Source organism: Lineus longissimus, chromosome 13 (assembly GCF_910592395.1).
Source record: "Lineus longissimus chromosome 13, tnLinLong1.2, whole genome shotgun sequence".
Lineage (NCBI taxonomy): Eukaryota > Metazoa > Nemertea > Pilidiophora > Heteronemertea > Lineidae > Lineus > Lineus longissimus.
Genome location: NC_088320.1, coordinates 11,990,204 through 12,134,382, shown reverse-complemented (window position 1 = coordinate 12,134,382; position 144,179 = coordinate 11,990,204). Strand labels below are relative to the sequence as shown.

Here is a 144,179-nt window from a genome sequence, read left to right as displayed (position 1 = left end):
TGGCCGCCTTCTGGTGGTCAGAAGCCTTTCTTAAGTACGCCAACTCTTTGACTGAAGTGAAGCAGAGACAGCATGTATCAAATGTATAGAAAATTGGTTTAATTGCTTTATATGTTGGCCACGTTTAATAAACATGTTCGAGGACCTCACTACACATATGTAAGTATATCTGAAGTGTGAGAAGAAAATGATAAAAGAAGAGTCGATTATCAGGGGCGGAGCGTGATGTCGCAGCAGGGGTGGGGGGGGGGGGGGGGGCGCCCGTTTCGCAAAATGCGAGCGCCGAAGGCGCAAAACCCTGCGAACGCGAGACCGAGCAATTCAAATAGAATTCTGCGATTATATACCATGGAGAGCGCGGGAAGCGAAATTTTTTTCTGCAGGATACTTCTGCCATAGTGTACATCTGACAGCCAATCAGAATTCAAGGCAAGCACGTGTCTTTGTTGACATCATCTTTCCACATGGCGCAATAATGTCAACAATGCCACGTGTTCTGATAATCTTGGAAAGAACAAGTTAGCAAATGGTTAGAGGAGTATATTAGCTAAAATATATTTATTTGCAGTATCTTAACATGTATTTTCATTGTCGTCAATGTCGAGTGGACTGTATTTATTGGACTTGTCTGTTAAAGGCGCACTGTGCTCGGCAAAATCGCGAGACATCGGATACACTGTCCCTTTAATAATTATCAACATGGGCAACACTGTCAGTGTCACTACCCCTTAAAATTTCACAAATCAATGCATGCACTGCAATGTAGCGATCAGATCAGCTGATGCCTCTTTTGTACGCATAATATCATCAATTTTACAATGAATCTGTGCAATTCATTCCTAAACACTACGACACAAACCTTGAGTTGAGCATAATTGGGATCAGACAATGAACTATTGTCACATTCACAGTTGAAGTGGCACTCGGCATGCGACTCGGTATCGTCCATTGTATTTGCATTATCATGCATAAATAAACAGTGTGACGTCAAAGATCGCGCCAATTGTGATTGGCTGTCAGATGTACACTGTGGCAGAAGTATCCTGCAGAAAAAAATTTCGCGCGCGGGAACGATCCCATGTCGTCACCCGTATCCCGGATGTCGCACATTACTGATTTAGTCTCTGTCGCCCTACATAAATTAGGGTTGAGAGGAGTCTCTTATACCATGATTAATTTTAACTTGGCAGAGCCCCAGACATGCCAGAGTCCATGCAGTCAACCTCGTGGTTTTGCGAAATGGACAATGTTCCATTGATCTGATAGGACTGGTCTCCTGTCCACCCAGTGCATTTTCGAACTACTTTCATCGTGGGAGAAGGGTCTCATTAGGGAGTTTCTTTTTTATTCATGTGCGGCCAAGCCCTAACCGTAGTTCCTAAAATCATTGATTTCTCGGTCCTTACAGTATGTCAGCGTTGATTCAGCAGTTGTTTTGGCAAAGACATGTTTTTTTGGAGTTTCTGAAACCTAGAGCGCTACTCAATAGGCGACTAACAAGAAACTACGCATTTATACTGTTGTTGCCGACGTATGTGTACACTGAACTTGGGATGTGCGTCGGCCCCGTGTTGAAATGCCGTCCAGTGCCAGTTGGTGCGTTTTTCGCTGATTTGTGCAAAATTCAACATGTCTCGAAAGTTCAATGGTTGACCCTCGATTTTTTTTTGATTTTTGCAACTGTCTTTCATGGGAGAATGGTCTCTGAAGAATTATTCAGGAAGAAATGTATAATATTTGGGGGTTTTCGTGATTGTCCGGCCCAATTGGCAATATTGCCATTTGGGATGGTGAACAGAGCTAGGAGCAAATGCGACGCTTATGATTTATTTAAAGAAATAAAATGCCCGATTTAACATCCTGCAGAATCAGGGGAATCGGGCGTTTCCATTGATATACGACACAAATGGGTTGTCCTCATGCATTCACTTTGGAAACGCATTTTAAAATAGATGTTACGTCCTGTTAATAAACTCCCTAACGAAACCAAGAAACCAGGCTAGCATATTAGTCTATTTTCACGCCGTACATTATAGACATAGGTTTTAAGGCCTAACTACTCGATATGGGCAGTTCTCGATTTCTTCGTTTCTCTGTTCCTCTGTTTATTAATACCCCTGATCCTTCCACACACTACTGTTCAGTGCCAAATCGTCAGAGCCAAATCAGATTGCTGGGTTAGGGGTTAGGGTTAGGTTTAGGTTTAGGGTTAGGATTAGACAGTGTATATCATACATGCAATACACGTCTGACGATTTCGTAGGCGACGGACCTCCATCCACATGGCTTTCTGGACTTTGTGCAAAGAAAGCAACGCAACGCGACGAGCGCAACGGTCCCTAGATATATTTTCCGATACACAGCCTGGTCATCATAGGATCAGGGTTACATGGGGAGTTATCAAGTACTAAGTAGGCCAAACGCATATGGCTGGCGGGAGTGGACAAATATCTGAATTTAGGGTCGGGATAAATCAGATTTATACCACGACTATATTCATAATAGTAGACAGCCAATCAGACCCCCGCATTTCATGAATTATGGTGACCATTAAATCTGAATTATACCACGACATAAATGAATCAACCCACGACTATAATCGTTTTAGACCCACGACTATATTCGTAATAGCAGACAGCCAATCAGAGAGCCGAATTTATGGACGGAAGTGCGATTTATGGACGCCGGAAGTGCGATATATGGACGCCGGAAGTGCTATTTATGGACGCCGGATGTTAGAGATCCGATGTTTTGATTGGTTGATTTATGGTGCACCACAATTCTGATTTACTTCCGTCCTCCATAAATGACACTTCCGTCCACAATTCCTATTTATGCCGCGGCATAATTCACGAAATCCGAGGTTTTGATTGGTCGATTTCACTAAAGGGTTAATAAGCTATGGCATCAAAGTTGGTGGGCCTCTAGTTAAACGCAAGCTGAGGCGATCTAGCTAGCACACATAACTCTAGCACACACATGCCATGATCGGACATAGAACTCCAGTAGGCTACACATAGGCCTAAGTTTCATGGACTGGCCGCCGAGGCGATGGAATACTATTTCTAATCACTGGTGACTCACTGGCAGTTAAAGGGACAATTATCTTGTCACATAAGGTTAGTTTGGAATATGAGTTTGGCTAAGTTCATGGGGATCGATAGGTGGCGCCAGCATCTAACTGTCCATATATTGCTGCTATGGTCATAAATAGAGGGGCTATAAAAAAAAGTGCAAATGACTGGGACTATTATCTTGTGAGATGGGGATGGATAGGTTATGACTTTTGAAAACCCACTTGCCCAATTTTCCCGATAGTGGCGCCATTGTCTAATCATGAAAATGTTGTAGTATGCACCGAGCATTATCCGTGAGTTATATGAACAAAATATATAAATAAAAAATACGTATTTGGCACCACCCCATTGAAGATATCAAGAATTGTAGCTGTGACCAACGCGCTACACCATCACACCGTTGATCGAGCATTAGGCCTACACGATCAACAATATGGAGGTACGGCTATTCTGTGGCCGTATCAGCCCAAAGTTTATTTTAGGAAGACAAAATGGTGGGGGTCAAAAATAATGGTCGCTCCCCAATTGTGCGCCTCGCTTTCTTTGCGCAATGTCCAGTAAGCCCGTGTGCAGTACCACAGAAGTACCAATTTATGAATCGCGAATTTTAAGGCTGTTCCGCTGCACTTCCCTCAAAAACAAACACGAATAGAATGAAATATGAAGAGGAAGGCGACGTCCAAGTCCACAAGTGCATGTTCTCCGACAACACCTCCGTCGACGGAAGGCCTGCTAGTGAAAGGGCGGCCTAAACACCCTGAAGATTCTTTTGTACGTGCGTATGCAGGCTAGGTCATGTACTATGTTATGTAGTGTTTACATGACACAATGCATTTGTGCAGTGCATGCGGTGCATTGTGACATTGTGAGTGCACAGGAGATTTTGCACTTTTGGTAACCGGAAAAACGCCAACAGACCGACCTACCAACCTACCATACCAACCTACCTACCCAAGGAGTTTCGTTCCACGCACTGACGCAGTCCTGTGAAATGATTAATGAAATTGTAAACAAGCACACGTGCGCTGTTCAAATGTCAACAAATGCTTGTTGCGCGTTACAGTTCATTAGTTTTCCCGGGGTTTACTGTATGGAATAGGTTTGTCCTGAGTGAGCCTAGTTCCGTTCTTCACCCCTTGATTTAAAAGACAATACACCAGACGACTGCGATGGAGTGACATTCATGAATGAGTTCACTCGACTTCGTCGGTGAATTAGCGCTGTGGTATAGTGTATACAATAAAGATCCTACGAACTTGGTTGGCTAGCTAGAGGTCAAAGGTTAAGTTGGGTGACGCGAGATCGAAAACCGTATGCATAGTGTGACGCTTATAGGGGGACTATAGGTAGGAGCTGGGGGTGAACTTGGTGGTATTCATTTTACTAATAAGATGTGCAGTCATACACGCACACATGAGGGGGACAATTTTGATATCTATATACATTGTAGAGGGCAGCACTATAGATCCATGCACTTGATTGGGAACAACGTTTACATAACGTGGTGTTGATCCGCGTCGTCACGTCACCATGCATTTTTACATTAGTGTAACATGACGTGACGCGAAGTCTTCGTAAATGTTGTTCCTAATCAAGTGCATCGATCTATAGTAGCAAAGCACTGCTGTAGACTCTTTCACCAGTCTCCTCCATTCAGTCATTAAAGAGATTGGTAGTTGACATCCTCTTGCAAACATGGCCTACAATACATGAGTGAAATTACCGGGTATTGTCAGGATGGGTACTTGACGGCATTTCACTCGTCATGAACTATATTAGGGGGTGTCGATGGCTTCGGTCACGTGTTTCTAACAAGGTTGGGCAACAAATGCATGGCATTGCAACCTCGAGCTACTGAATACCAGAGCGTTCTGTATTGACAGTGCATCCACTGTATGTATGGCTCTACTACGCTGGGCACTACACAGTTACATGTGCTACATAGAGAAGTGAAAGGGATACGCTATGACAGTAGGTCGGTTGGTCGGTCGGCGTTTTTCCGGTTACCTGCACTTTTGCTTGCCCGTCATACCAGTGTGGGGATTCAGACAGTGTCAGGAATCAGGTCGGGACAGGCTCTCAATCGATGCCCTGCGAAAATAAATTTCTGCCACTTTTAAACGACCCTTTTTACTGCCTTTTACACTACAGGCAACGTTTGTTGACCATGGCATAAAAGTAAAAATATACAAGCTTATTCAAGCAATTTACTTCAAGTTGTCCATGCCTTTCAATGTTCATGGTATTTTGAATGCTTTTGGTGATGTTTTGATTCAAAACATGACTTCTATGTCATGGTAAACTGAGCTGCCTATGAAAAGATGACCGAAATTTATTTTCGCGTACGGTTTATTGACGGATGGTGGCTCATTTGAGGAAGGTTCTTTCAAGTGAGAGTCCAAATGCAACCATCCGCGCTACTCTCGGGAATTGCCGTAAACAAATAACAGTCGTGAATCAGTCGGGACCAACCGCCAAATGAACCGAGCTCGGGTGATCACCTGAAATCGGCAAATCAGCCGATCGATATCGGCTCATGAAAAAATGTCGCTGGGTAGTTGCAATCACGCTAGTTCATATGCCATAAACTTGATGTATATAGCCGTTTTACATTGGGGTTTCATTTTTCGCTATCACATGAGGAAACCAGCCCTGTAAAAATTATCTCCTAACCATCCCCCACCAACTAATGGAAAATGTCTCAGATGCCAGGGGGGGGGATGGATATTTGATGAGGGGAGAGTTTCTGAGGAATAGTTTATTGACTTTAGCTCTCAGCTTATCTGAGCCAGGTAACCTCCTGCTGAGTTGCCCGACCAAAGGCTGAGGTCAACATATGTTGTTACATAACCGATCTTGCTATCACATCCTAGTTGCCTTGTAGTCGACCAAATTACTTCTTATTTTGCCTCATCACAGTAAATTAGTCATGCGAGTGTTATCACTGGTTACGCTGGCCATTAGGTAGATAAGGTAAATATGCCGATCATCACTGTATGTAGTATCAGCTGGGTGCTTGAAGTTGGAGGGCGACTAAATATTTTACAGGACTGGTTTCCTCATGATCAAGTTTATGTTGGTGACAAGTGGGTATGTAGAGACGTGAGAAATTAAAGGCATGTTTTCACGCACATTTGTAAAGTCTACAAAGAACTGAGCATTACAGACTTATATCCACTATGATCACAAGACTCTAAAGTACACAAAAAACACCGCCATGAATTTATTTGAACTTGGTAAAGCGAAGAAATTGGGAGATATATCCAAGGGCGATGTTTCCTGCCGTGCATCGCCATTTGCCGAGAAAACCCCCCCGGGAAAACACAGGATCACACATTTCGTCACTGTGCGAGTTTGGATTCCCCAATTGAACCAACTCTTAACTTTATTCTCAATCTGCAATTGTTATGAACCGACCCCTCTGACAGTGAAGTTCGGTCCGATTTGATTCTTGACTTGGCCACAGGGGGCCAGAAGTGGAAACCTAAAAAGTGTGATATCTCTCTTATGAGTGACTCGTTTTTTTATGGTAGGTTCTCCTAGCAATGATACATGACATATCACACGCGCAGGTTTTGATTTGACCCAATTTTCATGGTGACAGATGTCAAATGGCGTCAATTGGTCATTTGAGTGTAACTATGGCACGTTTCTTAACCGCTGAAGCTGTGAACTTGAAATTTGGTACTCATGACTCCCTATGTCATATTCCACTAGCACCAAATTTCGGCCTGATCTGATTCTCGACTTGGCCACCAGGGGGCCAAAACTAAAAAAATGTAAAAAGTGCAATATCTCGCTTATTAGTGACTTGTTTTCGATGATACTTAGGGATCACGTCCAAAGTCCGCATGCGATATTTGCCGATGAAATTCACCCTACAGTATTTCGCCTGCGAAATCTGTCCGAAAATCGACTGGCGAATGCGTGGCGATTTTATGAAATCGTCGATATGTCATGCGAAATTTACCCACAATCGCGCCTATTCGATTTCACCCCAAAAATCGCTCCAGGTGATAATGAAGCGATTTTACGAAATTGCATGCTTGTCCGATATTCGGTAACGATTTTGCAACGACTTTTGCCTTGTTTTATTGCTTTATCTTAGCGGTTTAGACAATTCAACAGTTATGGAATATTACAAATATTTATTATAAGGATAATTTATCATAATATCGATATTCTCGTGCTGTTTTTATGCTGATTCCGCCCAGATTCTGCAGGTTCCGCAGAATCCGCAGGATCCGCTAAATCGCCATGGCCCCCAGTTGGTGGCCATGTTGGATTTGACTTGGAGGAAATGATAGGGCTTCCCAATACAACAGGAGCCCTGTGATTTTGGTCAACATCTCCCTTATTTCAAACCGAAAAGTCATGAAATTTTCAGGAAATGTTTTTTTTATGGTGTACTTATTACGTTTATGGCCACTGAATTATATTTTGTTGACTTTATACCTGACTTTAAACCTGGTGGACGCTGGTGGGCGCTATTTAGGATGACCGGATACTACAACAATCTTGATTGGTTGGCTGAGACTCAGAAACATAAGCCTAATGGCATGATTAGCTGTAGGATTCGGTACATTCCATCACAATCCTTAAGAATGCATACCATAATACTGACAACCTCAAACCTCTGTGCCAAATTTGTGTAGCACCTCGTAGATAGATGCGATGTATTTCATTACTGGAGTCAGGTTGACAGGGAATTCCAGTTAGTGTTTTTGTTTGGTCTGCTATCAGCTGATGTCGGAATTCGCATACTACAACGCATGTAATATTCACTCCGTTCCGATGGTTGGTGAGAGCGTATTAGGCGCGATTATTGATAGATTTTAGCCTGCGATTTTCATTCAGTCTGAATTTTCGCCTGATCATAATAGAATCGCCGAAGCAGGCAGCGATTTGAAGGCGAATGAGTGTGGCGATATTCAACCAAGCGAATTTTCGCCCTGATTCGTGTGCAGACTTTGGACGTGATCCCTTATATGGTAGGTTCTCCTAGCGAGGATATACAACATACTACCATTATACCCGTGGCGCAGGCAGGTTCAAATGGGCTATATCTTGAATAGATTGATTTGCAATGAAAATCTAATGCAATATCAAAGGAGCAATATTGAAGAGGCAAATTAAACAAACCATTTGTCCACAAACTCGGACCTAGCTGTGGCGTGCTGTATGTGTGCATAAAAAGTGTATCAATTGGTCCGATAGAGATGATGAGGCAATGTCAATATGCCTCGTTCCTTAGTCAGCAATATGCCCCTTTTTATACGGAGAAGAAGGAGAACTCAGATAGGCCTTCACATGTCGGCTTCCAAATGTCTCGGGCAAGGCACTTCGTCGACAGGCAAGCTAGAAGTTCAGCATCGTGAGCAGCTCCTTGATAAGGCCATGTCAGGTTCAGCGTGCCTCTTCAGATACATCAAGTATTGAAAGCTGTGGTGAGCACATAAACAGATGGTAACCTTCATTTGAAAATTCCTTCATAATCAAGGGCTAGCTCTGACTAAAACAGCACCCATAAACAATAGACCATCAATTTGACCCCAGCTCCTAACTGCGGGAAAACCCAAGTCCAGCAACCAAAAGTACCAAAAATACATTTTTGTTTACATTTGAACTGCACACATGCGTTTGTTTACAATTTCATTTCCCGCGAATTCGTGGATTGAGAATAACATTAACCTGGGTTCAGCAGGTCAGCAGGTATACCGGCTGTTCCAATCATCCCCCACAGCCAGCTGTTCAAAAGGTAATGTTATTCACCCCAGAGGGAGTGCAGATAATTGATTAAACCCCTGCATAATTTAACAGCAATAAGTGGTAAGGAGAATTGACAGTGTCCGATTAAAAATCCCTCATTACTGCTCAACTGAAGTAAATTTTTGAACAAAACCAAGACGTTGCATCAGGGTAAGGTGTCACCACAATTCATGCAAAATTTCAAGGCAATCCAACGCCTCCAAGTGTGACTTTATTCGTCCCCCTTCCAGTATTATTAGCTCAGCTGACAAAGTCAGCGGAGCTAGTCAAATAGCTATTCGATTGGTGTCCGTCCTTCCTTCCATCCATCCTGCCATCCTTCCATCTAGCCATCTGTAGACAAAGTTGGGCATTTTGTAATCATACAACCGAGGCACTTCAAATCTAGTCTTGCTTATAAACACCGCAGAAAATGTTGCTTACGGAAAAAAATTTGGGCGATTCGACTCAAATTCAGCTCCCCAGGGGGCAAAATGCGTAAATGAAAAAACAATTTTTTGACGCTCTATTCCAGCAGATAAAAGCTTGAAATAAAGTTGAAAAGGTTTTCATGATACAGAAGTTTTGATATAAAATAGATTAGTGTCGATTTATATCACCAGTTGGCGGTAGTGAGCAAAACTGTTGTTTGACCCCGGATGACCCCGCTTTAAATCTCCCGCCGAGGTTACCTGGAGTACTATCATCAAGAAAATGGCGGTGACCTTTTTATTTCTACCGGAGCGATGATTTTGTAAGTGACAAATTTTCTTTTTTAAGCCTTTACGGAAACGTATTTTGGTACGAAACTTCACACGTTTATAGAAAAGATCAATGAGAATGTGTTCAAATGCCCTTATAACGATGAGTTCAACAGAATTTGGTCAAAACAACCTTCGAATGGAGTCAACTTTCTTTGCGAAATTGAAGCGACGACTTCATTATTTATTGTAATTTATGCAGATCTGAGTCCAGCTGATGGGTGATGTTCTGATTTGTGTTCAAACTATTGGAAACTTCGGAAATTAGTTCTATTAGTGCTACTATTCTGCAGGAGTATATTATAGCCATTGATGTTGACAGCTAAAAGCACGAAAACTTTGTTCAGGTTTCCCGTCCAATCACGTGACCTCTCCAACACTCGATAATGCACTCTTTTTGTCCACGTTTTAGGCCAATCTTCGGCCTGAACATGAAATCTAATAAGCGCAGTACTTAAATCAGATGTTTCTCTCGCCTTGAAAACTTTCCTGGGTAAAATCCATGGAGATTAGCCGAGTTAATCCACTTTTTCCGTGCCTAAAATCTCTGCCGCTGAATTCTATAAATAGAAACTATTAACATCGCGGCAGTGTGGTTCCCATTGTGCGCCCTCCCACTTCACATCATGTCAGGAACTTTTACGGAGAGAGAGGGCGTGCGGTAAGAAGAATGCCCAAAATGACGTCACGTTTTCCTGGCAATGTCTCAAGCATTGGGAAAGCATCTTTAATTCAGACAACGTTAGAACTAGAAAAACGAATATGTTATGCAAAATTAAAAGCAGATTTCACCACTAACCAGCCAAATCGGAATACGACGGCGCAAAATGTTCTCGCTTTCCTCCTGCTAAAAAACCTTGTTCCCGCACTCCTATTTTAATTTATGCCAAGGAATACGATATGATCTGTTTTCACTTTTTTGTAATTAAATGGTATTCATATAATGAGATCAATAGTAGTGTCCGTGTCAGATCCCATCATGGAGGTATAAATAATTATTTATACCTCCATGATCCCATCGTTCAACTAGTCTTCTCTCCCCAGGTGCCTCACACGGACCTTCACGTCCCCATACTCAAGACCAACTCTTACAATATCGCCCTCAAAACAACCCTGGAGTCATGAATTCACAGGTGCTCTTGTGAAATCTCAGTTCTAGTTTATTCATCAAACTTTATCGAGGGTTATCGAATCGAATGGATGTGTCGATCGTCGGGGCGGATTGATATGTGGTTAGGTTTAAGGAATTGAACCCGAGGCGGAGGACCTTGGTTGAGTTACCAAGACACTCGAGGGTGGAGCTAAAATACAGTCCAAACCCGAGCCGACAGGCGAGGGTTTGGACGAAATTTTAGCTCCACGCGAGAGTGTCTTGGTAACTCAACCAAGGTCCGGAGCCGAGGGTTCAATTTCTATTCTAGAATACCTCAAACTTAAAAAGATAGGCCACGAAAATAACTTGAATATGTGCAAATTTGGCAAATTCCATCCATCGCCGGCCCGGCCGGAGCGCCGGTAGCGCCGTTGTTTACATTATGTTAGCGCGCATAGGAAGTCCGCATTGGCTCGCTCAAGTGATGCTAAAATCCGCGCAAATGGGCTATTTGGAGCGTTTTTCTCGGCAAATATGTGTAGTGCTCATTAAAAAACTTAGGGTGGTTGATGCTTCCTTGACTGATTTGTGTTTGAAGTAGTGTTTTGAGAGCCTCAAACTTCTGAAGTGAGGTGAAATTTCTTTGACGTGACGTGTGCATGGTTTCCACATTTTAGTGCAACCCGAGGGAACTTTGGTAGAGCATCTTGGTTGCGTGTCCAAAACACTCCGCTCTCAGAACGAGGCTTATGCATTTTCCATTTAAAAGTTGACTTTACGGTACCAAGGTATTTTAGAATGTGCGTCCAAGGCGATTAGGTCATTCAGTTAGTTTGAGAAAGATCATGATCATGAAGATGCGTGTTGTGTTATCATAACTGGAAAATAAGTTGAAGTTATTATTAGTACTACGATTCTTACATGAGTAAAAAGTAGACGTTTTAAGCAACACAATAATGTTACTCCCATAAAAAAACTGTCAATTCTCCTTACCACTCACAGAAGCCAAGCCATTGCTGTTAAGTTATGCAGGGGCTTAATCAATTACTTGCACTCCCTGTGGGGTGAATAACATTACCTTTTGAACGGCTTGCTGTAGGGGATGATTGGAACAGCCGGTATACCTGCTGACCTGCTGAACCGATGTTAATGTTATTTTCAATCCACAATTGCAGGTCACCTGATTTTCGAGATTTCGCGGGAAATGAAATTGTAAACAAACACATGTGTGCAGTTCAAATGTAAACAAAAATGTATTTTTGGTACTTTTGGTTGCTGGACTTGGGTTTTCCCGCAGTTAGGAGCTGGATCAAATTGGTGGTCTATTGTGCTGTTTTAGTCAGAGGTAGCCCTTGATTATGAAGGGATTTTCAAATTAAGGTGACCATGGTCTTTTATGTGCTCAGCTCACCACAGCTTTCAATACTTGATGGATCTGATGAGGCGCGCGGAACCTGACATGGCCTTACCAAGGAGCTGCTCACGGTGCTGAACATCTAGCTTGCCTGTCGACTAAGTGCCTTTTTGGCCGAGACATTGCTACATGTAGGAGGAGCACGCATTTTAAAGTTATAGTAGTGATAGTACAGTTGGTTCGAGCCATTTGGAAGCCGACATGTGAAGGCCTATCTGGGTTCTCCTTCTTCTCCGTATAAAAAGGGGCATATTGCTGACTAAGGAACAAGGCATATTGACATTGCCTCATCATCTGTATGGGACCAATTGATATACTTTTATATGCACGCATACATCGTGCCATTTCAGGGTCCGAGTCTGTGGACAATTGGTTTGATTAATTTGTCTCTTCGATATTGCTCCTTTATTGCATTAGATTTTCATCGCAATTCGATCTATTCAAGATATAGCCAATTTGAACCTGTCTGCGCCAAGGATAGATTGGTTCCAGGTCGACTCACTATGACTAGGAATACGCAGTAGAGCACAATGTCATGAAAACGACCCTTTGTATTGTAAATTCTAATCACCTGCAGGACAGGTCAATTTCTCTCAATAAAATTAATTTTGTTGACTCCTGTAATCTCTACCTTATTAAAAAAAAAGAAAGTGGTGCTAGTCCCAAACTGGTAATTTCTATTTATTTTGACCTCTGTTAAATCAGGATACCTCTCAATTACAGACAGCATTTTGTATCCTTGTGCTGTACAACCCAGCCTGGACATACCACAGTTGTCCATGGAGAGGTCTCATCCTCTCTGACACTTTTTTTCTGTAAAGCTACTGATACAACATACTGAACTAGGGATATCTTCCGTTGCCTCCTGTAATATTTACATACCATGGCTGATTAGTTCAATCATATTTCATCCAGCTGGCAGCTCTGCATTGGAAATTTTAGTGGTATAACGTGTTCTCTTGACCTTCAAACAGTAGTATAAAGCATATATTTACTACTTTATATCCTCAGTCCTATGTTATTAGGTCATCCAGCTGAGCGCCAGGCCCTTGGGCCTCTTGTTATATAGATCATATAGGTTTTTGATTTGACCTAATTTTCAAAGTCACAGAGGTCAAGTGCCGTAAATTGGCCGTTTCAATGTAACTATGGCACGTTTCTTAACCGCTAAAGCTATGAACTTGAAATTCGGTACACATGACTCCCTACAACATATAACTGCTGACACCCAAAATTCAATCCGATCTGATTCTCGACTTGGCAACCAGAGGACCTAAACAAAAAAAGGTAAAAAGCGCAATATCTCGCTTATTGGCTCACCGTAGGGGAGTCTATACAACACCGCAGTGTCCCTCGTCGTCATCGTCGTCCGTCGTATCCTATTTCTAAAACAGTGGCATGTTTCTTAACTGCTGGGGCTATGGACTCAAAACTTTGTTTGCATGACCCCCTAGGTCAGATGACCTTTGAAACTGAATTTCGGTTTGGTCTGATTCTTGACTTGATCACTAGGGGGCCAAAACTGAAAACATAAATAGTGTGATATCTCACTGGTAAGCATTTTATGGTAGATACTCTTAGCAAGGATTCATCACATATGATACGGGTTTTTGATTAGACGTACTTGTCAAGGTCACAGAGGTCAAATGGCGTAAATTGGCCATTTGAGCGTAACTGTGGCACGTTTGTTAACCCCTAAGGCTATGAACTTGAGACTTTGTACAAAGGACCCCCTAGGTCAGCTGGCCTCTGACCCTGAATTTCAGTCCAGTCTGATTCTCAACTTGGCCACCAGGGGGCCAAAAGTGAAAACCTAGAAAGTGTGATATCTCGCTCATTATTGATTCGTTTTCAATAACATTTTTATGGTAGGTTCTCCTAGCAAGGATACATCACATACCATATGAGTTTTTGATTTGACCTGCTTTTCAAGGTCACAGAGGTCAAATGGCGTAAATTGGTTGTTTGAGTGTGGTACACGACTCCCTATGTCAATGACTCCCTACGTCATGTAACCTCGGACACCGAATTTCGATCTGATCTGGTACTCAACTTGGCCACCAGGAGGCCAAAACTAAAATAGGTAAAAAGTGCAATATGTCGTTTATTAGTGACTTGTTTTTGATGATATTCTTATGGTACTTACTCCAAGCAACGATATATCACGTCATACCGACTTTGGTTTGACCTATCTATATCATAATACTATAAGGCGGCTCGCTAAAGTGCCATTTGGGGGTCGTGTTTCGTCTCGAAATTTTGCACGTTTGCAGGTGATATGTTATCCTGATGCAACGTCATGTTTATTTTCGGAAATTTACTTCAGCGGAGCAGTAATGAGGGATTTTTAATCGGACACGGTCAATTCTCCTTAACACTCACGGAAGCCAAGCCATTGCTGTTCAGTTATGCAGAGGATTAATGAATCACCTGCACTCCCTGTGGGGTGACTAACACTACCTGTTGAACGGCTGGCTGTAGGGGGATGATTGGAACAGCCTGTACACGTGTTGACCTGCTGAACCAAGGTTAATGTTATTTTCAATCCACGATTGTAGGTCACCTGATCTTCGAGATTTCGCGGGAAAGAAATTGTGAACAAACGCATGTGTGTAGTTCAAATGTAAACAAAAATGTATTTTGATACTTTTGGTTGCTGGACTTGGGTTTTCCCGCAGTAAGGAGCTGGGGTCAAATTGATGGTCTATCGTATATTGGTACTGTATTAGCCAGAGCTAGCCCTTGATTATGAAGGGATTTTCAAATTAAGGTTACAATGGTATGTTTATGTGCTCACCACAGCTTTCAAAACTTGATGTATCTGAAGAGGCACTCTGAACTTGGCATGGCCTTATCAAGGAGCTGCTCACGGTGCTGAACTTCTAGCTTGCCTGTCGACTAAGTGCCTTGCCCGAGATCATGCTACATGTAGGAGAAGCATGCATTTTAAAGTTTTAGTAGTGATAGTGCAATTGGTCCGAGCCATTTGGAGGCCGACATGTGAAGGCCTATCTGGGTTCTCCTTCATCTCCGTATAAAAAGGGGCATATTGCTGACTAAGGAACGAGGTATATTCACATTGCCTCATCATCTCATTCGGACCAATTGATTTACTTTTATATGCACGCATACAGCACGCCACAGGGTCCGAGTCTGTGGACAAATGGTTGGTTTAATTTGTCTCTTCGATATTGCTCCTTTGATATTGCATTATATTTTCATTGCAATTCAATCTATTCAAGGTATAGCCCATTTGAACCTGCCTGCGCCACGGGTACAATGCTGGTATACTATACATGTACAATGTTTCTTAACCTGGATGAATTCCAAAGCACCAAATATCTATACGGTGAGTACAATAGCCCCTGTCCGTTTCATTAGTGACTTGTTTTTCGATATTTTTATGGTAGGTACTCCAAGCAAGGGTACATCACATGTCATACCGACTTTGGTTTGACCTATATACTATACATGTAGCATGTTTCTTTACCAGGATGAATTCCTGACCACCAAATATCTATACGGTGAGCACAATGGCCCCTGACCGTTTCATTTGACAGATTGTTGTCTGTTCGTCCATGTAAATTCACGGATTTTACGGAGCTGTCTCCTTCTTGTGGTGTCCTATAATTTTGTGTTAGTAAAGGGTAAAGGAAGCAATTGGATAACTGAAGTAGAAGTGAGCACTTGAATTCACTGTGAAAATTGACTTTAAAAATCGCCTGTATATGGGTCTCACCACCAGTATAAATGTACAGGAGGGCCATATCTATGCCATGTGCATACAAAGACCTACTAAAATGTTAAAGTCAGTATGACAAACGTAAAATAAAGATAACTTAGATATGACGTCTACGATATGGGAGGGAGTTAAAGCGGGAAAAAAAAGATTCTTTGAAATATTTTTACTTTTATCGTCTTAAGTTTTAAGACAACTGGATCCCAATGCTCAAAGAGACAGTTATACTTTATAACAAATATTCCATAATAGTACTAGGCCCAATGCCAGATAGTAAACTGAACTCAAAACGAACGATAATAGATTCACCAAAATATTCAATAAAGCTGTAATTATATCCAACTAAGCATGACTACTAGACAAAAGCAGATAGTTGAATAAATGGGTTAAATGAGCATTCATGGAAGGTAAATACTTACACCATATCGATGTCATAGTACATGCTGTACATAAATGCATTCACAAATAGGCAGCACATGTGGATTTCCACAGTCTGGGAAAAAGGGTCTAAAAGTAAATAAACAGTTTACTCACAAGATAAATTTGACCTGGTCGATTATCCCTGATTCCCACTCTCCAATCTAACAAAACTTAAAGCCAATTTGGCTCTCAAACAACTTACATGATACTTGATAAACAGGAGAAACAAGATTGCTCGTCTTGCTCCCTGTCCATGATCCTAAGACCCTTGCCTACAGGAAGGGAAGCCCCTTATCAGTTTATGCAAATTAGGAACACAGGAAGTTGAACATGTATCAACTTAAACCAAAACCTTTTTGGAGGGACTATTTGAATAAAAGGAAATGGCCTCTACATGTGCAAAGTTACAGCCTTGCATCAGCCTCTCCAGTAAATTGTAAGGTTGCAAAATAAATTGAGATTTTAAAAATTTGCAAACAAGAGTACAGCATACTTTCTGAGTATCGGCCGCCATTTTGTAAAACTCTATAGGGCCGTTTAGACGCTTTCCAAAAAGACCGCATAAGACCGCATTCCGATCCGATCGAACCCCATTCCAGACTGGATGTGGTCTCATTTTATTGTACCCGTATAGAGTAGACGCTCAACAGCAATGAGGACTGATGTGGACTAATTTCTTTTGGTTCCACCAATAATTCGCAGGATGTCGCGGTGGCGTCACCGATTTAGCGCCACAATGCGGGTTATAATGGTACTAGGCAAGCTCGTTCTTATGTTAGCTGCTGTCTAGCTTCCGCTGAATGGATTGATCGCTCCAAATATGTATGAGATCGAAAACAACCGTGTCCGTGAACTTATCCTTCACCATATTGGAATAATGAAAATAAGCCAAGAGAAAATACTATAAAACTGACAATCAAAACGACATTAATTCTCACGAAAATACACGTGTTTATAATGAAAGGAAGTATTGCCGAAGTACCATATCCAATACGCATGCATATAGATAAAAAATTAGTCCAGATGAGACCGCATTAGGCCCGATCGCGTTTAGACGACCCAATTTGATCCAGATGCATCCGGATTAGCCCCGATCGAACCAGCAAAAGAGGTGGACCACTTGAAGACCCTATTATATCGAGTATACACCAGACCTGTTAGTAACAATTCATCACTTTGTATTGAGAATATAAGCAAAAGCATCAAGAAGTTGATCTGCCGTATCGCGGAAGGGTGACAAAAAATTGGTTTTTAGCTTGTTGCTGTGTTGGGGCCGATAACGTCATGACGTGCCCCAAATGCGTTGTGACGTCGCGACATTGCCATGGTAATCTCTCTGTTGCCCTCATGATCAGATGGAGGACATCAGTGACCATCGGTGGTCATCAGAAATGGCCAAAAATGCTCATTTTAAATCCTCATTTTTGGCTCACCTTAGGGAAGTCTATACAACACCGCTGCTTTCCTCGTCGTCTGTATCCTGTTTTAAAAGCAGTGGCACGTTTCTTAACCGCTGGAGCTATGAACTAACCAGGAATATAATTATTATTCCTTACTAACACAACAACGCTACATGCTGCCCTCATCACGTCAATATCAAGAACCTAACATAACAACGCTCCATGCTGCCCTCATCACTTCAATATCAAGAACTGAGGTTGGTTCATTGTTTGGAACACCACAGCACAGGTTTATAAATGCATTAGGCTGAAGTTACATAGACCTCACGTTTTACATCGACTCACGACTCATTTGTCACTCGTCATTCGTGACCTGATGAATGGACATTGGAAAACCTATTGACCTGTTCTCATTGAAGTGAATTTTGTAAGTTTTGCCCGCATACGTCGTCTCACGTCATTTCATGTCATTTCACGAGTGAGGCGATGAATGGACATGTCCGTTCTTTGTGAAATGAGCTGGCAAAGAAAGTGGACGTCCATGTGTATTTGTAGCGATATCGCCTTCAAAACTATGAGTATAGCTACTTTTCGGCATTTTCATTAGTTTACACATTAATACAATAGCTAATTTCGATTGGAAATGAGAAACAATAACAAAAATGCAGCAATTTTATGTACCACATTGTTCTCGTCCGTCGCCGCCGCTTTCGTTTTCTATTCTCCATCAGGAGCAGCATGGCTGCCATCTCTTCTTCTGAGTCCATGTGCGTCGCCGAGAAAATCCAAGTGACAAATGAACGAGCAAAAAGTGATCTGTATGTAAACCGCCGCGGTCACTTGTGACAAATGAGGAGTGACACGTGAAAATGAGCCGTGAGTCGATGAAAAATGTGGCGTGAGTAGCTCATTCCTATGTAACATCAGCCTTAGACCTTTGTACCTAAACAAAGCCCAGGGAATGTTCTACAACTCCTAACGTCAGCTGACATACTATCGCCATGTGGACTATGTCATGCATGTTATTATGATTTACATGGTATAAAAAGTGTTTTGTCAATGTGAGCCACATGGTCCCTAGACCACTTCATTTTTGAAAACTTGACTGATTTCCTCATACAAACTGCTTGATGATACGAGTGTCACGTAAATGAATTTGCACAGGACTTTATGACATGACAGCCTATCGTAGTTTCGTACTTCATCATTGTTTGGGTTGCGAAACCTGTCTATGCCAACTTGATATTAATGTGGGAATCAGAAGGCGCGTGAGTCTAGCTGGCATGCAAGTTGGTAAAAATGTTGATTTCAGTGTAGTTTTTTTTGGGGGGCATGTACATGGCATATTTCAGTGCCCCCTCATCAGATTGGATTAAGTCTTTTTTATCGGGTAGGCCTGTATACTAACACTAGTGACAGTCGTATAATACGAAATTGGATACTTCCTTTGAAAGTGGTATGGTCCCTGAATGTTTTGTTTTCATTTCCAGCATTGGATGTGGTCTTATCCAAAAAGAGCACTGTTGACGAGACTCAGTGTCGAAACAACGCGGAATAAATTCAATGAATCTGCCCTGCCAACAAAAGTGAAGTTGTTCACTCGTCACCCTGATCCTGATGGAGAAGGACCAGTTCGCTGCACATCCTTCTGTGAAGATGCTACAAACCAATTAGCTGACTTAACAGAGACACAATTTAAGGCTGCAGTAAAAGAGGCATGTGGAGATGCATTCAATACTGAGTTGTCCCTTGATAGTGATCCAGATTGGGACAAAGCGTTCGGCATTATCGAAGCACAAGATTACACCTTTTCCAAACAAGGAACATGGGCAACAACAAAACCTGTATTGCCACGTAAGTAGTACTACTTGCTTTGAAGGCCAGACAAAGAATGGGGAACTGGCACACGACATAGGTGATATTAAATGGCGGCGTTAGCATTTTTTAGCTCACCTTGGTGAGCTTATGTCATCACGTCTTGTTTGTCGTCCGTCAACAATGGTAGGTGGATGTCTTATGACAACGCGACTTGACATCCCAAAAATCATTGCAGTTTGTCCTACTTTTAGGGCTCAAGGCGGCCATCTTTGAAAACTATATTTTTTTAATATCTTGTGAAACCGGATAGCTCGGATCATGGGTTTTTCTCTGTGGATACCTCTGATGAAACTTCATGACAAAAATTAAGGTCAATGAGACCTACTTTTCAGGTGTAAGTAGGTCAAGGTCATACAATCCAATGTGGGTAATATACCATATCCTATCTAAGAAACTTTCACTGTGTGATATTCAGATGTCATTGATTGATCTGATCTAGCTTAACATCGTGATTGAAACATTTTGACCTGGACCTAATTTCCAAGGTCACAAAGGGGTCATTCCGTGTTGAATCACCCAAAAAATGTAAAAAGTAAAACATACCCCCTTCGATTTTACTGAAATGTGATTAATATGCTTATTTTTGGAGAAAAAGCTGATATTCCCAATTTTATTTTATTCTGACGTATGGTTCCCGAGATACAGCCCACCCAATTTTCGCAATTTTGGCCAAAAAGGGCATTGCTGACAATATTCAAATGATCATATCTCTGTAACCGATTTGTCAAATTTGATAAAGTTGGTATTTCTAGCAGAGGAATTTAGCAATGATTCCAAATCTGACATTACTTTTTACATTGGGGTGTTTCAAAGAGTGATGACCTTTTTGACCTTGAATTTGACCTTGTGGCCCACGTGACTTTGAACTTCACCTGAGGTAGAAATATAGTCCAATATATCCTCCCAATCATATCAAAAAAGGTATAATATTCTTAGTTTGGCTGGAAAATACATTCAAAGTTTATTTCGTCCAGTTATGTACACTTTCATGTACATTTTTCTGTAAATTTAGATAGGAATTCTTCAAATTGGCTCAAATTAGCATAAATCAAATTCTACATGCCTTCTATCCAGCTATTATTCATCTTTCTGTGTCCATATTTTTCCCCTCAACTTTTAGTCAAGTGATTTTACCAATGTGTGTATGATTTTAAGGGGATTTGGTGCACCATCCTGCTTTTGGTATTCTCTAATACCGTGCAAGATCAACATTCGATCTCGGCGATCTTCCGATTTGTGTTTAAAATAATGTAAACTTTGGGAATTAATTCTATTAATTCTATTAATTCTATCAATTCAGCAGGAGTGCATTATCAGAATTATCCATTGATTTTGCCAGAACCAATCGCCAATTATAAGATGGTTTATCAGACTGTATCCAGTAATCTCGAATCGTCTGCAACGAACATACTAGGGTGCCCATTTTATCTCGTATATTCACATTGAGAATGATTGAGGATTCAGGCACAGGCATGCCAGGCTTCTTGCTCTATTCTAAAGGTTGCTCTGTGTTTCCAAGACTTATTCACCATACCAAGCCTGCCCAGTACCCAACAAAGGAAGGCAAGGTAGTTTATTTTGTATTATAAGTAAGTTTTATAAATAGTGTACTTGCTGTTTGAGACACTTATTGGACCAATTTTCACACATCCTGCGCTATTGAAAATCTATGGATCGCCACAAAAAATATTCCCAAAATTAGTTCTGTTTATCTGCCAGAAATAAAAAATATGATTCTGGTCTGGGATGCAGCTTCTCATTTTTGGCCTCCGTTGTCATCGTCGTCTGTATCCAGTTTCAAAAACAATGGCACGTTTCTTAACCGCTAAAGCTATGAACTTGAAACTTTGTACACATGACCCCCCAGGTCAGGTTACCTCTTAAAAATAAAATGAATTTAGGTTCGATTTGATTCTTTACTTGGTCAGAAGTGTAAACCTAAAAAGTGTGATATCTCTCTTATGAGTGACTCGTTTTCGATAAAATTTTCATGGTAGGTTTTCCTAGCAAGGATACATCACATATCATACAAGTTTTTTGACTTGACCTAATTTTCAAGGTGATAGAGGTCAAATGGCGTAAATTGGCCTTTTGAGTGAAACTATGGCACATTTCTTAACCGCTTAAGCTATGAACTTGGAATTCAGTACCCATGACTCCCTATGTCATATAACCAGTGACACCGAATTTCGGCCTGATCTGATTCTCGACTTGGCCACCAGAGGGCCAAAACTAAAAAAGGTAAAAAGTTCAATATCTCGCTTGCAAGTGACTTGTTTTCGGCGATATTTTTCTGGTAGGTTCTCCTAGCAAAGCTTCATTACATTATATACAGGTTTTCGATTCGATCTAATTTTCAAGGTCACAGAGGTCAAATTGTGTAAATTGGCCATTTGAGTGTTACTATGGCACATTTATCAGCTGCTAAATCTATGAACTTGAAACTTGGTACACATGACCCCCTAGGTCAGATAACATGTGACGCAGAGATTTGGTCGCATCTGATTCTTGACTTGGCCACCAGGTGGCCAAAACTGGAAACTTAAAAAGTGCCATGACATAGGCATAAGTCTTGAGCTAATGACCATATCATCACAACATTTTTGGCTCGCCATAGGGGAGTCTATACTTCACCACTGAGTCCCTCTACAAACACTGACTCTCGTTTTTCTCTCGGAAAACTCTCGAAATCTGCATGGGTCACGAAATCTCTCGTAAATCACTCGTAAAGTCTCGAGTTCTTGAATTCCGAGACCTTTCGTAAGTTTTTCAATACCTTTCGACAGTATAATCTATTAAACAGTTATTTTCATGTTGGTTTGCAGGGGGCCCGATAAGTCCGACCATTATGATCAGCGTGCTCAATATTTATGATAGTTGTCAGTTCCACAATGAAACATAGGAGGCGAATAAGTTTTGCCGTTGCCTATCTTTCGTAAAAAAATCATCTATGCGCACGCAAGCAATTCATTTATTGAGTGTCCTTCCTGTGTGGGTTCTTCTCCTATCATAATTATGTTGACTAGCATATACCCGTGGCGCGGGCTGTTCGAGGTATAAAAATCGGATTGTGTGGGTGTTGATATGTTGTGGGTTTGGTGTAAATGGGGTGCTGGTTTGTGAGTAACACTTTTTTCATGAGTGTAATACTTCTTGAAAACGGAACTATGTAACCATGTACATGATGTACAGGCGTCCACAATGCTAAACCAATTTTCGGAAAACCAAGATGGTGCAGACTGGTGATGTACTCGATATCAGCCAGCGATTAACGCCAGAATGGTTTAAGTTACCGGTGTGTGCGTAAATCTTGTCTCCCATTGGGAACATTCCATTGTTTTTCTGTGTAAAATGTCTCCAGTGTTGTTGTTGTTGCTAACAGTAAACTATGATGCGGCCTTACTGGAATCGCCTACTTACTTATACTTCTAACAACAACAACAACAAACAACTACTGCAACTACCAACTACTGTACATGAAGTGATCATGAAAACTGGACTACAAAATGCATGATATTGTCGCAATGACTTTATTCAAAGTACTCAAACATTAACCTCCCTTGTGTAAAACTACATCATGTCAGTTGATAATGGATGACAGTAGAGGTAAAACCAGGCTTATTAAGGCGTTCAACGCTAAGTGCAACTCGTCAATTATAGTAGTGATGACAATCGATGTGTTTATTTGACGCGTTGACCTTTGATGATTCCGAATAAGCATTAAGAAATAAGCATAAACCTGATTAAGTGCGTTGTAAAAAAAATAGAGTGAATTGAGTTTAGCAAAGTTCATATGCAGGACGGGCGATGGCAGACCGATTCCTCGCGTCAGTATATTGTACACTTTCTTCCGCGCTTCACGTTTGCAAGGCGGAGATAGACTGGCGCGTCGACATAGCGTGTTGTATTAGTCGCGCTGTGCTGCAGAAATTACCAGTAAAAACGTCAGTCTGTCACTGCTGCAGCCTCTGAACAGACAACATCTTAAAACCACCGGATGCCACGACCTTTTTCTACATATGTTAATTAAAACCGCTGTATCAACAAATGGTTCGTGATATTTGCTGCTCGGGTGGATGTCGATCACATTATCATTCAGTCTGGTTTGATATTTCGTTTGGCCACTTGATGGCTAAAATCAAAAACAGCCCAGTGACTATAAATGCACTGATCGGGACGACCATGCCATCTGGTGTCATTCTGATACACTAGAATGCAAAACAAGCATGTCTGCTTTCAGTGAACTGGGGAAATCGCAGAAATTTCTATGTTTTTCAACATTGTTGAAGCTTGATATTGTTGTGATCTCAAGTCATGGCCGTAGAAGTAATTAATGACTTTGAAAGCTCCTTCCACACTCAAGTGTAGTGATTGATTTCTCGGTTGAAGAGGTGAAAATAGGTGCTGAAAGGGTCGTTGATGATTGACATAGCCTAAGAAGTAATGTATAATGCATGATATGGTAGGTAAAGTGTATTGCCTATTGGCTGATCTTAGTAGTGGTGAAGTAATACTCGATGTAGATACATGATTCAAGGTTCCAGAATCTTGTGTATGATCTACAAGACTGCCTTTCATCATATGAACCGAATGAACAATACATTGTTTTGGGCGATTTTAACATGAAATCAATAGGTGAAGGTGAAAACTACAATGCAAAGTTGCAAACATTCATGTTTCAAGCATATAATTTCAGACAAAACATGTCCAAAAACACCAACTATCAGTATAAATTGGACCTCGTATTCACCAATCCTACTCCATCTGCCGCAATCGACTTGGTTGATATAATAGACAATTACTGGTCAGATCATAAAATAGTCTATTCTGCTTCGTCATATCTATAGTTACCTCAATTCGATTCACTTTCCATGTCATCCATCAATCCTTCACAAGAGGTGAGCACAATGGCCCTGGCCATTTCATTTTTTTGACCAACAATAAACTTGCAAGGGCTACTATACACCTTACTCTTGTCGTCTGTATCCTGTTTCAAAAACGGTGGCATGTTTTTTAACCGCTAAAGCTACTTGAAACTTAGTACACATAACCCCACAGGTCAGGTGACCTCTGACTCTGACTTTCAGTCCGATCTGAATCTCGTCTTGGCCAAAAGTTAAAACATAAATAGTGAGATATCTCGCTTTTGCTAAATCATACGAGTTTTCAGTTTGACCTAATTTTCAAAGTCGCATAGGTCAAATGGCATAAATTGGCTGTTTGAGTGAAAGTATGGCACGTTTCTTAACTGCTAAAGCTATGAACTTGATATTTGTTTTACATGACTCCTTACGTCACATAACCGTTGACACCGAATTTCAGTCCGATCTGATTCTCGATTTTGCCACCAGGGGGCTAAAACTAAAAGAAGGGTAAAAAGTTCAATATCTCGCTTATTACTATCTCATTTTCGATGATATTTTTATGGTATGTTTTCCTAGCAAGGATACGTCACATATCCTACGGGTTTTGATTTGACCTTATTTTCAGGGTCACATGGGTCAAATAGTGTAAATTGGCTGTTTGAGTGTAACTATGGCACGTTTCTTAACCGCTAAAGCTATGAACTTGAAATTAGGTACACATGACTCCCTATGTCATGTTACCTCTGACACCGAATTTTGATCCGAACTGATTCTCGACTTGGCCACCAGAAGGCCAAAACTTAAAAAAGTAAAAAAGTGCAATATCTCGCTTATTAGTGACTTGTTTTGGATGATTTTTTTATGGTAGGTACTCCAAGCAAGATTACATCACATGTCATACCGACTTCGCTTTGACCTATATACTATACATGCAGCCTGTTTCTTAACCTGGAGGAATTCCTGACCACCAAATATCTAGACGGTGAGCACAATGGCCCCTGACTGTTTCATTTCATTTGCAACTAGTGTATGATGTGCAAACGTTGAATCTCCCTTTTTCTTTTTCCCCACAGCTGGCGGTAACGATGGGATACACAATGACCTGTACATTATGGCTCAGAGCCTGGAGCGTGCGTTAGTTACCATGATGAGTAATGGAGAAGCCAAGAAGTTCATTGAGAAAATGCTGAATAGCATTCAAATTCATGAAGGAATCACTGATAGTGTAGTGACGCATGAGAGTCCAGTGAATTATTCATACACAAATGGTAGAGTCCAGTTTGTTGAACCCGATGATGTTGACACATGGGAAAATGATGAGGTTTCTGTCGTTAGCGTGCAGCGCCGCAGGACATCAGCAGCATGGTCCTCGATTGATTCTGAGGATCCATCCGTTTGTCCTTCAGAAATTCATGGAATTGTTCCCGATCATATCTGGTATTTGCATCACTATCCAGGCTTTTTCATTCTTAATGTAGAGTGCAAGCAAGTTGCTGATTATAGCTCTAGGATTCAGTGCATTCATCAAATGTTAACACAGATGCATTTTCAAAATTCTTCTTTTGGTCTTTTGATTTCTAAAAAGGGTTGGCATCTAATCCTTATAAGGAAACATGATGACATATTCTCGGTATATCAAATGAGTAGTTCCCTTATTAGTTTGGAAAATTTACACTTCAATGTACAGAGTTTGAAGTCATTGTGCTGCTGGTTATATAGAATCATGAATTTCAGACTGAAATGTTTTGCAGGCTAGATATAAATGCAGCAAGATCGAAATAGGTAAAGGGCCATTTCATGGTATTTGTGAAGTGGTGTTGAAAATAAAAAGGGTCGAATCTCAACAAAAAACATTTGGATGTGGACATTTGGCTGGATCTTGATTGATATTGTTGAGTTCTTCAATTCAGATACTCACGAGCAGGATAACCGTTCAGGATTTAACCGCGAAGTTACTATTTATAGCTCACAAGGTCATTTGCATAAGATATTGATGACGTTTTAGTCACGTGACAGTCGGACATCGACACTTATTTCTACGCATTTGAGCTTATTTCAAAGTCAATTATCTTTGACCCTGCATTGTTTTTAGTATGAATGATACCATAGAGTCAGAGAGAGAAATATTCAGAACAATTGTGTAGTATTTCCAACACTCGGACATGTGCCAGATTGAATCTAACTGCCCTAGTTAGAAAGCCTGAATCCATTACGAAACCGCATGTTTGTCCGACATTGCCTGTAATTCAGCGATGGGGAAATAGAGGGCAGCAGCTGTAGTGACGTCATCTTCGCGGAATGCTATTCAGACACACACGAGCAGGATAACCGTTCAGGATTTAACCAAAGACGAATTTAATCATTGATATACAACGGTACTTTTATTCACGGAGGGGCGTATCGGTAACCACAACTACATAAAACACATGACTAATACCAGGCCGAAGACAGGTAGGGCCAAAGACAGGTTGTGCTAATAATGTCTGATGCAAACATGACAGATATTACTCGCTGAGTATAATTGACTAAGTTGAGTTGCAAGTAGGGCTGGATCTGGATTGATGGTACTTGGCAATATAATTGACTAGGTGTTGATATTAATATGAGCTAGACTGTACATTGTAAAAATAAAAATTTAATGCTTGTTCTTATATAGCACTTTTATACTGTACTGCCTCAAAGCACTTTACATTCATCCCCCAGCCTAATCCTTCTGTAGAAACCAAGGAGCACACAATCCGCATTGCTTTTGGACATTTCGGGCCAGTTGAAAGTACCGAGTGGTACCGCCCAAGCTTCGACCCCTATGACCTACGGACGCTCTTCCACAGTGCCTGCACGCTTCCCGTGTACCTCTCATTGGAAATTATACCTTAGTAGCCCAGTGATCTCAGCATGTTTTTGGTTTTGGAACTGGCCTCATGTGAAACCTAAAAGCCGCATTATTTCTTGGGAGGGTGTATTACATACATTGTATAACCTCGCCATAATCATCTTATCTTGATAAATGAATAAAATTAATTCGCTTGATATATCATATTTTGTTCCTTGTTCATTAGTTTTATCTTGTTTGTTTGAAACGGAAATGTCTCTTGCATGAACAGGAATTTGTACATAAGTCTCCACCTAAATTCTGGAAGCTTTAAAGGACTTTACAGATTGGACAAGGAGTTGGAAGTGAATGTATTCCTCCATTTTGGTTGTGACTTTGTCCTCAAAAGATGAAACGTCAACACTGCTTTCAGATTTTGAATTTTGAATTATTTGTGCAATTTGTTGATGGAAACTACTTATGTCGAAGAGGAGGCGACTGGGCAGCCGACAATGTTTCCCTCATCTGAAGGATGTCCAAACGTCGCTACCAAGTCATCCAAAGAACCGTATGGCGATGTATAGGGGAAACATCATCCTAGGCGAGACATGTCCTAACGTCACAACCAGTTTGTTCGGGGACTGGGATGACAGTGCATAGGGGAAATATTGTCCTCTCGGAGGCATGTCCAAATGTAAGAACCAAGCTATGCACAGTCGCACATAATGATGACCGGCGAAACAATGTCCATTCTGAGATAATATGTCCTAACGCCACAACTAAAGCAACTGGGATGATACTCGGAACATTGATAGGGGAACAATCAACATTGTCCTCTCGGTGTCCTACTGTGTACTGCCCTATACCAAGTCATCCATGGGCTAGATGACGGTGTAATAGGGGAAACATTGCCCTCTCTGATGTATGTCCAATCTTCGAGGTATTTGAGGATAATGTATGCTATTAATTGTATGTACAGGCATGATGAGGTGCTAAGAAGCCAACCTCTTTTTCCAGGGGGTCAATGAGCTCCCCACTTCCGGTGGTCCTCTTATTAATCCCTGGACACATCTAAAAATAAAAGCTCTGTGATTAGTTAATGACAATTTACATAAATATCGATGACATCACTCGCTATCTTGTGTCATTTTCTCATTAGCATATGATGATGAACACATAATTTTTTATTTTGCTTCTGGTGATCATATGAAGAGCAATCCAAGCCTCTGGGTTGAATTCTCGTTCTTGACCTTTGGTTATAACTACTGTGTAAATTTCCCAATTGCGGCAAATAAGCAATGGATTGCGCTGAGATATTTTTACGACACTAACGAGAATATCAATGACACATATTTACCATTTGCTGCATGATTATTGTGAATTAACTGCAACAAAAACTTGTCATCAGGATTAAATGACAGTCACGTAGATTTCTTTATATTGTCATGTTGGGATCGTACATCATAAATGGAGCTGACGAATCACATTCTTTTATATAGTTTATTCACCACAAGAATCCTAACAGCGGTGCACTTCACGGCAAAGGTTGGATGACCAGCAAGATAACTCCGAAACTCAAGGGAAACTCAAGCGTGGCCTATACAGACGGAGGTCCGCGCACTTCTGATGGCTTGACCTAGTTGATCCTTCCACGTTGTCACGTGACGGAGGGTCCTAATGCTGAGGCTCCTCATGGAGGGGTCTAAACTATACATAACATCCCCTTTGTTCAAATTACGGACTTGATTAAGACAATAATAGTTTAGACTTAAAGCAAGAACAAGTTGTTTTAAAATCTTTGGAAGTGTTTATACATTCCGACCACTGAGGCATTCAAACTTCCAAAGCGTTTATACAGATAATCGGAAACAGGGATACCGTGCTTGATAGTCAAGGGAAACTCAAGCATGGCCTATACAGACGGAGGTCCGCGCACTTCTGATGGCTTGACCCAGTTTATACCTTGACTAGCATCCTTCCACGTGGTCACGTGACGGAGGGTCCTAATGCTGAGGCTCCTCATGGAGGGGTCTAAACTATACATAACATCCCCTTTGTTCAAATTACGGACTTGATTAAGACAATAATAGTTTAGACTTAAAGCAAGAACAGGTTGTTTTAAAATCTTTGGAAGTGTTTATACATTCCGACCACTGAGGCATTAAAACTTCCAAAGCGTTTATACAGATAATCGGAAACAGGGATACCGTGCTTGATAGTTTAAGTAATAAAATTTTAGATGCTGAGCTAATGTCAACTAAGTTTAACAGAGTCAGAGAATGCAGTTCCACAGTGGAACATAATTAAACTGGTCATCCGAATACATCGAGATAGTAAACACAAAAGCACAAGAAAGCGAGCACAGCTAGCCTGAAATGAAATTGTTAGTTATGCAGGGCTTAGTATCACTACTATAATCTTGAAAGGATTGGCCTTGTTCCAAAAAAATGTTGTTAAAACAAATTTGAAAGAAAAAATTTGACAACAGACATTGCCGAAAGATGAGAAATTTCTACTAAAAACTTCTCAAAAGTTTGTACAAATTCACCAATAATTGCACAAAGTTTAATTTTAAACACAGTTCTGCGTGAGAACAACAACAATGATAATCAAAGAATGCACTGCCATTCTAATGTCTATGCATCAGTGTAACCATAGTGACTGTGTACAAATGTATGGTGGCTATGGCTAATGTACACAATGTACTTTAAGGAATGTCAATATTGACATCACATGACTTCCCTGGAACTGAATCCTGGAAACAACATTGAGTGCATTGTTAGACAGAATTTTTGGCACTTGGCCCAAATAATGCAATGAAAAAAATACCAAAACACTATGCTCCAAAAATATTACACACTAATACTCACAAATCCACAAACACGCTTTATAGTGAGGCGATATGCAGGGCCGTATTTAACTTTTTTGTCCAGGGGGGGCAGTGGGATAGATCGCCGTGGGACAGATCGCCGAAGGCGATCTGCATGCGCCGCAGGCGCATCTGAACGGGGGGGGGGGGGGGGTCTGGGGGCCCTCCCCCAAGAAAAATTTGAAAATAAAAGGTCTGAAATGGCATTTTCCTGGCATTTGGAAGTGTGAATCAATAGTATTTTTACTCTAAATGAAATGGCCAGGGCCATTGTGCTCACCTCATGTGGAGGAAAGATGGATAAAGAGCATGGTATTGTGTCATGTAGTGTTAGGTTTGATGTAGGTCCAAGCAATTACAATTTCCCCAAAATGGCCAATTTACAGTACATTCGACCTCTGTGACCTTGAAAAGTAGGGCAAACCAAAGAAGACCCAGGTGACACATTGAATGGTTGTTAGAATTAGATGTACCTATGATATAAAATCGGGCAAGTCATTACTAGGAATAATGGCATTTTGAAGAATTTAGGATTTGGCCCCCTCCCTGGAGGCCAAACGGCAAATCAGATCGCACCAAACTTCGGTACCTGAGATCACCTGACCAAGTGGTACATGTGTCCTTAATTTGTGATCAATAGTCATTGCAGTTAAGAAACGTGCCATAGTTACGGCCTGACGGCGAATTTACGCCATTTGACCTCTGTGACCTTGACAAGAAGGTCAAATTAAAAACCTGTGCGACATATACTGTATGGTGGTTAGATGTACCCATGATATCAAATTGGTGGCAATCGGGCAAGAAGTTAAGGAATAATCACATTTTTAAGGTTTTTGGATTTTGCCCCCTGGTGGTCAAGTGGTGAATCATATTGGACCAAACTTCGGTCCCTGAGATCACCTGACTAAGGGGTAAATGTGTACCAAATTTGGTATCAATAGTCATTGCAGTTTAGAAACGTGCCATCGTTACATCCTAACGGCCAATTTACACCATTTGACCTCTGTGACCTTGAAAAGGAGGTCAAATCAAAAACCCGGAGGATATATGATGCACCTTTGCTAGAAGTACCTACCATATTTTTTTCAAAATTTCCCGACTACTATTAAGGGAGATATTGCATATTTTCACTTTTAACGTTTGGCCCCCTGGTGGCCAAACTATGAAACGAATCGGACCGAAACTTGGTCTCCAAGGTGTCATTACATAAGGGTACATGTGTACCAAGTTTCAACTCAATAGCTCTAACAATTACGAAACGTGCCCTGCTAACGGACGACGGACGACGACGGACGACGACGACGACGACGACGACGACGACGACGACGACGACGACGGACGACGGACGCCACGGTATGGGATAAGCTCACCTCTGCTTAGAGGTGAGCTAAAAAGGACCACTTTTATGAAGTATTTTACGAAAATACCACATTTGGACAGAAAATGTTAATTTGCAGATTATAAAGGTTGCACCTGAGTTGATAACATCTGCTATCCATATGCTGCTATCATGCTGGTAAAGCTATGGCTAAGATTAGTCTGTCTTTTTATTACTGTCTGAAATTTTTTTTCTTCAACATTTATTGCACAGGGGGGGCAGCTGCCCCCCCTGCCCCCCCTCTAAATACGGCCCTGATATGATGCTACGTACTCAAATTACCATTAAAATTTGGCCATTTATTTTTAATGAAGTAATTATGATATTTTTATTCAGTAGTTGGAGCACACCTGTGTGTACTTTCGATCCTCATTTATGACCCAGCAAAGCTTTCTATATGCACAGGTATCAAGGCATTGACTTGGAAAGTTATGACTCCATTGATCACTAATAAAACTACTTTTTTGTAATGACCTCTGAATAATGAGCACTGCTCGCACACAATTGTGGAAGAAGAACAACCCTATAACCACAAAAGGCAAATTTATACCTCACTAATGACTTCAAAATGTCTACATGAAAACTAAAAAAAACCTGATGGTTTTCCCACCGATATGAATACCTTGAAGATTATACACATGCATGGTTTCTCTACCATACGAATACTTGTATGCACCGTTGTAAATATTGTATCACTTACAAAGAATACAGGTGCTTGATCAAGTTTTGAGGCGATCCAAGACATCTGACTCGATTGTCTGGATCCAGGATGGCTTCAACTACTTGTGGGCAGTTGATATCACACTGCAGATCCCACCGAAATCTGTATGGCTTGTCACGCAATGGGACAGACCATAAGAGCTGTATGTTGGCTCCTTTGAACCTAGCTCTTTCAACAGTATACACAGCCTCAGAAGATGGAGCATTTTCTAAGACCTTTAACAATGTTTGTTGTTGCTGATCAGAGAGTTTGCACGGCGCAGCAAAACCATTGTTGTGTTCCAAACATTCCGCATAAGACTCCAAATCCAAAGGATTTGCCTTAGCATAGAATATCATTTCACAATCCTGAGCGGAGGGGAGCTGTTGACCAAGCTCATCTATGAAGTTGTACTCAGTAGTACAGTTTGTCGACTTGACCTCAGTGTTCTCATTGAATCTCAAAGCCTGTCGCAATTTTTGCAAATTGCTGATGTTTTCATGATCCGTAGCTTTCAAGAATGCTGGTTTTAACCGGTTGAAGTTAAAAACATCCTTCAAAATTCTACCTTCCAAGTCTGACAAGATGTAGTGGGTGCGATCAAGAACCTGATGAATGACAAAAGGACCTACCCAAGACGCAGTGAATTTCTTTGCGTTTGCAGTCAAGGAGGAGCTGGATGGTTTATGCAGATAAACCAGTTGACCTTGTTCATAAACCTGACACTTATGAAGCTTTTGAGCAACCTTCTGGTTCTGAGTTTGTTGTTGATGATCTTGCAGCTGTAACATTAGCTTAGAGACATTCTGAAATATGTCTTTCAGATGTTCAATATACTCAGATTGCGAGTGTGACAATCCCAAGACTGGTTTGAAATTTAGTCCGGTAATGTCTGTGGGTTCACGCAAGAAGACAAGGTAGAATGGGCAATGACCACCGAGGTAACTGGAGCAGAATCAGTTGAATGAATACTGAGCAACACTGTAATAGCGAACCCAATCTTGTCCATATTGGCTGAGATTCACCTTGATCAAATTGGCGACGGACTGAATTTGACGCTCAACATGAAGAGAACCATGATTCTCGACTGAAATGATTTTCTGAGAGATGTTAAGAGTTTCACACAACAGAGTAATGATCTTGCCGGTCAATGATGTCGCTGCATCACAGATAATGACTTCGGGAATACCAAAATCACACAGAACACGCTGAATGAGAACTTCAGCTATTGTCGCTGCCTCTAAATTCTTTATGGGCACACAGACAATAAAACAAGTTGCTGCACAACTTACTACCATTAAGTTACGGTAACCTGATCTGGACGGAACCATTGTTTTGAAATCAAGTGAGATTGTCTCAAATGGACAATATCTCGCAGGAATCCGCTCATGGTATGGTCTGTCCTTGTCGGCTTTCCCTTTGAATTGCTGACAATTGCTACATCATTGAATATATGATACACTCCTCTGGTACATCAACGGAAGAAGAACGGTGACGTCTGTTGGGCAATGCGAAACTGTTGACCGTCAAATGGCAAATTGTAATCCCGAATGACCTTACGCTTGATGACTTTTAGCACTTTGTTCAGTTCAGCTTGATTAGGTATGAGGGGCAGACTGTGAAAAGCGCTTTTGAGCTCAACTTTACAGTTTGAACGACCTAAACGAGCTAGAACACTTTGTATGCTGACAAAATTTTGATTGACAGTTTTGCAACGACTATTCAAATACCTGAAATCACTGATTATCCTCTTGTCAGTTGTACCCTTTTTGCCAATCAGCATGACCGGGCTGCTGTAGGCAGAACAGCCTTTCTTCAAGATACCAAGATTTACCAGCTTATTGAACTCTTTGTCAATTTGCTTGCGATTTTTCTCTGGGATAGGATACGGGCGGACGAAACATGGACTGTCATCCTTCAATTGGATGTCCACTTCAAAATTGGGGCACGTGCCAATTTCGCCGTATAGGCTGAATGCCTCTTTGTTCCGTAGAAGAAGCTCATACAAGTGCTGCTTCTCATCCGCACTAGAGTGCTACCTTGCAGCGAGATTTGCTGCTCAATTATATCCTGGGGTGACAACTTGGAGATGGGATCATCAATATCCAGGTGAGGGTACGTAAGCAGATTTTTATAATGAAGGTCAGATACGCACTGTTCGCGTGTGACCCTATTATTCAAAGAGCCACGAGGGACTAAGTGGGTGGCATGAATATGATCTGACAAATCAGTAAACGCAACAGGAAGATTATCACGGAAAGTGACATTTTTCTTGGAATTGTTCGTAACCCGGATAATGGCTGCACTTTTCCTGAGCTTTACCAACATGTATGATGGACAATATTTGCTGAACTGCTCGGTAGGCTGCAGCAAAACCTCAGTATGCTTGAGCAACTTAGGAACTTTGCCTTTGACTACAATACTCCTAGTCTGACCTGGTCTCAAAGTCACTGTCTGTACAGGAGTGAACTGGATACGCCTGGGTCTGACAGTTAAGGTACTGGTTGAAAAGTCAAGTGTACCATTCAATTCCGACAGGGTCCGAGCACCCAAAAGCAAATCTGGTCCGGTAAGATTATCTGCAACAACAGCATGAATGCGGAGCTTATGACCTTGGATAAGAAGCTCAATATTTATAGCCTTTGTGGCATGCAAGAATTCGCCGTTTCCTATGCGAAAATGTATTGGATCAATGTCCATCTTGGGCAATTTTGAAAGATAAGGAGACTTGTTGACAGATGAACCAGAAACTAAAGTGCGTGTTGCACCTGAGTCAACAACAATTACTAATCCCTGCTTATCTGGGAGGTAGCCTTTTACATAATTTTGTGTAGTGAGTTTTAGATCAATTGGCTCTGGTCCCAAGTATTCAGATTCATGGGATGAAGAATGTACAGGATTATTATTTAAAACATTGTTACAACTAGGGGGCGACACAATATAGCCTGTTGACCGTCCCCTATCTAAAAATGTGGCTGATAACTAGTATAGTTGGTCGTCTGTTGTTGTCCTTGATTGTTGTTAGCAGAAGGGTCCCAGTAGTTTTGCTGTTGATATGGCTGCTGCTCAGACGGGCTATATGTAGGCTGGTGCTGATAATTGTAGCTTGGTGGACGTGGTCGTTGAAACCTGGTATTTGCTGCTCGGGCTGATGGTGGGACGAAGTCAGAGGGGAGCTCTCCTCGGGCGACTTGAACCTGGAAGCGGTGGCAATAACGCCAGAAATGAACAGTGCGGCCGCAAAAATGGCAGGGGTGGCTTTCACGGGTTCGTGGACGGCTTGGGGATTGCGACCGTTTTCGCTGCTTGTGGGCGTAGTCGTTGCTTCGAGACGGGCGGCTGGATCCGGCGCGGGTATGGCGATGTGGGTCTTGGACTGCGTGGTGCGTCTATGTCCTGGCTTTGGAAAGCTGCCTGGGCCTGCGGTGGCGAAGCTTTGTCCATCTTCAGGTCGTCCAACTTGGCTAGGATGGCATGGAGGACGTGGTCTGTGGCATTGGTGGCGTGAACTTGGTCCGCTGCTGTTGAGAAATGTACGCGATGTGGCGTGATATCAAGGAACCGCTGCGCACATTCGGCGATGGCGTTTGAATCGTCGTCAGCATCCATTGCCATGATAACGGCTTTCTGACAATCAGGAGGCAAGGTTTGTAGCAGTTTGTTTTTGATCTGGTTATCATCATACCCAATGCGGAGTGCAGCCAGCCTAATTTTACTTAGGTGCTGTTGCGCGGTCTGGTTTGCGGTGTAAGTAATCGACTCAAACTGCTGTACATTGGCAAAGTGGGGGTGGGTAGGGGAAAACCTACTCAGAAATTGTTCCTTGAGGTCAGGCAAGTCCTCAAATTCTTGGTCCTCGGCCCAAAGGCGAGCATGTTTAGACAGGCGACACTTGAGAAGGCGCACAACATTGTCCATAGCATCGTCATCACCTGGTTCATGCAGGTTATGTGCCTGAAGATAGTCATGGAATGACAGCCACCAAGATGTGGAGAGTTCATGACTTAATACTTCACCATCAAAGTATGGAGGCAATAAATCAGTGGGGCGCAACGCCATTTTGGTTTATGTTGTCAATCTATTATATTATGGGAAAAAGATAATTCTCTATTGGAGGATGGGGGTGGTGATACTGTTCAGTTGGCTGGAAGAAAATGCTGAAATGGCGGTGAAAAGTTAGTTACATCAGGATGTTGCATGTACTGGAATGGGCGGAAAAGTTAGTTACAATACATTTCAATGGCGAGGGGCGAAGGGGCTGTCTTGGTGAACTGAAACAGGGCAAGAAATGTTATCACGGCATGGTAATCATAAGGCAAATCAACAATCACATGTAAGTCTATTAAGGAACAGTTGATCCATAGTCTCTGCTGGAATGTCACTTGGTGATGTCACAATCACTAACAGTCGGCAAAGTTTTGAATGAAGATGAAGAAACACACACAGTCTTGAACACGGAGGAGACACAGTCTTGGATGATGATCACGAGGAGACACAGTCTTGGATGATGATCATGAGGAAACAGACGAAGTCTTGGAGAATACTTGGTACTGGCATATCATGGTACGTGTAGACATCAGGGTCAGCTGATAAGACAGATAGTGACGGCTGTCAAAACAATTTTTACAGTGTCTCGGAAACGGGGATCACATAGTTGAATCCACGGCGATGAAATACGTTTGCGTATAGATTTGCATGGTAATTAGTTACGGTAGAGCCAATCAGAGGCGGCGCTCACAATCACGTGGTGCTGTGACGTATAACAATCCATCGAGCAAGGCGCTCAATATGGCGTCAAGAAATCGGCACGACCAGTTTCTAAAATGATGAGTTCGGGACGGAATTGGTGATATACAACCTGGCGGCCTGTTGAAGTTGAAAATCGGTCCTACAGTAGAGAGTAGTCCGTTATAAGATGTTCCGCTTGAATATATTTGCCATTAGAGGGCATTTTGAAGGATGATGGTATATCCTAAAGTCGGAAGATAGCACATGAGCACGTGTGAGAGGATTCACGAAGTCCCGATCAGAGAAAATTTACGATAAAGCCGGTTCTCCACCATGTCATGTTGGGATCGTCAACAGAATTTGAATAGACTAAGAATATCCTCTTATCATGTTATAAGTTTATTCACTATAATGTCCCAGACAAGAAGCCACATCAGGGCAAGAGTCGGATGACCAGCAATAGACAATAGATAGGGCAACGCGTGACCTATAGAGACGGAGGTCCGCGTACTTCTGATCGCTTGACCCAGTTTATACCTGGAGATCAGCCTCCTTCCACGTGGTCACGTGACGGAGGGTCCTAACGCTGAGGCTCCTCATGGAAGGGTCTAAACTATATATAACACTAAATTGTAGACTAAAACCGAGGCAGAGCCGAGATTTTGACCAACATTTGAGCTCCACCCGAGCTAGAATTATGCCCTGCAATAGTTCATATTTATACCTTCCTATAAATTCTAACCTGAACGTCGCTTCTTTTTCATACCGGTACTTACGACGTATTAAATGTTCTACTCCCCCCCCCCCCCCCATCACACAGCTGAGCGCAAATTTACAAATGCCCTCCTCCCCCTTACCTGCGTGATGGCCAGCTAAGTTAAAAAGTTAAAGTCAGCCTGGTAACCTTATACTAATGGGTGGAGAGAAGCAAGTAGGGTGAAGTGTCTTACCAAAGGACACACAGATGAAACAGTGTTGATTCGACTTAGTATCGAACCTACGACCTCCTGGTTATAAGCCCGGCGCTCTAACCACTTTGCCACTGATCACCGAGAGCCCTGCATTAAACACTGTGTACATTACATGTACATGGCTGTTCATTGGTTTTTGTAAAAAAGTACCCCTAGAGCCGATCAATCCTCACAAAATTTTATATGTGTTAAGAAGAACCAATATCATGATAAAATTTAACATTATTCCAATACTAAATGCCATGACCAAGTTGTCCCTTTAAATGCGTTACCAACATGCAGTGACGACCTGACAGTAACTTGTGTACGAGGTGCTGAAAAACATGATATAAAATTGTATAGCATCAAAATTATTGCTTAGCTCTTTGCAGGTTCACCAGTTGCAAGATGAAGGGAATTTTCGTCCTAGTCCTTCTGTTGGTTACTTCCTCCTCCCTTGGTAAGAAAATCCTCCTCCTGCCGCTAATGATCAAGAGCCACGTTTTGCAGTTGAGTTCAATCGGAGACGGGCTTCTGAAGAATGGCCACGAAGTCCCCATAGTGGTCCACTCAGGTCTGAAGGTCCCCAGTAGTATCCTAAAGTCGGGCGTGAAAATCATACGATACAAAACTAGTGAAGAAGAATTAAAACTGGACACCATTGAGTTCCAAAAGGGCTTGGCTAAAGAAGGGACTTCCACAAAATTGCAAAATATGTTCAATATCTTCCAGACCGATAGTGAAAACATGGTTGACAACCCGACCTTATTGAAAAGTTGATAAAAGAGAAGTTCGACTTCGCAGTTGTGGATGGCTCTGCTGGCATTTTTACCTGCCTGTACGCCATTCCATATAGATTGGGAATAGAACATGCATCCTACAGTTGGATTATGCCGTTCAACACCTTGGCGATGTCACTACAGGTTCCGTTTCTGAGTCCCTCACAGTTTCATACTCGTGGTCGTGTTGTTAGTTTCCTACTGGTCGATGAGTGCGCATGTGGAATGACGTCAATGGTAAGACCACTCGCCGACCGTTTATACAGGTTGTCTCATAAAATGAAGCACCTTTTAGATTGATCCAAACCCCCCAAAACAAAAAAAGTCCTTATTGAAACTCTGAAGGAAAATCTACGAATGCTTGCATTAGTAAAGCAAAGTGAGATTAAGGCAATGATAGTAGTCGCGAAATTCCGAAGAAAAACGAGTTTTTCTACAACACTCTTTTTTTGATTTAGACTCCCTAGGCCTAGTGGAAACAGAAACGAAGTTTCTAGGATTTGTGGTTTTCTTGTGTAATTCTAGGGCCTCTTAGGCCTATAAATGAAGCCCAACTGAGGGTACCCACATTGCAGACAACCTGTGCGACAGTGGATGCTGTAGAGCTGCTGAGAAAACGACGCCCGCGCTACACCGCGACAGAAAAACTTGCCTACCTGAGAGACCAGAAGGAGGCACTGGTGAACGGTACGGTGCGCAGTATGAGAGAGTTCGCCTCCCACTATAACATCCCCGGGAGACGTTTAGAAGGTGTAATATCGAGGACCTCGAGCAGAAGCAAGAACAAGGGCATGGCCGGAAGAAAACGGTGATGGAGCCCCGTGATCTGTTATGGCCACAGGTTGAGGACGAGCTTTACCAATGGCTGCAGCAGATGAGAGAGCGTCGCCTCGCAGTCTCCGTTCTCGACATTCAAGATAAGGCGTTGGTAGTGTGGCAAAGCTGGTGGAAAGAGTTAGCCCAAGATGTCAGAGAAGGGATTCAGCATTGTCGCCCTCAGCTATGATATGTCAACGCATCCATAGGCTGGGTGGAGTGCTTGATGAAGAGACGCCACGTGTCCCTACGGAAGGTGACCAAGAATACTACGACCGTCCCCGCTGATGCTGCTGCAGGGATCCAGACCTTCCGAGATGCGGTTACTGGGAGCATCGATCGTCTTGATATACAGATGCAGTTCTTCTTTAACATGGACCAAACCTTTGTCCTGTTGATATGAGAACCATGTACACGGCCAACACCATGGGGGAGAAGGCCATAGACGTCCGATCATCCAGGTCCAATACGAAGCTGGGATACACCGTCACCCTCTGCATCGCAGCCGCTGGAGCAAAGTTGCCGGCGCACATCACTTTCCCCAGAAGAGGTTTCGTCCGGGTGTTTGCAGCCCTCCAAGACAACCCACCAGCAGATGTAAAGATTACCCAATCGGAAACTGGTTGGATGAGGGAGGAAACGGCGCACCACTGGTTAGATGAAGTCCTATCACCCTACGTCACCGACAACGAGATCGACCAGTTCCTGTTAATCGTTGATCATTATCGGGTCCACCGGACAGAGAACTTCCGGGCGAGAGTCCGCGACATGAGAGGCAGCCTGGATTACGTACCTGCTGGTTGCACATCCTTCGTACAACCGTTAGACGTTGCAGTCATGAAGTCCTTCAAATGTCACGTACGGCGACAATGGAAATCGTGGAAGAAGGACCACACGGACGAACGAGGAGACTGCCCTCAAATCGGCCTGAGAGACGTGACCAACATCATCAGAGATGCCTGGGATGGTGTTGATGAGGTCGTTATCGTCAGTTGATTTAAAGCATCGTTTCGACCAAGGCAAATCGAAGCTGGACCACATGCTATCTTGAAGGAAGAAGAGGAGACTGCCGTGGATGGACCAGAGTTCGTGAATGTAGTCGAGGAGGACATTGTGATGGAATTGAATTGACTGTGGGTGTTGTGAATGATTGTGGGTACGATTCTGAAAGCTGGACAATCTAATAATGTGTATCTTTAGCTTTGAAAAAAAATTTAATCGGGATTCGCATCGTTCTTTTTTTTTCCTTCACTGATCACTTCGGACAAGACTGTATATTCAGAGGGATGTTCGGTTTTGTCTCCCGATATGTGACGGACAACTTCTCATTCTTACCAATTTCGCACTGAAAAGTATCTTTGAAAGCCCGAAGCTGGTAAGGGATGATAAGACCCGAAGACATGCTCCATTACCTCCCTGAGCAGTGCCTCACTTTGATAGGCAGGTCAGTTCCTAAAACCAGCAGAAGCCAATATGTCAGTTGGACTTTTTTCATGGACACCCTGTACACTATCAGCCATTAGCACTGGGACACCCTTTACACTACCAATGACGATTAGTTGAAAATGTTCTTGGACACTCAGTACAATGGCCGAAGGCCCGATCCCATTATCCTATTCATAGGAGACCTACGAATCGGTTTCAACAACCCAAACAATAAGGATTGGACTCGAAACTGAAGTATAATTATTGGATATGAGGCCTGGACAACCCTCTCAGGAATCCCAGCCAATGATCGGCCTTCTCAACAGCTCTGTTCGCCACCCTATGAGTCAGGGGCGGCGACACCGGCTGTTAATTAAGTGGTGTTATTTTCATGAAACTACAGTATTTATACACTTCTTTCCCATACTGCATATCTCCCATGGTTTAGATGGTACACGCACGCACAGCGCTGTATCGTTAGTTGACGTACAATGTACCTGTGAATAAACATCAAACAACACGATTAAATGCAAACATCTTTGTACTATAAAATCTCAGGTTACATAAGCTGACTTGGAATAAGACTACTTTAAACTTTATTTGTGCTAATTAGCGAAAATTGATCACAAAATGTTATTCCGACTACAGCGCTCCTTACAGCCAGTTGATAAACTATCAGCACCTCATTCCCTCGCCAATTCGTTGTGGTCGTCGGTGCAAAATTTCCAGAAAGCTCAGCACTTGTCGCAGTGGTTAGGTGAGGAACAAGGCCGGTGTAGGAGTTTAAAATGTCCTAGGATAGAATGCCCGGGAAACAAAGGATTATATTATGCGCTTCGATCTCTGAGCTGTTGACGGTCAGGGTCTCTATAGAACAATATTGCAGAATACAATAGGGCTGGACACTTTTTCCAGGGGGGCATTTGTTACTGTTACACCGGCCAACAGCGTCCGCAGTGTACCAAATTCCTGCATGAGTCATTACTATGGAATTCTGCTGTTCATGTTCAAACTCTGGGCACAAGTTGATCAGTGAGTGATGAATGAGCAGAAATGATGCATGTCGACTAACACTGCGCTTTTGAGGCAGAATATATACAATGAAATAGCTTGATTGATTCCCGATCAACCCAAAGTGTATCGGCACTTCCTGTTGCCATAATATTGTGAGAGAACAGGTCAAGTCCTATTTACACTGTGTACAAATATTCCATGTCTCGTGAATGAACGTAGTTAGCTCGAAATGCATTCAACGTATACGAAGGCCCAGAATGCTCATTCAAAATTCAAAATTTGAAACTCCCACCAAATTTATCTAGTCTCTACAATATATGACCACGGCGTGCATTAGCTGCGTATTGTGTACATAATTCAGGGGCGGTGGTGTCAGCGGAAAGATAGTCCCTCGAATCATAGAGACCTTCCCAAATACCTGTGAGGAATTCTAGTCCTAAATCCATGCCAGTTATTCCAGATTACAAATCCTGGCTTCTCAAATCCGGGCCCTGTCACCGTGAGTGTATACCTATCCTTACAATTTGAAAGATGTCAAGTGAGTAGGAGTAACAGGTTGAAGTTGAAGACGAGTGTCATTAGAATTTTGCAGATATTGCAGTGACGAAGCAGAATTACCAAGTATTCACGAGAGCTTTGTGCTAAACAACCCGACGGACATCCAGAATAAGCCCTACCGGGCCTGGCTACAAATACTAAACCTTGCCCGAACCAACACCCATTTCAGTCGTTCGACTCCAAGCGTAGTGCGGTAGCATCTTTTCAAAAGGTAAGTGTATTCTGCCAAAAATTCTCTCATTGCCATCAGCAGAGGGTAACAACGTAGGAAGGAGGTTCTCCCTGACCAATGTGTCACCACAAAGCTATTTTTCCATACTGGTCCTTTTTTTATTCTTCATTCGACATGTTATTCTGTACGTCAAAAAGAGGTGGTTTTGTTCTTTTTTCATCTTATCCATGCTCTACGCTTTATACCACGCTCTACGATGCATGAAAAGCCAATCACCAGGGCAAGGAGAGAAGGCATGACTGCTTTGGAGAATGGTTGAGGTATGATGGCTGCTTTGACAAAACCTTAGAGAGCAGTTAGAAACACGAGCCATCCTTTAGGAGGACTATAGAACTGCATGTTTGCGCATTCGAAGTTCTTCAGCTTCTCGGAATTCTTCATGTGACTTTATATTGGTTGATCAGGCGTAAACACACCACAGACTGCTAAGGATCCCCTGTTTATTGTGGCGATGAAAGCAAACTGGTTTAGTATACGTGTGAATTTCAACGTATTGAGATTTTGGATTTGTTTTAGGGCAGTACAATGTGGCGTAAATTGAAAAAGCATTGCATGCGTTGTCGTTTTCAGTCCGTTTGGTTTGTTTAAGGGGGCGCAAAAAAACGATGCCAAGAGTCATTTGCATTCATTGAGGTTTCCACTACATGAAATTACGATTGCGGCAACGCACGCAATTCATACGGCTTTGTTATTTTACGCTCCACTGCTCGCCCAAACACCCAGACAAACGATTCAAGCAAATTCGCGTTCGGCGACAATATATATATCTAACTCCTACACCTTTATATGGTAGGTTACCACTGAATGAAATTGCGAGAACGCACGTGCCCGCCTTTGCTCTATCATGCTTCAGTTCACCGAAACCGAACCATCAAAAGCTTTTGCTTTGCGCCATTGGAAGTGGATAAATGCGATTCCGACATCGCAAGTGGCAGTGCATCATATACAGTGCAGAAATAGTTATTGTATTGGCATTTTTCGCAACATCGCGTATGTTGGCATTCTTTCAGTTAAAACCCACCTCATCCCTGGACTTCGACAGATACATGAAAATAAAAACTCCTTTGCTCTATTATGCTTCACTTCACCCAAACCGAACCAGCACTTCAGATTATATTGGATGGAGAAATAATAGAAATTGCAAAGTGATGCACGCGGCATAGAAGTTAAGATAAAACCTTTCAGTTAATGCATGTATGTTCATTGGAAAATTGTATATAAATTGTATAAAAAATGTATTTTAGGGAGATATTCTATAAATCGAGTATTTTAAATCGGAAGAATAGTCGAAATATGATTATGGAAGTTTTTTAAGTAACTTGCCTTGAAATGACAAGATCGGTAAATTGAAATAAGATTGGAAATTGGTAGTCTTCGTTGTGATCTTGTCGGCTGAAAGTTCCCTTGGTATCTGCATGCTCTCGGGAGAACTGGTTTTATAACACGAATATCAGGTAGCAGGGCGGCAGAAGATTTATGACGGTTCCTTCCATTGACAGGTCGACTGAGCTAGTACAATTTAAAAACCAGAGTCAGGCTACTAGACATGACTCCTTTCGTGAGCATGTCAGCCCTGGCTTATTTTTTGAGGAACTTTCGTGTTTTGTAGCCGAGCCCGAGTAGGAAATAGTTCAAAATACTCAATAGTAAATAAACTGAATACAATACTTCTTCTTCATCATCATCATCATGTCCCGCAGCCATGCGGCCATTGGGGCGACAATAAGCTGTTAAAGATGCGACACCACGCGGTTCTGTCCTCGGCGAGGGGTCTTTCATTCCAGTGCGTCACGTTATCCACCCGCTCTTTGGAAGGCCGCGATGGCGGCTATCTCTACTGAGCCCTGCAAGATGGCATATGCTAGTGTTCCCTTGGCTCTCGTGGCATATGGACGAACCGCCTCAGCTTACATACTTATACAGGCGAAAATGACAATAATTTAAGACAACTCTCGTTCGGGAACGAATGCAATTCTTCTGTATTGGGATATGCCGACTGTTCTAGTCAGGCCTAAGCCAAGTGGAGCTCAGGCATGAAACATCTCTGTGTTTCCCGTATTTCAGTGTTAACCTTTTTGTTCCCCTATTCACGACAACCATTCGATGTATGATATATCATAGGGGAAATTTTCACTCACAGAAACACAGAAAATTATACCGAGTTTGGTCTCGAGAAGAAGGAAACAAGAAATAATGACCTGATAATCTTCTTTTGAATAAAACCAGTTACTGCGTCTCCAGTATCCCTTGCCACTCCACGTCAAGAGAACAAAATTAGGACGAGATCATAAAATGTGGACTGAACAGTCGAACTTCGGTTCTATTGGACTGAAGAACGTTTTCGCAGCCTGGTAAAACACGAGCCTCCTTGCGAGATCTCATGACGAGGCAACAATCCAACCTTCTATCAGGAATTGGCGCAGGCGCATATAATGACCTGGGACGAGGCTGTATATTGTTAACCATGATAAAAAGAAGAAGAGGACATGACCATGGACTAACACACAGAACACTTTATTGCTCCAAAGATGTCTTCATTCGTACAGACAAATGATATCAATAGTTTGATAATATATGGAACCCTGTACGCAGATGGATTGGAGAACACAACTACTTTCCCGGTGCACAGGTCCAATAAACACAATCTCCTCCGGGTCCACCATTTGACTTATCGCAGTCGCTATGTTTACTGCAGGCATAACGCTTGCGGACTTTCAGGAACTCTTTGCTGAAAAAGGTAAAATCAACGTTTTAGTCACAGGCTTCCCCAAGCGGTAGTATGTAAATGTTAAAACGAGCCAAATGAAACAAGCCAATCTAAACGAACCAAATACACATTCTAAATATAAAATTAAAGATTACGTTTCGATGTAATATGATTGCAAAGCGTTAGGTTGATAATTGCATGAAATGAAACTTAGATCCTCGAAAGTTCATAGTTTGCTAAAAGAAAAAGTGGAAAAGTAAGGTGTATGTAGCCCTTTCAAGTTTATTGTTGGTTAGATAAAAAAGAAAACCTGTAGGGGCGATTGTATTTTTAGCTCCAAAGGAACATTTCTATAGACACACATTAAAGGCATTACACGCATTACCTGACATCAGGGAGTTGTGGTCATTCAGTGTTGTTCGTATAAGTCTTATTATGTTGAATGATCCAAAAAAGAAATGATTAGTTTGGTGTGATAATCCGATGTGGTATTTGCGAGATAATCACCGACGAATTAGGGTCTTTGACAGTAATAGCTAAATGATAATGTGATTGACAGCTATTTTGCCGTTTTGTTGCCTAATGCACCACCCGAGCAACAAATATCATGAACCATTTGTTGATACTGCGGTTTTATTTTACATGTGTATAAAAAGGTCGTGGCATTCGGTGGTTTTAAGATGTTGTCTGTTCAGAGGCTGCAGTAGTGACAGACTGACGTTTTTACTGGTAATTTCTGCAGCACAGCGCTACTAATGCAAAACGCTATGTCGACGCGCCAGTCTATCACCGCCTTGCCAACGTGAAGCGCGGAAAAAAGTGTACAATATACTGACGCGAGGAATCGGTCTCCCATCGCCCGTCCTACATATGAACTTTGCTAAACTCGAATCACACTGAATAGCGACCGTCAACGGTGTGATTTGGACCCACTCATGCCATGCATTGCGACCAAATATCGATTTTTGTTTTTCAATAACACTCTTAATCAGGTTAATGTTTATTTCTTAATGTTTATTTGGAATCATCAAAGGCCAACACGTTAAGTAACCGCATCGACTGTCATCAACATAATTATGAACAACATATGAGAAGAGCCCGCCCAGGAAGGACACTCAATAAATGAATTGCTTATAATATTATACTATTAGAGGATTTATATAGCGCTCGGCTATGCAAGGCATATTCTCGAGCGCACCCCCCCCCTAAAAATGACGCTTAAGGAGTGATTTGAACTGGCCGATGTTTCCTGCCAACCTAATACTCCTGGGGAGATTGTTCCAAAGCTTGGGGGCAGCCGAGCAAAAAGCCCGGTCCCCAAAAGTTACGCAACGCGTAACCGGCACCACAAGCAAAAGCTCAGAGTCAGCACGCAATCTATGATGAGACAATGGTTGCCTGACCTTGAGACAAAAAGCCCGGTCCCCAAAAGTTACGCAACGCGTAACCGGCACCACAAGCAATAGCTCAGAGTCACCACGCAATCAATGATGAGACAATGGTTGCCTGACCTTGACTATATCAACCAGGTACTGAGGAGCATTACCCTGGAGGGCCTTAAACATTAGAAGTTAGACCTTGAAAATTATCCTGTACTTAACAGGTAGCCAGTGTAGATGTACAAGTACCGGAGTGATATGGTCAAAGCGAGGCACAAGACATACAACCCATGCAGCAGCATTCAAAACCTTCTGCATCCGACTACACTGCTTGTCAGTGATGCCATATAGAACAGCATTACAGTAGTCGAGATGGGCAGTTGCGAAAGCATGAACAAGAATCTTGGTGGTGTCCTCAGTCAGAAATTTCTGAATTTGTCTGATGTTATAAAATCCGCGAAAGGCCTTTGAGCACACTTTGCGTACGTGGGCTTCCATATTCATATTAGAATCAAACCATACGCCGAGATTTCTCACACATTTGACAGGGCTCACATCAGTCACACCAACTTTAATTGAGTCAATGTTTACTTTGAGCAATTGTTGGCGGGAACCAATGATGATAAATTCAGTTTTCACATCGTTAATCAACAGCTGGTTGGTGATAAGCCAAGCCCTTACATCACGAACGCAGTTCTCAGCCTCCTTCACCGCATCGCATTCAACAGAAGTCGGAAGTGGGCGAAAAGACAGATATAACTGATTATCATCAGAATATCCATGAGCGTCAGGTAGATGTCGGGATATCACGTGATAGAGGCGCGAAACGTAGAACAAGAATGAAATTGGCCCTAGGCAGCCGCCCTGAGGAACACCACCTTTGAGGACAAATTTAGTTGAGACTGAGTCATTGATAACAATCCGCTGATTCCGACTGTTGAGATACGACTCCAGCCATTTGAGGCAAGATCCAGATATTCCGAAATCCATGTTCATGGTTTCAAGGAGAACAGTGGTATCAACAGTATCAAAAGCCACACTAAGGTCAAGCATCACAAGCAAACACACTTCTTGCTTATCCATCCTCATCAGAATGTCACTCTGCACTTTAACTGACGCTGTCTCAGTTGCTTGTGGTGCGCGTAGATATTTTTTTTTACAAAATATAGGCAACGGCAAAACTTATCCGCCACCTATGTTTCATTGTTGAACTGACAACTATCATAAATATTGAGCCCGCTGATCATAATGGTCGGACTTATCGCGCCCCCTGCAAACCAACATGACAGTAACCGTTTAATAGATTATACTGTCGAAAGGTATCGAAAAACTTACGAAAGGTCACGGAATTCAAGAACTCGAGACTCTACGAGAGGGATCGCCACTGGGCGTGTAATCCGATTAAGCGTCCCTGCACTTTACGAGTGTTTTACGAGAGATTTCGTGACCGATGCAGATTTCGAGAGTTTTCCGAGAGAATAACGAGAGTTGGTGTTCGTAGTAATAGTTCCCGATCCCGAAATAGCGGCCGAGATACAGCGCTTTTTTCACGGAGACCGACTCGAGATCGGGGAATATTTCACGAAAACTGATGACGTCATAGGCAGGAATGGGTTCTTTTTCGGTGATTTTTTCGGCGGTACGGGATAGCGAAAATTCCTTATTAGCGTGGATAAGAGGAGGCGAGGTCCATATATGCGTATATATACGCATATAATACGTACTTGCGTATATATATATATATCAAGGATGCATTGATCAAGCTGTAACAGTCATGACTACCGTAGTTTGATTGGTAGCGGGGGGGGGGGGGGGGGGGGCAAATAGCTAATTCTAGTTCAAGGTAGGAGGAACCTTGGTGGACTGATTACGGAGGATGCTGTTTAAAATCTTTTTGTGTATGACCAAAAGCCATTTTCACTCTGACGCCACCAATAGAACAAGCGAGAGAGAGGAACCCAAAGGCTGTGTAACCTACCCTTTTTCCAGATCCATTTCTTCATTCAATCCTTCCTCGACATTATCTCCTGCATGTGCTAGATAGACGGGATATGATAATTCAGGTGTTCGGTAAGGGATGTAGATTTGGGGTAAGGTAATTGCGATTGCGACCGGGCATACACTGCTTTGTCATTTTGCGCCGCACTGCACCGAGGCAATGCGAAAAATCGGATGAGTTGTGAAATACATGGGAGCTGAATCGCGTCACCAAATGCATTTAGACTTGGTCCCATGAATTTCAACACGCATGCGGTTTTTCCATTGTTTGAATACAGTGTCAGCTGAAAAAGCCCTGTGAAATAACAAATGCACTGTCGCATGCCTTGTCACAATCGCATGCCAAGTAATTAATCAATCCTATACCCCGCCCAAAAGCACTGTCTCTCGCCTCCCGGTAAATAAAGTCAGCGCGCAATTTCGGTCCACCTTTCGACGAGCCTGAGCCGATATTGGAGGAAGAATTCGCCCCGATCAGGCTAGGGGGCATTATTAGAAAAACCTCTGATTTCCGCAGGATAAGGCAGTTATGATGTTGGGCTCTAAGATCACAAAGATTAAAATCTGTACTATTTCATGAAATTGATATCATGATGAAGAAAATTATCTCAAACCCAGCGATTCAGTAGCCGTTTTACCCGCAGGCGTGATATCTTTTTGTCGCACATATAGCAGCGATTATAATCATAGGTACAGCGCTTAAATCGCTCATTGCGGGGCGTTGTATGTATACCTACCAAGGACCAAGGAGAAGATCACCACCAGAACGAACAGGACACAAATGATCTTCATATTTCAGTCAGAAATCTTTGCTAGAGAGACGTAACTTCCTGGAATGTAGCAAAAAGAGGAAACTGAGATTGTTCAGCTTCTTGCAGGCCAACACTCGACACTAACAACCGAATGTGTGCGAGGGTAGGAGGATACGAATGAGTCTGGTTTTTCGTTGATGTCTATAACAAGGTATCTCCCTGCTTTAACTGTCGACACAATGTACCAGTATACACCATTGGCACGTAATTATAAGAGCTCAATAACTCCCCCGCCCCTCGACTGAAAAACACACCCTCAATGACAGCACACATAAAACTGTACGAGTGTTGACACTGTTGTCAGTTGGGCTGGAGCCTTTATCGTCATATACCTGTCGATGTCCAGAGATAAGGTAGGTGTTACAAAATATTCCAATGCAATAACTATTTCTGAATTGTATATGGTGCATTGCCACTTGCGATGTCGCAAAGCAAAAGCTTTTGCTGGTCTCGGTTTGGGTGCATATAAGCATGATAGAGCAAAGGCGTGAACGTGCGTTCTCGCAATCGTATTCAGTGGTAAACTACAATATAAGGGTGTAGGTTAAGGTCGGTCCCCGCCGAACGCGAGTTTGCTTGAATCGCAGAACAAACTCGTTTGTCTTGGTGTATTAGCGAGAGGTGTTGTGTAAAATAGCAAAGTCGCATGAATTGCGTGCGTTATTGCAATCGTAATAACATGTGGTGGAAATCTCAATGAATGCAAATGCCTCTGGGCTTGGTCATTCTACGCCCCCTGCAAAAAAACGAACGAACAGAAGCTCTTGCGCGGATTACGACAAAGCATGGAACGCTTTTTCATTTCACGCCACACTGCACTGCCCTAAAACAAATCCAAAATCTCAATACGTAAAAGTTAATACATGTATACTTGACCATTTTGCTTCCATCGCCGCAGCAAACAGGAGATCTTAAGCAGTATGTGGTGTGTTTACGAGCGATCAACGAATATAGAGTCACATGAAGAATTCCGCAAAGCTGAAGAACTTCGAGTGCGCGAACATGAAACTCTATAGTCCTCCCAAAGGATGGATGGTGTTTCGAGCTATTCTCGAAAGTTTGGTTAAACCAGCGATCATACCTCAACCATTCTCCAAAACAGACATACCTTCTCTCCTTGCCTTTGTGATTGACCTTTCACGCATCGCAGAGCGTGGCCAAAAAGTGACCAAAAAATAGGAAGAACAAAGACACCTCTTTTCGACGTATGAAACAACATGTCGAATGAGGAATGGAAAGAGCACACATATGGAAAAGAAGATGTTTGTGGCGTCCATAGTAACAGTAGGTTAACACTGATTGGACAAGGCGTGAGGCGGTGGGTTTTTTTGCTTTTACGCTGCACCTCAATGACTTGCACGAAAACAACCCTAAAATCGCATGCGTTGTGAATTTCATCTAAAACAGCGTCAAATATCATTCACCGATGTCAGGAGGCAATAACTGAGGATTAAGATTATTTTGATATATATAGGGCCCCGGTATATAGAGCCTACATGTAGGTAGCATTAGCAAGGTCGCAATCAGTAACCTCTCCAAAGGTAACGGGTTAGAACTCAAATGGAGGCGGTTAAATGCTGATTTTGTGCCTAACATAATCGCATTCTTGACTGTTTTCGCCACAATCACGGCATTGTGGATGTGATGATTTTTAAACCAATTCGGCAATGTAAACCGATTTGGAAGTGGGTGGCGAAACACACCACGATGTACAAGTTTGTTGGCTTTTTAAAAGAAATGGCTTTGTGGCGACACATTGGTCAGGGAGAACCTCCCTCCTACGTGGTTACCCCCTGCTGATGTCAATGAGATAATGTTGGGCAGAATTCACTTACCTTTTGAAAAGATGCTAGCTCACTTCGCTTGGAGTCCAACGACTGTAATGGGTGTTGGTTCGGGCAAGGTTTAGTATTTGTAGCCAGGTCTAGCAGGGCTTATTCTGGATGTGCGTCGGGTAATTGAGCACAAAGCTCTCGTGAATGCTTGGAAAGTCTGCATTGTCACTGCACTGTCTGCAAAATTCCATTGACACTCGACTTCAACTTCAACCTGTTACTCCAACTCACTTGACATATTTCAAGTGGTTAGGATAGGTTTACACTCACGGTGAAAAGACCCGGTGTGCAAGGGATAGTAGTCCTAGGGCTGATAGTCCGTGTAACAATAGCCCGCATTGCTAAATGTTTTGGTTAGGGTTAGCGGTACAATAGATCATGCTGCTTAATTGATCAAATACAATGCTACCGGACTATGACTCCAGGGGGACTATATCCGCTGTCACACCGGATTTGAGAGGCCAGGATTTGTGTTCTGGATGAACTTGCATGGATTTAGGACTAGAATTCCTCACAGGCATTTTTGAAGGACTCTATGATTCGAGGGACTATCTTTCCGCTTTTAAAACCACCCATGCACTATGTACACAATACGCAGCTAATGTACGCCGTGGTCATATATTGTAGAGACTAAATAAATTTGGTGGGAATTTCGAATTTTTGAATTTTGAATGAGCATTCTAGGACTTCGTATATGATGAATACATTTCTAGCTAACTACGTTCATTCATGAGACATGGAATATGTGGACGCAGTGTAAATAGAACTTGGCCTGTTCTCTCACAATATTATTGCAACAGGAAGTGCAGATACACTTTGGGTTGATCGGGAATCAATCAAGCTATTTCAGTGTATATCTTTTTGCTCATTGTTCATCGATGTCATAGAGACCTCTGGTAAGATTAGGTGATATGGTTCTGTTTGGGCTTTTTTTAGATCATCGAGCCAGGATACACCAAGATCTGCTGGATATATTCTAGATGAGGCACTACAGTTGTGCTCTGGACCACCATCATCGTAAATGAAGTCTGTGCTGGGATCGACATGTTCATGATTTGGTCTAACCAGGTCCATCCATTCTGGCTCATCAGGATTTTGGCCATCAATTGCATCATCATCGTAGTTCTCTTCGTGATCGGTTATTCCATTTTCTTTTCCAGATTTGGCACGTTCTAAATCAGCTGTGATGCATCCATTGAAAGGAATAGTGCCATTTGATCCTGCCAGGAGGTGTTGCCAGGCTTGATTTTACTAATTGCCCTCCAGTTTGGCCAGTGCAGGAGTAACATTGTTTTGGAGTATTCCTCTGAGAGTGGCCATGTTGCTTTGACATGACCACCAGCTATTACTGGAACGCTTCCACCTCGACTGGTGAAGTCATACCACGATGATTCATCCTTTTCATCTCGAGAGAGGTATTTGTCTAAAGGAGTCAACTTTGTTAGGGTAGTACCGGATTTTTCCAGTTTCCTGGCACCTGACATACTGACATTCTGGAATTGGTGGCTACAGCGATAAATAGGTAAGGATGATAACTCGTAAGTTGCTTCAGTGGCTGAAATATCTCTTTTGATCGTGCTCATGAGTAGTTTGGTGCAAAGTGAATTGGGGGTTGCGCTGTCATCTGTTATTGAATTGACCATGTCACGGAAAAAATCCTGGTTAGTGTGAGGATTTTACAATGTTAGTGTTATTGTTGATGTAAGCGGCAAGTATTGATTGGACCATTTTTGGACAATTGTATAGCTTCCAACTTTGTTTTACCTTGTTACCATGTGTTAAGTTTAATGTCAGTCCGTCCAGCATATTGCTAGGTTCGTTCATTGTAAATATGAGGTAGTTAACATAATTATTCCGTCCGTAATTGCCGATGTTTCACGTTTCTTTTGTACACGTTTTCTTCGAAGCCGCAATGCGCCTCATCGCCTCTCGTGAGATGACGTCATCAAGATGGTCACGTGATGTTGATCAAAGCAGACGGGCTGGCTGTTGTTTAGCTGTTTTCGTCACCGCTTGAGTGGTCATTGTAAATACTCGAAGAATGTACTGAAACTTAATGTTGTGACTTACCAGACAGAAGCTAATATTGTGCTACATGTCTTATGTTAATTAGAGCCGCGTAAGGCGATTTTTTATGATTAATCATTACTAGAATTAATAATGTTTGATGTTATCTTGTGAACAAATCTGTCACTCAGCAGCGGGGGTACAACCGACGTCATGACGTCCATTGTTGACGGTTGGGAGCGCGGGACGGCAGACGGGTTTCACACAGCACTGTGAACGGTCTCGCTTCTTTTCCTCTCCTCTTGAATGCCATACTAAACTAAATTTGCAACTATATAGATGCAAGGGTAAATATTTAATTACAAGGGTGCACACTTCCCAAGGGTGAACACTTGTCCAAGACTTTCATGACAGTACTTTGGGCACGCTTTCACACCGAGGACACTTGCATCAAGTAGTTAGTACGTTGCTTTGGCAGTAAGTATATGTGTATCAGATTAGGGAACTTTCCCGTTGATTTAACCCCTTTACAGTTATAATATATTATTGGTCCCTCCAGTATAGTCCCTTTCAGGACTCCTTCTCCTTCGGTGCGCCCTTCCCCCGCAGCTCCTGTTTAGCCATAGACTGCTCGCCAGGGAGGTATCTGAGGATATGCGAACTCAGGTGAACGTGGCCGAGTAGCTCTTAAATTGAATAGTTCTGGGACTCAAACTAACTGAGAATAGTGCAACAATATAAAAGGCATCGCCATTGAATTAAAGTTAATACATGTTCAGACCTCATTACTTGAATCCTCCAAGACAGTCTCCGTGACGTAACCTATAATTTATGCGAGCATGATTGACGTCAGGACAGATAGGCACGACATAACTTATATATATAAACGAATAGAGTTTAAGCCTCTAACACTAGTCCACAAATGTATCAATGGCAGTGCGCCAGCATACTTGACAGAACTGCTAAAACTGTACTCACCAGCCAGGCCCCTGAGATCAGAAGCACAGGCTCTCCTCATTGAACCACGGTTCAACGCTGATAAGTTTGGAGGCCGAGCTTTCTCCAGGAGTGCCCCTAGGCTATGTAATAGCCTAAACGGTAACATTAGAAACAATACTTACAATGCATTCAGGGGACAGATAAAAACAGAATTCTATAGTCAATACTACAACTCGACGGGAGGGCGCACTTGAACAGGACTAATTCTGGAAAGTTGCGCCATATAAGTAACAATTTTATTACTATTATTATTTTTCATCAATATCATCTTCAAAGGCTTGATACAGGAGATTGTGTGGTTCTCTATCACCGCGCCAGCAAAGGCCATGCCAGTGAATAATCCCCCTGCCTTTGGCAAATTCTTGCCTGTACCAGTAGGCTTCCACTCCAAAGGCCGGCCTCATCACTTTTTCGAAGTAGCATTTAGTACGAAGATCAAAATAATGACCAACAATGTGAGAATGTTCCTGTAATGCGATGAAAAGTTTACTTTTGTTTTCTAAGTCAATGGCCTTTCCTGTTGTCTGATTGATATATAGTTCTAGAAGTCTCCTCAATGGTTTAAAATAATATTCTGCGCAACTCCCGGTAGATAAAAGTGAAGGGAGACCCTTTCCTTTCATGATTTGGTAGTGAATGAGAGACTGGGCCTCTTTTAATCTTTGCGACCAATACTGAGAGGTTCCTCTGAGGCTGGCACTGAAGTTGAGTATCTTGTTTGCAATAGATTTGTCACCATTTTGAATCTTTTCTTTCAGTTCTTCAACAGTGAGGTGTTGGTCACCTAACCTCTGAAGGAATATACGTAGAGTTTTCAAGGGCTCTCTTCCTCATTATCATGTTGTGGAGAATGAACTTAAAACACTGGTGGCGAGCAAATCGTCCATCCTGGTACCACATGAGATGATCTGCCCAGTCGACCAAAGAAGTGCAAGTTGTTTTGCGATTGGTAAAAAAGTCCCCTGTACCATGTGGAAATAAACATGGAAATGCAAAGGTAAAGAAATTCCTGGTGGTGAACTCTGACAGTGGTTTATCACCTCAGGTTGGCCATGGGATGGTGACAGTTCCCCTTTTGGTGGCTGTAACCTTTCCATGTTTTTCACCCAGCACATCCTTTACAACATTTTCGACGTTTTGCCTCAGATAAACCGCTGGATCTCGCAGGAGGATACCTGAAACAGTTTCCCCATCATTCGTCTCTCCAGGATCTGTTTGGTCTGGGGCAGGTCCTCTGTAATCTCTATGCACTGTTGTTGAATCGTACTCTACTGTTGGCAAGTTGTCTATCTCCCAGTCAATTGGCAACTGGCTAAGCCTTTCAGAGCATATGGTTATATCCCCATATGCAGGGTTGTTATTCTTTAACCAATTCAAAGCCTTTTCAACAACGTTTCTCCGGACATTGAATTCCTTGGTTGTTTCATTTTTGCCCTGCCTGCGAACTCTGATTATGTTAATTTCTGATGGAAGTCTAGGAAATAGTTTGGCCACCTCTCCAATGGCTTGTGGACAGGTGACACAGTGTCCATTTGCTGCAATTCCACCATGATTAAGCATGTGGCCATTAATTGATGATGAAATTCGAGAAATTAATTGCTGCTCTATGACAGTTAAATTCTGAAGGTCTGGTGGAACTACTCCTGGATCCATGTTGTTTTGTGAGGAGAATAGTGTTATGCTGTTTTTTTCTTTGTAGCATCGTTGGCAGACTGTGGGATCCTTTGAAATCTTCATTTCGAGTCTTCTTTCATTGCAAATTTGGCAGAATTTGAACTGGTAGGCCATCTGCTCTATCTCAAAATTGCGAATTGAATCTAACTTTGCTTGGTTAAAATGATTGGATGATGTGGGTTCAGGTTCAGGTTCTGTTATATTGTCTTCATTGCAGTGCTGAATTTGTTTTTTTTTTGTCTCTTTGAGTGCTTGTGATCTTTACTTTATTTCTTCTTGCTGGTCTTTCTTAATTGATTTGCCCTTGTTTTTGCCTTATCAGATTGTTTTCTCCTTTTTTGGTTTGGTCTGTCCCTTGTGATACTTTTATCAACTGGTGGCGGATCTTTCTTAAACTGGAGGTTAATTGTTTTATGTTGAACAGGTGGATTGGTGGTGTATCATTTACCAGTAACAAGAAATGCTGGTGTCTTAGTAAAAGAGTGACTGTTCTCAATGGATCATCAGTGGTGAACTCTTCAAGGTAGTATCGAATTGTGTTGTCACCGGAGAGTCCTTGTAACCAGACTCTTATGTCACACTTTAGAATGTTGGTTGCAGTATTAACTTCACAGACAGTAGCATATTCGCTACCAGCAATCATCACTTCTCGATAGCATTCAGGGGTAAGTTGGGGCAGCTCATGGCAAATTGATATAGCTTGTTCGAAATGATCCCAGTTTTGTTCAATGTGGCAACAAATGAGTTTGCGATACAGTCCATGATGGGAAGTGTCTCCATGGATTGCAAGGCTGAGACAATGAAAAAGGCAGTTCCCATCCCCAGGGACATTTTGCACATTGAAGACTTCCGTACCAGGGAGAGTTTATCAGAAGGTATTGATAATCGATTGTCCTTTGTTTGAGTCTTTGTCGCTGTCTGTTCCATATGACTTTGTCTTTTTCTTTGAGCATACTGCTGGTCCCAGTGATCCAAGTTGGAACATGTTTCATGTTCAGGCGTCTGAATTTGACAATTTGGCGATAATACAGGTGTTGGATGACAAGAATAGGAATGATCCATCATGTTAGGAGTATTTTTGTTCATTATCTTGTTGTTGAATGAAATCTCAATCTGTTTGAATGAAAATAATGGAGTTAAAAAACACTGTTAGTGTTAGGCTCTTACTAGGCTTATATAGTTTTGTTTTCATCTATTCAAAAGTTCATTCCAATCCAACCATAACTGCTACAGTATACAGAGAATGATGATTTTGTGCAGCATTGGACCCCTAAATATATAAAATGCATTATAAAGTTGGCCTGACCTCGGCCTACAGCTCATCCTGATTTAAATGGCATGAAACCCCTGGCATGCTGGGCCCTGTGCCCCTGGCGCAAATTTAAATTATGTGAGTAGCCCCCCCCCCCCCCCCGTATGGCCCTAAGAAAATTTCTAGTCAAGGCACATTGGAAATTTTTCTTTTTCCAGAGCAGTTGTGGTTGGAATACTAGTAGATTGGAATTAATTATTTCTTCAATGACATGAAAGTTGAAAACCCTCTGAGTACGAAAATGCAGAGGCAAGACACATCATGCATGTCATGACACCCTGGAGCTTTTTCTCATTTCTGAAACAGCTGCATGGTTGGAATGAATTTCCAAATCAGTCCGTCAAATCTCTATCCAAATGGAACTTTAAGACCACTCTATATTTGTGCAGTAGTGTTAAAACTGACTTTTTTGAAGTAAAGTACGTAAATCGAGAAGAAGAGGACGTTTTCTTTGTCTGCAATGAAATGTCACAACTGTCTCCGCCGACGTTGTCCTGTATGTCCTAGCAGACGATTGTTAAATACATGATGTCCCACACCCGCACTTCAGTGGCGCCGGTGTGAATAAATCTACCTGTGTGAATGGTCAATGGCTCATGACGTCATGAAATGATTGCGTCACGAGGAAGGAAACAATGGGAATCACGTCCGACGTGGTAACTGTGGGTGCGGTGCGTCGTGAATGCAGGATCGGCCAACGCGAGGCCCGTATGGAATGCGACAAACTGTACCGGAATCAGAATTGTCATGGGTCTGCACACATATTTTTCAGATTCGATGGACATGATGGATACATGAATTTTGTTTGGACTATACATACAGTGTATACGTAACCATTAGGCACCTATTCCATAGAGGTATACGGTATACTACACTATACGCGAACAATGGCTTCACAAAGGGTGCATGACCATGAAACTATTGTTCGCGTATAGTATAGTATAGGGTATAGCTCTATGGAATAGGTGCCTTAGGCACCTTCCCCATAGAGGTATACGGTATACTACACTATACGCGAACAATGGCTTCACAAAGGGTGCATGACCATGAAACTATTGTTCGCGTATAGTATAGTATAGGGTATAGCTCTATGGAATAGGCACCTATTCCATAGAGCTATACCCTATACTATACTATACGCGAACAATAGTTTCATGGTCATGCACCCTTTGTGAAGCCATTGTTCGCGTATAGTGTAGTATACCGTATACCTCTATGGAATAGGTGCCTAGGCCCTCTCACCGTGAGTGCATACCTATCCTTACAACTGGAAATATGTCAAGTGAGTAGGAGTAACAGATTGAAGTTGAAGTCGAGTGTCAATGGAATTTTGCAGATGTTGCAGTGACGAAGCAGAATTTCCAAGCATTCACGAGAGCTTTGTGCTAAACAACCCGACGCACATCCAGAATAAGCCCTGCTAGGCCTGGCTACAAACACTAAACCTTGCCCGAACCAACACCCATTTCAGTCGTTGGACTCCAAGCGTAGTGCGGTGGCATCGTTTCAAAAGGTAAGTGTATTCTGCCGAAAATTCCCTCATTGACATCAGCAGATGGTAACAACGTAGGAGGGTGGTTCTCCCTGACCAATGTGTCATCATCAAGCTACTTTTCCATACTGGCCCTTTTATATTCCTCATTCGACATGTTATTTTGTACGTCAAAAAGAGGTGTTTTTATTCTTCATATTATTTTATCCACGCTCTACGCTTTATACCACGCTCTACGATGCATGAAAAGCCAATCACCAGGGCAAGGAGAGAAGGCATGACTGCTTTGGAGAATGGTTGAGGTATGATGGCTGGTTTGACAAAACCTTAGAGAGCAGTTAGAAACACGAGCCATCATTTGGGAGGACTATAGAACTGCATGTTCGCGCATTCGAAGTCCTCAGCTTTGCGGAATTCTTCATGTGACTTTACATTAGTTGATCCCGCGTAAACACACCACTGACTGCTAAGGATCCCCTGTTTATTGTGGCGATGAAAGCAAACTGGTTTAGTATACGTGTGAATTTCTACGTATTGAGATTTCGCATTTGTTTTAGGGCAGTACAGTGTGGCGTAAATTGAAAAAGCATTGCATGCGTTGTCGTATTCTGTCCGTTCAGTTTGTTAAAGGGGGCGCAAAATGACGAAGCCCAGGGTCATTTGCAATCACGATTGCAGCAACGCACGCAATTCATACGGCTTTGTTATTTTACGCCCCACTGCTCGCCCAAACACCCAGACAAACGAGTTTGTTCTGCGATTCAAGCAAATTCGCGTTTGGCGACAAAATACCTTAAACTCCTACAACCTTATATATAAGTTTACCACTGAAGGCGATTGCGAGAACGCACATGCCCGCCTTTGCTCTTTTATGCTTCACTGCACCCAAACCGAACCATCAAAAGCTTATGCTTTGCAACATTGGAAGTGGCTGAATGCGATTCCGACATCGCAAGTGGCAATGCATCATATACAGTGCAGAAATAGTTATTGCATTGGAATTTTTTGCAACATCGCGTAAGTTGGCAATCTTTCAGTTAAAGCCTACCTTATCCCTCGACATAGACAGGTACATGAAGATAAGAACTCTAGCCCAACTGACAACAGTGTCAACATTCGTACTATTTTATGTGTGTTCTCATTGAGGGTGTGTTTTTCAGTCGAGGGGGGGTGAGCTCTCATTTTTACGTGCCTGTCGTGTATACTGTTCCATTGCGTCGAGACTGGTGCATTACCTCGACAGTTAGAGCAGCGAGATACCTTGTTGTAGTTATCCTAAAAAAAACAGAGTCAGCCGTATCCTCCTCCCCTCGCACACGTTCGGTCGTTAGTAATCTCAGTTTCCTCTTTTTGCTACATTCCAGGAAGTTACGTCTCTCTAGCAATATGTCTCACTGAAAAGATGAAGACCATTTGTGTCCTGTTCGTTCTGGTGGTGATCTTCTCCTTGGTCCTTGGTAGGTTTACATAACACGCCCCGCAAACGAGCAGATTATGCGCTGTTTCTGATTATAATCGCTGCTATGTGCGACAAAGAGATCTCACGCCTGCCTTTAAAACGGGTACTGAATCGCTGGGTTTGAGATAATGTTCATGACATTAATTTTATGAACGAGTAACCTTTGCGATCTCAGAGCCCAATATCCTACTTGCCTTATACATGTACTTGGGAAATCAGGAGTTTCTCGAATAATGCCCCGTAGCCTGCTCAGGGAGAATTCTTCCTCTAATATCATTACAGGCTCGTCGAAAGGTGGACCGACATTGCGCGCCGACTTTATTTACCGGGAGGCGAGAGCCTTTTTTCGACGGGGTATAGGTTTTATTAATTACTTGGCATGCGATTGTAACAACGCATGCGACAGTGCATTTTTTATTTCACACGGCTTTTTCAGCGGACACTGTACTCAAGCAATGCAAACATCGCGTGCTTAGTGAAATTCATGGGACAAGTCTTCATGCATTTGGTGACGCGATTCAGTTCCCATGGATTTCACAAATTATTCGATTTTGTACATTGCCTCGGTGCAGTGTGGCGTAAGTTGACAAAGCAGTGTATACCCGGTGGCAATCTCATTCACTTTACCCCAAACTTACTACCCTTACCAAACACCTGAATTAATATGCCCCGTCTATCCGTTACTTGCAGGAGATAACGTCGAGGAAGGATTCAATGAAGAAACGGATCTGGAAAAACGGTAGGTGACACAGCCTTTGGGTTCCTCTCTCTCGCTTGTTCTATTGGTGGCGTCACAGTAAAAATGGCTTTTGGTCACACACAAAGAGGTTTCAAACAGCATCCTCCCGTAATCAGTCCGCCAAGGATCCTCCTACCTTGAACCAGAATTAGCCATTTGCCCCCCCCCCCCCCCGCTGCCGATCAAACTACGCTAGTCATGACAGTTACAGCTTGATCAACGGATCCATCATATGTAAACCTATTTATGGATCTCTCCTTCTCTCCTCCACGCTAATAGAGAGAAATTTCGCTCTCCCGTAACGCCGAGAAATCCACCGAGAAAGAACCCATTCCTGCGTTTGACGTCCCAAGTTTTCGTGAAAGATTTCCCGATCTCGTGCCGGTCTACGTGAACCAAGTGCTTTATCATATACCCTTATGCACTTGTATCTGGGCGCTAGTTTGGGATCGGGAACTCGGGAAATGCCGGACTGATCGGTTTTTGGAACGGGATTGCGAAGCCTCACATTGCCCTTTTATCCCGCTTTCTTTCAGGTCGGACTGCTTTCCTGTCGGTCACTTTTGTACCAAGAACTGGACTTGCTGTAACACTTCAGGTGGCATTCCCCACTGCGGCTGGGACTTTAAATGTTACTAATAATCAGACGACATACCAGTACCAAGGATGAAATGACTTGGATAGAACATTACAGCATCCTTCTGTACCACATTCGTGCTTTTGTGTAATTGCTTCGACCAAGAATCAATAAAGATTATTCTTTTTTCCTTCTTGCTCTACCAAATAAAGAATTAGTTGCAACCAATAAGACTTGTTCCCATCTTTATCTAAGGACAAGAGATCATTGTCCTATGATTCAGTGTTTTTTTTCGCGCCTATATGTTCCACATATATATCGAGAGTCCGAGTATCATACTGTAATATACTATACTATTTTGTCTGCTTTGGAGAATGGTGGAATATTGAATACTACTGTACCAGGATGAGATACTATGCGCTCTTGGTTTCTTTTACAAGTAAATGTCCACATCCTTTTGGGCATCCTGAACCTCAAGCCAACACTCGGCACCAACGATCGAGGGGATGAGGATACGACTGACTCTGGTTTTTCGAGGACCTTTGGGGCCGCTGGGCGAAAACTACTGGCGCAATTTCTTCTAAGTTTGACCTCAGACCAAAAGTACTTTTGCCTTTAAGGAACCAGTAATTGGTCTCTAAAGAACCATATTTTGCTTAATCATTCACTCTACATCCGTGCAGTGGCCAATCAGCGCCACCCGTGGGGTCTAACGGTATTAGGCTAGTTCGTTTGCATACCTTTAACGCGTTCAATTTCTAGCGCCGCGCTTCGGTAAGCACCGGATCTCGGGCCTTGAAGCGCATGCCCAGTATGAATCGAGCCCGAACGCTTTGGCACCAGGCCCGAGTAACATTATGGTAATGTAGCGTAAAAAGAAATGACCAGACACACTACCGGGTGTGCGTTGCGTTAACTACAAAAACTACTTACTAATCTTATTGACCAATTTTTTTCACATCTAAATATCAATTTCTTTCAACAGCTATTATATTTTTGCCAGAAAAGTGCAGTCTGATGCAATAAACACATTTCTTTTATTTTGCAAAGCCGGTGTAATGTTTTTGAGTGTTTCTATTTTTGAGTGTTTCCCCTCATTGTTTGGGAACGCTAAAAGATAGATTGACAAGTTTTTCTGTGTTTCCCCCTATTGAAAAGTCATGGTCTCTCTAGCTGCCTATTGTTTGGAAACACTGACACATGGGAAACAACCACAGATGTTACACTGGCATTTACAGGCTCGTTTGGCATACTTTCTCGAAGGTCACGTGCGGCGGCCATTTTATGTCGAAGTAACCCGCTCGCAGGGTCGCTCACTTCGGCCTGGCGCCAGTACCAAAACGAACGAGTGATAAACCCTTCATCCTTATTCTGGCCTTTCTATTTCATAGGATTTGAATGGGAATACGAATAAAAATCTTCAAACGCTTGTTAGTTTTGTTCAAAATCATTATCTACCTTATAAAAAAGTGTTATTGTCAACTTGATTGTTTTAAAATTGTTCACTTAGCCAAACAGTTGTGATCCATGGTTTTTATATGAATAACAAACATCTAGTTGACATTTAAATTTAGACAGATATTTGGATAATCAGAGTTTTTTTTTTGTTGTACTACAACGTTTAGGCCAACTATAGACTAATTAGGGGAAGATTTTCTCCTATAGACTCCCTTGGAACTCCATCGCATCATCCTAATTTGGTCTCCTTATGGTGTGGAACGAGGTCGGTCCACTGCGTCCGGTGTGTAAACGCAGCAGGTTCACATAAAAACTCCGTTCAGGCTACTCTTTCCTTTAAATCTTGCCTGATTATAACTTTTATCAAACGTCGATAAAAGATCGCAAGGTTTTCATCGGGAAACAAAAAGGCGTGAAGTACAAGGCTTCAAATAGATAGCGCTGACATCAGAATTACTTGAAGGCGATATGCTGTTACATGACTTAAAGGCGATATGCCGAAACAATCTGATTATAGGGCCCTCCAGCATATACCCGAGGTCACAGACTGAAATTAACGACGGTGAGGGCAAAGCAGATGTGTATTAGTGGATTTCTATTTAACTGGACCACAAGTAATACGAACGGTGTTCCCCTTTAAGGAAGCAGAAAGGGGACGAGTTTACGGATAACAAAAACTGAAACATGGACAAGTCACTAGTCAGTTATGAACTCTCCGTTTGTACACAGGTCACGTCGCACCAACAACTTGTAAACCAAATCATCCGCGCATGTTGACAGTGATTTATAATAGCAGCGGCTAAAAACTCAAAAGGGTTACACACGAATATAATTATGATGATTTTGCAGGTTGTCCGTGACGAATTACTGACATAACAGCAGATTTTCGATCAAGTTTCTTTCAATTATCGGTTGTCTTTCTTTCGCATTTTCTTGAGTGAGCCTTTGCGTTTATACTCCGAGGGCAGTGGACCAGCCTCAATCCTCACCATCAGAATACCAAATTAGGATTACGCAATGGATTGCCAAGTTATTCTAAGAGAAAATCTTCCCCTAATAAGTCTACAGTTGGCCTAAACGTTGTAATACAACAAAAGAAATACTCTGATTATCTACCGGTAAATATCTGTCTAAATTTGAATGTCAACTAGAGGTATGTTATTCATATAAAAACCATGGATCACAACTGTTTGGCCAAGTTTGGACAATTTTCAAATAATCAAGTTGACAAAAACATTTCTCTATACTGTAGATAATGATTTTGAACAAAACTAATATCAAAAGTCAAGGACTTAGTGCGCCCCCCTTTAGGTCGGGAGCACCCCTGAACCCCCCTACGATAGCGTAACGTTTTTACCGAGTACAGTGGAGGGGAACCCCCCCCCCCCAACCCCCCCATGTTGGGTACATCCATAGTTCCATCTGACACATTTTTGTTTTCGTAATACATTGTCCTTAGTGAGTGTAAGCCGCTATTATATATAATTCGGGGGACACCCGCCGCACCCCCCATTTTTGCCTTGCGGCCAGTCAGATTGTTCAACATTCCTTTCCTCAAGTTTTTAAAAGTACACTAGTAAAGTTACCCGTGGTATGGCTTAAGCCACAACCACATTAGCAATTTTTCTTCAGCAAGATATGATGACACCAGATGTCTACTTGGAGAACTAAACTTGCTGTGTCGTCCAGACTAAACATGAATTCTCCACAACACTTCCTAAAGATTCAGTGGGAAAGAGAGTCCAGATCAAAATTACTCGTTTACTGGCCTCTCTTTAGCAAGGAGGGTGCTAAAGGTTGGGTTACAGCATATTTCACAATTCGAGTGCCTGTTTTATACACCACACCTAAAATGCAAACGCCATAAAAATTTCCAACTTGTACAAAAATACGCCCCAAATTAATTTACAATATAGACCTAGGTTAAGTTTTTACATTACAACCCATCCAGAATGTAGAAATGCTTGTTTTCCCCTCAATGCTGTTGAAAACACTGGTTAGAAAGTGGTGCTGCACCATCCACATTACAAATAGTGACCACCTGGAGTGACAACATGTTGCTTGAAAATAGAACAGGCAGCTCAGACAACAATACTGGTGGAAATTATCAAATTACTTGAATAAGAAAAGTTGTTGAGTTGACCACACTATTCACAGGTGTGTTCTGAGGTCTGGATGGAATTAAAATTCCATTAAAAATTGCTAATCTGGTTGTGGCTTTATAGGTCCACTCCTACAAATGACCGGCAGTATGGGCGGTTATTTCCGCATTAAATGATGTCCTAAAACGCGTCTTTATAACTGGCGACTCGTGTGTGTGTGTAGAGCAACCCGTGCGTACAGAGCAAAACGCGCGTATCTAACTCGCGACCCCTACAAAGAACATAACGCGAATGTATAACTACTGTCGCATAAACGTGCCGTCGGATAACTAGTGTCAGATAACTAGTGTCGGATAAGTGCTGTCGGATAACTGCTGTCGCATATAAGGTTCCTCAGCCTCCCGCATCGCGGCGCTCTTGTGTCTTGATGATTATTGTTTTTGCTCTAAGCGACATACGATTTACCAATTGGTAACTGTAATGTAGTAGGCAATATTATCAACCCGATTATCAAGAGGGACCTGGTCCTGGGTAGGCCTGCCCAACAAATTCACAACGTCTTGCAGCATGCGTGCTGCCCGCTGGAGCACATGTGGATCTTGATTAGTAGCCATTTTTTGGCAGGCAGTTCAGCATGCACACACAGGGATGCGTTTGAACAGTTCAAGAATAGGAAAACCGGGAAAAATCATCACTAAAGTGCCTTCGGTACTCCCACTCCCAGAGATTAATTTTTTTTCTCTTTTCCGGTGTTTTAACTGCTGAAACGCGTCGTGCCGGCCGGCGCAGTGTACAGTGTGTCAGCATGCACAGGCCGGCACAGTGTGCAGTGTCAGCAGGCACAGGCCGGCGCAGTGTGCTGTGTAAGCATGCAGCCAGAGGCCGGCACATTCATTGACAGTGTGCAGTGCGAGTGACGAACAACAGGCCAGCGCTTCTGTCTATTTAATTCCTCTAAGTTCTGTGTCAGTCTGCTGAACATGTTTCTGCACGCAGCATTCTGCACGCAGCATGCACAGGCCGGCGCAATGTGCAGTTGTCAGCATGCACAGGCCGGCACAGTGACGTAGGCCTACGAACGACAGGCATGACAGCCAGGCCAGCGCTTCTGACATTCTGTCATTCTGTGTCAGTCTGTCTGCCGAGCATGTTTCTGCCCGTTTAATTTAAACAACCAGTACCAGGTCATGGTGCATAATATAGTAATCTCCAATATCTTAACATTTTGTAATCATAACTGTAACAGAAAGGACGGATAATTACCAAAAACAGGTGCAAAACTCGCCGGACAACATTGACACTTTGCAAATTGACTGTTCTTCACTGGTCTGTCACTTTGTTCGCTACTGATGACGTCATCAACACGGAACGGTCAACTTCGGCAATGTCCGGCAATTTCCGTGAGTTTTAGATCAGACAAAATTCCTGAATAAAATCGCTAAAAAGTCCACATTCCCGGCAAATGTTTAGACTGAGAATCGATCATTTTGTGAACGGAAAGGTAGTGAAAGGTTAGGTGAAGTTTCAAAGAGACAGTGCGCACGGTTGCCGTGATTTCCTTGGAAGTCTATAGATTTAGTAGTGTAGATGTAGTTCTTATTTGTTTGTTCCAATCATGGCAAATTGGTTCAATGATGCTCAAGAGAGACAGGATAGTATTACTACTCCCTTCACAGACCGTAGTTTGTCGTTGTACGCTAGGGTACAGAAATTCGTTCAATCATGGAACTCTCACCAATTTGCTCGCGCAATCGGTGTTTGGATTATGATTATGATTTTGCTTATGAAACGCTGCTAAATACAAATGATTTTTCTAGTTATGTTGGCATTTTATATCGGTGGGGGTTCAACATTTTTAATTAATTTAATAAAAGAATAATTAGAGCCTACAGCCAACCAACGACAATCAAATATGCGACTCCGAGGAGCTACCTGGTGACAAGTGTGCGAGGTGGTTGGTGACGAGATTTAGTAACTACCCCGCGAAATCGGCGCAATTTTGAAATCAGAAGTGCTACAAAAAAATATTTCTTGGTATATGGATTGGATTGACCAAATAAGGAAAATATTTCCCCACGTGCATATCGTGCACGTGCATATCTATGGTGGTGCAAAACCTGTTGCCTAAACTTTTGTCATGATTAAGATCAGTCCTTAAAACTCAAATCTCCTGCACAGGATATGACTTAAAGTCTCCACTACTGTAACAAGAGGCCCAAGGGCCTGGCGCTCAGCTGAGTAAGCATATACAATTCATAGTTTAGCAGTTTTACTGATACTTTTAGATAGATTTGGCAAGGACTATATATAGTTACAATAACCATGGATGCTTCAATTTTTCAACTGTGAAAGATGTAAGTGACATCACATGAAGTAATGCAGTGCGAGTGCGACATTTCCAATAGAGCCAGGATCTATGTCACAGTGACACACAAACAGGATTGGTTTTCCTTCTGGTATCAAAATTGATGCCCTCATACTAGTATGTCCTGAAAAGGTATTTGGACACTTACATGATCATTGTACCGTTGAGCTTGGGTCTGGTGCAATACCAACTTGAAATGGGGGGGGAGGGGGGGTTAGTGGATTTAGCAAAGTGTTTGGGATGTGTATGTGAAGAAGTAAGATAAAGAGGTGCTTAAGAAAATTAACTTTATTGTTAAAAGATTGACCTGAACTGCAGGTGATTGGAATTTAACAAAGGCTGATTGCAATCATGGAGTAAATTATATAAGAATCACTGATTTGGCAAAGATTATTACATTTACAAGACGTCAAGATGGAAAGTGATTGTACAGTGTTTGCCAAATCCGGACCTACTTTCCGTCAATGCTGAATACGTCGATGAGAGCTCTCGAACTATCATTCCATGCAAAAAATGGCAATGACAACACCACTAATAACTTCAAATTAGTTTCCGGTTATGATAACACAACACGCATCTTCATGATCATGATCTTTCTCAAACTAACTGAATAACCTAATCGCCTTGGACGCACAACCACATATCAATCCGCCCCGACGATCGACACATCCATCCGATTCGATAACACTCGATACAGTTTGATAAATAAACAAAGTTTTCGTGCTTTTAGCTGTCAACATCAATGTCTATAATATACTCCTGTAGAATAGTAGAACTAATAGAACTAATTTCCGAAGTTTCCAATAGTTTGAACACAACTCAGAACATCACCCATCAGCCAAGGAGGATACCGCGGTGACGTCACATCACGTGATCACGACCCATATTACTGATCGTTATGGCCAATCAGATTCAGTCTACTGACAGCACCAGCACTAAACACATCTCCACGTCTCACTGTCTGGTCTGCTCCTGTACACAAATACACCAATAGACATGAAATATTGCAATACCTTGTATGGATTCTTCCTGTGTAAAATAAAATTTACAGAGCAGATTAACTTCCACGAATAAAAAAGACGTTTGGCGTGGCCAAAGTGTGGAAATAATGTCTCCGCTAAAATACACTACGAAATACACTAGGCAATGCACTACGCGATACACGGTAGAGATGCAGTTGAGTTTGTTATTGTTTTGACTTAGAAGCCCGCCCATATCATAATATATTCATGTATTCATGAAGTATGAACTCATTTCTGTCCCATACAACTCTAATAACAGTCAATTTCTCCTTAAATCATCACCGAAACCGCGATATCCGCAGGAAGATTTCGTTCTAGTGTCCGAAAATGCATGATTTTACAGGGGCGCTAACTCGACAAATAGAGGGGATCTATGGGGATCTATGCGAGTTTTAGGTCCTACAGGTCTCGAACTTGTAAAATCTGTAAACATGCCTCCAAATCCCATTATGATAATGAAGAGATTGCCCCATGTCTGGGAGACTGTTTTGAAACCATCGCTAATTTTGCCCATCAGCTGGACTCAGATCTGCATAAATTACGATAAATAATGAGGTCGTCGCTTCAATTTCGCAAAGGAAGTTGACTCCATTCGAAGGTTGTTTTGACCAAATTCCGTTGAACTCATCGTTATGAGGGCATTTGAACACATTCTCGTTGATCTTTTCTATAAACGTGTGAAGATTCGTACCAAAATACATTTCCGTAAAGGCTTAAATAAGAAAATTTGTCACTTACAAAATCATCGCTCCGGTAGAAATAAAAAGGTCACCGCCATTTTCTTGATGATAGTACTCCAGGTAACCTCGACCGCGCAGTGGAGGGTCGAGCCGCCTCGTCAATTTACCCCAGACGAGCCGTTCATACAGTGAATGCACTGGCAATACCAGCAGTCCGGTATTCCCTGGTTCGAGGTTTTCATGTCAGTTCGCGGCGGGAAATTTAAAGCGGGGTCATCTGGGGTCAAACAACAGTTTTGCTCACTACCGCCAACTGGTGATATAAATCCACACTAATCTATTTTATATCAAAACTTCTGTATCATGAAGACCTTTTCAACTTTATTTCAAGCTTTTATCTGCTCGAATAGAGCGTCAAAAAATTGTTTTTTCATTTACGCCTTTTGCCCCCTGGGGAGCTGAATTTGAGTCGAATCGCCCAAATTTTTTTCTGTAAGCAACATTTTCTGCGGTGTTTATATACAAAACCATATTTGAAGTGCCTTGGCTGTACGGTTACAAAATGCCCAACATGGCTAGATGGCTGGCAGGATGGAAGGACAAACACCAATCAATTAGCTATTTGACTAGCTCCGCTGACTTTGTCAGCTGAGCTAAAAACACTTATAACATGAACTTTTAACACTAAAATCAAAGAACATTAACTGAACAGCGCTTCAATCCACTATTATGACATGATAAAACACAAAATATCTCATCACTGAGTGTAAACACCACCAATCTTTCTATTCACCAAATAAAGGGAACAAGGTGATCAATCTTGTCCCAAAGTCCACAGACTATAATGGTTCCTAGTTTCTGCTTGCAAGAGTCAGTTCTTTTAAAGGTGCATGTAGGCTTCACCTGTGAACTTCAGATTAGCATATACCTGCACAATACACACTCTATACTTGTATGACAAACACTATACTGGAAATCATTTTATCTTCTAGACTTCAGAATTATTCCCAATTTCACCAATTTCAGCAACCGTACAGTATTCACGCAAGATTGTCCCAGGAATAAATCATTCCCAAATAAAGACATGCTGACAAAATGAACATAATCTGAAGTCCTTCAAAACAAAACTCAAACCAGCATCTAAAATGTCATCTAAACGTCACCAGAAACACTTTAGAAATCAACCACAATGGGGAGAGGTTACCAGTACTTCACCCATATGCATATTTCACTATTTTTCTCGATGCACGCCCAAAGTTTCGAACATTACCTCTTGTGGTGCGGTTTTATCGTCGCAAAGTTTCATTAAATATTGTCACAAACATTCACCACGTATCCTGACTAGATTTCGTGTATGAATCAGCCTCGAACTGGATACACCCATTGTCCTAGGGACGGATTCCATAACGGCTCTGGTGGTCTGAACATTTGCCACCACAGGACAGGTTGTTGTACTGGAACTCCTTGAAGATTCATGAGAACTGTTTTCTGATGTGAAACTCCATGCCCAGTGACTGAACCTGCCACACTAACTGGTACCGTAGAGACAGACGGTTTTCTTAGTTCATCATACGTTAGTCTCTGCGGTTTTCTCACATTCCTATTTCTGGTAGCTCTAGGCTGAAATTCTTGAGCCTCCGGGCTTAGGCTCCCCAGACTTGACTCAGTGCTAGATCGATTCTGTTCAACTCCAGGACTAGACTCAATACTGGATCGATTCTGTTCAAACACTCCAGGACTGGAACCAGCGCTAGACGGCTGTCTACTACTGTTAGGAAATGACCGATTTTCCTCAGAAAATGACCGATTGATATCCTCAGTAACAAGCTGATTTTCCTGTTAATGTTCAAATGTACCGTTCTGCGAACCATTTTCAGAGTCAATTTCAATTTCTCTAGTGACAGACACCTTATCTCTACCCCTCCCTGCTTTCAAAAGGTAGGGTGCAGCCAAATCACATAGTTCATCAAATTCATCATCACTGTCTGATTCAGGATCGGCACAAGTTGACTTTGGAGGATCAGATTTCGACACAGTTTTCGATTGTTTAGTTTTACACAGTTTGCTAGTGTCCGCGAGATCTCTGTGTCCAGGTTTAGCTCTGGACAAGGCATGAGCATATTCCTGTGAAGTACACGTTCCTTGCCTGAAACATTCTCCGGCTTCACACCGTAGACTGGACTGTTGTCTGGATCGCCTTTCCTGGATGTGACAATGTGAATCTTATCCTCCCAGTAAGATCGTAGTTTACCGGGTCCACCCCTCTGGCTGAGATTCCTGACCAGCACTCTGTCAGAAATTCCGAGAGGTTTACCATGTACGCGCTTATCATAGCGAGCTTTGCTCTTTTTTCCTGCAGTCTCTGATTTGTCCTTGGCTGTGTCATGTGCATCCTGCATAGCTTTTGCCAGTTTTCGACATATTTCTGATACGATGCTTTGCTGGAGTCTTCAACATGTGGATCTTGATTAGTGGTCATTTTTTTCTTCTGTCTCAAACTCGGGATTACGTCGCTTAGAGCAGAAGTAATAATAACTAGCGCCGCGATGCGGGAGGCTGAGGAACCTTATATGCGACAGCAGTTATCCGACAGCACTTATCCGACACTAGTTATCCGACACTAGTTATCCGACGGCACGTTTATGCGACAGTAGTTATACATTCGCGTTATGTTCTTTGTAGGGGTCGCGAGTTAGATACGCGCGTTTTGCTCTGTACGCACGGGTTGCTCTACACACACACACGAGTCGCCAGTTATAAAGACGCGTTTTAGGACATCATTTAATGAGGAAATAACCGCCCATACGGCAGGAGGCGCAGTCCATACTTACGTAAGGGAAGGGGGCAGGGGGTGTACCCCAATGCGTGTAGGCTATAGCATGCATTCAGGGGGGCCAAAAATCAGCTTTGCTTTTCATGCGTAATTTTAAATGGATGGACCCTTACTTAGGCTAAATGGATGGCCCCTCCTGACTGCTGATGTCCACTGCAGGGAGTACAACAAATGACTGCATGGCAGGCAGTTCAGTTATGTACGCAGCATGCACACACATGGATGCGTTTGAACAGTTCAAGAATAGGAAAACCGGGAAAAATCATCACTAAAGTGCCTTCGGTACTCTCACTCGCAGAGATTAATTTTTTTTCTCTTTTCCGGTGTTTTAACTGCTGAAACGCGTCGTGCCGGCCGGCGCAGTGTACAGTGTGTCAGCATGCACAGGCCGGCACAATGTGCAGTGTCAGCAGGCACAGGCCGGCGCAGTGTGCTGTGTAAGCATGCAGCCAGAGGCCGGCACAGTCATTGACAGTGTGCAGTGCGAGTGACGAACAACAGGCCAGCGCTTCTGTCTATTTAATTCCTCTAAGTTCTGTGTCAGTCTGCTGAACATGTTTCTGCACGCAGCATTCTGCACGCAGCATGCACAGGCCGGCGCAATGTGCAGTTGTCAGCATGCACAGGCCGGCACAGTGACGTAGGCCTTCGAACGACAGGCATGACAGGCCAGCGCTTCTGACATTCTGTCATTCTGTGTCAGTCTGTCTGCCGAGCATGTTTCTGCCCGTGTAATTTAAACAACCAGTACCAGGTCATGGTGCATAATATAGTAATCTCCAATATCTTAACATTTTGTAATCATAACTGTAACAGAAAGGACGGATAATTACCAAAAACAGGTGCAAAACTCGCCGGACAACATTGACACTTTGCAAATTGACTGTTCTTCACTGGTCTGTCACTTTGTTCGCTGATGACGTCATCAACACATTTTGGTTCACGAAGTCTCCAACAGATGGCAGGGCGAAAGTTGCAAATTGACTGTTCTTCACTGGTCTGTCACTTTGTTCGCTACTGATGACGTCATCAACACGGAACGGTCAACTTCGGCAATGTCCGGCAATTTCCGTGAGTTTTAGATCAGACAAAATTCCTGAATAAAATCGCTAAAAAGTCCACATTCCCGGCAAATGTTTAGACTGAGAATCGATCATTTTGTAAACGGAAAGGTAGTGAAAGGTTAGGTGAAGTTTCAAAGAGACAGTGCGCACGGTTGCCGTGATTTCCTTGGAAGTCTATAGATTTAGTAGTGTAGATGTAGTTCTTATTTGTTTGTTCCAATCATGGCAAATTGGTTCAATGATGCTCAAGAGAGACAGGATAGTATTACTACTCCCTTCACAGACCGTAGTTTGTCGCTTTACGCTAGGGTACAGAAATTCGTTCAATCATGGAACTCTCACCAATTTGCTCGCGCAATCGGTGTTTGGATTATGATTATGACTTTGCTTATGAAACGCTGCTAAATACAAATGATTTTTCTAGTTATGTTGGCATTTTATATCGGTGGGGGTTAAAAAATTTTAATTAATTTAATAAAAGAATAATTAGAGCCTACAGCCAACCAACGACAATCAAATATGCGACTCCGAGGAGCTACCTGGTGACAAGTGTGCGAGGTGGTTGGTGACGAGGTTTAGTAACTACCCCGCGAAATCGGCGCAATTTTGAAATCAGAAGTGCTACAAAAAAAATATTTCTTGGTATATGGATTGGATTGACCAAATAAGGAAAATATTTCCCCACGTGCATATCGTGCACGTGCATATCTATGGTGGTGCAAAACCTGTTGCCTAAACTTTTGTCATGATTAAGATCAGTCCTTAAAACTCAAATCTCCTGCACAGGATATGACTTAAAGTCTCCACTACTGTAAAAACACTTATGACATGAACTTTTAACACAAAAATCAAAGAACATTAACTGAACAGCGCTTCAATCCACTATAATGACATGATAAAACACAAAATATCTCATCACTGAGTGTAAACACCACCAAGCTTTCTATTCACCAAATAAAGGGAACAAGGTGATCAATCTTGTCCCAAAGTCCACAGACTATAATGGCTCCTAGTTTCTGCTTGCAAGAGTCAGTTCTTTTAAAGGTGCATGTAGGCTTCACCTGTGAACTTCAGATTAGCATACCTGCACAATACACACTCTATACTTGTATGACAAACACTATACTGGAAATCATTTTATCTTCTAGACTTCAGAATTATTCCCAATTTCACCAATTTCAGCAACCGTACAGTATTCACGCAAGATTGTCCCAGGAATAAATCATTCCCAAATAAAGACATGCTGACAAAATGAACATAATCTGAAGTCCTTCAAAACAAAACTCAAACCAGCATCTAAAATGTCATCTAAACGTCACCAGAAACACTTTAGAAATCAACCACAATGGGGAGAGGTTACCAGTACTTCACCCATATGCATATTTCACTATTTTTCTCGATGCACGCCCAAAGTTTCGAACATTACCTCTTGTGGTGCGGTTTTATCGTCGCAAAGTTTCATTAAATATTGTCACAAACATTCACCACGTATCCTGACTAGATTTCGTGTATGAATCAGCCTCGAACTGGATACACCCATTGTCCTAGGGACGGATTCCATAACGGCTCTGGTGGTCTGAACATTTGCCACCACAGGACAGGTTGTTGTACTGGAACTCCTTGAAGATTCATGAGAACTGTTTTCTGATGTGAAACTCCATGCCCAGTGACTGAACCTGCCACACTAACTGGTACCGTAGAGACAGACGGTTTTCTTAGTTCATCATACGTTAGTCTCTGCGGTTTTCTCACATTCCTATTTCTGGTAGCTCTAGGCTGAAATTCTTGAGCCTCCGGGCTTAGGCTCCCCAGACTGGACTCAGTGCTAGATCGATTCTGTTCAACTCCAGGACTAGACTCAATACTGGATCGATTCTGTTCAAACACTCCAGGACTGGAACCAGCGCTAGACGGCTGTCTACTACTGTTAGGAAATGACCGATTTTCCTCAGAAAATGACCGATTGATATCCTCAGTAACAAGCTGATTTTCCTGTTAATGTTCAAATGTACCGTTCTGCGAACCATTTTCAGAGTCAATTTCAATTTCTCTAGTGACAGACACCTTATCTCTACCCCTCCCTGCTTTCAAAAGGTAGGGTGCAGCCAAATCACATAGTTCATCAAATTCATCATCACTGTCTGATTCAGGATCGGCACAAGTTGACTTTGGAGGAACAGATTTCGACACAGTTTTCGATTGTTTAGTTTTACACAGTTTGCTAGTGTCCGCGAGATCTGTGTCCAGGTTTAGCTCTGGACAAGGCATGAGCATATTCCTGTGAAGTACACGTTCCTTGCCTGAAACATTCTCCGGCTTCACACCGTAGACTGGACTGTTGTCTGGATCGCCTTTCCTGGATGTGACTATGTGAATCTTATCCTCCCAGTAAGATCGTAGTTTACCGGGTCCACCCCTCTGGCTGAGATTCCTGACCAGCACTCTGTCAGAAATTCCGAGAGGTTTACCATGTACGCGCTTATCATAGCGAGCTTTGCTCTTTTTTCCTGCAGTCTCTGATTTGTCCTTGGCTGTGTCATGTGCATCCTGCATAGCTTTTGCCAGTTTTCGACATATTTCTGATACGATGCTTTGCTGGAGTCTTCAACTAGCCCAAAAAGAGTGTATATTGGGAGTCTAGGAGACCGTCCGAACAATAGAAAGTATGGAGAATACGAGGTAGATTCATGCTTTGTACAATTATAAGCGAGCAACACTTTGTCCAAATGATCACTCCAAGCACTTTTCTGTCTCTCATTGAGCAATCTCAACATTCCCAAAAGAGTCCTATTCATTCTTTCAACCTGACCATCCCCTTGCGGGTGATAGGGAGTAGTCCTGGTTGCTGACATGCCAGAAAGTTGCTGTAGATGAGAGAAAAGTGAATTTTCGAACTCACCACCTTGGTCATGGTGAATTCTCCGAGGAAAACCATATCTGAATACAAAGTTATTGAACAGTTTCTCGGCTGCAGTTTTAGCTTTCTTGTTTCGAGTAGGGTAACCAACTGCAAATCTACTGAAATGATCCACGAGCAAAAGGACATACTCATAACCACCTTTGCTCCGTTCAAGATGGAGAAAGTCTAAAGATATCAAGTCAAAAGGAGCAGACGATTTGAAAATTCACTAGTGGTGCCCTCGGTGGCAACTGAGGTCGCTTGTTCACCAGACAACTACACTTTTTAGCGATGAAGTGTTCAATGTCTGATTGCATATTAGGTCAATAAAATCTGTCCCTAGCCGAATTCACAACTCGATCGGCTCCTAAATGACCCATTTCCTTGTGCATATGTAAACTAGAGAATGAAACTTTTCCGGCAATACCAACTGTTTACATCCACTTACGCCACAGAATACCGTGATTGTCTACCTCAAGTTTATTCCAACTCCTGAGTAAAACCTGAACCCTGCGACTTTCCTGACGGCGAACTTTGGAAGTTGGCAATTTCCCGACTTTCATGAGATTCAGTACCCGACCGACGACTAAATCCTTCTCCTGACTTGTCCTAATGTCATCACGAGACATTGCAGAGATTGACTGTGAGTGCTCAGCTAAAAGAACTGGGTTAATTGCAGCTACAGTTGCCCAATCTGATCCCAGCTTCTTACTGGTCTGCATAGCTTCCAGTGTAGCGGACACATCCTTCTGATGTACAGTTTCTGTACATTGTTTCATGTACTTAGACATGTCCATAGGCAAACGAGACAGGGTATCAGCATCGATATTGAGCTTGCCTGGGCGATATTTCAATGCCAATGGAAACTGAGAGAGTTCAGCTATCCACCCGTGGCCAGTCGCATTCGGCTTAGCGGTAGTGAATATATAGGTGACCTTCAAAAACCCGGAGAATATATGATGCACCTTTGCTAGAAGTACCTACCATATTTTTTTCAAAATTTCCCGACTACTATTAAGGGAGATATTGCATATTTTCACTTTTAACGTTTGGCCCCCTGGTGGCCAAACCATGAAACGAATCGGACCGAAACTTGGTCTCCAAGGTGTCATTACATAAGGGTACATGTGTACCAAGTTTCAACTCAATAGCTTTAACAGTTACGAAACGTGCCCTGCTAACGGACGACGGACGACGACGGACGACGACGACGACGACGACGACGACGACGACGACGACGGACGACGGACGCCACGGTATGGGATAAGCTCACCTCTGCTAAGAGGTGAGCTAATGAAGAATGCCTGAATGGTTCTTATTCGATTTTGATTTTCTTTTCTAGCCTTATACTTTAAAGTAATATCATTGTGGGCTCAGGGAAAACCATGAGTATTGGTCCTCACTGTTTTTCATGATTGTATAGGCCTATAGGCCTACTGTAGATGGCATCAAGTCAAGACTCTTGTCTAATTCTAGACGCGACCATCAAAGAATGGGTCAGTTACGTGACTCATTGAACTCCATATCTACATATTCAGTCTGGCTGTGGTTTGCACTTCTTTGGGCTCTGACGATTTCATTCATAATTTTCCTGCCGATGAATTTTGCTTTGTTCCTCTTGCATGTCTTGTCTTCCTCGGGACAGTCTAGTAGTGCTTCCAGTTCCATACCATTCCCGGTATCCTGATCCGCACATTCTGCCTCTTTCTCAGCAGCTTGAGCTTGAGCTTCACGGTCAGCCATTTCGTCGTCATCGTTTGCTGCTTGGCATGCTGGGCCAGCCCCAAGGTCCTGCTCCTCTGCAGGCCTACACGTAGGTCTACTGGTCATGGTCATGCTGCTGCCAGTGGTACTGTCATCGGTCAGCTGAGTACGACGATACCCATTCATGAGTGACCGAACTTCCAGCAATTCAAAAGAATTCTGGTTCAAAATGAATATTTCATCAAAAATCACTTGCAGTTTCTCTACATGCTCGGCATACTGAAGCAAAAAACTTGAACGCTTCGACCCTAATAGTGACGGAGCATGTCCACCATTCTGGACTTTGAGAAATATGGAATAAGGGGAGACAGGTCCTGCATCATAATGTATTCCAAATTTGTTCAAGTCACCCTCCTTCCACTACTTCCATCTTTCAGTGTTTTTATATTCATCGGCGAGCCTTTCATTGGTGGGGTGCTCACGTTGCTCTCCTGCGATTCTGGCTGGTCAGCGTTGTATGTCTTAGGCATATAATCTGCAGACAGTCCGGACATCATGGACATATTATTCAGAATATCAGCCATTGTTCAGTTGCTGAACGAATAAAACGCGCAGTTGTTGTGTCGTTTTTCTTTCCAGTAAACCTAGCATGGACCAATTCCACTCCGGCCGTGGCTTTCCCAACTAAGGCATTGGAACATTGTCTCCGGGTACAACTCGGATCGGCTTGCGACCAATTATATATTTATGGACCACGTGCGAGAGGGAGGGGGACTGCTCTATGTCACTTTCCCACCCACAATGATTTGCTCACATGCGCTTTACATCATTGACAAATATGCCCGGGTGAAAAGCACAGCCTTGAGTTGTCTCCTAAAATGAGAAGAGATTTCACCTCACGTACCTCGAAGGACAGAGCATTCCACAAACTGGATGCTCCGACGGTGAAAGTCACAGGTGTCCAGCCAGAAACTGGGCGTTTACAGGAGACCATGGCACCCTCTCAGACACCGACCGGTCATTGTGTATAGCATGAGCTAAGACGGGGGCATTGTCACAACCTATCAGTCGTCCTTATGTTTAGCGTGACCTAAGACGTGGACATAGTAACATAAGTACAACTTATCGTTAATTGTGTATAGCATGAGCTAAGATGGGGACATAGTCACAACATCGGTCATTGTGTATAATGTAAGCTAAGAGGGGGACATAGTAACAACCTATCGGTCCTTATGTTTAGTGCAACCTTAAATGGAGACATAGTCACAACCTATCGGTTATTATGTTTAGTGCAACCTAAAATTGGGACATAGTAACAACCTATCGGTCCTTATGTTTAGTGCAACCTAAAATGGGGACATGGTCACAACCTATCGGTCCTTATGTTTAGTGCAACCTAAGATGGGTACATAGTCACAACCTATCGGTCATTATGTTTAGTGCAACCTAAGACGGGGACACAGTAACAACCTATCGGTCCTTATGTTTAGTGCAATCTAAAATGGGGACATAGTCACAACCTATCGGTCATTATGTTTAGTGCAACCTAAGATGGGGACATAGTCACAACATATCGGTCATTGTTTATAATGTAAGCTAAGATTGGGACATAGTAACAACCTATCGGTCCTTATGTTTAGTGCAACCTAAAATGGGGACATGGTCACAACCTATCGGTCCTTATGTTTAGTGCAACCTAAGATGGGGACATAGTCACAACTTATCGGTCATTATGTTTAGTGCAACCTAAGACGGGGACACAGTAACAACCTATCGGTCCTTATGTTTAGTGCAATCTAAAATGGGGACATAGTCACAACCTATCGGTCCTTATGTTTAGTGCAACCTAAGATGGGGACACAGTATCAACTTATCGGTCCTCATGTTTAGTGCAAGCTAAGACGGGGACATAGTAACAACCTATCGGTCCTTATGTTTAGTGCAACCTAAGACGGGGACACAGTTACAACCTAACGGTCCTTATGTTTAGTGCAACCTAAGATGGGGACATAGTAACAACATCGGTCCTTATGTTTAGTGCAACCTAAGATGCGGACATAGTAACAACATATCGGCCCTTATGTTTAGTGCAGCCAAAAATGGGGACATAATCAGTCATTATGTATAGCGTAAGCTAAGACAGGGACGCACATGTAGTAACAGCCCATCGGTCCTTATGTAAAACACAAGCAAAACATAAGCTAAGACAGGGACATTGTAACAACCTATCGGTGTTTATGTAAGTGTTTTCCCTTTGATTGGGACAGAATCACAACTGCTATCGGCGAATGTGCCCACCTGTCCTGTCGATTACCATCTCAATGAACTTATTACCATCGAAGATAGAAATTAAACAACAGGCTATCGGTCATTTTCTTATGTCCTCTTGGAACATGGAATGAAATAGAAACCAGCAGTGTTTCATCCTCATGCAAGTGTATTCCTGACAGCTGGGAAAGGAATCGCAACACATGCTGGCCGGTACTGATGGCGACTGTTCCAGCAGTGTTCACAAGATCATGTCAAGCTACCGTGGCTGCCGATCCATAGGTAATGTCTTCTAAGACTACATAACAACTTATTACTCGATGTCGCATCATTTCAGCAAGATATTAAATCACATCATAATCACAGCCAACCATTCAGTATCACTTCAGTGAATTATATCAGGAAACTGACGGACTATTTTGAGTCCTAAAAGATTACTCGGCAGGGTCAAAAAAACATAATCATCAGTATAGGCCTAGTAATTGTTTTTATCAGATTGTGTGCTGATGAATACCTTTATTGTTGGCGGACATTCATAAACATGGACAAGTTGCAGCCTGACTTTGTTAATCGTCATTATATACAATGTCCACACAAAATGACTCTGTCATGTGGTTGTCATGAGGTTAAGCATTCTCCAAACAGAAATGTTATTCACGTCTCTCTGCCTGTGCTGAGATTAGGTCACAGCCATAGTTCTGTATAGTATTTCGGGTGGAAATACAAAACACAATGTTGTATTGGGCACAGCTGTGCCAACTTTATGTTTTAATACTCCATTCTAACGATGTCTCAGAATTTGGTTTCGCTGAGGCCAGTTCCGAAAACATGCTGATATCACAGGGACACTAGAGGTAAAACTTCCAATGAGAGGTACGCGGGAAGCGCGGTGGTACAGTGAAAGAGGGTCCGATTTGTGATCGGAAGGTCCTGGGTTCGAGATGAGGAAATCACAACCAGGCCGAATTGGGCATGGCACCCCACCGTCTTGCCACCACAGTGAGAGAGATAAGACAGTCACAACCAAACCGAAAGACGGCGAGGAGAGAGATGAGGAAATCACAACCAGACTAAATCGGGCCAGGTACCTCCACAAGCGAGACAAGACAGTCTTCACCCCCTTGTGCCCCATATCTACCATTACTTGCGTGGAATTGGATACAACACAAAGAAATACCTTGGACAAAATCCGAACCTTTCCATCATCTCTTCTATCCGCTCACTGCACTGTTGAGATGCCAAAACCTGGCCATAGGGACAACTCAACCTGACAATTTGTACCTGGCAGGTACAACCTCGTCATGTACCCAATGATGGGGGGGGGGGGGACAATACCCAAAGGTTTAACTGCCATGGGAATATATAGCGTGTGATCAGAAAGTAACAAGCTACTCACAAAAATATTCGAAGAAGATATAGATAGCGGTCCATAATAAATCTCACAAGAACGTTCCTTTTTGACCGTCTGCGACATGTCTCGTTCAATACTAAAGTGCTTTACACCCCACGTGACTTCATCGACGAGTGTGCGAAATCCTTTTGTTCGGCCTCATTCAGCCTTTTGTCGCCTCCTTGGTCGGTCGACTGGCTTCCCCTCCTGTCCATTTTGCTTTTCTCCGATTTTCGACCACAGTATTTTGTGTCTTTCCTCTCAGGCTTGCCTGAATCTCACACGGCTCTTTATCTATCTTTCTTCGGGTCACCCTAGGGAGCTTCTTCGCTCGGCTAGGGGGGACGGCATCGTAGCAGACCATTGGGGGGCGTGCTCGAGCCAGAGATATGAGATATATAAATAACTGTCGCCTTGGGAGTCTTGCGTAGGCTCGCCAGTGAGCACAGTAGAGATGAATCGGGCGTTGCAGTTCCTCTCTGAACGCGCCGATAGGCGACTATATAGGGGAAGTCACGCTCGACTATTTTTTAGTCTGATTCGAACTCTAAAATTTTCTACAATTTTACATCGCCAAAGCCAGACAGTGCACACATATATATTGGGCAAGCTTACGTCAGAGTCACCCTACGAGCTGTCAGTTCGCCCTTGCGTAATTTTAGAATTTTCGGGCGATTCCAAGCCATGCGGGCAAGAGCAAAATTTCTAAGCCGGCATTTGTGTCCCTTGTTTCGTAAGTACAAAGCCTAGAGTTCCTAAACCCATGTCAGATAACAAGGATTAGCGCCCTTGTTTAGCTCTTGACTTCCACCCGGGGTAACTTCCCTAGTGATCTTTTTCACGTGGGTGGGGGGTTGAGAGCTTTCTGTCCTTCCTAAATGTAATCTCTATTTGTTTTGCAGAATCAACGCTTTAGAGCGTATAACGTGCCAACATGGGAACTAAAATGCCATTTGATCCGGTGTCAGCTTCGCGCTCTGCAAGGTTCTCGCCAAGCTGGGTAAACCTCAAGGGACAGAAAGCCCAACTCCCCGCCCAATTTTGCCCAAAATTTGAGGACGTTTTTTCCCGGCGGCTAAGCTTTGATGTAAATAGTATTGCGCTAAGAGACCCAGATAATTTCGTTGCCGGCCAGTTGCACGAGCATGCCAGTTCTTTGGATGAAATTCTTCCCCCTGACGACCCTATGTCGCAACAGTACAGCCAACTGGCTACATAATGGAGTGGACATATAGAGCCATTTTTTAAGCATTTCAAGGGAAATTTTAAAGGGCAAGCATTTGACTCTCAGCGCCCGCCTTCTGACTCGTTCCAAAATTCGCCCTCCTGTGCTAAATTTGCAAGCTTTATTGCATCAGAGTTGGAACAAAGAATAAAGCCATCTTTAGAGAATGCGGTAGAGGTACTTCCTATTGTGACATCCTAGGCGCGGGAAACCCGGCGGCATCTCCGCTCGTTAAATCGTACATAAAACATATAGCAGGGGAGCAAGCAAGAGCTCAGGTTGTTCCCACTCAGGCCAAGCCCATGTTTCTCTCAAAAATTATCAAAATTGCCGCCTATATTGATGATCAAATAACTCGTAGTAACCTGTCGCCAAGGCAACGTTTCGCTCTACATAGAGATCAAGCTTATTTCAAACTTCAATTCTTTGCGGGAGATCGTGCCAGTGATTTAGGCAGAGTCGCAAGCCAACTTAGACAACTCGGGTGTGGCGATATCGCACTCCTTCACAAAAGCGATTAGGGGGGGCTACCGGCGTTTGCAACACTTGTCGGGGATGCCCAGGTTCTAAGGGAATAACGACCACCCAGTTCTATGTAAAACTTCAACTGATTTATTACTAGACTCGAGTCAGAATGAACATGTGATATAGTTACATAATTCAGAAATACATGTTTCTAAAAGACATTCAATAACTCCAATAGACCAGCTATTGGCGGCGACTATAATCTGTTCCCAACATTACTCCCGGGCGGGAAGTGACTGGAACATAAACTAATAATTGGGTGAAACGCACATCAAAATACAATGATGTTATGAAATGGCAAACTATTTTTTTGATTTTCTCAAACATACAAACATTGAATAAATCGAATTGAGTGACTAGATTCAAACGCAACCAAATGTGAAAGAATGATTAAAACCATCGAAGTATGTAGCAAAGATGAAATGCGTAAACAACAGATAAAATGAATCAAAATATTGACACTAGAAACAGTTGACCGTTTAAGATTATGTCATGTCATCAAAACACTCAGGTCAGTATTCAAAATGTTCAGCTCAATAAAGGCATGAAATCCATTTACGGATCGGACATAAGTGCAATGCGTCGGCGCGCTTCAATGGCGGCTTGTCTAACAGGCCTGTGCTCAGCTGCACACTCGGAATTGTCTGACAAAGGAACACGCGAGTTATGTTCAATAGGCCTCGATATTGTCTCGCCATTGTTGGTTTCCAAAGGATACAATTTGGTTATCGGGCGGTTTGTCTGACCACGGCTTGTTTTGATGTCTACAGAACGCACTAAACCATCATTACCGCGATTCAATCTCAACACACGCGCAAGTTGCAACTTTACACGTGGTACGCAGTCTTCATGAATGAGCACTATGTCCCCAACTTGAATCTGATTTTGCGTAATGCCCTTACCACAATTGCGATCTCTTTCACGTAAAGCCGCTAGGTACGCTTGTGACCACCGGTTCCAAAACTGTGCTTGCACACTGGCCATCAACACAGCGCGTCGTTGCAATTCTGACTGACTGCCAAACGTTGGGTCACGCAACTCATCAGTATCGTACAACTCATGAGGAACAGTAGACAGTGGTCTACCATGTAAAAAATGCGATGGCGTAAGCGGTTGTAAATCATCAGTATCTGAGGACAGGTATGTGATCGGTCGGTCATTGAGTATGGCCTCAATCTCGGTGAGGACAGTCTGTAACTCATCAAGCGTTAAGAAACGGCGGCCCAGCACCTTTTTCAAGGCTGTCTTTGTCAACCCAATCAACCGTTCCCAAAAACCACCGTACCAAGGTGCCCGTTTCGGTATGAACAACCATTCAACACGGCGGTTAGCTAAATAGGTTTTAACTGATTCAGATTCAAACAACTGCTTGAGTTCTGCAGCTGCAGAGAGATAGGTTGACGCATTGTCAGAAATCATTTTGCTCGGAAGTGTTCGTTTCGTATGAATAAAGCACCACTGAAATCTACACCAGTCACAGTAAATGGGGTGCCTTAAGTAGTCTCGACGCTTGTAATGGTGGTGGAATAGGTGACCTATATGGTTTCCCCATAACCCTCTTGCAAGTGACACACTGCCGTAACAACGATTTTACGCGCTGTCTAATGTTGGTAATCCAGAAACGCTGGCGAATACGCGTGATAGTAGATTGTAATCCTGAATAAAGAACGTTCGTATGTGCATTCCAAATGATAAGTTCCGCGAATCGATGTCTAGATGGAATCAGAATCGGAAATTTCGTTCCGTAGTCAATAGGCGCGTTATGCAATCGTCCGCCTGCGCGTAATATTCCATCGTTGTCAAGAAATAACCGAAGTTGTTTCACGAGTGGACCTGCTGTCCTACGTTTTGACATTAACGTCTTGATCTCATCTCCGTAGCTCTGACGTTGAACATGTTTAATCCACATTGTTTCTGCGTCTTGAATTTCACCTGCCGTGAGCGGTCCAACGTTTTGTAGTTGGGGATTTTTTTTCGCATTTGCAACAAATCTGAGTACGAGAGCACTGATGCGCAACAGTTTCGTATACGAACTGTAACGTTCGGGGTCGATTACGTTGGTGATGCGCATGTCTACATCAGGTTCACCGACTGCGTTGGTTACAATGACGACCGGATCATGATCAGCGTTGTCAGTATCCATTGTATGCGATTTACCATCGAATAGCTCGCATTGTGGCCACTCAGAAGTTCTAAGCCAGTGTGGACCGTTCCACCAGAGTATGGCGTTTTGAAGATCTGATGCATTCATTCCCCGAGTAAGAATATCGACAGGGTTATCCTTTGTGGGACAGTATTTGAATCTGGTTATGACTTGGCAAGCACGTATTTCTCTTACACGGTTCTCAACGAATAAAGGCAGCTTTTTCTCACTGTGTATCCAGTGTAGAACTATCTGACTGTCCGACCAAAGGAATGCATGTTCAATGTTGATCAGTTGTTTGAGGTCTCTGTGAAGATAGTTCAGTAAACGTGATCCGATTAAAGCGGCCATTAGCTCTAATCTAGGCAGCGAGATGGGTTTGATCGGCGCAACCCGAGTTTTTGCCATCACAAGTGAAGTGCATCCGCCACATTTCAAATATGCAACAGCCCCGTAGGCCTTTGGGCTCGCGTCTGCAAATACATGAAGCTCATACAAATCGTTGCTAGTGTTTTGACAATCGAAGTATTTGCGATCAATGGCACATGATTGTGTCACGGTTGACAGCTCCTGACTCAACCTTCTCCAAGTATGGTTAAGCTCGTCCGGCAGCGGTTCGTCCCAATCTAACTTGTGTGTCCATAGCTCTTGTATAAATATCTTAGCCATAACATGTACTGGAGACAGAAGTCCAGGTGGATCATAGATACTGCTTGTAACTTGAACAACTTCACGTTTTGTCACCAGATTGTCTATTGAAGGTTCAATTTTCCGCTTTGAATATCGCAGAATGTCCTGTTCAGTATCCCAGTCTAGTCCAAGCACATTAGCAATTCGATCTGGGTTGTAAACGTTGTCTGCTTCAGCCAATTTCCGAAGTTCAGGGCAATTGGACGACCATGCTCGGAGATTGAATCCACCAGATTTCATTACCTTTCTGGATTCCTGGTAGTATTTCACAGTGTCATGTGTGCTTTCAGCTCCACTCGCTACATTGTCAACATAGATATTGTCCTTCATATCGGCTGCAACTGGGGATTCGTGTTTGTCTAAGTGTGACCTGACAGTGGCGTTTAGAATAAAAGGTGAGCACACTGCTCCGAAAAGCACCACTTTAAACTGGTACACCTTGAAGGCACTGTTTGGGTCGTTACTATCCGTCAACCACAGAAATTTTGTAAACTTCCGATCCTCTGCGTCAAGCCCAACGTTCAGAAACGCCTTTTCAATGTCAGTTGCTAGAGCGTAGTGATGTAGGCGAAATCTAACAAGGATTGCAGCAAGATCGTTCTGAAGTGGCGGTCCAGTCTCTAAACAGTCATTAAGGCTGGCTCCTTCACCAACTTTACAGCTACAGTCGTATACTATTCTTATTGGAGTTGTAGCTGAATCTTTCTTGACTGGCCTATGTGGGAGATAGTGACCACAGGCTACATCATCTATGGGAACTTCTTCAATGAAGTCACGTCTGGTTTGATCCTGGATAATGTCATTGTACATCTTGCGTAAGTCGGGTGATAGCTTTCGAATCATATTTCGTGTACGTCGCACGCACACGTCATAATTCGTTGGCAAGGGTGGATATTCTGCTTTCCACGGAAGTCTTGCAATGTAGCCGTTGTCCTCAAACCGTAAATGCGTTTCACAGTATGACTCAAAATCCATTGACTTGCATAGGTCAGATGGGTCATCTTTGATACCTATCGTTTCTAAATCCCAATATTCCTGAAGTTTGGTTTTCTCATCGAGAATATTAGTAGCTATGTGTAGTATCGTAGTGTTCGATTCATGAGATTCCTTGTATATCGGGCCAGAGAGTAAGTAACCGAGCTTGGACTGCACTGCAGTGGGTCCAGGGCCTCGTATTACGTGATCCATCACGAAATCCCAATAGAAATCGGCCCCGATGAGAACCGATATCTCGAACGAATCCACATTGGAAACTGGATGAGCGAAAGGTAATTCCCGTAGGTGAGGTAAATCCAAGAGTGAAGCATTAACGAAGTTTTTGATGGGAGCGGAAATTTTTGGAACTACAAGTGCTGAAATATCCATCTTTCCACCGGTGATCGTATGCACTGCGAATGACACCTTATCGTAGGATTTGACATGAGAAGGTTTGCCACCGAATGCAGCAAGTTGAATTTTCTGCGATCCCTCCGTCGTGATATCCAACTTTCGTGCGAAATCCTTCGTTATAAACGATCGTGTTGCGCCTTCGTCGAAAAGTATCGTCGCTGTATAAGTATTTGATCCAGAAGAGATTTCAGCAATGGCTGTTTTCAGTAAAACTGTTCCCGACTTCGACAAACCGCCAACATTGACGTCACCTGCTGACACCGACTTAGCGTGAACTTGCGTCGTATTTCGACAGGCTTTAACTTCGTTATCCGTACACGTAGTTGATTGCGTCATTAATGTTTCGGATCCCGTATTGGTTGACCTACAGAGGGACGTGTGATGTTTCCGACTACAGTGGCGACATGTTCGTTTCGACTTACAGTCCTTTATTTTGTGATTGCCAAGGCAGTTAAAGCAAAGACGATCTCGATTTACGATTTGTTGACGTTTGTCATGATCTATTACTGTCTTGCAATTCACCGAATAATGTGAAGCGTCCTTACAGAATGCGCATGTCTTATGAAACGGTTTAGTATCCGTATGGAAAGCTGCAGTTGAAGACGAGATAGCACTGGGAGTTGTGTAACTGGTCACATTTCCTTCTTCAATAGCTTCGATTTCTTTCAAAAGATTCTTTCGTAAGTCTTTCAACTTCCAATCACTACTACCGTGGGTTCTTGCCAATTGTTGTCGAATAGATCCTGGAAGCTTCTCAAGGACGATAGGTACTAACAGGTCACCGTAGGTATTCTCTGACTTTCCCAGGGTATCTAATCCACGAATAAGAATTTCAAGAGTGTCATAGAAGTGACGTAATCCAGTGAATTCACCACTTGGCTTAGGGAGGTCCCATAAAGCTTTCATGTATGCACTAGAAAGTTTATGCGGTTGTCCGTAACGGTTTCGTAATAGTTCCAGGGCGTGTGCATAGTTTGCATTAGTTAATGCTAGTCCTTGAATAACACGAGATGCTTCTCCTGTAAGCTGAGCATTTAGGTACTGGAATTTATGGAAACCGTCTAAGTCTGGGTAACTATGCACCGATGCTGCGAAACTGTCATAAAAGCTCTGCCACTTGAGTAAATCCCCATCGAATGACGCCAGGCTTAGTTTAGGAAGTCGGACGGTCTTCGCCTTCGGTGGTACAACTGCGGGAGTGGGCGTTGGCTTTTTTTTGTGTGTTTGTCTCTCAATATGTCTTTTGAGTTTCAGGAGGTATTCCTCAACTTCAGCGTTATGGTCGTCAGCCTCTACGATTACCTCTGCTACGTCGTCGTCCTTAGTAATTTCAAGCAGCTCAGCATCTAACTTCTTAACTTGCTCGAATGCCTTAGTTATATGTTGTTCGACTGCTGTGAGTTGATCTAGATGGTCTTCTGTTAATTCTATACTGGTGATCGTTTCGGCTTTCGTGATGGACTTCGAGATTTGTCCGCGGTACGCGCCTCTTGACTTGCGAATTCTAGTGTGCGTTGCCATCTTCGAGAGAGAGTCCTGGACCTGGTCACGGCACCAAATGTCGGGGATGCCCAGGTTCTAAGGGAATAACGACCACCCAGTTCTATGTAAAACTTCAACTGATTTATTACTAGACTCGAGTCAGAATGAACATGTGATATAGTTACATAATTCAGAAATACATGTTTCTAAAAGACATTCAATAACTCCAATAGACCAGCTATTGGCGGCGACTATAATCTGTTCCCAACAACACTTTCACGGTTACACGCTGTTCCAATGTTGCTACCTGCCCGATTGCGGGTCTTGACCGTTATGTAAGCTGGGCTCGTTCATGGGCGGTGGATCTCTCGTTAGGTTATCTCTTTAGAGTGGTATCGGAAAATGGTACCGTCTTAAATAAACCCGTATCATACACTACTATGTATCATCGCCTGGTCCATTACCTACGTACCCTCGGCATATACCAGGGTGAGACCCCTCACAGCATAAGAGCGGGTTGCTCTATCACTCTAGCACTTTTATGATGCGCAGCAACCTCTACACCCTCGTGAAAGTAACGCCACCGACACGATCGCCACCGACACGATGAGGCACGTGGGTTGGTCGACAAGAAAATCTTATGCTTATTACACTAGGGAAGGCTCGTTGAAGCGAGCTATCGCCGTTGCCCGTAGTTTGGCTAGCTCCTCAAGTGCACCACTCAGGCTGGAAAGAGAGTTCAAGCAGTATGCATCCTTTAATGCCTTTCCGCCAGCGCTATATAATTTTCACGCAAATCTGATTCAGCACAAAATACGATTGTAAGCGCTCATTCAATTACATTAGTTCATTAATTCAATGATATGCATGCATACATGTTCACAACGAGGACTTCTATATCACGGTAATCGCAGGCCCCTAAACCAAAACTCTTCATCAAGTTCTAGCTTCTATCATCATTCTCACTAAAGTGATTTCGGTAATAATACGTTTTGCGTTTACATCATGTTAACTCCCGTTTCTGTAGCCGTATGTCACGTATATACATGTACTCTTGGTTCAAAGGAATAAAAGTATCTCTGTATAAGATATATCCGCCTTGTATAATTTTCTTTCACGCGTTGGAGAAGTTATAGGAGTTTTGGGAGTGGTGGGAGTGTTGGAATAGGAATGAGCGAGATTTTGCCTGGCGCATTCGAAATTGAAGGAATGTCGTGCTCAGTTCCTCCCAATACTCTATCACACCCCACGTGACTTCATCGACGAGTGTGCGAAATCCTTTTGTTCGGCCTCATTCAGCCTTTTGCCCCGAGAGGAGAGGAGAATGGCTGCTCCCCAGCTGTCCCGTTCGAGGAGGCAAGACCACAATTGATTTTTAAGCCTTTAAGCAGTTAAATTGTCAATGTTTGACCGCGACGCATCAAATACTGCGTGGGGTTGTGAATCTGAAATTTAGATTATGTTATTTCGGAGAGTCGGGCAAGTAAATGGTGAAAAATAAACTGGTAGTTGACCACGGAAATGTTTTGATAATCGACAAATTAGACAGACTTTGATATTTCCACTCTTTTCAGCCAACTGGCAGAAAAACTCAAAACACGCCTCCTATTACCCAATTAGCGAAATTCGAAATTAATTTTTTCATCAAATAATTTCTTTATATCGGTAGACTTGCCACAGCAAATATTTTTCAAAACCTCTCCAAATATGTACTTGAGAGTTAAAAACATGCACTCGTCTAATTGATAGGCCTAGTTCATACATTAGAAATAGCGTCGTTAGCTTTCTTGAGACGTTTGCTTTGCCCACCCACCCACCCCAGTTCTCCGTCCTTTCGCTTTTCTGCTTTTGCAGATGTCGTGCTCAGTTCCTCCCAATACTCTTCCTCATGAGCACACGATTGGATGGAGTCACGTGGGGTGCTATCACATCGCGGCTTCACATCCTGCTGTATAGGAGGGAAGATTGTAACAATATGACCAACTGGCCGGTCGTACAGAACTTCTCCATGTCTGGCCCTTCAGATACTTTTCGGAGTCATCCTGTACAACACTCCTTAAGCTGTGTCGACGTTCGAAGTCTCACGGAAAGCGATTCCAAATTTTTTTTGAACTTTTATTTCCATTTATCCCAAATCCATCTTTGAGGACAAAGTCACAACCAAATTGCAGGAATAAATTAACTTTCAACTCCTTGTCGTATCTGCAAAATCCTTAAAAAACTCATACAGCTTCAAGGTTTTAGGTGGAGACTTATGTACAAATTGCAGTTCGTGCAAGAGACATTTCCGTTTCAAACAAAGAAGATAAAACTAATGAACAAGGAACAAAATATGATATATCAAATGAATTCATTTTTATTTTTATTTATCAAAATATGATGATCATGTCGAGGTAACACAATGTATGTAATACACCCAACCAGGAAATAGTGCAGCTTCAGAGGCCAGTTCCAATAACCAAAAACATGCTGAGATCACAGGGACACTAGAGGTAAAACTTCCAATGAGAGGTACGCGGGAAGCGCAGTGGTACAGTGAAAGAGCGTCCGATTTGTCATCGGAAGGTCCTGGGTTCGAGGCTCGGCCAGTGCCACTCAGTACTTTCAACTGGCCCGAAATGTCCAAGAGCAGCACGGATTGGGCTCTCCTTGGTTTCTACAGAAAGGTTTCTGGATTTATAGGCTGGGGTATGAATATAAAGCGCTTTGAGGCAGTACCGTGTAAAGCACTATATAAGAACGAACATTAATTTTTGGAAGAGGACATGTACACAGCATGCTGTTTATGCAACAGACAGTAATTTTATGTTCACAGCTTCATTAGGCTCATTATAAAGCCCCGCCTCCGATTTTATGCTACCTGCTGTGAATCCTAGCAACATTTTCTCTTGAATACACAACATGCTGTGTATACAATGTATAGGTACGTGCATTGTCTAGAGTACACAGCAGACTTCGCTGGCTGGAGGAAACCTTTTTGGTTATATGGCATACATGCCATTAAAAAACCGGGGCTCCATACGCCTCAGTTACTTGGGGGTCATAGCCAGATGTAGAATGGGGTCAGAAAAATCGCAACGGGACCATTGTCACCTGAGGTTTCAAGAATCAAGGAGAAAGATTCAGCAAACAACAATTTAGCAGGTCCAAATGTTGAATAGAATAGCACAGGATTTTTGCTTCCTGACCAGTCTGAGAATACCACTAAGTCAAGACAAAAACAACAAAGTTTCAAAAATGAATGTTCAAAATTCTCTCCAGCTGACAGCACTGATGATGCGGTTATGTTAATTTGCCTCTGCTGTGCATGCAACCAACTTGTTCATGCGTACACAGCAGTCTGATGTGTACATAGCCACTTCGTTAATTTTTTATTTTTACAATGTACAGTCTAGCTCATATTAATATGAATGTAATGTTTGTTATGTCACAATTAACGTCTCAGTCCAAGGTATAATAAGTTTCAAGATCATAAGTAAAATGGTCTCTCACACATCACAAATTAGGGTATGTCCCCAGGACGCTTTCTGAGAATAGGCTAAAAACCGTATTGCATTTGGTGTATGAGTTGGCAAGATATCGTATGATACGTTTGAATAGGTGTTTATATTAATATATGAGCTAGACTACCAACACAGTAGGCCTACAGACGCTCGCACAAAAAAATCTCAGTGGCCTAATTTTCTGCATTCTGGTGGAATGAGTCATCAGCAAATATTGGCCTCTCCTGGTAACATTAACCCTAACAACCAGATTGATGCATTTCTGAAAATAAGCCTTTAAACCTATTGTCGGTGTAATGTATGTGAGTGTTTCTATATGGCAGTGTTCCCCGAACACTCATTTGTGAGCGTCACCAATGTACCAGTGTTTCTTCTGGACACAAAAAAATCCATTGCCCCCGAACACAGGCACATGGGGGCAGGTGTAGAAGTTTAAAATGTCCTAGGATAAAATGTCCGGGAACAAAGGATTCTATTATGCGCTGAGCTATTGACGGTCATGGTCTCTATAGAACCATATGCCATAATCTGTCAGAATACAATAGGCCCGGACACTTTTACCAGGGGGGACACTTTCTACTTTTACACCGGGACAACCACAGATGTTACACCAGTAGGCCTACATGTTATAGGACATTAAGTAGGCTATGATTAGAGATGTTAAGACATCGTACCTTGACGCTAACGGTAACGTTAATGACGTCACAGCCCATCGGTCTAATAAAGTATAGTACAAGACCAAACTCGCACAGTGCCAAAATTAGAATTCAATTGTAAGGAACGAAATTAGCGCCTCTAATAAGTTTCAAGATTGATTGGTATAAGACGGGTAGCCTATGACGTCTTCGACGTTACCACTATCGCTTACGTACGGAATCTTAATCTTGCTAAACACATTATTGTGAGCTACCTAACTATGAAGTAGTAGGCCTAATCATGTAATTGTGAGAGTGTGACTTCTTCAACAGCGCACATTTAATTCGGCCCCCGAGATTTCGAACCATGAAGCATAATGAGTCAAGCCGATTCACACTCTTAACAATGTACATGAGATCTGGAGGTGACGTGAAAGAGCCAGTCATACACAATATGTGGGTCACCGTGTCGTGCCACACACAATTTCCTTCTGATAGGATGACAGTGATAAATTACACTGAGTTGCATATTTAAACCTGGTCGAGCGTAAGGCGTAACCAATAAAACAGACAAAGACAATGTCACAACCAAGGAGCGACTCCGATCCAAATACTACATGTATATGTTGACGACATCAGCTACCTCGTCAAGGGCAATGTCGCCAGACAAATCATCACAGATTTGCATCGCAGATTTGTCACTAATCTTATCCAACTAATGATCCCAATAAAACAGACAAAGACAGCGTCACAACCAAGGAGCGACTCCGTCCGTCTCGCCCATAGTTTGATTATCACGTCGGCGATCATTAAACTTTATTTGGAATAGTCGCACTTTCAAGGTAAAATTTCCTCCAACATCGGCGTGTATTTTGTGCAACAGTGGGAGTTTTTTTTGACCCTACTACAGCACACACAACCATTGCCGTATTAATCCGATAGTGCTTCCATGAAAATGAGGGGATGAACAAGTTAAAAACCAACACAGAGCCCCTGAAATATGTTGCCTCCAATTACCCCCATGGGTTAGATCTCATAGGGAGCGCTAACATTTTCAGTACATTGGAACTTGCAACTTACTGGATTGCCTATGATTCGCAGCTTTGTCGAGTGGACAGTAAGGTGAATACGGAGTCACAACCAGGCTGCGGGGTGACTGTACCGGTCTCAGCAGACAGCCTTGACGTGTGGACAATGAGATGAATACAAAGTCACAATCTGACTGTTAGGTGATTGTTGTGGATTCACAGCTTGTCTTGTGGACAGTCAGGTAAATACGAAGTCACAACCTGACTGTCAGGCTGTCTTGAATTCACAGTCTTGTCGCAATGACAATAAGATGAACAGGCAGCCACAAACCTGGCAGTCAGGTGATTTTTCTGGAATCTTCGATCACAGCCATGTTGCAATGACAATAAGATGAACAGGCAGTCAACCTGCATGGCTGTCAGAACGGTGACTGTCGTCTTCAATTCATAGCATATAAATTTTCGGACATCGATAAATACTAACTCACACCTGGCCGTCAGTTATTGTTTTCGAGTGACAGCTTCGTCGCAAAGACAATATTGAAAACGGGGGCAGTCACATCCCGACTGTTAGCTTGGTGCTCGAATTTGTAACCTTCTTGTCGAGTTGGTTGTATATTGTTTTGGTGTCACAATCTAGTTGTAAGGACGAGTAGGTGAGTAAGAGCCACTGGCTGTAAGAGTGTTGACTGCCTTTGATTCACAACCTGGTCGAAGACTGTAAGTAAACAGAAGCCAGGGATATACAGGGTGGTCCATGAACGTAGCCATGAAGGCCTTACAGTTAATACTCTCTCCTACTAAGCAGGAACCCTCTCTATTAAGGACACTGCATTTGCTCCCAATTTGGCATTTCCTTTCAATTTCACCTCAGTAATCAGGACATCTCTCAATTAACCCCCTGCTCCTAGTCCTACCCTAGGCCTATATTCCCTTTTGTCGGCTGAATTATTAGGAGCATGGAGGTACCTCCATAGTTGGAGCTTGGAACCTCCATGGTAGGAGTTTGGACCTGGACAAGGTAATAGCCCGGGTAATCAGTAGACACTTAGCATCGTTTCATCAAACAGCAGGGTATTACAGCAGACTAGAAGATCTTTAGTAATTCGCCAAATCTGCTGCATTTTGGTGGATAATAATATTGACACGTTCATTGTACATTTTTCATGCAATGCAATGGGATTGGAAATGAATCGATCGCTGCTTTGGAGATTGCTTCCTGATCGGCGTAATTTCCCTAATCGATATTTCTCAGGACAATGGAGGTGCACATGCTATACGCCTGTCATGGTCAGGTATTAACACATGCGCCTCCGCAGTGACAGTAATGTGTAACCACAAGACAGTTTGTCGATATTTTTATTCCAAATTCAAAACAATATATCGTATTGCATTTCAAGTCTTTGTTTGAAGAAATTCTTCCTACAACAAAGTAATTTCGAGGGGGTTTTAGCGCACTATTTCGGTAGCGTATTGAGAAACTGTTGTGTGATCAGGTTTACTGCGTTGGCTGGTGCAGACGATGATTTGAAGCGAGGTGAGTTTTGGCCCTTGAAAAGTTGTTATCGACTCAAAATGGGAATGAATATTCACTTTAGTGTTATTCAACATGGTTACATTACAGTAGACTCGAAAATCTTTAGTAAATCGCAACATTTGCCGCATTTTGTTCGGGCAATCTTGCCTCGTACATTGTGTACATTCATGCATGCTATAGACGTGTAATGGAAGCAAATTCGGGCAGAGAGATAATATTTGAATATCAACTCTGCTTTTGGAGATTACATATTAGTCTGTAGGGCACATTTTGTGGCATTGATCGGGGCGCTTGATCGGGGCATCCTGCAGTTGATTTATAAATAAATTACCACAGGTATGTACTATAGTATGGGATGTAAGCCGACATTGTATGGCATTGAGTGTAACATGTTGAGTTGAGCTACCGCCATGCCGGTGGAGATGAGTTTATCTGCCTGTCCACGTAGGTCATCTTCATGATTGATCAATATGACTAACGTTACACATGTCACATGCATGCAGTGTGTATATTCAGCATGAGCATGGTCGGGCTGGCAGTGCATCACCATCAGTACATCGATGTACGTCGGTGTGGCGGGTGCGTTGCCCTTGCAGTACAATCATGAATGGGCCAGTTACGGGCACCCCCTTGTTGATAAACAAATTCTTGTCTCCAGGTAAACATTCAATTTAAAGTACAGTCCTTGCTATGGACTCGGTGTCCCACATATGTCCTGGATGTCCTTGGTCATGTAACCTGCTGGTCAATTTCAAACAGGCCTTGTGTCCAGGTAGGAAGTGAAATTCCACCATACCACGCATTGTACATGTTGTTACACTTTTACCCGAAGACCAGGTTGTGGGTGTAAACAAGGGTATGCCTGTAAGGGGTCCATTGAAAAGACATGACTGGCATTTCTTTTAGGTCAAGTCAAGTCAAGTCCTAGGCCGGAGGCCCTATGGCAACACTTTTTCGGACATTTTGAAAATGCACAACAGCATACGAAGCAGATTTTCGCAAAACACGACCTCACAAAAACACCCCATTTCGGACACAAGATCAAACTTTCTCGCACATAAATCATACTACTCTACACGATCTATGAACACAAAGCATCAGTATGCCACACAGATCTCCGACAAAATATTTCTTCTTCCCTCCGAATAATCTTGGGGAAAACCTCATTCTACATTATGGAGTGACATTTTGAAAGTTACAGATCGCGTCCCGATTTTTCGGATAAATGCCTACAGAGAGTCGGGAAGGTGTAAACTGCTGATGAAGTTGCTGATGAAAATGCTGATGGCTAACTCTAAGTTTGGTGGCTTGACATTTCTTTCTTTTTTAATACTATGCAATCAAATTCTAGTATATTCTACTTATAACCATTTAGTGAGGTGGTAAATAGGAAAAGAGAAAAAAATATGTATGAAAGGGTGTTTTTGATCAAAGAGTAGACGGCATTTTTTTGAAGTTTTCGAGGTGCGCCGATCAGCTTTTAGACTCTTCTTTTAGGTCGCATATCTCGCAGATTATCAACATATTTGTTCCAAATTTGATATTTCTAACAAGTCAAAGTCATATTCTTTTGCAAAATAACTTTTTATTGGAATGACAATGACAATATCATCGAGTTTCAGGCCAAAATAATTGGACCGCGCTCAGGCCCAAATATTTAGATTTTGCTGATCCAAGATGGCAGCTAAAGGCGATAGAGTAGCCATCAGCATTTTCTCATCAGCAAATTCATCAGCAGTTTACACCTTCCCCAGAGAGAGAGTCCATATTTTTTGTGTGTACCCTACTACCGCCGTTTGCATTCAACTATAAACATGATAAATGCATTGAACATTTGTCGTGCTTCTTTAGTCAACCAACCAAGAAGTTATCTTGAAATTTGGCACATTTTGGCTACATTCTTGCCAATAATTTCTTTCTTCCATATTTTTTTGCCCGGCATGCCCGGAAACTACATGTACAATGACCCAATGTAAAGATGGATATCTGACGACGTCATGAAAATTTTTCACGATCTTGCACGCATCCAATATCTTTTCAATATGGTTTCATTGAGAAAAGTTGTGAGAAACCGGTCTTGTGTTGATAATGTATTTCCCTAACAAGTCTTATGTTGCATTGATGCTTTACCAATCATGCCAATAGTACATGATTTTGTACCAAAGCTGTATTCAGGTTTTATTCTAAAAGTCGATTCAAGATAGGCAACTGAAGCCAACAACGAACTTTCGACATTACGCCATCCTCTGTAGTCTGTTAGGCACAAAACGAGCTATCTTAGTTTAATGCATGACGTCAAAATAATTTATTTTATAAACAATGGTACATGTACATGATGTATCCATCCATAGCTTTCAGATCCTTAGCATTGTACATGTAGTAATAGTATAGGTCATTGTAGGTCAAGAATCCACAGACATAAAATGAGACTTTTGAAATTGTGCTTGAAGAATGAAATAAGTTAGGAATTATGATATAATCAATTCTTTTTACTCAGGACAGGCTTTTTTTATCTCACAATTTAGGTGTCGACAGGGATTTGTGTTGCCTCAGCACTGTGACCATGGCAGGCCTGAATGAGGGCTTAGAATCTGGAAGCAACTGGACAGATCAAGACTTAAACAAATTTGGAATTCAGTATCATATAACAGTCACAGAGCCTTCCGGCATTTTCGAGAAGATCAAACCATACACAATCGGCACCCGGATCTCACTAAATGACCTTGCTGTCCAAAAGCTGACGGAGTACACTACTATGCTTCAGGAGAATTTCACTGATGCTTTCGTATTGGATGTCAACTCGTTTGAACTCATTGAAATGATTGATGCTTGTAATGAGATGCGTGGTACATGTCGTGGCTCTGGAGATCTGAAGACCAAATATGCTGCGGGCGAAATAGAAGCAAAATGGAAAGAGATACACAAAAACGTTAGGCTGAATATTGCTGGGGCGAAGTCACAACTTCTGACCGCAAGATTAAAAGCTGTCAGTAAGTCTTGGTAAGTCATTTTTAGCCTTTCATGCCTTAATATATTTAATACAGTGGAACCCCAGTCGGCGACCACCTCACTGTCCTCAGTAACGCGACCACCCTGCGAACACGACCAAAATTCACCGGTCCCGAATGTTTTTCAGCTCTCTAATTCCCTAACTGGCCCTCGCTAACACGACCACCCCGGTACCCAGACCGCGACCACCAGCTTTGTCGGTCCCAAACTGCAAAGTAACCCCTCTAGTCTAACGCAACCACGAGGCCTAATTAATTGCTGTAATCAACCACAACTGCATCGTATCAATTGGCACCTTCTCGCAAATCCGTATTGATAATCAGCACCTCCAACCAGAGTGAACCAGACTAGGCGAACATTAGTCATAGTCTGATGGTTATTGTTTTAATAGTGGAATGAATCCTCAGCAGTTTAGTTGTGACTCTTCTTTTTCAATCTTTTCAGGGATCCCACCTTTGTTATGATTGACACCTTCCTGACCAAAGTGAATAAAGTCCTGAGAAAGGCATCACCCAGTAACTTAGAAGTGAATGAGGGGACATTCGTAGATCTTTTCCAGCATTTTGCTAGAATCTTTCTAGTTGAATTCATGTAAGTACGTGTAAATAATCGAACGTCCTAAGTCATATTTTCTGTGTTCACACTGAATGCGAATTGAAACTGAATTCCGTAGTGTGCTCTCGGGAATACGAATTGGTTAAACCGCTTTCAGAATGGTTGCGTCACACTGGGCCGAAAACGCATTCAGATCGGTTTAAAATGCGCAACACTCAACCGTACAGTAATTCAGTGAACCACCAATGTACGTTTTAAAACCGTTTAGCGTGACATTCAGAAGATCTATTATGTCTTTGGTAAAGTAAAAACGACAAAAATGACATATCTTCATGATGAAAAATGTTTTCTTGACAAGACATTACTTGTTGAACTGTGTTTTAGGTAGTTTAGGAGTAATTTTTTGGCGGCGAATCACACATTATAACCCCAACATCGAATCCAGGGTATCATCAACCTCATCGAGCAAGAAAATACCCTGGGAACAAGAATAACAAGTTTGGCTCGCAAAAATAACTTAAGACGAAGTACCCTGTGCCCATGCGCAATGAGATCTTGGCCACCAGGCACTGCCAGGGGGCCGAATGTGGATATCTAAAAAGTGTGATATCTCGCATATTATTAATGACTTGTTTTCGATAAAACTTTTGTGGTAGGTACTCATAGCAAGGATACATCATATATCTGACAGTAGGAGAGAGGTTTCAAAATTGAAAACTTTTCAAAAATTGACAACCCATGTTAAAATTTTGAAACTGTTGCCAGGGCCACCTATTGGTGCTAGTTTTGCCATTCTGAGAGTTGTTAAATTTGTAAACTCCATAGTTGTCAAATTTGAAAACGTTTCAAAATTTGACAACTCCTCAAAAATAATAAGATATTAAGATTCAAAAGGTGATTCTTCAAAAACAAGTAATTTTACACACACAGGAAGATTTTACTCCCATGGTTACTAACTAAATGGCAAGATGGGTCCTTAAAGAACACGATGAATTCACCATCTGGATCAGGCACCCAAAGAGTTAATGAGAAAAATTGAAGATTCAAACCCAACCTTGTTCCACAAGCGAAAGCCATTGAATGCTCTATCAAAAAAAATCGCCACAGTAGAAAAAATATTCACGCGGCGAAAAGTTTCTGATAGTATTCTAGTTTGGTTTCCAATAGTCACCCAACCTCCTTAAACACAATCCAGCCTCCCCCAGCAATCTTCCTGGGAGAGGGGTACTTTTTTGGCATCCAGCCACTTCATAATATTGCCTTCCGTGTTCTAATCTGTATGTTATTTATTCTAAATCAATGTTATAAACTATGTACTCCCGATTTCTTTCTATTTTGATCATAAATGATTTACCTAGTCATGTTATAAATTTCATTTTTAGCTCAGCTGACAAAGTCAGCGGAGCTAGTCAAATAGCTATTCGATTGGTGTCCGTCCTTCCACCCATCCTGCCATCCTTCCATCATGCCATCTGTAGACAAAGTTGGGCATTTTGTAATCATACAACCGAGGCACTTCAAATCTAGTCTTGCTTATAAACACCGCAGAAAATGTTGCTTACAGAAAAAAATTTGGGCGATTCGACTCAAATTCAGCTCCCCAGGGGGCAAAATGCGTAAATGAAAAAACAATTTTTTGACGCTCTATTCAAGCAGATAAAAGCTTGAAATAAAGTTGAAAAGGTCTTCATGATACAGAAGTTTTGATATAAAATAGATTAGTGTCGATTTATATCACCAGTTGGCGGTAGTGAGCAAAACTGTTGTTTGACCCCGGATGACCCCGCTTTAAATTTCCCGCCGAGGTTACCTGGAGTACTATCGTCAAGAAAATGGCGGTGACATTTTTATTTCTACCGGAGCGATGATTTGTAAGTGACGAATTTTCTTTTTTAAGCCTTTACGGAAACGTATTTTGGTACGAAACTTCACACGTTTATAGAAAAGATCAACGAGAATGTGTTCAAATGCCCTCATAACAATGAGTTCAACAGAATTTGGTCAAAACAACCTTCGAATGGAGTCAACTTTCTTTGCGAAATTGAAGCGACGACCTCATTATTTATCATAATTTATGCAGATCTGAGTCCAGCTGATGGGTGATGTTCTGATTTGTGTTCAAACTATTGGAAACTTCGGAAATTAGTTCTATTAGTTCTACTATTCTGCAGGAGTATATTATAGCCATTGATGTTGACAGCTAAAAGCACGAAAACTTTGTTCAGGTTTCTCGTCCAATCACGTGACCTCTCCAACACTCGATAATGCACTCTTTTCGTCCACGTTTTAGGCCAATCTTCGGCCTGAACATGAAATCTAATAAGCGCAGTACTTAAATCAGATGTTTCTCTCGCCTTGAAAACATTCCAGGGTAAAATCCATTGAGATTAGCCGAGTTAATCCACTTTTTCCGTGCCTAAAATCTCTGCCGCTGAATTCTATAAATAGAAACTATTAACATCGCGGCAGTGTGGTTCCCATTGTGCGCCCTCCCACTTCACACCATGTCAGGAACTTTCACGGAGAGAGAGGGCGTGCGGTAAGAAGAATGGCCAAAATGACATCACGTTTTCCTGGCAATGTCTCTTGCCCGACAAGTCAAGCATTGGGAAAGCATCTTTACAGACAACGTTAGAACTAGAAAACGAATATGTTAATTTGCAAAATTAAAAGCAGATTTCACCACTAACCAGCCAAATCGGAATACGACGGCGCAAAATGTTCTCGCTTTCCTCCTGCTAAAAAACCTTGTTCCCGCACTCCTATTTTAATTTATGCCAAGGAATATGATATGATCTGTTTTCACTTTTTTGTAATCAAATGGTATTCATATAATGAGATCAATAGTAGTGTCCATGTTAGATCCCATCATGGAGGTATAAATAATTATTTATACCTCCATGATCACATCGTTCAACTAGTCTTCTCTCCCCAGGTGCCTCACACGGACCTTCACGTCCCCATACTAAAGACCAACTCTTACAATATCGCCCTCAAAACAACCCTGGAGTCATGAATTCACAGGTGCTCCTGTGAAATCTCAGTTCTAGTTTATTTATCAAACTTTATCGAGGGTTATCGAATCGAATGGATGTGTCGATCGTCGGGGCGGATTGATATGTGGTTAGGTTGTGTGTCCAAGGCGATTAGGTCATTCAGTTAGTTTGAGAAAGATCATGATCATGAAGATGCGTGTTGTGTTATCATGACTGGAAAATAAGTTGAAGTTATTATTAGTACTACGATTCTTACATGAGTAAAAAGTAGACGTTTTAAGCAACACAATAATGTTACTCCCATAAAAAAACTGTCAATTCTCCTTACCACTCACAGAAGCCAAGCCATTGCTGTTAAAGGAGATTGCTCGTCAATCCACGTGACTATCAGAGACACCTGCAGTGAAAATATTCAACTACTTCGGTTTCCATATAAGGGATAGTCATTAGCATATTTCTACTACAATGTTTACTATGAGTCTAAGCACGTGGGTCACCCAGGTGGCTCCGCAAGCGAGGTAACTTGACGAGGCATGGTGTTATACTATAATAGTACCTTACGAATCCGCATGGAGCGCGTTATCGATAATGGTCGCAAATAATGTCAAAAACATAAAAAGTTATCGTAAATATTGTTATATTTCTGGATATTGGAGTATGTAAATGATAAGGAGACCTAAACCAATGACAGACCAGTATCCTATGAACCTTACTAGTGATTTGGGGTTCTTGAAACTCCTTAGATTTATCAATGAAAGCTTATTCCCGCCTTAGGTTTTTACCGGGCCATTCATAGCACACCAATTTCTTAAGCGTTTTAACGAGAACTGTCCTTTAAGTTATGCAGGGGCTTAATCAATTACTTGCACTCCATGTGGGGTGAATAACATAACCTTTTGAACGGCTGGCTGTAGGGGGATGATTGGAACAGCCGGTATACCTGCTGACCTGCTGAACCAAGGTTAATGTTATTTTCAATCCACGATTGCAGGTCACCTGATTTTCGAGATTTCGCGGGAAATGAAATTGTAAACAAACGCATGTGTGCAGTTCAAATGTAAACAAAAATGTATTTTTGGTACTTTTGGTTGCTGGACTTGGGTTTTCCCGCAGTTAGGAGCTGGATCAAATTGGTGGTCTATTGTGCTGTTTTAGTCAGAGGTAGCCCTTGATTATGAAGGGATTTTCAAATTAAGGTGACCATAGTCTTTTATGTGCTCAGCTCACCACAGCTTTCAATACTTGATGTATCTGAAGAGGCGCGCGTATGGCCTGTTATGTGTAGCACTATGCGATTCACTGATTCATTCAATATTTCAGTCAGAAATCGAATGAATAGTTTCTTTAGTGAAAAATAAATCAAATAAATTGTCAATCGAATCGAATGATAGGTTGTTTATCAAAAATGTATTGGAAAGAGTTTAAAATATCAAGACCGAGATCAAACAATCTCATTCGATTCTTACAAATCACCTATTCAATATTAATCGCATAATTCGTCATATAGATTAAAGTACATTTCGATATAATCAAATAGTTCTTACAAAAAATTGAATGATAATTTGATTTTAAGAATGAATGTTCATTCGATTCCATATCAAATGAAAAGCAATATTCGATTTAAAAATCAAATGGTCTATTTGATTTAAATCGAATGACCTATTCGATTTAAATCGAATGAGTATTCGATTTCTAAATCAAATGGTCTCATTCGATTCTGCTCCTATTCCATTCGATTCTAATTGGTTGCTAGTTTGTCACGTGACTATGATTGACCAATCAAAATCGAATAGAAATCTACACAAAATCGAATGACCTATTCGGTTTTAAATCGAATGGTCTATTCGATTCTGCTCCTATTCCATTCGATTCTAATTGGTTGCTAGTTTGTCACGTGACTATGATTGACCAATCAAAATCGAATAGAAATCTACACAAAATCGAATGACCTATTCGGTTTTAAATCGAATGGTCTATTCGATTCTGCTCCTATTCCATTCGATTCTAATTGGTTGCTAGTTTGTCACGTGACTACGATTGACCAATCAAAATCGAATAGAAATCTACAAAAATCGAATGACATATTCAATTTTAAATCGAATGTCTATTCGATTTTAAATCGAATGACCTATTCGATTTAAATCGAATGAGTATTCGATTTCAAAATCGTATATACTTCTTATTTGATTCTGAAATTGAATATACTTTGATTAAATTGAAAGATTTGGTGTAATTAAAATCGAAAATGCTTCGTTTTTTGACCAGTTAATGCGATATATTTGAATCTGATTTTGATCTATTTCTTTCACCTTTTGATTTTTTCTAAGTTATATTCGATTATGAATTTATAGTGTTTGATTTGATATACAACAAGAACAGTATTTTTTGTTGATAAATGTTTGAAAAAAATCGAATGAATATGCAAAAAAATCAAATGATTGAGGGAAGAATCGAACAAAGTTGATTAAAATCGAATAGATAGGCACAAAAATCGAATTTTAATTGCAATGTTGCTCAAATCGAATTTTGCTACAAAAAACATGCCATACGCGCGGAACCTGACATGGCCTTACCAAGGAGCTGCTAACTTTGCCTTTTTGGCTGAGACATTGCTTCATGTAGGACTAAGAGGAGCACGCATTTTAAAGTTATAGTAGTGATAGTACAGTTGGTTCGAGCCATTTGGAAGCCGACATGTGAAGGCCTATCTGGGTTCTCCTTCTTCTCCGTATAAAAAGGGGCATATTGCTGACTAAGGAACAAGGCATATTGACATTGCCTCATCATCTCTATGGGACCAATTGATATACTTTTATATGCACGCATACATCATGCCATTTCAGGGTCCGAGTCTGTGGACAATTGGTTTGATTAATTTGTCTCTTCGATATTGCTCCTTTATTGCATTAGATTTTCATCGCAATTCGATCTATTCAAGATATAGCCAATTTGAACCTGTCTGCGCCAAGGATAGATTGGTTCCAGATCGACTCACTATGACTAGAAATACGCAGTAGAGCACAATGTCATGAAAAACGACCCTTTGTATTGTAAATTCCAATCACCTGCAGGACAGGTCAATTTCTCTCAATAAAATTAATTTTGTTGACTCCTGTAATCTCTACCTTATTAAAAAAAAAAGAAAGTGGTGCTAGTCCCAAACTGGTAATTTCTATTTATTCTGACCTCTGTTAAATCATGATACCTCTCAATTACAGACAGCATTTTGTATCCTTGTGCTGTACAACCCAGCCTGGACATACCACAGTTGTCCATGGAGAAGTCTCATCCTCTCTGACACTTTTTTTCTGTAAAGCTACTGATACAACATACTGAACTAGGGATATCTTCCGTTGCCTCCTGTAATATTTACATACCATGGCTGATTAGTTCAATCATATTTCATCCACCTGGCAGCTCTGCATTGGAAATTTTAGTGGTATAACGTGTTCTCTTGACCTTCAAACAGTAGTATAAAGCCGATATTTACTACTTTATACCCTCAGTCCTATGTTATTAGGTCATCCAGCTGAGCGCCAGGCCCTTGGGCCTCTTGTTTGGCCAAAAGATGAGTGCTGATTTTTGGCATTTGTACTGACTGCTGGATGAACTAGCACCAATAGATGGCTCTCAGGAGAGTTTGCAATTTTGACAACCAGTTTACAAAATTGCAAACGTTTCTAATTTTGAAACTTCTCTTCCACTGTCTGATGAGTTTTTAATTTGACCTACTTTTCAAGGTCGCAGAGGACAGAGTGGCGTAAATTGGCTGTTTGAGTGTAACTATGGCACGTTTCTCTGCCAAAGCTATGAATTTGAAACTTGGTACATATAACCGTCTGTATCAGATAACCTCTGGTGCTGAATTTCGGTCCGATCTGCTTCTCAACTTGGCCACCAGGGGGCCAAATGTGGATATCAGAAAAGTGTTATATCTCACTCATCAATGACTTGTTTTCGATAAAACTTCTGTGGTAGGTACTCTAAAACGGGAAATTTTTGCGGCTGGTTATTTTCGCGGATTTGCATTAATTCCTTGAAATAATTTAATTTTACGCCGATTATTTTTGCTGATCAGACAGCATCTGTCAATAAACTCTATTTAAAATTCTTATTTTGCGGTTTTTATTTTGGCGGATTACAGACACCCGCAAAAATAGCAAAATTAAAAATACAGCGAAAATTTCTAGTTTTACAGACAAAAATATCATCAAACAAGCAGTAATAAGGATGTCACAATGAATTTGCAGACGACACCTGGAAAGAACAGGGGGGTCTTCCCATCTACCACTGACTACGAAAGTAGTATTCAATTGCAACCGCTTAAAGTGGCCTTAAACCGCTAATGATTCAGCCTATTCTTAGCATTTTCTCGGGCGGTGAAAATGACCCGTCTCACTTCCTATTCACAAGTCTCGCGCAGATTAGGTAGTTAACAGATTAGGCCTGCTTAACGTGTGTGGACCATTTGGTTCCATTCAATAACTTGCGTATGACTCAGTGATGCTTTGATACCTGATGTGGCTTATCATTAGTGTGCAAGGATCACTTTTTAACGAATTTGCATTAAATGATTTTCATGGATACTTGTACTTGTAGTGTCGCGTTAATACGTATTAACGCAGTCAATTGTGAGGCACTCTGGCAAAACCAGGCACTTCTCTCCAGATTTTGAAAATGAGTTATTGGTATGAGCTGTTTCTGCAGGAAATCATGTTTAAATTAAGGTATCATACTTGACTATCGGTTGACAAATAACTGAGATATGAATGATTGAGTTCACTGTTGTTCAAGGTTTTTAGTTACAATTATTTTGAGAAAACTTCATTTATAGGGAACTCATTCAGTAGGATAAGCATTAGAAGCTACACCTTATACATTGTTTAAATCACTTTAGGTGGTGTCTAGACATGGTACACATGCTTTCAGAGGGTTCACAGGACTCATACAAATATTTTACAAAAAGAAAAAAAAAATAATTTTTTTTTTTTTTTACTTTTCCCCTTTTTCTCCCTTTTCTCTAAAAGCGAGAAGCGCCTGGTTTTGCCAGAGCCCCTCACAATTTTCAGTGCAAATGCGCAAAAGGTAGTTTCTGTCTTGATGATCTTCTTGAAAGGGCAGGGGCATTTGTCTGCATAAAGTCCTGAAAAACGACTACACATATATATTGGCTATTCGCACTTGTTTTGACAAATCTAAATTCTTAGGCAGTCCTCATTTGAATGTCGGACACCATTTTTAGTTTATCATTTCTGTATAAAAAAAAGTCTAAGACTGGACGAAAGCTAGTAAAACTGTTGTGTGAGGGCGGGTAAATCTATCTTGCGTGTCCTAAGTACGAAAATTTCAAATCGAATCGAATGCGCATTGGGCCAAGTGTGGTGCAGCCGTTTTGAAAAGTGTACATACCCATTTTTAGTGGTATTCGGGAGAGCACTCTCTGGAAAACCTTTCCAATTCGGATCCAGACATGCCAGAATGAACAGCATGAGACAGATACTGGCATCTGAACCTAGCTGGATGATACAGTGTTTGCCTCTGTGTAAATGTGGCAACAATGACAATTGACATGGAATTCTAGTAAAAAAAACATGAAAAGCAAGAGATTTTGCAACTGCGTAATTCGCGAAAATATCCTGCACGCAAAAATAGTATCTGTTTTTAAAACAGTACTGGGGCCAACCAGAATGCGCTAACTTGAAAATGCTAAGTAGACGAACCAATCAGTGACTGAGTCGGGAGACCTCTTGAACATGAGAATGACTTGCTTCTACTGCACTATCGCTTCCCCAGAGTGTAGTCATGTGGAAGAATGATACAGGTGCATACTGTAAAACTGGAAATTTTCGCGGTATTTTTCCTACAGCGCAGGTGTGGGCTTGACGTGACAGTGTATAGGAGTCATTGGATCACTTGATCACTTGATCACTTGATCATGGGACATTTCGCTTGTCCGATCGATAACTTAAGAACGACTGAATATTTTCGATTCATCTTTTGTGCATGTATGCTATGTCAGTAGACGTGGTTTCCTTTCGAAATCCGACCCGATCCGGTTCATGGTTTAGCAGCCAGGGGGCGCTTTATGTAAAAACAAAATTTGCCATAGGTCCCTAGGTAAAGGTCGATTTTTCACCAAATTTTTATGGTAGGCTTTACTGGTGATACCACACTGTGTGACGTACAATTTTCTGATTTTATTGATTTTTCTGCCCTAAAGGTGGCGTGTCATGAAAAACTCGTATCGGGCGAAGTCCGATCGATAACTTAAGAACGACTGAATATTTTCGAGTCATCTTTTGTGCATGTATGCTATGTCAGTAGACGTGGTTTCCTTTTGAAATCCGACCCGATCCGGTTCATTGTTTAGCAGCCAGGGGGCGCTTTGTGTAAAAACAAAATTTGCCATAGGTCCCTAGGTAAATGTCGGTTTTTCACCAAATTTTTATGGTTATGGTAGGCTCTACTGGTGATACCACACTGTATGACGTACGATTTTCTGATTTTATTGATTTTTCTGCCCCATAGGTGGCGTGTCATGAAAAACTCGTCTTGGGCGACGTCCGATCGATAACTTAAGAACGACTGAATATTTTCGATTCATCTTTTGTGCATGTATGCTATGTCAGTAGACGTGGTTTCCTTTCGAAATCTGACCCGATCCGGTTCATGGTTTAGCAGCCAGGGGGCGCTTTGCGTAAAAACAATATTTGCCACAGGTTCCTAGGTAATGTCGGTTTTCCCCCAAATTTTTATGGTAGGCTTTACTGTTGATACCACACTATATGTCGTACGATTTTCTGATTTTATTGATTTTTCTGTCCTATAGGTGGCGTGTCATGAAAAACTTGTATTGGGCGACGTCCAATCAATAACTCAAGAACGGCTGAATATTTTCGATTCATCTTTTACGCATGTATGCCATGTCAGTAGACATGGTTTCCTTTCGAAATCCAACGCTATCCGATTCATAGTTTAGCCACTAAGGGGCACTTTCTGAAAAAACAAATTTTGCCATAAGTCCCTAGGTAAAGGTCGGTGTTTCACCAAATTTTTATGGTAGGCATTACTGGTGATACCACATGATATCCCGTACATTGTCTTGATTTTATCAATTTTTCTGTCCAATAGGTGGTATGACATGAAAAACATTTATTGACCACAATCCGACTGATAATTTAAGAACGCCTCAATATTTCCTTTTCATATTGTAGTTAAGTGCTCTGTCAACAGTCTGTGTTGGTGTAAGTTACAAAGTTACCTTCCGAAATTCCCCCGCCCCAATGCATGGTTCAGCCTCCAGGAGGCATTGTGATGGAACAAAATCTGCCATCACTCTCTCAGTTAAGGTCGGTTCCTCACCAAATTTTCATTGTAGCCTTTATTGATGATAATACATGATGATATGTTGGATTTCTTCATTTTCCTACCTAAAAGTGGTGTTAGGCCAATTTCAGCAGGGCTTTGTTTGAGTGTAATCTACGAACCATCCTAAGTTCTCGTAATCCCCAATTACAAAGAACAAATACCTTCACAGCCCGCACTTCACCTTTGCCCATGGCGCTGTGGGTTAGTGCAGTGTCTGTGCTTGTTCATTTTGCTATATTTGCGGGTGTCTGTGATCCGCAAAAATAAAAACCGCAAAATAGGAATTTTAGATAGAGATTATTGAAAGATGTTGTCTGATCCGCAAAAATAAGAAGCGTAAAATTTAATTATTTCAATGAATTTTTGCAAATCCGCGAAAATAACCAGCCGCAAAAATTTCCCGTCTTACAGTAGTGCATACCTTCTGTAAATTACAACATGTGGTTAATGGAAAGACATATTTTGTGCTCAGAAGATTAGAGAAATTGTTGTGATGTAGTCATGCCTGTGTTGGCATTTTATTCCAGTCTGTCTATATGGTTTTGCAGTATAACTATTATTTATTCGGTAGAATATTGAATGACGGTGTATGTAAAGTTTTTATAATGTGTCTAATGATTGTAAAAGGCTTTCTGAGTGACCATCCCCTCTTCCTTTTCTTTTAAATCCACTGCAGTCCAGCCATGGTAAAGCGGAGTTTGATGATGGGTGGAATGGAGGTAACATCCATTAATGATCTCCGCTATGATTATGAAGATCATGAATCTTATGACAGGTGTGAGGATGCCCCAACAATAGTTGTCACAGTTGCGGAGGTATGTGAACATTTATCATCCATGATCACAAAGCTAAGTGCACACAGGCGACAAAATGACACTGACAGCAAAACTGAGAGCATTTGTTTTCAGTTGTTTGTTTTGCATTTTTGTAGTGTTTGTTTCGATCACCCGCACACGGGAGACAAAATGTCATGGTCACGTCACAGGTCACATCAAAAACAAGGGGTAACCATTGGTTGCGCGTGATCCGTCACACCCGCGCATTGACCTGGCTTGGTAATGGTATCACATGACGCTGATTGCTTCATGATTAGCTGATGTCAACGACGATGACGCAAAAATGTTTTACGTTGCGTTGCAGTCACCCCAAAACGGGGGGCGACGTTTTGATGAAAAACATTTTGACTAGGTCAAAAATGAATTGCATGTTTAAGAAAACATTTGTTTTTGAAACAGTTTTCGAAAAGCATTTGTTTTTGTTGCCCGCAGACGGGCAACATCATTTTGTCGCCCGTGTGCGCTTAGCTTTAGTGGCATAATTAGCTGAGATTTTTATGGTGCAAACTAAGAATGTGACATCTAATCTGAGATTCTTTGTTGTTCATTAGTCCTACTTTTCATAGTCATGGAGGTCGAAATAAAGTGCGTCATGAAGTAACGCAAGCTCTGTTATTGTCTTGGCTCTACAGGTGAGCATATGGTCCAAAAGGACAATTTCCCTTCCTTCAGACATGTTTGAATAGGGAAGGCACCTACCCTCCCTGTTTCTTATCTTACTACTCTTTTAGTCAGAGATGTTTTTTAAAGTAAAAGCATCTTAGGTTATAAAGTCATTTTTCAGGTGAAAAAAGTAGCAAAAAGGAAGAAACTTCACTGTCGAAAGAGAAAGCAACGCATTTCAAAGGTACAAAGAACCGAAGGAAGAGATAATGTTGGAGGAGCTAATGCTGCTGCTGCTGCTGATGATGATGAGTATGATGATGATATTGATAATGATGAGGATGGTGATACTGGCGACAGAAACCCCTCAGATATTATTGATGACGATAGGGTTGAGTTCAGCAGCAGACTACGTGGACAGCTCGGAATCGAACTTCTAGCAGACATTGATCGTTCCTGTTTAAAAGAGGTTAACAACAAGCGCATGATCCTTGGCCTGACCGTTGAGGCAACGTGGGTAGGTTTCATCCTATTTTCATAAGACAGCTGAACGCGAGAGCAGGGTAACAGCGGTGGCGATGCTGATACCTTTGAAGCGACTTAGTTGTTCCTCCTGTCAAGGTTATTACACCAAGGTTTGAAAAAAGGCCTTGCCATTGTTTGCAGGGCCTTGAATATTGAGGTATCATGATATCTAATCTACATCACGTGCCGTGAATGTCCGTCCGTTCATGCCAAAAAAGTGTGGGAAAAGTATCTTACTATTTCATGTTCTGACAGATTATGGTGTTGGTGAGGGATTAGGATGAAATACTACCATATCTGAGTAATTGCTAAGTTGAATGAGCATAAAAAGTATTTCTTTTATCGGCTAATTCATCCTTCAGGTTGCTTTTGCATAGATATTTGTTCGACTTATGCAGGAATTATGCTCTGACTGCACACTGGTTCTGCAACTCCTGCTGCGAAATAACTGAACTGGCTGCAGATAACTGATGGTGGGTCATTTCTGACCTGAACTGTAAACTGAAGGTGGGTCATTTCGACTTTGCCCTTGATTACTTAGTATGTGTCTCGCATTTAGAAAATTGCCAATTTGCATTTCTCGTTTTTTTTCAGGTGAGATTGACCTGTATGGAGTTGAATGATGTTGCTGCCTTCAGAGAGGTGCAGAAAAAGCCTCCACGAGAAGATGCTCCTCATATTGCCACTATCTATTATACCAGAGCATATGATATGCTTGCAAGAAGTGATCGTAGTGTGTTGATATATATCATGCGGTACTTGCTGTTCCTATCAAATGACACTGCTGAGTCCCACTTGCCCAAGCTTTTGCATGGATTTTTAAGGGATTAGGGAGCATTTTAAGGGAGGTACCAAATTGGTTTTTGCTCTGTGTAAAATCCATTTGGCGGGCCAGGCAATCATCTTTTTTGATTTTTGCTTTCTTCACAATGATCCTTCCTAAGGTCACTACGCTCTTTTAACTGTGCTCCCTTCACCCTTTACATTTAGATTTGGGATTCCAGATCTGTTGGATATGAAACTTGTTCGAATAACCAGTTTCATGATTTCACACCATCACCACTGAAGTCAATTTGAAAGGCTTCTGCCTCTTAACTTTTAGAAAGTTATGGAAATCCTACTTTGGAGGTGGAAGGCTGAACACATGAACACACAATAGAAAAGGCAGAAATTTAGTGTCACAGTGTATAGAGTGGAGCCTTCTGAATTTCCCCTTCGGGGATTAGGACCTTGATCTACTTATTGCAGGGGAGGAAAGAGCCTGGTTGAGTGATTGGATACATTAGTGGGGCAAGATGTTCAGTAATTCGAGAACCATTTGTCAGACATACACAAAGTTTTGTAGCAGGATGTTAGGAAAGGGCCGGTTATGACCTTTCATTTCTGGCTAGAGCGGAGGTAAATTATGCTGGTTAACATTTTAGTGCATCGTTCCATCAATGAAACAAGTCTTAAGCTGTGTTCACACTAGAGCTTTAAAACGATATAGGAACGTTCCAGCGAGTTATAACGATATGTAGCTATTGATACACAAGGCCTACAACGATTGAAAATACTCGGGGCTAAATCGCCAATTTAAGCGTTTTCCTCCCACAGTTCTGGTTTAATTGATGTAAGTCCCAACAGTGTAGCACTGCAATACAGGTAGAACCCTAACCGCCAGGCTTACGCAACTGATCATGTACACATCCCTTTCATGGCATTGGCAACTTGAGTACTGTTATGTTTATTGAAAATCACTGGTGCCAGGATAACTGCCCTATTGATATAACAATGCCGGTATGAATGGTTATCCCCGAGTTTTAAAATGATACAGGGCAGTGTGAATAGTATAGGAGCGTTTTTACCGTTGGGTGAGGGAGCATTTTGAATGATTTAATGGAAAACGGCTTTAGTGTGAACACGGCTTTAAAGTCCCATGATGGTTCAGCCTCTGGGTACTTTCGTACATGTTCGTGTATAGTAAGTATTCACAAATTGTTCATTCATATTGTCATTCCACGGGCACTAAGGATTTTCACTTTATGATGTTTGATCATGTGCAGCAAATGTATGGCTTAAAAATGATATGATCTCCTTATATATTAGCTTGTAAATAAATCACCCATTTGTAAAAAAAAGTGTCCCTGCTTCTTAGGTGGCAGCACTGTCCTCTGCAGACAGGTACAAGTGTAGCATGTGGAAAGTTGTGATCTCTCTTTAGGGACTGGACAGTACCGTAACTCAGTTCATGTCTCCATTCCAGTACATGTATATGTACAATTTAGCCAATGCTAGAGCAACTCCAGGAGAACATTTCACCGCCAACCAAGGAGCTAAAAACTTCCAATAGCAGTACTCTGACGGTGCAGCCAACTGCAGGGTTGTCCTCATCAAACAGTAATTACAGTAGGAACTGCACCTTTGGTCAATTGGCTCCTTAGCAATGGAAGGTGTTACTAGTATGTGAGAGCACTTCTGCAAGGTTCTTAGGAACAGGATGATCCCTGCATGGGTTGATAAAGATGTATTAGTAGGTCATACCACATGCCCTTCAGGTGCCTTAGCCATGGGGGGGGGGGGGTCCAACCCTTACAACATGCTCTGGCAGCATGACACAGGCTAATGAATGGGTCAACATTAGCATCCTCACCAACAGGGGGGTTTCTTTAGGTTTTCGGACTGTAAGAAGGCTACATGTAGCTTATTCAATTACGTTGCCATCAGGTAGGCCAAGGCCGAAATGTTATTTGAAATTCAAATCAGCATTTCAGGACCTATGGGGCCCAATTCCCCAAAGGGCTTTCATCAAGGGCAAATTTGTAGTGATGAGCTTGTTCTTTTTTTGGGGGAAAAATGCAAGTGGAATTATTTACCGGTAGGCCTACTTAAAATAGGTTAGTAGGCCTAGGCATGGGAGGGGGGGGGTGATCATGGTGGTTGACAGTAACTACTAATCCTCATGGCCAGCACCAAGCATAAATTATGTGTTCATTATGCATTTATTTTATAATTCATCAAGTGTACACTAGGTGGCAGCACTAGCTAATGAGTGTCATTTTGGTGGAAAATAGCACTTTTTCCTTGGTTTATCCTGGGAAAACAGTAAAAGCGGCCGGAAATTTTATTTCTGATTTTGAAAGTAGGTATCATTGCCTTTATCATGTGCAAGCCACAGCATTCAAAGACCTGCAGTGTTGGAGATTTGAGCGTCGATAGAGAGATCTTCCTAAGCATTGCCCCTAGGTATGCATAATTACTAGGCCTAGCACGACCAAAGTATGAAGTGTTACTCAATGACCTGTTGCAGAATGGAAGATCTCATCAAATACTTCCATCATACAAAGGGGGGAAATCCAGCTATTTTTTTAGTCTCTGCAGGAGTGCCCAACATTGACCCAAAAATACACAAAAAATAGGGGGAAAAAAGCTAAAACAAGCCCCCTAACTAGGCCTGCCCCTAACTCGGTTGCTAGTGATTTTTGAGAGTCATCAATTGCTGTGTAATGATGTCTTAGTGGAAGGATCTTGCATACCTAATCTCGTTAAAAACGGTTGACCCCCACCTTGCCACCCTCTGCATGGTGGTATCATGGACTGACACTTAACTTGATATTTGTTTCACATGACTCCTTACGTCACATAACCGCTGACACCGAATTTCAGTCCGATCTGATTCTCGATTTTGCCACCAGGGGGCTAAAACTAAAAGAAGGGTAAAAAGTTCAATATCTCGCTTATTACTATCTCATTTTCGATGATATTTTTATGGTATGTTTTCCTAGCAAGGATACCTCACATATCCTACGGGTCTTGATTTGACCTTATTTTCAGGGTCACAGAGGTCAAATAGTGTAAATTGGCCGTTTGAGTGTAACTATGGCACGTTTCTTAACCGCTAAAGCTATGAACTTGAAATTAGGTACACATGACTCCCTATGTCATGTTACCTCTGAATTTTGATCCGATCTGATTCTCGACTTGGCCACCAGAAGGCCAAAACTTAAAAAAGTAAAAAGTGCAATATCTCGCTTATTTGTGACTTGTTTTGGATGATTTTTTTATGGTAGGTACTCCAAGCAAGATTACATCACATGTCATACTGACTTCGCTTTGACCTATATACTATACATGCAGCATGTTTCTTAACCTGGATGAATTCCTGACCACCAAATATCTAGACGGTGAGCACAATGGCCCCTGGCTGTTTCATTTCATTTGCAACTAGTGTATGATGTGCAAACGTTGAATCTCCCTTTTTCTTTTTCCCCACAGCTGGCGGTAACGATGGGATACACAGTGACCTGTACATTATGGCTCAGAGCCTGGAGCGTGCGTTAGTTACCATGATGAGTAATGGAGAAGCCAAGAAGTTCATTGAGAAAATGCTGAATAGCATTCAAATTCATGAAGGAATCACTGATACTGTAGTGACGCATGAGAGTCCAGTGAATTATTCATACACAAATGGTAGAGTCCAGTTTGTTGAACCCGATGATGTTGACACATGGGAAAATGATGAGGTTTCTGTCGTTAGCGTGCAGCGCCGCAGGACATCAGCAGCATGGTCCTCGATTGATTCTGAGGATCCATCCGTTTGTCCTTCAGAAATTCATGGAATTGTTCCCGATCATATCTGGTATTTGCATCACTATCCAGGCTTTTTCATTCTTAATGTAGAGTGCAAGCAAGTTGCTGATTATAGCTCTAGGATTCAGTGCATTCATCAAATGTTAACACAGATGCATTTTCAAAATTCTTCTTTTGGTCTTTTGATTTCTAAAAAGGGTTGGCATCTAATCCTTATAAGGAAACATGATGACATATTCTCGGTATATCAAATGAGTAGTTCCCTTATTAGTTTGGAAAATTTACACTTCAATGTACAGAGTTTGAAGTCATTGTGCTGCTGGTTATATAGACTCATGAATTTCAGACTGAAATGTTTTGCAGGCTAGATATAAATGCAGCAAGATCGAAATAGGTATAGGGCCATTTCATGGTATTTGTGAAGTGGTGTTGAAAATAAAAAGGGTCGAATCTCAACAAAAAACATTTGGATGTGGACATTTGGCTGGATCTTGATTGATATTGTTGAGTTCTTCAATTCAGATACTCACGAGCAGGATAACCGTTCAGGATTTAACCGCGAAGTTACTATTTATAGCTCACAAGGTCATTTGCATAAGATATTGATGACGTTTTAGTCACGTGACAGTCGGACATCGACACTTATTTCTACGCATTTGAGCTTATTTCAAAGTCAATTATCTTTGACCCTGCATTGTTTTAGCATGAATGATACCATAGAGTTAGAGAGAGAAATATTCAGAACAATTGTGTAGTATTTCCAACACTCGGACATGTGCCAGATTGAATCTAACTGCCCTAGTTAGAAAGCCTGAATCCATTACGAAACCGCATGTTTGTCCGACATTGCCTGTAATTCAGCGATGGGGAAATAGAGGGCAGCAGCTGCAGTGACGTCATCTTCGCGGAATGCTATTCAGACACACACGAGCAGGATAACCGTTCAGGATTTAACCAAAGACGAATTTAATCATTGGTATACAACGGTACTTTTATTCACGGAGGGGCGTATCGGTAACCACAACTACATAAAACACATGACTAATACCAGGCCGAAGACAGGTAGGGCCAAAGACAAGTTGTGCTAATAATGTCTGATGCAAACATGACAGATATTACTCACTGAGTATAATTGACCAAGTTGAGTTGCAAGTAGGGCTGGATCTGGATTGATGGTACTCGGCAATATAATTGACTAGGTGTTGATATTAATATGAGCTAGACTGTACATTGTAAAAATAAAAATTTAATGCTTGTTCTTATATAGCACTTTTATACTGTACTGCCTCAAAGCACTTTACATTCATCACCCAGCCTAATCCAGAAACCTTCTGTAGAAACCAAGGAGCACACAATCCGCACTGCTTTTGGACATTTCGGGCCAGTTGAAAGTACCGAGTGGTACCGGCCAACCTTCGACCCCCATCACCTTCGGACGCTCTTCCACTGTGACTGCACGCTTCCCGTGTACCTCTCATTGGAAATTATACCTTAGTAGCCCAGTGATCTCAGCATGTTTTTGGTTTTGGAACTGGCCTCATGTGAAACCTAAAAGCCACACTATTTCTTGGGAGGGTGTATTACATACATTGTATAACCTCGCCATAATCATCTTATCTTGATAAATGAATAAAATTAATTCGTTTGATATATCATATTTTGTTCCTTGTTCATTAGTTTTATCTTGTTTGTTTGAAACGGAAATGTCTCTTGCATGAACAGGAATTTGTACATAAGTCTCCACCTAAATTCTGGAAGCTTTAAAGGACTTTACAGATTGGACAAGGAGTTGGAAGTGAATGTATTCCTCCATTTTGGTTGTGACTTTGTCCTCAAAAGATGAAACGTCAACACTGCTTTCAGATTTTGAATTTTGAATTTTTTGTGCAATTTGTTGATGGAAACTACTTATGTCGAAGAGGAGGCGACTGGGCAGCCGACAATGTTTCCCTCATCTGAAGGATGTCCAAACGTCACTACCAAGTCATCCAAAGAACCGTATGGCGATGTATAGGGGAAACATCATCCTAGGGGAAATATTGTCCTCTCGGAGGCATGTCCAAATGTAAGAACCAAGCTATGCACAGTCGCACATAATGATGACCGGCGAAACAATGTCCATTCTGAGATAATATGTCCTAACGCCACAACTAAAGCAATTAGGATGATACTCGGAACATTGATAGGGGAACAATCAACATTGTCCTCTCGGTGTCCTACTATGTACTGCCCTTTACCAAGTCATCCATGGGCTAGATGACGGTGTAATAGGGGAAACATTGCCCTCTCTGATGTATGTCCAATCTTCGAGGTATTTGAGGATAATGTATGCTATTAATTGTATGTACAGGCATGATGAGGTGCTAAGAAGCCAACCTCTTTTTCCAGGGGGTCAATGAGCTCCCCACTTCCGGTGGTCCTCTTATTAATCCCTGGACACATCTAAAAATAAAAGCTCTGTGATTAGTTAATGACAATTTACATAAATATCGATGACGTCACTCGCTATCATGTGTCATTTTCTCATTAGCATATGATGATGAACACATAATTTTTTATTTTGCTTCTGGTGATCATATGAAGAGCAATCCAAGCCTCTGGGTTGAATTCTCGTTCTTGACCTTTGGTTATAACTACTGTGTAAATTTCCCAATTGCGGCAAATAAGCAATGGATTGCGCTGAGATATTTTTACGACACTAACGAGAATATCAATGACACATATTTACCATTTGCTGCATGATTATTGTGAATTAACTGCAACAAAAACTTGTCATCAGGATTAAATGACAGTCACGTAGATTTCTTTATATTGTCATGTTGGGATCGTACATCATAAATGGAGCTGACGAATCACATTCTTTTATATAGTTTATTCACCACAAGAATCCTAACAGCGGTGCACTTCACGGCAAAGGTTGGATGAACAGCAAGATAACTCCGAAACTCAAGGGAAACTCAAGCGTGGCCTATACAGACGGAGGTCCGCGCACTTCTGATGGCTTGACCCAGTTTATACCTTGACTAGCGTCCTTCCACGTGGTCACGTGACGGAGGGTCCTAATGCCGAGGCTCCTGATGGAGGGGTCTAAACTATACATAACATCCCTCTTGTTCAAATTACGGACTTGATTAAGACAATAATAGTTTAGACTTAAAGCAAGAACAAGTTGTTTTAAAATCTTCAGAAGTGTTTATACATTCCGACCACTGAGGCATTCAAACTTCCAAAGCGTTATTACAGATAATCGGAAACAGGGATACCGTGCTTGATAGTTTAAGTAATAACGTTTAAGATGCTGAGCTAATGTCAACTAAGTTTAACAGAGTCAGAGAATGCAGTTCCACAGTGGAACATAATTAAACTGGTCATCCGAATACATCGAGATAGTAGACACAAAAGCACAAGAAAGCGAGCACAGCTGGCCTGAAATGAAATTGTTAGTTATGCAGGGCTTAGTATCACTACTGTAATCTTAAAAGGATTGGCCTTGTTCCAAAAAAAAAGTTGTTAAAAAAAAATTGAAAGAAAAAATTTGACAACAGACATTGCCGAAAGATGAGAAATTTCTACTAAAAACTTCTCAAAAGTTTGTACAAATTCACCAATAATTGCACAAAGTTTAATTTTAAACACAGTTCTGCGCGAGAACAACAACAATGATTATCAAAGAATGCACTGTCATTCTAATGTCTATGCATCAGTGTAACCATAGTGACTGTGTACAAATGTATGGTGGCTATGGCTATGTACACAATGTACTTTAAGGAATGTCAATATTGACATCACATGACTTTCCTGGAACTGAATCCTAGAAACAACATTGAGTGCATTGTTAGACAGAATTTTTGGGACTTGGCCCAAATAATGCAATGAAAAAAATACCAAAACACTATGCTCCAAAAATATTACACACTAATACTCACAAATCCACAAACACGCTTTATAGTGAGGCGATATGATGCTACGTACTCAAATTACCATTAAAAATTGGCCATTTATTTTTAATGAGGTAATTATGATATTTTTATTCAGTAGTTGGAGCACACCTGTGTGTACTTTCGATCCTCATTTATGCTGAAGGGGTTGTTGTCGTCCTGGGTGATGCACAATATCACCCAGGCTCTATCTGGCGATGCATAACATCACCCTGGGTGATATTGTTCATTCGTTTCGCGATTGGTGACGAGGTTGTCAAATCGTAGCATGGTACTTCTGCTATATACCGTAAACGACCGCGCACAGCGAATAAATCCTCGGCACCTTTCTCATGTTTATTTGTTAAACGCACATATTTTTGTTTGATTTCCCGTCCTTTGGCAACTAAAGATGCCCTTTCGACTTCGGGAATAGCTGCCAAATGATGTTTCAAGTCGCGCTGGTGAACCAGATGAACGGCCGCCATTTTTTTTTTGGCCATGAACATTTCCACGTCCGCCGATTCGACAACCCTGTCACCAATAGCGAAACGATTGCATAACATCACCCTGGGTGATGTTATGCATCACCCAGATAGAGGCTGGGTGATATTGTGCATCACCCAGGACGACAATAACCCTTTTGGCCTCATTTATGACCGAGCAAAGCTTTGTATACGCACAGGTATCAAGGCATTGACTTGAAAAGTTATGACTCCATTGTTCACTAATAAAACTACTTTTTTGTACTGAACTCTGAATAATGAGCACTGCTCGCACACAATTGTGGAAGAAGAACAACCCTATAACCACAAAAGGCAAATTTATACATCACTAATGACTTCAAAAAGTCTACATGAAAACTAACAAAAACCTGATGGTTTTCTCACCGATATGAATACCTTGAAGATTATACACATGCATGGTTTCTCTACCATACGAATACTTGTATGCACCGTTGTAAATAGTGTATCACTTGCAAAGAATACAGGTGCTTGATCAAGTTTTGAGGCGATCCAAGACATCTGACTCGATTGTCTGGATCCAGGATGGCTTCAACTACTTGTGGGCAGTTGATACCACACTGCGGATCCCACCAAAATCTGTATGGCTTGTCACGCAATGGGACAGACAATAAGAGCTGTATGTTGGCTCCTTTGAACCTAGCTCTTTCAACAGTATACACAGCTTCAGAAGATGGGGCATTTTCTAAGACCTTTAACAATGTTTGTTGTTGCTGATCAGAGAGTTTGCACGGCGCAGCAAAACCATTGTTGTGTTCCAAACATTCCGCATAAGACTCCAAATCCAAAGGATTTGCCTTAGCATAGAATATCATTTCACAATCCTGAGCGGAGGGGAGCTGTTGACCAAGCTCATCTATGAAGTTGTACTCAGTAGTACAGTTTGTCGACTTGACCTCAGTGTTCTCATTGAACCTCAAAGCCTGTCGCAATTTTTGCAAATTGCTGATGTTTTCATGATCCGTAGCTTTCAAGAATGCTGGTTTTAACAACATCCTTCAAAATTCTACCTTCCAAGTCTGACAAGATGTAGTGGGTGCGATCAAGAACCTGATGAATGACAAAAGGACCTACCCAAGACGCAGTGAATTTCTTTGCGTTTGCAGTCAAGGAGGAGCTGGATGGTTTATGCAGATAAACCAGTTGACCTTGTTCATAAACCTGACACTTATGAAGCTTTTGAGCAACCTTCTGATTCTGAGTTTGTTGTTGATGATCTTGCAGCTGTAACATTAGCTTAGAGACATTCTGAAATATGTCTTTCAGATGTTCAATATACTCAGATTGCGAGTGTGACAATCCCAAGACTGGTTTGAAATTTAGTCCGGTAATGTCTGTGGGTTCACGCAAGAAGAAAAGGTAGAATGGGCAATGACCACCGAGGTAACTGGAGCAGAATCAGTTGAATGAATACTGAGCAACACTGTAATAGCGAGCCCAATCTTGTCCATATCGGCTGAGATTCACCTTGATCAAATTGGCAACTGACTGAATTTGACGCTCAACATGAAGAGAGCCGTGATTCCCGACTGAAATGATTTTCTGAGAGATGATAAGAGTTTCACACAACAGAGTAATGATCTTGCCGGTCAATGATGTCGCTGCATCACAGATAATGACTTCGGGAATACCAAAAGCACACAGAACACGCTGAATGAGAACTTCAGCTATTGTCGCTGCCTCTAAATTCTTTAGGGGCACACAGACAATAAAACAAGTTGCTGCACAACTTACTACCATTAAGTTACGGTAACCTGATCTGGACGGAACCATTGTTTTGAAATCTAGTGAGATTGTCTCAAATGGACAATATCTCGCAGGAATCCGCTCATGGTATGGTCTGTCCTTGTCGGCTTTCCCTTTGAATTGCTGACAATTGCTACATCATTGAATATATGATACACTCCTCTGGTACATCAACGGAAGAAGAATGGTGACGTCTGTTGGGCAATGCGAAACTGTTGACCGTCAAATGGCAAATTGTAATCCCGAATGACCTTACGCTTGATGACTTTTAGCACTTTGTTCAGTTCAGCTTGATTAGGTATGAGGGGCAGACTGTGAAAAGCGCTTTTGAGCTCAACTTTACAGTTTGAACGACCTAAACGAGCTAGAACACTTTGTAGGCTGACAAAATTTTGATTGACAGTTTTGCAACGACTATTCAAATACCTGAAATCACTGATTATCCTCTTGTCAGTTGTACCCTTTTTGCCAATCAGCATGACCGGGCTGCTGTAGGCAGAACAGCCTTTCTTCAAGATACCAAGATTTACCAGCTTATTGAACTCTTTGTCAATTTGCTTGCGATTTTTCTCTGGGATAGGATACGGGCGGACGAAAAATGGACTGTCATCCTTCAATTGGATGTCCACTTCAAAATTGGGGCACGTGCCAATTTCGCCGTATAGGCTGAATGCCTCTTTGTTCCGTAGAAGAAGCTCATACAAGTGCTGCTTCTCATCCGCACTAAGAGTGCTACCTTGCAGCGAGATTTGCTGCTCAATTATATCCTGGGGTGACAACTTGGAGATGGGATCATCAATATCCAGGTGAGGGTACGTAAGCAGATTTTTATAATGAAGGTCAGATACGCACTGTTCGCGTGTGACCCCATTATTCAAAGAGCCACGAGGGACCAAGTGGGTGGCATGAATATGATCTGACAAATCAGTAAACGCAACAGGAAGATTATCACGGAAAGTGACATTTTTCTTGGAATTGTTCGTAACCCGGATAATGGCTGCACTTTTCCTGAGCTTTACCAACATGTATGATGGACAATATTTGCTGAACTGCTCGGTAGGCTGCAGCAAAACCTCAGTATGCTTGAGCAACTTAGGAACTTTGCCTTTGACTACAATACTCCTAGTCTGACCTGGTCTCAAAGTCACTGTCTGTACAGGGGTGAACTGGATACGCCTGGGTCTGACAGTTAAGGTACTGGTTGAAAAGTCAAGTGTACCATTCAATTCCGACAGGGTCCGAGCACCCAAAAGCAAATCTGGTCCGGTAAGGTTGTCTGCAACAACAGCATGAATGCGGAGCTTATGACCTTGGATAAGAAGCTCAATATTTATAGCCTTTGTGGCATGCACGAATTCACCGTTTCCTATGCGAAAATGTATTGGATCAATGTCCATCTTGGGCAATTTTGAAAGATAAGGAGACTTGTTGACAGATGAACCAGAAACTAAAGTGCGTGTTGCACCTGAGTCAACAACAATTACTAATCCCTGCTTAGGGGGAGGTAGCCTTTTTCATAATTTTGTGTAGTGAGTTTTAGATCAATTGGCTCTGGTCCCAAGTATTCAGATTCATGGGATGAAGAATGTACAGGATTATTATTTAAAACATTGTTACAACTAGGGGGCGACACAATATAGCCTGTGACCGTCCCCTATCTAAAAATGTGGCTGATAACTAGTATAGTTGGTCGTCTGTTGTTGTCCTTGATTGTTGTTAGCAGAAGGGTCCCAGTAGTTTTGCTGTTGATATGGCTGCTGCTCAGACGGGCTATATGTAGGCTGGTGCTGATAATTTTAGCTTGGTGGACGTGGTCGTTGAAACCTGGTATTTGCTGCTCGGGCTGCTGGTGGGACGAAGTCAGAGGGGAGCTCTCCTCGGGCGACTTGAACCTGGAAGCGGTGGCAATAACGCCAGAAATGACCAGTGCGGCGCAAAAATGGCAGGGGTGGCTTTCACGGGTTCGTGGACGGCTTGGGGATTGCGACCGTTTTCGCTGCTTGTGGGCGTAGTCGTCGCTTCGAGACGGGCGGCTGGATCGCGGGTATGGCGATGTGGGTCTTGGACTGCGTGGTGCGTCTATGTCCTGGCTTTGGAAAGCTGCCTGGGCCTGCGGTGGCGAAGCTTTGTCCATCTTCAGGTCGTCCAACTTGGCTAGGATGGCATGGAGGACGTGGTCTGTGGCATTGGTGGCGTGAACTTGGTCCGCTGCTGTTGAGAAATGTACGCGATGTGGCGTGATATCAAGGAACCGCTGCGCACATTCGGCGATGGCGTTTGAATCGTCGTCAGCATCCATTGCCATGATAACGGCTTTCTGACAATCAGGAGGCAAGGTTTGTAGCAGTTTGTTTTTGATCTGGTTATCATCAGACCCAATGTGGAGTGCAGCCAGCCTTATTTTACTTAGGTGCTGTTGTGCAGTCTGGTTTGCGGTGTAAGTAATCGACTCAAACTGCTGTACATTGGCAAAGTGGGGGTGGGTAGGGGAAAACCTACTCAGAAATTGTGCCTTGAGGTCAGGCAAGTCCTCAAATTCTTGGTCCTCGGCCCAAAGGCGAGCATGTTTAGACAGGCGACACTTGAGAAGGCGCACAACATTGTCCATAGCATCGTCATCACCTGGTTCATGCAGGTTATGTGCCTGAAGATAGTCATGGAATGACAGCCACCAAGATGTGGAGAGTTCATGAATTAATACTTCACCATCAAAGTATGGAGGCAATAAATCAGTGGGGCGCAACGCCATTTTGGTTTATGTTGTCAATCTATTATATTATGGGAAAAAGATAATTCTCTATTGGAGGATGGGGGTGGTGATACTGTTCAGTTGGCTGGAAGAAAATGCTGAAATGGCGGTGAAAAGTTAGTTACATCAGGATGTTGCATGTACTGGAATGGGCGGAAAAGTTAGTTACAATACATTTCAATGGCGAGGGGCGAAGGGGCTGTCTTGGTGAACTGAAACAGGGCAAGAAATGTTATCACAGCATGGTAATCATAAGGCAAATCAACAATCACATGTAAGTCTATTAAGGAACAGTTGATCCATAGCCTCTGCTGGAATGTCACTTGGTGATGTCACAATCACTAACAGTCGGCAAAGTTTTGAATGAAGATGAAGAAACACACACAGTCTTGAACACGGAGGAGACACAGTCTTGGATGATGATCACGAGGATACACAGTCTTGGATGATGATCATGAGGAAACAGACGAAGTCTTGGAGAATACTTGGTACTGGCATATCATGGTACGTGTAGACATCAGGGTCAGCTGACAGATAGTGACGGCTGTCAAAACAATTTTTACAGTGTCTCGGAAACGGGGATCACAGAGTTGAATCCACGGCGATGAAACACGTTTGCGTATAGATTTGCATGGTAATTAGTTACGGTAGAGCCAATCAGAGGCGGCGCTCACAATCACGTGGTGCTGTGACGTATAACAATCCATCGAGCAAGGCGCTCAATATGGCGTCAAGAAATCGGCACGACCAGTTTCTAAAATGATGAGTTCGGGACGGAATTGGTGATATACAACCTGGCGGCCTGTTGAAGTTGAAAATCGGTCCTACAGTAGAGAGTAGTCCGTTATAAGATGTTCCGCTTGAATATATTTGCCATTAGAGGGCATTTTGAAGGATGATGGAATATCCTAAAGTCGGAAGATAGCACATGAGCACGTGTGAGAGGATTCACGAAGTCCCGATCAGAGAAAATTTACGATAAAGCCGGTTCTCCACCATGTCATGTTGGGATCGTCAACAGAATTCGAATAGACTAAGAATATCCTCTTATCATGTTATAAGTTTATTCACTATAATGTCCTAGACAAGAAGCCACATCAGGGCAAGAGTCGGATGACCAGCAATAGACAATAGATAGGGCAACGCGTGACCTATAGAGACGGAGGTCCGCGTACTTCTGATCGCTTGACCCAGTTTATACCTGGAGATCAGCCTCCTTCCACGTGGTCACGTGACGGAGGGTCCTAACGCTGAGGCTCCTCATGGAAGGGTCTAAACTATATATAACACTAAATTGTAGACTAAAACCGAGGCAGAGCCGAGATTTTGACCAACATTTGAGCTCCACCCGAGCTAGAATTATGCCCTGCAATAGTTCATATTTATACCTTCCTATAAATTCTAACCTGAACGTCGCTTCTTTTTCATACCGGTACTTACGACGTATTAAATGTTCTACTCCCCCCCCCCCCCATCACACAGCTGAGCGCAAATTTACAAATGCCCTCCTCCCCCTTACCTGCGTGATGGCCAGCTAAGTTAAAAAGTTAAAGTCAGCCTAGTAACCTTATACTAATGGGTGGAGAGAAGCAAGTAGGGTGAAGTGTCTTACCAAAGGACACACAGATGAAACAGTGTTGATTCGACTTAGTATCGAACCTACGACCTCCTGGTTATAAGCCCGGCGCTCTAACCACTTTGCCACTGATCACCGAGAGCCCTGCATTAAACACTGTGTACATTACATGTACATGGCTGTTCATTGGTTTTTGTAAAAAAGTACCCCTAGAGCCGATCAATCCTCACAAAATTTTATATGTGTAAAGAAGAACCAATATCATGATAAAATTTAACATTATTCCAATACTAAATGCCATGACCAAGTTGTCCCTTTAAATGCGTTACCAACATGCAGTGACGACCTGACAGTAACTTGTGTACGAGGTGCTGAAAAACATGATATAAAATTGTATAGCATCAAAATTATTGCTTAGTTCTTTGCAGGTTCACCAGTTGCAAGATGAAGGGAATTTTCGTCCTAGTCCTTCTGTTGGTGACTTCCTCCTCCCTTGGTAAGAAAATCCTCCTCCTGCCGCTAATGATCAAGAGCCACGTTTTTCAGTTGAGTTCAATCGGAGACGGGCTTCTGAAGAATGGCCACGAAGTCCCCATAGTGGTCCACTCAGGTCTGAAGGTCCCCAGTAATATCCTAAAGTCGGGCGTGAAAATCATACGATACAAAACTAGTGAAGAAGAATTAAAACTGGACACTGTTGAGTTCCAAAAGGGCTTGGCTAAAGAAGGGACTTCCACAAAATTGCAAAATATGTTCAATATCGTCCAGACCGATAGTGAAAACATGGTTGACAACCCGACCTTATTGAAAAGTTGATAAAGAGAAGTTCGACTTCGCAGTTGTGGATGGCTCTGCTGGCATTTTTACCTGCCTGTACGCCATTCCATATAGATTGGGAATAGAACATGCATCCTACAGTTGGATTATGCCGTTCAACACCTTGGCGATGTCACTACATGTTCCGTTTCTGAGTCCCTCACAGTTTCATACTCGTGGTCGTGTTGTTAGTTTCCTACTGGTCGATGAGTGCGCATGTGGAATGACGTCAATGGTAAGACCACTCGCCGACCGTTTATACAGGTTGTCTCATAAAATGAAGCACCTTTTAGATTGATCCAAACCCCCCAAAACAAAAAAGTCCTTATTGAAACTCTGAAGGAAAATCTACGAATGCTTGCATTAGTAAAGCAAAGTGAGATTCAGGCAATGATAGTAGTCGCGAAATTCCGAAGAAAAACGAGTTTTTCTACAACTCTCTTTTTTTGATTTAGACTCCCTAGGCCTACGTGGAAACAGAAACGAAGTTTCTAGGATTTGTGGTTTTCTTGTGTAATTCTAGGGCCTCTTAGGCCTATAAATGAAGCCCAACTGAGGGTACCCACATTGCAGACAACCTGTGCGACAATGGATGCTGTAGAGCTGCTGAGAAAACGACGCCCGCGCTACACCGCGACAGAAAAACTTGCCTACCTGAGAGACCAGAAGGGACACTGGTGAACGGTACGGTGCGCAATATGAGAGAGTTCGCCTCCCACTATAACATCCCCGGGAGACGTTTAGAAGGTGTAATATCGAGGACCTCGAGCAGAAGCAAGAACAAGGGCATGGCCGGAAGAAGACGGTGATGGAGCCCCGTGATCTGTTATGGCCACAGGTTGAGGACGAGCTTTACCAATGGCTGCAGCAGATGAGAGAGCGTCGCCTCGCAGTCTCCGTTCTCGACATTCAAGATAAGGCGTTTGTAGTGTGGCAAAGCTGGTGGAATGAGTTAGCCCAAGATGTCAGAGAAGGGATTCAGCATTGTCGCCCTCAGCCATGATATTTCAACGCATCCATAGGCTGGGTGGAGTGCTTGATGAAGAGACGCCACGTGTCCCTACGGAAGGTGACCAAGAATACTACGACCGTCCCCGCTGATGCTGCTGCAGGGATCCAGAAGTATTAGGGTAGCAGGAAGGGTTGGGCGTTGGTGGTTTCTGAGTCTGAGGGGGTTGGTGTCTGTTGACTGTGCTTTAAGAGAGACTAGGCATGGCGCCAGTCTCTCTTAAAGCACAGTCAACAGGCATTTGGTCTCAGTATTTGGGTTTTGATTGCCAGGACTGTACCCCTGTAAAAGTCAGAGGAGGAGAAGTTTGGAATGATGAAAGCATTGAAGAAGAAGAAATGTTATTATATATTGAGGAAAGCAAAATTTATTATGAGACTAGAAGGCAGTGTCCTGACTTGATTATTTTGAAAATGGCAGTCTGAACACATTAAAAGGTGGAACATGGCATTTTATCGACTTTGAAGTGTTCCGCAGTTAAAGGGAGACTATAGGCAGCAGCTAGGTAGGCAAGATAAAGTCATACAAATTTGCCAATAGGGGTCAGTCATATCTCTAGGCATGGCGCCAGTCTCTCTTAAAGCACAGTCAACAGGCATTTGGTCTTAGTATTTGGGTACAGAATCAAGGCAGAATCAAGGCAGCTCAGAGAGCAATGATTGAACGATGCTGTGGACAAGTCCAAGGATACTGCATCAGTCACGACCAACTTCTCATCAGAAAGCGTCACCACCAGCATATTCAATGTTCAGTTCCAACCTGTACCAGTCCAATGCACGCCTGTCATGGTCAGCAGTGGTCAGCTTAGCGCGATATGGAACATTCTTCCGAAACTCAAGCGAGGGAAGTCTGCTCATTAGCCTATCTCGCGCACTGCTCCTTCTTGTCAAACATCGTAGTGAAATCGTGGTACAGTGGGGCGTCCTCGAGGATTGCAGCTGGTCGGACAGACGTGAGGTGGAATGTGGGCGGCTGCACTTCTTCGTTGATGTGCGATGGCAGATAGCACAGTTGTTGCGTTGCATGACAGCTGAAAGTGAATGTGATATCATAGAACTGAGGCGTTTGCAATGAGACTATAGGTGAAGTAGAAGCAAGGAGTGAAATGGGCCATCTTCCAGTGACTAATATACAGAGTAAGGGCACTGGGTGTTGTTAGATTCAGCATTGAATGTATTCCTCGTACAAGCGTGAATAGTGTGGACATACAGTGAGAGGTGAGAGACCCCTATTGACTACTTCTTGTAACTTTATCTTGGATATTATATTAGTATTGAACTTCTAGCCATGGATTATGAAGAAATTGAAGTTGTAGGCATGGAATATGAAAAATTATTCAACGTTGAAAGACATTATTCCATGAGGCTTTGCCGTGATCGCAAAGGACGCGACGCGATTGGTTCACATGCTAATGAGGTATGATAATGATAATTACCTCTATAATGCTACTTGGATAGCGACTGTGTCGTTGATTGCAACAGTGGTCTATGTCAATGTGTGCCTGTGATGTCAATGAAGTATGATGAGGTGATGACGATAGTGCAATTGACTAGGTGGCGCATTTTAGAATCAGCAGTGAGCACTGTGTGTAACATGGTGGAGGCAGCGGAGATAATAACTGTGTCGAAAGTATTGTTATAGGGCCTTCCCTAGGCCCATGGGGTTAAATTTACAATCCACGATTGAAAAGACGTAGTTTGATCGCATTCAACTATAAATCCATTGAACAGTTGTGTTCCTTGGCTTTAGTCAACCGATGACCTTTTGTTGGGCCATGATCGGGGATTGTAAACTGTAAATGTATTATGGACTGGGAGACGGGGGAAACACAAGTGAAATAGACCAAAACAAGTGATTTTGGGGCTTTGGTTTAGACGCATGCCCCACATGCGCCATGCGGGATTATGCGGGATTATACGGTTCATGTGAACTTGTTGACATCTACATGATCCAGTGCCGTTATTGGTCATGGTACATGGTAGGCCTAATCATCATGGCAATATGTTTCAGGAAAAGCTCGGAGTAAAATGAACTGCCGATGAATAATGATGTTGTTCATGTTTACCATGTTTACTATACATAGCCATAGGGTATGCACTGGCCAGTGCACTTTCTGCACGTCGTCATGGTCATGTACGTGATACCTTGCATATTTTGTTTTTTGAATGCGCATGCTTTTTGGGCAAAATCACTTGTACCAACACTAATGAATAATGTCTTCTTATCCCTATGACTCCATACACAGTGAGGGCATTGTCCCATTCTCATCAAATGGTAACTTATTGTACCGTAAACTATTAGGGTGGAAGTTGGGGAGCAGATACCTACCGCTGCACGCCTGTCATAATCAGCAGTGATGAGCTTAGCGCGATATGGAACATTCTTCAGAAACTCAAGCGAGGGAAGTCTGCTCATTAGCATATCTCGCGCACTGCTCCTTATTGTCAAACATCGTAGTGAAATCGTAATGGAAAACGTCTGGCTTTGCGCCAGACGTTGAGACTAATAAGTGAAGAACTAGTAGGTAAAGAACTTCTACTTGCGCGAGACTGCTCTGATAAAATTATCATTGCAGAGACTACGGTGACGTACACATATATTTTTTACAATCAAAAATGCCCTCAAAAGACGACATGGAATGATTATTTTATTGATATTTCCTACTATATACCTTCCAATTATCACATTATACAAATAGATCGGCGTTAGGTCGCATGCTTTTCTTTCATGGTGACACTATAAAGCAAAATAGTTGCAACCCCGTAAATGCGCTATAAGTCCAATAATAAGTGACGGTGACCCGTTATAAATGTTTCGCCAGCTTCGCTTTTTTGCCGCTACGCGGCGCGTTGGGCCCTTGCGTCCAGACCTTCCGAGATGCGGTTACTGGGAGCATCGATCGTCTTGATATACAGATGCAGTTCTTCTTTAACATGGACCAAACCTTTGTCCTGTTGATATGAGAACCATGTACACGGCCAACACCACGGGGGAGAAGGCCATAGACGTCCGATCATCCAGGTCCAATACGAAGCTGGGATACACCGTCACCCTCTGCATCGCAGCCGCTGGAGCAAAGTTGCCGGCGCACATCACTTTCCCCAGAAGAGGTTTCGTCCGGGTGTTTGCAGCCCTCCAAGACAACCCACCAGCAGATGTAAAGATTACCCAATCGGAAACTGGTTGGATGAGGGAGGAAACGGCGCACCACTGGTTAGATGAAGTCCTATCACCCTAGGTCACCGACAACGAGATCGACCAGTTCCTGTTAATCGTTGATCATTATCGGGTCCACCGGACAGAGAACTTCCGGGCGAGAGTCCGCGACATGAGAGGCAGCCTGGATTACGTACCTGCTGGTTGCGCATCCCTCGTACAACCGTTAGACGTTGCAGTCATGAAGTCCTTCAAATGTCACGTACGGCGACAATGGAAATCGTGGAAGAAGGACCACACGGACGAACGAGGAGACTGCCCTCAAATCGGCCTGAGAGACGTGGCCAACATCATCAGAGATGCCTGGGATGGTGTTGATGAGGTCATTATCGTCAGCTGATTTAAAGTATCGTTTCGACCAAGGCAAATCGAAGCTGGACCACATGCTATATTGGAGGAAGAAGAGGAGACTGCCGTGGATGGACCAGAGTTCGTGAATGTAGTCGAGGAGGACATTGTGATGGAATTGAATTGACTGTGGGTGTTGTGAATGATTGTGGGTACGATTCTGAAAGCTGGACAATCTAATAATGTGTATCTTTCTTTAGCTTTGAAAAAAAATTTAATCGGGATTCTCATCGTTCTTTTTTTTTCCTTCACTGATCACTTCGGACAAGACTGTATATTTAGAGGGATGTTCGGTTTTGTCTCCCGATATGTGACGGACAACTTCTCATTCTTACCAATTTCGCACTGAAAAGTATCTTTGAAAGCACGAAGCTGGTAAGGGATGATAAGACCCGAAGACATGCTCCATTACCTCCGTGAGCAGTGCCTCACTTTGAAAGGGCAGGTCAGTCCCTAAAACCAGCAGAAGCCAATATGTCAGTTGGACTTTTTTCATGGACACCCTGTACACTATCAGCCATTGGCACTGGGACACCCTTTACACTACCAATGACGATTAGTTGAAAATGTTCTTGGACACTCAGTACAACGGCCGAAGGCCCGATCCCATTATCCTATTCATAGGAGACCTGAATCGGTTTCATCAACCCAAACAATAAGGATTGGACTCGAAACTGAAGTATATTGGATATGAGGCCTGGACAACCCTCTCAGGAATCCCAGCCAATGATCGGCCTTCTCAACAGCTCTGTTCGCCACCCTATGAGTCAGGGGCGGCGACACCGGCTGTTAATTAAGTGGTGTTATTTTCATGAAACTACAGTATTTATACACTTCTTTCCCATACTGCATATCTCCCATGGTTTAGATGGTACACGCACGCACAGCGCTGTATTGTTAGTTGACGTACAATGTACCTGTGAATAAACATCAAACAACACGATTAAATGCGAACATCTTTGTACTATAAAATCTCAGGTTACATAAGCTGACTTGGAATAAGACTACTTTAAACTTTATTTGTGCTAATTAGCGAAAATTGATCACAAAATGTTATTCCGACTACAGCGCTCCTTACAGCCAGTTGTGGTCGTCGGTGCAAAATTTCCAGAAAGCTCAGCACTTGTCGCAGTGGTTAGGTGAGGAACAAGGCCGGTGTAGAAGTTTAAAATGTCCTAGGATAGAATGCCCGGGAAACAAAGGATTATATTATGCGCTTCGATCTCTGAGCTATTGACGGTCAGGGTCTCTATAGAACAATATTGCAGAATACAATAGGGCCGGACACTTTTTCCAGGGGGGGGGGGCATTTGTTACTGTTACACCGGCCAACAGCGTCTGCAGTGTACCAAATTCCTGCATGAGTCATTACTATGGAATTCTACTGTTCATGTTCTAACTCTGGGCACAAGTTGATCAGTGAGTGATGAATGAGCAGAAATGATGCATGTCGACTAACACTGCGCTTTTGAGGCAGAATATATACAATGAAATAGCTTGATTGATTCCCGATCAACCCAAAGTGTATCGGCACTTCCTGTTGCCATAATATTGTGAGAGAACAGGTCAAGTCCTATTTACACTGTGTACAAATACTCCATGTCTCGTGAATGAACGTAGTTAGCTCGAAATGCATTCAACGTATACGAAGGCCCAGAATGCTCATTCAAAATTCAAAATTTGAAACTCCCACCAAATTTATCTAGTCTCTACAATACATGACCACGGCGTGCATTAGCTGCGTATTGTGTACATAATTCAGGGGCGGTGGTGTCAGCGGAAAGATAGTCCCTCGAATCATAGAGACCTTCCCAAATACCTGTGAGGAATTCTAGTCCTAAATCCATGCCAGTTATTCCAGATTACAAATCCTGGCTTCTCAAATCCGGGCCCTGTCACCGTGAGTGTATACCTATCCTTACAATTTGAAAGATGTCAAGTGAGTAGGAGTAACAGGTTGAAGTTGAAGACGAGTGTCATTAGAATTTTGCAGATATTGCAGTGACGAAGCAGAATTACCAAGTATTCACGAGAGCTTTGTGCTAAACAACCCGACGGACATCCAGAATAAGCCCTGCCGGGCCTGGCTACAAATACTAAACCTTGCCCGAACCTACACCCATTTCAGTCGTTGGACTCCAAGCGTAGTGCGGTAGCATCTTTTCAAAAGGTAAGTATATCTGCCAAAAATTCTCTCATTGCCATCAGCAGAGGGTAACAACGTAGGAAGGAGGTTCTCCCTGACCAATGTGTCACCACAAGGCTATTTTTCCATACTGGTCCTTTTTTTTATTCTTCATTCGACATGTTATTCTGTACGTCAAAAAGAGGTGGTTTTGTTCTTTTTTCATCTTATCCATGCTCTACGCTTTATACCACGCTCTACGATGCATGAAAAGCCAATCACCAGGGCAAGGAGAGAAGGCATGACTGCTTTGGAGAATGGTTGAGGTATGATGGCTGCTTTGACAAAACCTTAGAGAGCAGTTAGAAACACGAGCCATCCTTTAGGAGGATTATAGAACTGCATGTTCGCGCATTCGAAGTTCTTCAGCTTCTCGGAATTCTTCATGTGACTTTATATTGGTTGATCAGGCGTAAACACACCACAGACTGCTAAGGATCCCCTGTTTATTGTGGCGATGAAAGCAAACTGGTTTAGTATACGTGTGAATTTCAACGTATTGAGATTTTGGATTTGTTTTAGGGCAGTACAATGTGGCGTAAATTGAAAAAGCATTGCATGCGTTGTCGTTTTCTGTCCGTTCGGTTTGTTTAAGGGGGCGCAAAAAGACGATGCCAAGAGTCATTTGCATTCATTGAGGTTTCCACTACATGAAATTACGATTGCGGCAACGCACGCAATTCATACGGCTTTGTTATTTTACGCTCCACTGCTCGCCCAAACACCCAGACAAACGATTCAAGCAAATTCGCGTTCGGCGACAATATATATATCTAACTCCTACACCTTTATATGGTAGGTTACCACTGAATGAAATTGCGAGAACGCACGTGCCCGCCTTTGCTCAGTTCACCGAAACCGAACCAGCAAAAGCTTTTGCTTTGCGCCATTGGAAGTGGATAAATGCGATTCCGACATCGCAAGTGGCAGTGCACCATATACAGTGCAGAAATAGTTATTGTATTGGCATTTTTCGCAACATCGCGTATGTTGGCATTCTTTCAGTTAAAACCCACCTCATCCCTGAACTTCGACAGATACATGAAAATAAAAACTCCTTTGCTCTATTATGCTTCACTTCACCCAAACCGAACCAGCACTTCAGATTATATTGGATGGAGAAATAATAGAAATTGCCAAGTGATGCACGCGGCATAGAAGTTAAGATAAAACCTTTCAGTTAATGCATGTATGTTCATTGGAAAATTGTATATAAATTGTATAAAAAATGTATTTTAGGGAGATATTCTATAAATCGAGTATTTTAAATCGGAAGAATAGTCGAAATATGATTATGGAAGTTTTTTAAGTAACTTACCTTGAAATGACAAGATCGGTAAATTGAAATAAGATTGGAAATTGGTAGTCTTCGTTGTGATCTTGTCGGCTGAAAGTTCCCTGGGTATCTGCATGCTCTCGGGAGAACTGGTTTTATAACACGAATATCAGGTAGCAGGGCGGCAGAAGATTTATGACGGTTCCTTCCATTGACAGGTCGACTGAGCTAGTACAATTTAAAAACCAGAGTCAGGCTACTAGACATGACTCCTTTCGTGAGCATGTCAGCCCTGGCTTATTTTTTGAGGAACTTTCGTGTTTTGTAGCCGAGCCCGAGTAGGAAATAGTTCAAAATACTCAATAGTAAATAAACTGAATAGAATACTTCTTCTTCATCATCATCATCATGTCCCGCAGCCATGCGGCCATTGGGGCGACAATAAGCTGTTAAAGATGCGACACCACGCGGTTCTGTCCTCGGCGAGGGGTCTTTCATTCCAGTGCGTCACGTTATCCACCCGCTCTTTGGAAGGCCGCGATGGCGGCTATCTCTACTGAGCCCTGCAAGATGGCATATGCTAGTGTTCCCTTGGCTCTCGTGGCATATGGACGAACCGCCTCAGCTTACATACTTATACAGGCGAAAATGACAATAATTTAAGACAACTCTCGTTCGGGAACGAATGCAATTCTTCTGTATTGGGATATGCCGACTGTTCTAGTCAGGCCTAAGCCAAGTGGAGCTCAGGCATGAAACATCTCTGTGTTTCCCGTATTTCAGTGTTAACCTTTTTGTTCCCCTATTCACGACAACCATTCGATGTCTGATATATCATAGGGGAAATTTTCACTCACAGAAACACAGAAATTATACCGAGTTTGGTCTCGAGAAGTAGGAAACAAGAAATAATGACCTGAGAATCTTCTTTTGAATAAAACCAGTTACTGCGTCTCCAGTATCCCTTGCCACTCCACGTCAAGAGAACAAAATTAGGACGAGATCATAAAATGTGGACTGAACAGTCGAACTTCGGTTCTATTGGACTGAAGAACGTTTTCGCAGCCTGGTAAAACACGAGCCTCCTTGCGAGATCTCATGACGAGGCAACAATCCAACCTTCTATGAGGAATAATTGGCGCAGGCGCATATAATGACCTGGGACGAGGCTGTATATTGTTAACCATGATAAAAAGAAGAAGAGGACATGACCATGGACTAACACACAGAACACTTTATTGCTCCAAAGATGTCTTCATTCGTACAGACAAATGATATCAATAGTTTGATAATATATGGAACCCTGTACGCAGATGGATTGGAGAACACAACTACTTTCCCGGTGCACAGGTCCAAAAAACACAATCTCCTCCGGGTCCACCATTTGACTTATCGCAGTCGCTATGTTTACTGCAGGCATAACGCTTGCGGACTTTCAGGAACTCTTTGCTGAAAAAGGTAAAATCAACGTTTTAGTCACAGGCTTCCCCAAGCGGTAGTATGTAAATGTTAAAACGAGCCAAATGAAACAAGCCAATCTAAACGAACCACATACACATTCTAAATATAAAATTAAAGATTACGTTTCGATGTAATATGATTGCAAAGCGTTAGGTTGATAATTGCATGAAATGAAACTTAGATCCTCGAAAGTTCATAGTTTGCTAAAAGAAAAAGTGGAAAAGTAAGGTGTATGTAGCCCTTTCAAGTTTATTGTTGGTTAGATAAAAAAGAAAACCTGTAGGGGCGATTGTATTTTTAGCTCCAAAGGAACATTTCTATAGACACACATTAAAGGCATTACACGCATTACCTGACATCAGGGAGTTGTGGTCATTCAGTGTTGTTCGTATAAGTCTTATTATGTTGAATGATCCAAAAAAGAAATGAGTAGTTTGGTGTGATAATCCGATGTGGTATTTGCGAGATAATCACCGACGAATTAGGGTCTTTGACAGTAATAGCTAAATGATAATGTGATTGACAGCTATTTTGCCGTTTTGTTGCCTAATGCACCACCCGAGCAACAAATATCATGAACCATTTGTTGATACTGCGGTTTTATTTCACATGTGTATAAAAAGGTCGTGGCATTCGGTGGTTTTAAGATGTTGTCTGTTCAGAGGCTGCAGTAGTGACAGACTGACGTTTTTACTGGTAATTTCTGCAGCACAGCGCTACTAATACAAAACGCTATGTCGACGCGCCAGTCTATCACCGCCTTGCCAACGTGAAGCGCGGAAAAAAGTGTACAATATACTGACGCGAGGAATCGGTCTCCCATCGCCTGTCCTACATATGAACTTTGCTAAACTCGAATCACACTGAATAGCGACCGTCAACGGTGTGATATGGACCCACTCATGCCATGCATTGCGACCAAATATCGATTTTTGTTTTTCAATAACACTCTTTATCAGGTTAATGTTTATTTCTTAATGTTTATTTGGAATCATCAAAGGCCAACACGTTAAGTAACCGCATCGATTGTCATTAACATAATTATGAACAACATATGAGAAGAGCCCGCCCAGGAAGGACACTCAATAAATGAATTGCTTATAATATTATACTATTAGAGGATTTATATAGCGCTCGGCTATGCAAGGCATATTCTCGAGCGCACCCCCCCCCCCCCTAAAAATGACGCTTAATGAGTGATTTGAACTGGCCGATGTTTCCTGCCAACCTAATACTCCTGGGGAGATTGTTCCAAAGCTTGGGGGCAGCCGAGCAAAAAGCCCGGTCCCCAAAAGTTACGCAACGCGTAACCGGCACCACAAGCAAAAGCTCAGAGTCAGCACGCAATCTATGATGAGACAATGGTTGCCTGACCTTGAGACAAAAAGCCCGGTCCCCAAAAGTTACGCAACGCGTAACCGGCACCACAAGCAATAGCTCAGAGTCACCACGCAATCAATGATGACGAGACAATGGTTGCCTGACCTTGACTTTATCAACCAGGTACTGAGGAGCATTACCCTGGAGGGCCTTAAACATTAGAAGTTAGACCTTGAAAATTATCCTGTACTTAACAGGTAGCCAGTGTAGATGTACAAGTACCGGAGTGATATGGTCAAAGTGAGGCACAAGACATACAACCCATGCAGCAGCATTCAAAACCTTCTGCATCCGACTACACTGCTTGTCAGTAATGCCATATAGAACAGCATTACAGTAGTCGAGATGGGCAGTTGCGAAAGCATGAACAAGAATATTGGTGGTGTCCTCAGTAAGAAATTTCCGAATTTGTCTGATGTTATAAAATCCGCGAAAGGCCTTTGAGCACACTTTGCGTACGTGGGTTTCCATATTCATATTAGAATCAAACCATACGCCGAGATTTCTCACACATTTGACAGGGCTCACATCAGTCACACCAACTTTAATTGAGTCAATGTTTACTTTGAGCAATTGTTGGCGGGAACCAATGATGATAAATTCAGTTTTCACATCGTTAATCAACAGCTGGTTGGTGATAAGCCAAGCCCTTACATCACGAACGCAGTTCTCAGCCTCCTTCACCGCATCGCATTCAACAGAAGTCGGAAGTGGGCGAAAAGACAGATATAACTGATTATCATCAGAATATCCATGAGCGTCAGGTAGATGTCGGGATATCACGTGATAGAGGCGCGAAACGTAGAACAAGAATGAAATTGGCCCTAGGCAGCTGCCCTGAGGAACACCACATTTGAGGACAAATTTAGTTGAGACTGAGTCATTAATAACAATCTGCTGATTCCGACTGTTGAGATACGACTCCAGCCATTTGAGGCAAGATCCAGATATTCCGAAATCCATGTTCATGGTTTCAAGGAGAACAGTGGTATCAACAGTATCAAAAGCCACACTAAGGTCAAGCATCACAGGCAAACACACTTCTTGCTTATTCATCCTCATCAGAATGTTACTCTGCACTTTAACTAACGCTGTCTCAGTTGCTTGTGGTGCACGTAGATATTTTTTTTTACAAAATATAGGCAACGGCAAAACTTATCCGCCACCTATGTTTCATTGTGGATCTGACAACTATCATAAATATTGAGCCCGCTGATCATAATGGTCGGACTTATCGCGCCCCCTGCAAACCAACATGACAATAACCGTTTAATAAATTATACTGTCGAAAGGTATCGAAAAACTTACGAAAGGTCACGGAATTCAAGAACTCGAGACTCTACGAGAGGGATCGCCACTGGGCGTGTAATCCTATTAAGCGTCCCTGCACTTTACGAGTGTTTTTCGAGAGATTTCGTGACCGATGCAGATTTCGAGAGTTTTCCGAGAGAATAACGAGAGTTGGTGTTCGTAGTAATAGTTCCCGATCCCGAAATAGCGGCCGAGATACAGCGCTTTTTTCACGGAGACCGACTCGAGATCGGGGAATATTTCACGAAAACTGATGACGTCATAGGCAGGAATGGGTTCTTTTTCGGTGATTTTTTCGGCGGTACCGGATAGCGAAAATTCCTTATTAGCGTGGATAAGAGGAGGCGAGGTCCATATATACGCATATATACGCATATAATACGCACTTGCGTATATATATATATATATATCAAGGATGCATTGATCAAGCTGTAACAGTCATGACTACCGTAGTTTGATTGGTAGCAGGGGGGGGGGGGGGAAAATAGCTAATTCTGGTTCAAGGTAGGAGGAACCTTCGTGGACAGATTATGGAGGATGCTGTTTGAAATCTCTTTGTGTATGACCAAAAGCCATTTTCACTCTGACGCCACCAATAGAACAAGCGAGAGAGAGGAACCCAAAGGCTGTGTAACCTACCCTTTTTCCAGATCCATTTCTTCATTCAATCCTTCCTCGACATTATCTCCTGCATGTGCTAGATAGACGGGATATGATAATTCAGGTGTTCGGTAAGGGATGTAAATTTGGGGTAAGGTAATTGCGATTGCGACCGGGCATACACTGCTTTGTCATTTTGCGCCGCACTGCACCGAGGCAATGCGAAAAATCGAATGAGTTGTGAAATACATGGGAGCTGAATCGCGTCACCAAATGTATTTAGACTTGGTCCCATGAATTTCAACACGCATGCGGTTTTTGCATTGTTTGAATACAGTGTCAGCTGAAAAAGCCCTGTGAAATAACAAATGCACTGTCGCATGCCTTGTCACAATCGCATGCCAAGTAATTAATCAAACCTATACCCCGCCCAAAAGCACTGTCTCTCGCCTCCCGGTAAATAAAGTCAGCGCGCAATTTCGGTCCACCTTTCGACGAGCCTGAGCCGATATTGGAGGAAGAATTCGCCCCGATCAGGCTAGGGGACATTATTAGAAAAACCCCTGATCTCCGCAGGATAAGGCAGTTATGATGTTGGGCTCTAAGATCACAAAGATTAAAATATGTACTCTTTCATGAAATTGATATCATGATAAAGAAAATTATCTCAAACCCAGCGATTCAGTAGCCGTTTTACCCGCAGGCGTGAGATCTTTTTGTCGCACATATAGCAGCGATTATAATCATAGGTACAACGATTAAATCGCTCATTGCGGGGCGTTCTATGTATACCTACCAAGGACCAAGGAGAAGATCACCACCAGAACGAACAGGACACAAATGGTCTTCATCTTTTCAGTCAGAAATCTTTGCTAGAGAGACGTAACTTCCTGGAATGTAGCAAAAAGAGGAAACTGAGATTTTTGAGCTTCTTGCAGGCCAACACTCGACACTAACAACCGAATGTGTGCGAGGGTAGGAGGATACGAATGAGTCTGGTTTTTCGTTGATGTCTATAACAAGGTATCTCCCTGCTTTAACTGTCGACACAATGTACCAGTATACACCATAGGCACGTAATTATAAGAGCTCAATAACTGCCCCGCCCCTCGACTGAAAAACACACCCTCAATGACAGCACACATAAAACTGTACGAGTGTTGACACTGTTGTCAGTTGGGCTGGAGCCTTTATCGTCATATACCTGTCGATGTCCAGAGATAAGGTAGGTGTTACAAAATATACCAATGAAATAACTATTTCTGAATTGTATATGGTGCATTGCCACTTGCGATGTCGCAAAGCAAAAGCTTTTGCTGGTCTCGGTTTGGGTGCATAGAAGCATGATAGAGCAAAGGCGTGAACGTGCGTTCTCGCAATCGTATTCAGTGGTAAACTACCATATCAGGGTGTAGGTTAAGGTCGGTCCCCGCCGAACGCGAGTTTGCTTGAATCGCAGAACAAACTCGTTTGTCTGGGTGTATTGGCGAGCGGTGGGGTGTAAAATAGCATGAATTGCGTGCGTTATTGCAATCGTAATAACATGTGGTGGAAATCTCAATGAATGCAAATGCCTCTGGGCTTGGTCATTCTACGCCCCCTGCAAAAAAACGAACGAACAAAAGCTCTTGCGCGGATTACGACAAAGAATGGAACGCTTTTTCATTTCACGCCATACTGCACTGCCCTAAAACAAATCCAAAATCTCAATACGTAAAAATTAATACATGTATACTAGACCAGTTTGCTTCAATCGCCGTAGCAAACAGGAGATCTTAAGCAGTATGTGGTGTGTTTACGAGCGATCAACGAATATAGAGTCACATGAAGAATTCCGCAAAGCTGAAGAACTTCGAGTGCGCGAACATGAAACTCTATAGTCCTCCCAAAGGATGGATGGTGTTTCGAGCTATTCTCGAAGGTTTGGTTAAACCAGCGATCATACCTCAACCATTCTCCAAAACAGACATACCTTCTCTCCTTGCCTTTGTGATTGACTTTTCACGCATCGTAGAGCGTGGCAAAAAAGTGACCAAAAAATAGGAAGAACAAAGACACCTCTTTTCGACGTATAAAACAACATGTCGAATGAGGAATGGAAAGAGCACACATATGGAAAAGAAGATGTCTGTGGCGTCCATAGTAACAGTAGGTTAACACTGATTGGACAAGGCGTGAGGCGGTGGGTTTTTTTGCTTTTACGCTGCACCCCAATGACTTGCACGAAAACAACCCTAAAATCGCATGCGTTGTGAATTTCATCTGAAACAGCGTCAAATATCATTCACCGATGTCAGGAGGCAATAACTGAGGATTAAGATTATTTTGATATATATAGGGCCCCGGTATATAGAGCCTATATGTAGGTAGTATTAGCAAGGTCGCAATCAGTAACCTCTCCAAAGGTAACGGGTATGAACTCAAATGGAGGCGGTTAAATGCTGATTTTGTGCCTAACATAATCGCATTCTTGACTGTTTGCGCCACAATCACGGCATTGTGGATGTGATGATTTTTAAACCAATTCAGCAATGTAAACCGATTTTGAAGTGGGCGGCCAACCACACCACGACGTACACGTTTGTTAACTTTTTAAGAGAAATGGCTTTATGGCGACAACTTGGTCAGGGAGAACCACCCTCCTACGTTGTTACCCTCTGCTGATGTCAATGAGATAATATTTGGCAGAATTCACTTACCTTTTGAAAAAATGCTACTGCACTACGCTTGGAGTCCAACGACTGAAATGGTTGTTGGTTCGGGCAAGGTTTACTATTTGTAGCCAGGTCTATTAGAGCTTATTCTAGATGTGCGTCGGGTTATTGAGCACAAAGCTCTCATGAATGCTTGGAAATTCTGCTTCGTCACTGCACTAGTTTCAAAATTCCATTGACACTCGACTTCAACTTTAACCTGTCACTCCTACTCACTTGATATTTTTCAAGTGGTAAGGATGGTATGCACTCTAGATGACAGGGCCCGGATTTGAGAAGCCAGGATTTGTATTCTGGATGAACTAGGACTAGAATTCCTCACATGCATTTGTGATGGACTCTATGATTTAGAATAGCATAGTGCACGCCTCTGGAATTTTAGGGATCCTAGGGTTCATTTCGTCAACCGGGATTCTTGTCTGGTTTATTCAAGTTCGTAAGTCTTGCTTACTTCCTCTACCTTGAAAACTGTATCATTAATTTCCCCCAGGTTGTGCGGTTTGGACATTGGCATGTTGGACAATTCTTCCTTCGTGAAAACACGATTATGCGTTTTTAATCTCTTAGGTCCAGAGGAGATTCACCAAATTAATAACAGGAATGGGGGATCTTACGTATACAGTGAAAGGCTAGAGGCACTAGATCTCTTCAGCCTCAGACATAGGTGAGAGGTGATTTGATAAGCTTGTTCCAAATATTACATGAAACGGATTTGGCGAACCATCTGTGTGGCGGCGACGCATTACTCTCCGTATATAGGATCATGAATTTAAAGACAGGCGACGCGTATCTGTACTCTGATATTTCCTTTAATTAATCATGCATTGCGTGAAAGATATTGTAAAATATCAGCAGCTTCAGGGTAGGGTTCATATCATTCAGCGGTTTCACAACGCAGCTAGACTCCCTGACCGGGGCAATCCATTGCGTCATCATATTTTGGTCTCCTTATGGACTGCCACAAATAGCGGGAATTCGTGCAACTGGACGATTAGCCAATGGACAATGCGGCATCTCTCCCATGGTTTAGATGGTACACGCACGCACTGCGCTGTATCGTTAGTTGACGTACAATGTGAATAAACATCAAACAACACGATTAAATGCACAAATATTTGTACTATAAAATCTCAGGTTACATCAGCTAACTGGGAATAAGTCTACTTTGTTTTTGCTAATGTAAAGAATGAATTTAACTGACTCGTGGGTATCATCATCCTTTTTAATAGTAGCAGGAGTAACAACATCAGTAATAGATCTACTGACAGTACTAGTATTAACATCATTCGGTCTAAAAGCTCC

The 144,179-nt window shown here is 42.3% G+C and overlaps 4 protein-coding genes and 3 long non-coding RNA genes across 8 annotated transcripts; 3 read left to right on the top strand and 4 right to left on the bottom strand.

The window, feature by feature from the left end:
* The first annotated feature begins 3,660 nt into the window (after nt 1-3,660).
* On the top strand, nt 3,661-27,394 carry LOC135497582 (uncharacterized). Of its 2 annotated transcripts, none has more exons than XM_064787340.1 (3): nt 3,661-3,848; nt 19,143-19,506; nt 25,469-27,394. In XM_064787340.1, the coding sequence occupies exons 1-3, from the start codon at nt 3,738-3,740 to the stop codon at nt 26,149-26,151; spliced, it is 1,158 nt and encodes a 385-aa protein (XP_064643410.1). In that variant the 5' UTR covers nt 3,661-3,737; the 3' UTR covers nt 26,152-27,394. The 2 variants fall into 2 exon arrangements, with proteins under 2 accessions (XP_064643410.1, XP_064643411.1); XM_064787341.1 differs by having other exon boundaries at nt 3,661-3,852.
* Nucleotides 27,395-45,154: 17,760 nt separating this feature from the next.
* Nucleotides 45,155-51,461, bottom strand: LOC135498488 (uncharacterized). The gene is made up of 4 exons (XR_010449071.1): nt 51,388-51,461; nt 49,478-49,570; nt 48,721-48,778; nt 45,155-45,384 (listed from the first exon to the last, which is right to left on the bottom strand). It is a non-coding gene; the product is annotated as an uncharacterized LOC135498488 (long non-coding RNA).
* Nucleotides 51,462-55,375: 3,914 nt separating this feature from the next.
* On the top strand, nt 55,376-61,810 carry LOC135498254 (uncharacterized). The gene is made up of 5 exons (XR_010449035.1): nt 55,376-55,390; nt 58,716-58,892; nt 60,236-60,328; nt 61,021-61,069; nt 61,606-61,810. It is a non-coding gene; the product is annotated as an uncharacterized LOC135498254 (long non-coding RNA).
* A 16,364-nt stretch (nt 61,811-78,174) lies between these two features.
* LOC135497684 (uncharacterized) lies at nt 78,175-88,924 on the bottom strand. The gene is made up of 3 exons (XM_064787516.1): nt 85,027-88,924; nt 84,084-84,563; nt 78,175-78,308 (listed from the first exon to the last, which is right to left on the bottom strand). The coding sequence occupies exons 1-3, from the start codon at nt 88,922-88,924 to the stop codon at nt 78,175-78,177; spliced, it is 4,512 nt and encodes a 1,503-aa protein (XP_064643586.1).
* A 6,629-nt stretch (nt 88,925-95,553) lies between these two features.
* LOC135497683 (uncharacterized) lies at nt 95,554-110,524 on the top strand. Its single transcript, XM_064787514.1, has 5 exons — nt 95,554-95,588; nt 98,114-98,588; nt 99,042-99,188; nt 110,193-110,335; nt 110,448-110,524. Exons 2-5 carry the CDS (start codon nt 98,152-98,154, stop codon nt 110,522-110,524), a joined length of 804 nt encoding a protein of 267 aa, XP_064643584.1. The 5' UTR covers nt 95,554-95,588; nt 98,114-98,151.
* Nucleotides 110,525-122,406: 11,882 nt separating this feature from the next.
* Nucleotides 122,407-123,633, bottom strand: LOC135497682 (uncharacterized). The gene has a single exon (XM_064787513.1). The coding sequence runs from the start codon at nt 123,631-123,633 to the stop codon at nt 122,407-122,409; it is 1,227 nt and encodes a 408-aa protein (XP_064643583.1).
* A 12,988-nt stretch (nt 123,634-136,621) lies between these two features.
* On the bottom strand, nt 136,622-142,942 carry LOC135498457 (uncharacterized). The gene is made up of 4 exons (XR_010449063.1): nt 142,863-142,942; nt 140,960-141,053; nt 140,203-140,260; nt 136,622-136,860 (listed from the first exon to the last, which is right to left on the bottom strand). It is a non-coding gene; the product is annotated as an uncharacterized LOC135498457 (long non-coding RNA).
* Nucleotides 142,943-144,179: the final 1,237 nt, after the last annotated feature.

Excerpts from the sequence above, each read along its gene's own strand:
- LOC135497582 (XM_064787340.1), top strand. The coding sequence starts at position 3,738 with ATGAAGAGGAAGGCGACGTCCAAGTCCACAAGTGCATGTTCTCCGACA. Across the intron at positions 3,849-19,142 it reads AACACCCTGAAGATTCTTTT|CATTGGATGTGGTCTTATCC; the intron begins GTACGTGCGTAT and ends TTTCATTTCCAG. Across the intron at positions 19,507-25,468 it reads AACAAAACCTGTATTGCCAC|CTGGCGGTAACGATGGGATA; the intron begins GTAAGTAGTACT and ends TTTTCCCCACAG.
- LOC135497684 (XM_064787516.1), bottom strand. The coding sequence starts at position 88,924 with ATGGCAACGCACACTAGAATTCGCAAGTCAAGAGGCGCGTACCGCGGA. Across the intron at positions 84,564-85,026 it reads CAAGACGTTAATGTCAAAAC|CTGCAGAACTCAAGCAGTTG; the intron begins GTAGGACAGCAG and ends ATCTCTCTGCAG. Across the intron at positions 78,309-84,083 it reads TGAAAGAGATCGCAATTGTG|ATTATATGCCTAAGACATAC; the intron begins GTAAGGGCATTA and ends GACTGTCTGCAG.
- LOC135497683 (XM_064787514.1), top strand. The coding sequence starts at position 98,152 with ATGGCAGGCCTGAATGAGGGCTTAGAATCTGGAAGCAACTGGACAGAT. Across the intron at positions 98,589-99,041 it reads AAAGCTGTCAGTAAGTCTTG|GGATCCCACCTTTGTTATGA; the intron begins GTAAGTCATTTT and ends CAATCTTTTCAG. Across the intron at positions 110,336-110,447 it reads TGTCACAGTTGCGGAGGTAT|TGTTTGTTTCGATCACCCGC; the intron begins GTGAACATTTAT and ends GCATTTTTGTAG.
- LOC135497682 (XM_064787513.1), bottom strand. The coding sequence starts at position 123,633 with ATGGACATTGATCCAATACATTTTCGCATAGGAAACGGTGAATTCGTG.